Genomic DNA, 136,013 nt, shown 5'->3' on the forward strand with positions numbered 1-136,013 from the left:
ACCGCCGAGGCGGCTGCTGCTGCTTTTGATGATGATGATGATGTAGCTGCTGCTGTTTGTTTGCTTTGTATACAAACAGTGGCCATGCTTTGGTAGCATCCTCCAGGACAACCTCAAACAGAATCACATTCACATTCCACCATGTTGCATATGGGCCCAAACGCATGCGCCTCCAAGTAGGCAACACTTTTCTGTGTGTTGATTTCCTTACATTTCTTTTCGGTGTAAATGAAAATACCGCCGCGCGTTGTGTGAAGTCTGACAAGTTAGAAAGCTTCTTTCGTTGTTATCTTTATTGTCCTGCAATATATATATATATATGTGTGTATACTTATATATTTTTGCTTAAATTGGTGTTTTGGTTTGGGGCTGGAGTTATTGTGGGGTGGAGGAGGGAGGTGTGACATAAATTAGTCACATTTGACTTGCTCGTCCTTTAACCTAAGTCGGTTAAGGAGGCCAACTTAACTTTGGCAAGTTCACGTGCCTCCATTCATGATAATGGCCAGCGCTCTAATGAATTATAAGCAAAGTTTTTAATTAAGCTCTTTATGGCGTGGTAAAGTCATATGACCAGGCTAAATGACCCAGTTATTTTTTTTCCTTAGGCTAACACTAACGCAAGATAAGACTTAATAATTCTTTCTTTTTTTTTTATTTAGAATGTTAATAATAGGCCAAGGTAAGTCATTTTCAACTTATTATTTATATTTACAAACTGCTGTTAATAAATAAAGGATTAAAGTCCACCTAAAATTAACAACTAAACATTAATTTGGTTGAAGCAAGAATATCTTTGATTTATTTTACTTAACATTTTTAAATGTTTTTACTCTATACTTTTATTTTATTCAGAATATATGTAAATATAACTTAAATTTGATTAGCTTAGCCTGTTTTGTTAAAGCTTTTGACTTTGTCAACATTTTCAATTTGAATTTTTTTCCAATTAATGTTTGTTGAGTTTCGCAAAAGACCAAATATTAAAAACTCATCTGAATTTGACATTTTAGTTTTGGCCTTGCATTAAGCCTTGCAATTCCTGGAAATGCGTTGGGCAATTTCATCATGTTGACCATGGCAAATGAATTCATGTGAAAATTGAAAAACTAACTAAATAAACCTTGGCCAAATATGTAAGTGTACATATATGTATAAAAAGGATGGCTGCAACTGAGAGTTGCGATGATTTATATGAAGCCAACCCAGTTCACAGCCCAGAGTAGCCCAGGGCAAAACTTATGCCTCACACCAAGAATATGTCAACGGCAAGGATATGTCAACCAGCGAAGAGTTTTCCCATTGTGTCTGTTATCAATTGGTGTTTATCAAGGACAAGGCAGCTGTCTGGGCAAAAGGATGGTCGGAGATGGCTTTAAAGATGTTTACAGACATTAAAAGCAGACACAAATAGATAAAAATATGAAAAGACGGCAAACACAGTGAAACAAAATTGAAGGCATATTATATGGTTGATTCATTAAGCTGGCTGTATTATGTTGTTCAGTGTGATGACAAAATATACTATATACATAAGAAGAATATGGCATTTGACCTTGTGTCAGGACCAGAATGTCAATTGAGTCTGAAGTTTCGACCTGAACCTGGTTGCACATGTTGCCCAGATGACAGAATGAGCAATCGTTTCATCATCCATGGCAATGACTGGGCGCATATCCTTTTGCCTTTTCATGTCTTTTGACAAATTTTGGTATTTACATGTGAAAAGTCGCCCGCAAGAAGCTGGGAGTTTGAAATGTTGATGTATAGGGGAAAGTTTTTTATTCAATTGACCCAATTACTAAACTTTTCCTCAGTTACTCCTTTGTTGTCCTACAAAGAAGTGTCCTTTCTTTACATACTTCCTTTGTTCTTCTTTTTTTTTTTTGTTTTTTAATTAATAAACATAAATGGAATTGCGTGCGGCTTTAATTGAGGTTAAGCAATTGAACGAGCGCCACAAATGACATTAAATTGTTTATAGAACAAGGTTATGAGGACAGCTACGCAGACGGTGCCAAAACGAAATTGTTCAATTTTGAAATATTAGTTTTTATGCGAAAACTGAAGCTCTCTGTAGAAACGAAGGTAAGCTGTGACGTATTGAAAGTTAATGTGAATAGTCAGATTAAGGAATTGGATCAAGGTATGTGTCGACGGTTCAAATATTTTCTGAATTTGTGTTTTGAATTTAATGAAAGCTGAATCTATTTGCCACATACCATTATCTATAATTTACTGTTAAAGATCACAGATTCGTCAAAGTTAGTGAAAAACAGCCTATCTAGTCTTACCACTTGGGATAAACTTTTAAATTCCATATGAATTTTGAACTATTGTTATGAAAATAACTAACGATGATAGATATTAACATACCTAATTATTATATTAATTATTAATTATAATTGTTAATGTTTTTCTTCTTTCAGCATTAGCGGTTAAAATTTGTACGCAGCACTTTTTTGTTAGGGGAAATTTGCAGCTCGAATTCTCATTTTTTCAAGTGTGCGCCAAAATGTATTGGAGAGCTGGTTACCTTGATAGTGGGAGCAAGAAAAAAAGTGGTACCAAAAAGTGGGGGCGAGTTTTTTCCAAATACTGGGGCTCAAATACAGGGGCTTTTGGGGTAATAAAAGAGGGAATTTTAATATATAATATAAAAATTATGTTCGCTGGGCTATGACAGAAGAAAGTAAAAGGATATGGATGACAGGTAGATGGTCAGGGCAATTTATTATCTACTCTTGTAGATAATACAAAACAAAAAATGTTCGTTGGGTATCATTGTGGGTGCGCGTTTTAGTGTTGTTTTTATTTTTATGGTAAGCGGTCGTGCGGTCGGTTAATTTCTCGTTCGATTTCAATACAAATTTAAATATTAAAAACCAAAAATTTCTTAAGAAACTCTCGTTTTGCTTTGATTGGCCAAAACCGACGCTGACGGCTGCAAGGTGAATTTTTTGAATCCTTCAAAATAATTATTTTGAATATGAAAAGTCCTCTCCGCCCACCTACACCCAAAAATACAGTTCTCAGCTGTGCGCGTGCCAATAATTTTCTATACAAACAAATTTGTTATCAACATTTCCTCTTTCTCATTTTGCAATTGGCGCCAACTTGACGGCAATGCAAAAAAACAAAACATATTTTCATAATGCAGTAATTCAAAAAAGGGAAAATAATATAAAACCGGTGATAAATGTGAAACATAAACAAAACGGTGATAAGAAAGGTATATAGAGAGAGAAAGAGAGTGTGAGAGAAACGGCTACCTTCTAAGGCCCTCACTATCAATGCGCCGGCAACAGAAAAAAAAATAAAACCAACAAAAATTCTCTCACCTGGCAAAAGGAATGCAACAACAACAACTACAACAATGGCATTATCAAGTTAAACTTGTTGAGCAAGTTGAAAAAAAATAAAGAATATTATAAAAGGCTCAAAAAGAAACTACCAACAATTTCAGAATTCTTAGCACCCGGCCCCGGCCAGGCAGCGGCAGAGGCAGAGAGTCGCACCGCTGCTGCTGCTGCCACTGACCTTTATTTGACTTTTAGCTGCCGCCGCGCGCTCTGGCAATGAAAAAAAAGAAACAGACAGCATTTCTCTACTCTCTGTCTTGCCACACACGAACGAACGAAAACCTTGTCTCGCCCCAGTCTCTTTGCCCCCACTTCCCCCCCTTTGCGGTTGAAGTTGCAACTCGAAGTCGAATCAATTGACACCCGCGCGTGTGGCAATCCTCAAAACAGTTATTCCCTCCGTCCGTCCAGCTCCAGACGCACACACACACACACTCATCAATTGCCATTCAAATTAATTCAATAATAAAATAAAACCGAAAATTTAACAACGTAAGCAATACAATATTGAACAATTGCCAAAAAAAAAATAATTGAGAGAAAGAAAGAGAGATTCATGATATAAGAATAAGTTTATTTATTCTTGCATTCTGCACTTTTACTTTCGCATACATACATCGAGTATATAAATCCGAGTACCTGCCCCTTACAACAATGCGTTAATCACATTTTATCACTTCCCCAACCTTTGTCATTTGGTGTGGGGGAGAGTGAGAAGAATGAAGCACTTGAAAACTATTTACATTGTGTAACAGTGGGACTTATTGCGAATATTATATTTTATGATCGTGGAGCCGTCATAAATTTAGTGACAATTTATATAGTTTTGAATTCGATTTATCAGTTTTACCAATACGAATAAAAGACTCTTTATTGCAGAGTGGCGTCATCTAGGGACAGCAAATGCAATTAAAATTTACGGAAATACTTTGAAATTTGTTGGGATCAAGGAATTTTTACCGAAGCAACGTTTTTTGGAAAATTGTATATTATCTAGTATCTCTGGCAAAACAAATTGATTAAAATCAAAGACTTCATTCAAAAGTTGTAGATAACGTGGAAAAATGTTAAACACAATTCCGAGATCTTTGGACTATTATTTTATATAACTATTTTACAGTCAAATAGCTATGGCGACATATTTCCCTGTTTTTCTTTTTAATTCTTTAATCCGTTATTACGGAAACTTCGCTAATGTATACCTATGTTTAAAATTTAAAAAACCTGGATCCATTTCATACATCTCAATTAGAAAACCTTTCCATGCAAAAACAAATTCCTTTATATTTTTCAACATTTGTTTTCTCAATCATTCCTTATATGATGTAACAATATTTGCATGTGAATTTGTAAACTTTTGAACCATGTAAAACTATTTACAAAATGCAATTGAACTTTGAATTTTGATTTGTTATTTACTTGTGAGTTTCGCAAACATTTTCCGCCATCTCTTTTTGAAGAAGAAGAATTCGAAATCGTCATTATTTTTCTGGCAGCTGTCCATATGCTGACCATTTCCGAGAACTATAATTAGAATGGATGGATAGTCAGTCCAATGTATATACATATGTACATACTTGATTCTGAGTCTATATACGATGCAGACACAATGCGAGTGTCAGGGACATGGCAAACATTAAGCTAATGATGTTAATGCTAACATGCATTGGGTGTTATCAATAATGCAATCGATCGATCGATCGATTCTATGGGTGGCCGAGTGCGTGATGATGACGACAAGACGCCAGCAAACCTGAGCTTGTAATAATCTAGGTCAGCCGGCAGCTAAATTTAGCTGACACTATCAGTACGCTGCCAGATCTCCGGCTAAGCAGTTGTCCCAGCTTCAGAGCCCGCTTCAAGATGATGCGTCGTCAAATGTCCTATCGCTTTGAAGATCAAGATGCCTCGCCGTATGCCTTAAAAGTTGGGGCCAAATTGAAAATTTGTCATTTCATTTAGAGTGCAGTGTTAAAACATATTCCTTTCGCATTATCTTTTCAGATGAATCGTCGTTTTTCGCGTGTAGAATCCGGTGCGGATTTAAAGGATTATTTCGATCGCGGTGATATAGCATCACGTGAGAATCGCTGGAATTTCGAAGTAGCATGGGAGGTGGCCAACAAGGTCGGTGGCATTTATACAGTCATTCGGTCGAAGGCCTATGTCTCCACCGAAGAAATGGGCGAGCAGCTGTGCATGATGGGACCTTACAAGGAGAATTGTGCCCGCACTGAGATGGAGGAAATGGAATTTCCGCGTGGCAATCCTTTGCTTGATGCTGTGAATAGCCTGCGTTCTCGTGGCTATAAAATCCATACAGGACGTTGGCTAGTCGATGGCAATCCGCAATTGATACTCTTCGACATTGGCTCGGCCGCATGGAAATTAGATCAATTCAAATCGGAAATGTGGGAAAAATGCCACATTGGTATACCACATTTGGATATTGAGACAAATGATGCCATTATCTTGGGTTTCATGATTGCTGAATTCCTGGAAGAGTTCCGTAATTTCGCAGTATCATATTCTCAGAACAATGGCCTCAGTGCTCCGCGAATTGTGGCCCATTTCCATGAGTGGCAAGCCGGTGTCGGTTTGATAGTCCTAAGGACACGTCAAGTCGAGATTGCAACTGTTTTTACCACCCATGCTACCCTGTTGGGTCGTTATCTGTGTGCTGGCAACACGGATTTCTATAATAATCTCGACAAATTCGCTGTCGATGAGGAGGCGGGCAAACGACAGATCTATCATCGCTATTGCCTGGAGCGTGGTGCAACACATTTGGCCCATATATTCACGACCGTATCGGAAATCACGGGCTACGAGGCGGAGCATTTGCTCAAGAGGAAACCAGATATCATTACGCCAAACGGTTTGAATGTCAAGAAATTCTCAGCTATACACGAGTTCCAGAATTTGCATGCCGTGGCCAAGGAGAAGATCAACGAGTTTGTACGTGGACATTTCTATGGGTAAGTATTGCCATTGAGTACCTACCCAAATGCTCTTTTAAACATTTGGATTTTGATTTCAGCCACATGGATTTCGATTTGGATAAGACCTTGTACTTCTTCATTGCCGGCCGCTATGAGTTTGGCAACAAGGGTGCCGATATTTTCATTGAATCGCTTGCCAGATTGAATGCCATGTTAAAACATGAACGTCCCGATACCACAGTGGTGGCCTTCCTCATTTTTCCAACGAAAACCAATAATTTCAATGTGGATTCGTTGCGTGGCCATGCTGTGATTAAGCAGCTACGTGATACCATCAATAATGTTCAGCAGGCTGTGGGTAAACGTATGTTTGATACTTGCCTCAAGGGTCACATCCCCAATGCCGATGATCTGCTGGAGAAGGATGATCTGGTGAAGATCAAACGTTGTATGTTTGCCATGCAACGTGACTCCATGCCGCCGGTGACTACGCATAATGTGGCCGACGATTGGAATGATCCCGTCTTGTCATCGATTCGTCGCTGTCATCTGTTCAACTCAGTGCATGATCGCGTTAAAATGGTCTTCCATCCGGAGTTTTTGACCTCGACAAATCCATTGTTTGGCATCGACTACGAGGAATTTGTGCGTGGCTGTCATTTGGGTGTTTTCCCCTCTTACTACGAGCCCTGGGGATATACACCAGCCGAATGTACGGTGATGGGCATACCAAGTGTGACCACAAATCTGTCCGGATTCGGTTGTTTCATGCAGGAGCATATCAGTGATCCCAAATCCTATGGCATCTATATTGTCGATCGTCGTTACATTGGCCTCGAGAACAGTGTCCAACAATTGTCTAGCTTCATGATGGAATTCTCACGTCTAAATCGCCGTCAGCGTATCATTCAACGTAATCGCACAGAGCGTCTCAGCGATTTGCTCGACTGGCGTACTCTGGGCATTGTAAGTAACTCGAAATAATTGGACTAATTTGTATGTGATATACATTTTTTCTTTTTCTTACAGTACTACAGACAGGCAAGGGTTAAGGCATTGCAAGCCGTCTATCCGGACTATATAGATGAAACGACTTTGTACGGTTCACGGAATAATTTGATTTTCTCGCGTCCCCACAGTGAACCGCCTAGCCCTACCTCATCGCGTAAGTCTAACAGATTAGGCATCATTATAATCATAGTTTTCTCAACCTAAAGTGTCATATTCTACAAAATTTTCGCATAACTACGACCTTGAAAAATCATTGAGATTGCAAAAATTATAATCGATTGATACGATTAATAACAATATTTGTAATACTTCTCTGTCCCCGCCAGGTCACACCACACCAGCTCCATCGGTTCATGGTTCCGATGATGAGGACTCTGTGGATGAAGAAACCGAGCTCAAGGAATTAGGCATCAAATAAATCAAAGAACAAAATGATCAAATTACACCATAATTAAACACACATATGCGCAATATTATCGTAAGTTTTATTTAGTAATTTTGTTTCTACACATTGTTCAAAAGAGGTTGGAGAGGTTTGGAGAAAACCCCCGCTTCCTCCACCTCCAACACATGGAAAACTATCTACCTAAAATGCAACAAGTGCAACTAACCATTTTTAAGCGCCAATCGAGATGAGAACAAATAAAAAAAACTCTTATATTCAATGTTGTTTAGTTTATAAGCAGAGAAATTTACTATATTGTCCCCCTCTCCTCATCCCTCCGCACACGTCTCTACGAAACCTGCCTGCAAAACAAAACAAATTGTTATTTAAACCAATTAAATTATACATTATTATAAAACAAAAAACATACACACATGCATACAATCATACTTATGTGTGGAATATATAGAAAAATTTCAATTCTCATAAAACAAATATACCTATATATATAAATTGACACGTTATCAAGGTTTTCGCATTAATCTTAACGTACAACTACTACATGATGCATAATAAACCTAATCAGAAATATGTTTTTCCTCAATTCGTTCCGTTAAATGTCAAACAAAATGTTAAATTATGTAATAGAAGATTAGAAAATTGTTAACGTACAATAATAATAAAAACAAAAATAAACACCTATAACAAACTGCCTCAATTAAATATACTTATGTATGTATTTATGTACCTTCTATATCCATCTAAATGGGAATATGTTTATTGTATTATCATCAGGTTAGGTTAGCTTGCACAAGGTTATCTGTACCCAGTTTTCTATGGCCAGATTGATGAACTTGTTCCAACCAACCTGTTGCATGATGTAGGTTTGATGTAGAAAATTGATGAACGTTGAATTCTTATCTTATTTTCACCTACATACGTCAAAATTTCATCTGATCATTGTTAAATGATTTCATATTGTAAATATCTGATAAAGCTTCAAGTTTGTCATTGATGAATCATAATGAATATAACTTAAAGGTTTTTCTACAGTATATACTTATCTATCTAGTCAAACGGAAATTTTTTGTCTTGTGAATCTTTCAGATTTTCAATTTTTTTGGTTTGGTTTTTTGAAAAAAAGAAGCAGACTAATTATTTTATTCGCAAACAAATTCTTGAACAATGAGTGTGTGGTTAGGATAGTGTTGTGGGAAATCTCATGTTGTATACAAATCAAATTTGTTGTATATTATTATTAATATTATATTTATTAAGTACTAATACTCAAAAACTGTTAGAATTGCGTTTACTGTAGGAGGAACGCATGAATTCCCGACGACTTTGACGTCGTCGTCGTCGCTGTACCTCTACACCGTAATCATCGTCATCATCCTTTTTCTGGCTGCCATTCTCCAAGTGAGCTGGAGGATCCACATCACCATCGCCACTGCCTTCATCTGGTTTGGGGCAATCTACCATTTGATTGTTGTCATCGAAGCATTTTTGTGTCTCCAGTATCCAACCGCTATCGGGATTAGGTTCGCTGTCCACTTGCGGTTCTTCGTCCCCAGTCTGCTCGTAATCATAGCCGAAATTTGGATTCTGAATGGGAGCATATGGCATATAAAGCATGGGCATAACAGGACCCATAAACTGTCCTTGGAAACAGCCTGCACATTGGCTGGGTAGGCCATTCTGTAGAATGTATCCATAAGGCAGCTCCAAGCAACGTTGGCAACTGGCACGCTTAACACGGACATTCTCGCCCTGACACGAAACATACGGCCAGGCATTGCCCGTGTAACGACAGCGATTGCCTTCGGTTGTTCTCTTTGCATGCCGGCTATGAGACTTTCGTCGCCGTGGCACATACTCAACTGTCTCATGGCACTCGGTAGGCTGCTCCACATCGCATTGGACTACGCGGCGGGCCAACATTACTCGTGCCTGACAACGTTCGCCACAGACCCGCTGCCGACTACGCTCCTTGCAGTTGTCCTTGTGCTCACATTCCTTTGAGCGTCGCACTACATAGCAGCAAGGACCCTGCTCATTGTATCCCAAGCCGAAACGTCCACCAATATGAGAGACATTTTGCTGGACTTGCACATTGACCTCGTTTCGATTCTGTATATCGTGTTTGATAATGTTATTTATCTCGTTCGTTAGTCGTATGATATTTGTGGTATTCAGTGGCACTTGGGCAACAGGTTGTACCGCAAAATCCGTGTCATTGACACCCTGAACCACCAAAGGTTTCTCATGCAACTCCGGGCAGAGTGGACACTCGGATTGACAGGTTAAACTGTCGGCACACACATCTAGACAGGATTCACGATTATTCTGGCATTCCTCGTAGTCACGCAAAGTGGGTTTCTCATAGTTCTGCAATGGGGTTTGGACCACAATTTGATCCTTCACCGTCTCACTGGTGGCGTCCGTTGAGAATGTTGGTGCCACCAACAGCATAATACCAAATACTAAGATTGTCAACATTTCATTGGAGCTGCTGGTGTCAGAGATAAGATAAGAACAATATTCTTATGATGATTTAATTGGCATTCGGTAATTGAACCTAATCCCCAAGGCCGACAATTACACGTCATGGCTCGAGAATGTCAACTTACCTTCGCTTGACAGTCGTCTCTAAGTATGGCTAGATGATTAAGATTAATGTTGGTCGGGTGCTATGTTATGTTCCTTCTTAGCGGACACCTCGATGGACGTCCGACAATGGGGAAACTTTTTACTCTACTGCAATAGCCTTTAGAGCTTTTCGCTTTCTGCACCTCCACCACAAATACAAAAATACAGAAAATAACTTTGCCAAAATGGTAAAAAAAAGAAGGCAACATGTTATCGATTAGATAACATTATCGTAAATACAAAATTGATTATGTACCTCTATCACCTCAACCATAGATTCCTTATGGAAGAGAGCGAAAAGGTAAGTATGTGCCAAAGCTTTCACTCATCAAAAACTCCGAAAATATCTAGCAATTATTTCGATTTTTTTGTTGTGAATTTAATCACTTAACACTTTAGTTTTATTGAACATTTATTGAGTAGCTGCGTCTAATTGATTAGGGATTTATATATAGAATTTATAAAAAAAAGGTTCAGCAAAATTTACATACAAGCATAGCTCGAGAATTTTATCTATTCTTGATTATGATTGATAAAAAATAATGAAACCCGAAAACGACAATTTCCATGTGAAGTAAAAGAATTTTTTTGTTCTGAACAAATTTCACTTATTTAAACCAACCATCCTCGGTCCGACATCCCACTTTACCGGCATACTGTTGACAAAATTGCTCCTGATCATAGAAGGCACAATTATGGCTACTGCATCGATAGGCATAGCAATAGCTGGAACAGGTGGCCACCAAACCCGTGGCGCAACCGCTACAATCGCGACGTTCTACAGGAGATGAAATGAATGAAGATTATAATGTTTTCTTTTTCAGAGCTTTACTTCCTACCTGTGGTTGGATGGGGCGGTTGCTGCCAGTTTGGTGGCATTATCAGCATTTCATCGTCACCATCGTACCATGTGGTCACATTGGATGGTTTTAGGACAACTTTCGAGGCACTGCAAAAGTCTCCGCATTGTTGTTGAGTGCGACTGAAACATTTCCAATTGACATTCTCCACTTGACTCCGACAGATGCGGGGAGCAATTACATTACAACATTTTGTGGTGCCTGTTCCTGGAGCAGGGCTTGAGCTTTCGACTTCATCCTCATCATCTTCGTATTCCTCGGAATCGACGGCTGCTCCAGGTGTCAGAGCAATTGAGGCATTTACCACTAAATTGTTGACATTGTGAATAACTACATTAGCTCCCGCATCTGTTTTTGGATTAATGATTGTCTTCTCCAGATGGATAGGTCCTAGCTCAATGGGTTTGGGTCTCTCACATTTTTGGCCAGTCCAGATGGTGCCTGGTCGGCAACTGATCTGGACACAGCCTCCATTTGAATAAGTCCCGGAACTACAGTAAACCAGGCGACATTTGCCATTCAGTTGAATTGTGCCCTCGGGACAACGAATAAGTGGCGCCGGTGGAGGTGTAGTTGCTGGAGGTTCCTTAGATTCGGGAGATGTTACTTCTGGAACACTTTCAGCGGTTGTAGGACCGACGGGTGCTGAGGGAGTCGTTTGAACTGGCTCAATCGTGGGAGAAGTAGTTTGAACAGGTACAGTGGGAGGAATCTGAGTTACTGGATCATTTGGACAAGGATTGGGTGAAATGGGAGGTATCTGAGTTACGGGATCATTTGGACAAGGATTTGGTTGAATAGGTAAAATTGGAGGAATCTGAGTTACGGGACTATTTGGACAAGGATTTGGTTGAACAGGGAAATTGGGAGGAATCGAAGTTACGGGATTATTAGGATACGGATAGGGTAAGGTAGGAGGAATCTGTGTTACGGGACTATTTGGACATGGATTTGGTTGAGCAGGGTAAGTGGGAGGAAACTGAGTAACAGGACTATTTGGATAGGGATAGGGTGAAGTGGGAGGGATTTGAGTTACAGGACTGTTCGGACAAGGATTCGGTTGAACAGGGTAAGTGGGAGGAAACTGAGTAACAGGATTATTTGGATTAGGATAAGGTAAAGTGGGAGGAATCTGAGTTACGGGACTGTTTGGACAAGGATTCGGTTGAATAGGTGAAGTGGGAGGTACCTGAGTTACGGGATTATTTGGATAGGGATAGGGTAAGGTAGGAGGAATCTGTGTTACGGGACTATTTGGACAAGGATTCGGTTGAACAGGAGAAGTGGGACCATTTGGTGTTAAAGGATTGTTTGGAGTCGGTTGAACAGCATTAGGAGGATAAGGAAAGGGTCCAACAGGTTGATTAGGACAAGGATTTTGGCCCTGTCCAGAGGGTGGTACCCAACCAATGCCTGATTGTCCACCGCCAGAGCCGGGATAGACGTTGATAATTATGTTGGAGCAGCCTCCATTCACATAAACTTGACCTATAAGTTAATCAGCAAATCAAATTCTAAATTTCACTTTAATTTCACAATTCCACTTACCATTTCCGCACTGCGAGCCATTTGGATGGACACAAATTCCATTTTGCAGGATACTGGGGGGATTACAGGATGATGGCACACATTGAGAATTTATGTAGATTGTATTCACTGGACATTGAGCTCTGGCCAAGGCGAAGGCCACCAGCAGCAGCAGCAGCAGAACTTGATAGGCGGACATACCGATTAAAACTAAGCAAATGTTGCGGAAGCGCTCGGAGATTCTCTCATCTCAACGCTAATCTGAGAAGCAGCATCACCCCAATCTGTCTGAAAGGTTATCGCCGTACAGGGACAATTATGTTTTGCGTTTAGTTTGGCCGTCAAGTGGTGCTAGTTCTAGTGGTGCTACTTAGTCGCGATTCATTCTCAGACAGCAGAAGATCATAGTTGGAACTCGCAATGTTTGGCCAACATTTCAGTTGGTTATGCTTGATTTGCGCAATTTTGGGAAGCCTACGTTTGGCGGAAGGTTATCAGATAGAAACCACGGGTCCGGTAAGGCTGGACTGGGCTTTATTTAGTCATTTAAAAATATATTGTGCTTTGATTTTTATAGTTGGGAACATGTCCCGAGGGTCATGAATATGTGAATGGCTTGTGCTTCACAATAAACAGATGCCCCGATGGTAAGCATTATGATTACGATCTGTGAATGAATAATAATAGCCGTAATAATTATACTCGTGTTTCCGTTTATATTTAGAATATTATCTTAAGTCGGATGGATTGTGTTATCGAAAGGAACCACTGCCATGTCCGTTTGAAAGCACAACTGAAGAAGTTATTACAACAACAACAGAGGAGCCTGCAACAACCACAGAGGAACCCACTACAACAACAACCACTGAGGAACCCACAACTACAACAACCACTGAAGAGCCATCAACTACAACAACCACAGAGGAACCCACTACAACAACAACTACTGAAGAGCCAACAACTACAACAACCACAGAGGAACCCACTACAACAACAACCACAGAGGAACCCACTACAACAACAACTACTGAAGAAACGACGACGACAACCACCGAAGAACCCACAACTACAACAACCACTGAAGAGCCAACAACTACAACCACCACCGAAGAACCTATTCCGGAACCCCTTCCAGTAGTACCACCCATTGTCGACCCGCCACCCGATGAACAAGTCCGATGTCCTCCAGGCTCAATTTTCTTCAACGAACAATGCCGAAAAATAGTCTGTACCGAAGGAGAATACTACGCCGGTCGCTGTCTATCACCCGCCTGTCCCACTGGAACTGTTTGGCATGGAAAACGTTGCCAGCCTCCCGGTTATATAACAACAATATTGGAGATCGACAATGTTATTCACAATAGTCATGAATATACGGTTGTCACAGAGAATGTCAATAAGATAGAGCACAATATTCTGGCCCCAAGCCAGACAGAAACATTGCCCCCATCTCCGATTACAGAAACCACAACACGAGGGGGATCCTGGTACTTGCCTCCTATTTCAACTACTGAGCCGACGATCACCACTTCATCGACCACAGAAGCTTATCCCGATTCAGTGCCTCCATCTGGTTGTTGTTTGGTCAAGTCGCCGAGAATCTGTCGGAATTATGCCCCCAATTGGGTGTGTTCCAGTCGTGACTTGAAGTTGTGCGATCCAAAGGTCTGTACACGGCCCATTATCTATCTGAAGCCTCCGCATATAGTCGAAAGTGACGATCCACCATTTCTGATAATGCCTCCAAATCCTCCACAATTGGTTTGCTCCACACCCGAGTGCAAGGAGGGCGGTAAGTGATGAATATGTGTTTTTGGAAGTTCAGTTTTATCCAAGTATTTTGAAAACTTTTAGATATGTTGAATTGCTCTGGCTGTAAATACAATCGACGGGAGACTTGTTCAGCTGGTTGCTACAATTATTTCTGTCCCGCTGGCATTTGTGAATTCATGAACTCGGAAGAGTTTTGTGCTCTATATCCAGGTGGATTTGGCTGCAACAAACGCGATGGTTGCATCTGGAATTGGTGTACCGAAAAATGTCATTGAGATGAAACATTACATTACTTGTTATAAATTTTGCCTTTATTAAATATGTAAAATCTCAAGACAATTTCAAATCGAATATCCATTTTTAATAACGGTCAATAATTTTGAGTATCTCAAGCGAAATATATTGGTGTGTCACGAATTTAAATCCTGCCTACTGATCCAGATGTCGAACATTTTTAGCATAACCTACAATAATGCTAGCGTATTGAAATTTCGCAGAGAGGTTTGTAAGACTAACTTTGATTTTTTGTTTGCAATAGGATTATTAACTTCTCGTTATTCCTAGAAAAGTGTAAAATTTTACCAAATTGCATACTTTTAGGCGCTTTTTTAATTGTTCGATAAGTTATTTTAATTTTGCACTATTATTACGATGCATTAAAAAGATAAAAGGTAATGGATTAACTTTAACTGAAAGCTTTTAGTATAGTCTAAAATTTCGGCAGAAATTCGAAAAAAACCCAAAACTCTTGCATTTTAGCATAATTATACCATACACCCATAAGGTGAAATGGTATATTAAAGTCGCCAAAATGTGTGTAACAGGCAGAAGGATGCATCTCCGACCCCACCAAGTATATATATTCTTGATCAGGATCAACAACCGAGTCGATCTAGCCATGTCCGTCTGTCCGTCCGTCTGTCCGTATGAACAACTAGATCTCGGAGACTGTAAGAACTAGAGCCACCAAATTTGGTATGTAGACTCGTTTAGTATGTAGAGTGATCAAGTTTATTTCAAATTTTTGCCACGTCCCTTTCCGCCTCCGCAATTTAAAAAAAGCGTTTATCTCAAAAACTATTCCAGCTAGAGACACCATTTTTGAAAATGCCCCCGTAATTTGAAAAACTTGATTATCTCCCGTATTTTTTACCTTATGCAATCAAATTTGGCACACTTAAATTTAATACTAATATCTAGCAAAATACCAAATTTGATTAAAATCGGACAAAAAACAGTCGAGTTATGCATATAAATGTTTTTCCATAAGGCCGGAGTTGGCCGTTGGCTGGTGGGGGCTCTAGGGTGCTCGTATGATTGAGTGAGCGAGATACTAAGATATGCTTGTAAAATGCATTTGTTTAATAAAGTTGAAACATTTGCTTTACTGGCTTACTTACTTCATTTAAATCTATGTTCCCTAAATAAAGTGTATCACGAAATTGTGCAAAAGAGTGCATACAAATTAACACAGTCGCTTAATATATAATTTGACAAATAAGACTGCGCAATTTTTTACAACAATCCACCATACTTTTACTCCACGAAACACAACAAATTTGAAATTACAATTTCAAAAAATATGACCTCCAATTTCATTTTCCATGTTTATTAACTTCAAAATTCTGGGGATTTCATATACTGTAAGCAGAACCGCCAAATGTTAAACTTTTAGGCCGAATATTCACTCTTTGCGGCGAAAATACAAAGAGAACTAAAACGTGCCAACCACTGATGTCATTTCAGCTTTTTTCCAGACAGATCTGGCTGTTTTGGAAATGAGATTGCGGGAAAAATTTGAAAACAGCGGGCGGCGGGAATTCTAGCTTTTTTAGCAAATTGAAATATATATTTTTTTAATTTTACTTTTTCTTAATTTGGTGAGTTGTTTCTATCACATTTGGCGATGATTTTGAGAAAGAAATCAAAGCATTGAGCATTAAATCCTTAGAAGAAAAAAATCTAAGAGAATGCTGCATGGGTTTTGTATTGGAGCTGGTCAAACGGTTGAAGCAAAGGTAAATATTTAATTATTTGTATTTAATTGTTATAAATACAATTTTGTCAATTTTAGATTGCCGGACAACTTTAATATATTAAAACAGATTGATCTTTTTCTGTTGAAAACATCTTGAAAATCAAAAACAAAAGCATTACTCCAATCCTGGAGTATTTTAATACTCCCAATATTGACCAAATTGAACGTCAGTACTATGAATTTAGGCAATGAAGTACTAAAATACCGGGATTCTGGCGGAAACTGCAGATTTCATGAACTGGCTTTAGTTGCTCTTCAAATATTGTCACTGCCTTGGTCAGTTTTTATCCAAGTGAATTTGGTTAAATCCAAAATCCGAAATAGGATGAGCGTTGATACGTTAAACGCTATATTAAGCATAAGGTTTATATTTATATATATTTTTAAATTAGAAATTAGCTTATCTAAAATTTTAGATATGGACTGCACCGAGAAAACAAATGCTGTTTTCATTACCAGCTACCGCCCAGCTGTCTAAATAAAATAGAACAGAGAGAATATTATACGAGCGATAAGGAAGCTTTTTTCGACTTTTTTCCCCGGAGATTCAGCTTTTTTTAGCTGTTTTCTTGAGTCGATTCAGCTGTTTTGGCCTAACAAAAAATGACAACACTGGTGCCAACATGTTCGAGTTGGCATCATTGGTATGAGTGTTAAGGCGAATACTCATGTTTTACGGCGAGTATACAATTTTATACGGCGCGGGCGAATTCGGTCTTGTTGTTGTTGCACTTGCGGCGAATTTTTTTTTGATATTGTTGTTTTTGTTTTCGAAGTGAGCGGTTGTACGGTCGGACGGTTACTAAATTTCGATTTGAATTAAAAAATCCAAAAAAGTTTTGAAAAATATAAGAATAAATTCGATGCTTAAACTGATTTCGCATAAATAGTGCTAAATACGCTGTGGATAAACAGTTCAGATTTCAAGCTTAAAGTTTTTTATTTAACGCGTTTAAAAGTTTCGCTAAGGTAATTCATATTCAAATATTTAAACAAAATCAACAAAAAAAAGTGTCGTCAACGCGCAGTGCATTTTTGTGAAGCCGCCTACGCCCCACCCTCCACGCCCCCCTCCCCCCCCGTTGGCAATCAACACGCCCGTGTCGGCGTTTCGTTTAGTTTTTGTTGCAGTGCTTTATTATTATTATTATTATTTGTTGTTGTTGCTGTCGTCGCCGTCGCTGCTGCTAGAAGTGGAGACAAGCGGTGGCGTCCGTTGGAGCCGCAAGCAAGAGGTATGTGAGTGTGTTTGTTGTTGTGCTTTTTTTCTATTAGCATTTGCTTGTTGTCATCATCACATTTGAGTTTAGTGGCAACAACATTTTAGCAGTAATAAAATTTAATAAACAAAAACAAAGAAATAAAGCTCAATTGTTTGAAATGCAAAAATTTATGTGCAAAAGAAATAAACTATAGAAACTTCCTGCTTTTTGCCTTTCGCTCTTTGCAATTCTTTCTCTATTCTCTCCCTTTCTCTCTCTCTCTCTCTCTGTCTCTCTTTCGCTTTCGCCACCCCCCCACATGGTTACTCATAAATGTTGCCCTATTCTCTGTTTTGCCGCAGACAACATGAGCATTATTGCGGCAGTACCTACCAACCTCCTCCCCCCTCCCATTTAGCTATACACCCAAATCTCTTACCCTCATGATGTATTGTGGGATTCGACGGGGGAGGAAAGGGGATTGCACACACTCACGGAATGAAAGTTTTTTTGTATTTGTTTTTGTGATTTTTGCTGCTGCTGCTGCTGATGTTGATGTTGCTGATGTTTGATATTTGCCAGAGTGCGGGCGTTGAAGTTTTTAGTGCAACATTCTTCCAGCTCCAGAGGGAGCTTTCAAATGGTATGCGTCTATGTGTATGTGTGTGCCTGTGTGTGGCTATTATTAAAAATCCACACCTCCTACCCCAACCCCCCGTTACATATACACACAACCAATACATCCATACGCCCACACATACACATACATGAAAAGAAAAGGAAAAAAAAGAACTATGAGGCGTTGGCGTTCGTTCCGGGCACTACAAGAAGAAGAAGAAACAGCCATTGAGCAAAAAAAGGAAGATGAGATGAATGGAGGAAAGAAAGAGACAGAAAGGGAGAGAGAGAGCCAACCAGTCAAGATAAGAGAGATAAAAGAGCGCGATGGTGGGAGATAAAATTTATAAGTTAATAAATAAATCAAATAAAACAACAAGAAATTTCAAATCTCAAACATAATGAAGGCATTTTTTTGGCTCAGTAAGAATGTGCCTACACCGCACCTACTGAGCACTCTCCATTGTTGCCCAGTGAGAGTGGCGTTTTTTTCATGAGGGAAGATATGGGGACTGAAAACCCCCACAAAAAATAAAATTCCCAATAAATATATATAAGAGCTAAAGAGAATTTTATATATTTACTAGAAACCCTGTCACGCTTCGCTGTGCCCGCTTTTGAAAAATTAAAATTGCGACTATAATTTGAGATTTAAACTATCCTATCTCTCAAGTTAGATCGAGTTCGATCTGCAGTTGCACATGGTGAAATAAACCAAAAATCACTACACATAAACTACTCGAATGGCAGCTCTTTTAATAAAAAACAAATCAATTTGAATTTCAAAGGGATAAACACAAGAAAAAAGGAAAAGGAATTCTCTTCGAACTCCTTCGAGTATGCAACATATTTTAAATATTAAAATTTCCTTTATGCTCTTTAATTTTTATAATCTTACTAACCAATTAGTTTTCTGTATTTAGCTACATATATTTAAATAGTCAAATAGTTAATCAAATATTTTTAAATAATATTTTGAAAGTAAGTAAATGTTTGTCTGCCAAATGTTAGCTTTTGTCAATCAAGGAAAAAAACCCCCTTCCCAAAAACAAACATTCCCAAATGAGCTACCTCCGTTTAGCACTTGTTAGACATAAACGCTGCCGCACATTTGCCATATGTGCCCACCTCACCATCACCTCTGCCTCACCGCATCGACGTCAATGCCGCCCAAACAAACCACCCAAAATTCCAATTCATTCTCCTTTCTGGGTTTGTCATAAAGCGTTTTACGATCTCCATCCCTCTGTTTTTATGACAGTTAAGCTATTTTGCGTATGACATGTTTGACAGATGCCAGTGCCCGATGCTGCTGTCAACACCGTTGTTAAATGCATACAATTCCGTTCCCCTTCGCAAAAGGCTCTACTCCGCCCTCTTGTCTGTCTGTATTGCCAAACCAAAAGGCATATATACACTTATCGTAGCCTTTTCTTCACGCCTTTTGCGCCAAAAACAAAGTTTGTGTTTGTTGGTTTATTGTTGCCTAGCGTCGTTTTAATTTCAGCGCCTAAAGGCATGTTGGCTAGTGGGTTGAATGTGCGATGGGGGGTGGTGGGTGGCGTGTGGCGGTTGCAGAGTCATCTAGGCTAGAAAGGGCCCAAAAAGCTGGCAGTTTGGCAGCTACTTTTACGCATGTTTTCGCGCAGTAGCGCCCAAAAAGATGTTCTTTGCCGTCGTCGTCGACGTTGTCGTCGGCTTGACACAAATTTCTGTCTGCCAAATGTGGCAAAAACTACACCAACAACAGCCACAACAACGAATAACTGGGCCACGCCTTCAAAAAAGACGTTGGGATAAGTGGGGGAGTGAGTCTGGGGAGGCAAAAAAAAAAAAAGAACCATAGGCAACGGCAACAACAAACAGCAGAAATCAACATCAGCAACTGCCGCTTGGCTTCTCGCATGTAATTGCTTGCCACAAAGTAAATGACAATAGCGCACAAAAGGCACAGTGGAACCAAATTGCCTAAGAGAAGATTTCGAAATCCAAGATGTTGGTTAATTTAATATTAATGATCAGTTAAATATTTATAAATGATAGTAAGTCGGTTATTACAACGATTCTTTTTAGGCTGGAGAGGTGAAATTTAACTAAAGAGGTGGAAAATCTGACAAAGATTTGAGTGCTATTCAATAAGGCTTTTGAACGATGCTATAGATAGGTATATGTATATTCACCTATAAATTGTGTTAGAATTGCCTAATATCCCAGGTTTTTCGATATCAGAGCACTTTGCAAAATACTTAACTTCTGACAAAAGCTTTCGTAGCCAAACAATTGAAATCTTTGCAAGAACATATCGAGTTTAAAGCTTTAATTTCTTTATTTATTAGCCAAGTTGCTTTAACCTTAGAGTCAACCACGGTGCTTTAAAAAAAACGAGTTGTTTAGTGGGAAGGGGAGGGCTGAATGTAACTATGAACCGCAAAGCTTGTCATTGCCACGCTGCCCGTTTTTGATGTTGTTGCTCTCTCTCACGCCGTCACAACGCACTGCCACGCCCTTTCCCTTGTCCGCCGCCTTCTTCTACACTCGTCAATTGAATGGTTGTGTCAAAGCTGTTGCTTCCGCTCCCGTGGTTTGTGTGTGTGTGTGTAAGAGTATCTCTTTATTGTTGTTGTTGTTGGTTTTTACTGTACGTGGGCGGCTTTCAGCATAAAGAGCAAGAGAAAAAACAGAAAGAGGAAAACGAAAAAATAACAACAACAAATATGAAACCTTAGGCCAAGTTTCAAGTTTTCAAATGTTTTGCGGATGACGTCGTCATCGGCGTCAATCAAATTTCTAAGTAACTTTTTGTCGTTGCATGTGGCTGGTAACTTCAACTTGAGTTTAGTTTTTCTTTCCCCACCACACACCCACACAAACACACACACACATATAGTCACCCTCATTTCCCTACACACACACACACACTCACACACTCAATGCAAATTGATAAGGCAAACAAACATGCAAACATTTGCTGCTATTTGACTATATCGAATATCGTTTGGCGTACCATTCATTTATATTACTTTACTTTATTTTGTTCGCTTTTTTGCACTTTATACCCTGTATGTATGAAGTGAAGGGTTTTTGCATACCTCTAAATGATATTCTTGTACTTTTCTTTTCGCTATGATAGTCAATAAGTAAAGCATGAAAAATAGTTACTAACTATGTACTTCCAAATTTGGTATTAAAAGTAATACATATATTTGGCGGTTGCCTAGCAACATAGTTGACATGACTGGCTAGCAACATGGCAACATTAATAGTTAGCAACATTATTGAATTTTCAACCCACAACTGCTGGGTATTTAAAGGTCGAAGCCTTTAGGCCATGTTTCTAGTATTTGTTGTGGTTGTTGTCGTAGCTCTTTGGCCATTTAATATTCATTTATTCAGCCATGTTTATTTATTTATGGTTTTTTTTTTGTTGTTGTTGTTGTACGTATTTGTTGCTGCTGCTCTTGCTGTTTGTGTTGCTGTTGTCTCGCATTGGTTTTGATTTGACTGAAAACCCGAAAACGTGAAATCGCATGCGAGTATTAGCCATGGCCATGATTTTGATTTCGGAATTTGAATTTGAGTTTAAGCCAGGCAATTTAAGCAGCCAAAGAAAATAAAAAACAAACAAGTAGCAGCACTTGGCACCTTTTTTTAAGGTTTTTAAATGTATTTGTGATACCCTTGTAGGGAATTTGCTAATGCATTATTATTGTTAGACGGATCAAGGCATATGGGGAAAGAGAGAGACAGAGAGGTAGAGCGAGATAGGGTAATCTTATAATAGCTAGCCATCAGATTGAATTCGATTTGATTAATTAACAATCAATTTTTAAGAATGTTAATTGATGTCTAGGTAATCATTAGCATTGCTTTTAGAATAGTACAGTCTCAGAGAGAGACAGAGAGAGAGAGAGAGAGAGGGAGAGGGATAAAGAGACGTTTTAGAGAGTTATGATTTTTGATATATATTTACGGTTATTGCACAGACATTTACAGCTATCTAATAAGCTATTTATGATAGTTGTATGAAGCGTATATCAAATATGAATACAGGTTTGGACTTCCAAGAAAACTAAGACCTTTCAGGGTTTGTTTTTATTATGACTTATAGATCTTTGGAATTTTAGTTTGTCGTTGTCACTTAATTGAAATTAATTAGAAATACTTTAACCGACTATGTGCTTAATATTTGAACTTTTTAAGACATTAAATAAATATATATGCAAAATTTGTTGTCTTTGTTGCTTACAAGAGACTTACAAAAAGTGTCAGAAAATAAGAATCCCAAGAAATAACAGAGACTTTAGGAAAAAACATAAAAGTTTTCTTTGAAAAGTATTTATTTAGAATTCTGCTGTTGATCCTTTAAGACGTAATCCTTTACAACCTTGGCCTTATCAATTGCCATCTTAAATATTTAGGCTTTGTGTTATTTAAAAAATCCTCAAGGCTAAAACACTTTGCAAAGTTTCCTGTGACAATTCTAAATACCTAAAGGGTGATTACCTGTGAAAATGTTAATTAAAATCAATTTAATTAATTTCTTCAAGACTTTGCAAACAAATATATGTATCTACATACATATGTATTGCAGATACCTATATCTATACCGATTTTATCTTATTTACTTTTCGGTTTGGGCACAAAAACCCAAATTAATTGAGATATTGCCGACATTTCCATTGTTTGAGAATTGCGGCAACTGGTTTATGTCTATCTGTCTCTGCCTCTACGTTTGCCTGCCATTTAACAATATTTAAATATTCCAATTTAATGAACACTCAACATATCTCATTATGAACTTTTAAATATTTAGATTTAGATGTAGATATGTATATATGTATATATATGTATGGGGAGTACTAAAACGATGCCATTGGGACACATATACAAACAGAATAGAAACAAAACGAGAAACGAAAACTGAGCAGTCCCAACCTGCCCCCCAGCCTTCCCCCACTTCAAGGCAAAAAAGAAAAGTTTTTCGTAGCTCGTGAATTCTTCTTTGTGTTTCACTTTTTTTCTTGTTTTTCTTGTTGCTTTTGATTTAGCAGACACCAAAAGAAAACACACGAAATGGAAACACAAAAAACACAGTGAAAATTCAGTGGGAAAATTGTCGCTGTCTGCTGCAAGATTACAGCCGCCGCAGAGGCAGAGGCAGAGGCAGCAGCAGTCAGCAGGCTGCAACAGACTCAAAACTAATTAGTCGCGTTGCATTCAAACTGAAATTGTACTTTTTGTCCAACCAGAGTCATTGTCTCCCTATCTCTATCGCACTTTCCCTCCCGTTTTTATCTCTCTTTCTCTCGGCAGTAGCAACTGCAGTTTTCGATTGAGTAAGACTTTCATCGGATTGTGCAACAACATGAAAGAAAATGAAAATGCAGACAACAACAAATTCAGTTAACTTCAGTTACTGTTACACCGACTGACTGCCTCCGAGTGTCTGACTGAGTGACTGACTGACTTAATTCCCTACATTTTTTTTTATTGTCGACTGCTTCTCATCGTAGGTGATACGTATGCATGTGTGTGTATATTACGTATCACTACAACTCGTTGAGGCCTCTTTTGAGCCTCTTTTCAAGTAAATTGGTTTTCCATTTGTCTTTTCTTTGTTGTCATTGTCATTGTTGTCGTTGTTCTTGTTGTTGTTGTCATATTATTATTGTTGCATTGCAGATGACATTTTTTCCCGAGCTGCACTCTGAGGTGAAATGAGATAACAGGTGCAGGTAGACATAATGATGATACTATGTACCTATTATAGACAGTCTGATAAGCTGATTGAACTTCGATTCGCTTGTCTCATTGCTTATTAGGGCTAGGCTATTTTTAAATGAACCTAATATTTATTTATTTGTGATTGTAATATTCGTCTTGGAAAATCAGATGTTACACATTTGGCGCCGTCTCTTTAAAGATTAGTTGCACAACAAAAAATTATCACCTATATATGTAATTATAACTCGCAATTCGAATCCCAATTTTTCTTTAAATTGGAAGGCAAAATGTTTCATATAATTTCAATGATCAGCAACCTTTTATTATTGTTTTTTAACAAACATTAACAACTATGGCCAACGGCTGAGACGATAGCTACACCAATAAACCCGGAACCTTATCTACCGAGGATTGCTGATCAGGGATCATTATCATCCGATAGTTGATGAATTAGAAAAATCAATCAAAGCTAGAATTGGAATGGTTTCCCATCTTAATTTTAAAAAAGTGTTTGATAAATGGAAGATTATTTCCATTTTTTTTATTCTTTAAAGTTTTTAATATTAATCAAACATTTTTAACTTCAATTCCATTTTAAAAGACAGAAACTAAATGTATTTATAATAGAATCAAACAAACAGTGTTTAAACTATGTGTATATCAACGAAAACTTATATCAGTTGATTGTATTATTTTGAGAGTTTTTAAGATTTCTTCCTGGCTAAACTGTTTTTGTTTTACAAATAAATTGTTTGAAGAAAAATTATAATGGGATTTAACATGAACTACTACCTAAGCCTATGAATGGAAAAACTATAAATACAATTGGGTTCAAAACTGTCCTAAGTCACATTCATCTTTCAATAAATACAATAAAAATTCTTTTGCCTCGTATATCATTTCGGACCCCATCAATTTTTTGTTGTCTATTCTCTTGATAAGTCATAAAAATATAGAAACAAATCTTGAACATTCATTATGTATTTTTAAACCATCTGTTGATCTCCCATAAATACATTATAAATAGGATAAATCTTTCAGCAGCTTTCGCTCACAATTCAATTGTTGATTGGATCACTGTAATTTAGAAGCCAACAATAGACTCTGGCTTAGTTGTTGTATCCTATGGTAGATTACAATCTCAGCTTGCATTATATGAACTTATATACATATAATATTAGGTATAAAAGAGAATCATGTAATAAAAATAAAATTATTGCATTACAACTGGCGCTGGATCAAGTCGTCGGAGTCCGCCAGAGACTTAAAGCATTAATGAATGAATGAAACCGTCTTTGGGGGCTAAGCCGGCTTGTCCAACTAACCGAGAGTGGGAAGAATGGGTCAACTGGAGGCACAGGGCGATGCGGGGTGTTGTTGCGCTTGGTTGCGCGTCAAATTTGCGCGCGCCCCAAAGACACAATAAGAAAAAAAAATAAAAAAAAAATATATATATACACAATAAAAAAAAAGAAACACACACAATATGCACAGACATTTGGTGATACATTTCCATACAAAAAAAAAAACGACGAAAACGAAAAGCTCAAGAAGATGTGGGGAGGAAACACAAAAATGACAATGTTGAGAGGTTTTTCTTAGAGAGTGAGAGAATTCTTTGGGTGTATGGTATGCAAATCAAGTAATTTGTCTCCACACACAGCATTTGTGGGGTTTCCAACAGCAAAAAAGCAAAAAAAGAGAGACCAAATGAGACACTGAGAGATGAAGGGAGAGAAACGGAGAAAAGAAAAAGCAGATGAGGCAGCCACAACTTCCGGTGTCATTTTAGTTTTGTGTGGGGGGATTTTTTAAAAATAAATTACAAAAAATAGTTGGTAGGAAGAAAAAACAAAAACACAAGACATTGCAGATGACGATGATGCTTAGACTAAGACAAACATCCGACTACTAAATACCCAGTATTCTTCAAGTTGTTACACTAAACTGACTAGAATTTGCTGAATAATTTAAGGACTTTTGACTAAACCATTTCCTTTAGAATCTTTAAATGTTATGATCAATGTTTTTACTCTGTTTGATTTGGATTAAACGAGAGTAATTTAATATTTCCTCGACTTTTAAAAAATGATCAATTTGTTTTCAGTTTCATTGCAATATTTTGCAATTTATTTCCCAAGGATGTCTGATCCTTTAAAATGAATAATTTTTTAGTCTTTCCGTCTTAGGACTTAAGACGTCTTTGTCTATTAAGACGTCAGAAATGTTGGCAGTCTTGAATACATATGTACATATACCCTTATTATCGTAAAGGGAATGGGGTATAATAATTATGTGGATGCGGATGATGAGAAGACGCCTCGTCTTTTTCAATTCTTTTTTTTTTGGATTGTCTCTCTATATGCAGGTGGAAGCTCTTATTGTTGTTGTTGTTGTTGTTCTCGCTGTCGTTGTTGGCGTCTTGCGAAAGAGTTTTCCATCTTTCAAAGCCATTAACAAATGGCAAGAAGCAGCAACAACAACAAAATGATTGTGTTGGTTTATTTTTTGTCTTCATTTTTTTTCTCCATTTTTTTTTTCTAAATAAAAATAGCTAAAATATGCTTAATTTAGTTGTGCTCACTCTGGCCATGTATCCCACATACATAATTATTTCTTATTCGGTTTAAAAACTAAGTTTTTTGGCTGCTCGATGCGGCGACGTCAACGTCAACGTCGGCGTCGGTGGTGGTGGTAATGGCTGCTGCTGCTTCTGCTGTCTGGCAGCGTGGTCGTCAAGACAATTTTAAGACGCCCACCGTGACGCCAGCGCCAAAAGGCAATAAGTGGCTAGTAGCAAGAGGCCAACATAAAAACACCACGACGTCAGCCAAAAAAGAGGAACTACTTTTGACCAATTTACAAATGCGCCAAAGAATTATTGCTGAACTGAATTCTGTTTTTGATTTAATAAAATTAATTTATTACGCTACACACTTCTGCTTCTTCACTACACTGTGAGAAATTCCCAGGCTTTGCGGTCCATAAAACCGCCAAAATGCCACAGACACAATGAATAAGCGAGAGAGATGGAGAGGGAGAGTGAGTGAGAGTGAGATAGAGCTAGAGCGACAAACTAAATTAGTTCATTTATATTTATGTCCAAAAGTCGGGGAGGTTGGGGCAATCTTTAAGCCAAGCCAAACAATACATATAATGTTGACCTCTCCACACCACCAGAGAAAAGTTGGCCAACATTTATGGCATTGCGGCAATAACATTTTTGTTGTTGTCATTTTTTGGTATCTTTTTCGAGGCCAAGGGTGAGTGGACTCTTGAGTATTCGATTGGCAGGCGCTCTAAGGACCGTAAAGTATATGTATATCGATTACATCTTGTTGAGGCATAAACGAGCTTTTAGTTGAAGAGGCAACTGACATTGGAATTGATGATCATTTTCAAGTATGCTGGAAAATTTCACGGGTAAAATATTGTAGAAATATTGCTTATATGAACAGCAGCTGTCTCACGACTAGTTTTAAAACATTTTATCATAACTTTTATAATGGACAGAATTTCCTAGAGTTTATTCGATTCGCTAATTCACAACTTTTTAGTTCACTTGTGCAGAGATTATCTTACTAAAACAATTGTAATAATAAAATACAATTGAATTTCTTGGAAAAGCTTTTAAAATTTTTATGCAAACTAAATCGTTTCAGAATTTTTTATAGGGAATAATAATTGTGAACAGAAGATTGGAATTAATTCATAGAACTAAACAAATTCCTATTATACATATTAAAATCAATAATATGTTTCAAGTGTTTACTTAATCTGTATTATTAGTGTTGTGGTGACATTTTTGAGTAGGAACTCTTTCCTAATCGATTCTCCCTACCCACACACACACACACACATCAATTAGGCAAAGTATTATGTACACACATATTCGACTATATATAACATGTTGACTAGAAGATCTATCATGACAAAAGTCTTTAGCTCTAAACAAAAACAACAAGAAATCGCATTTCAGTCGGATGAATGGAAAAGGGAGGGAGTGACTGCCATAAGGAGGCGATGAGTTATATGTTAGAGGCGAAAGATCACTTGTCTCTAAACATTGCCCAAGCAATAACAGCCAAGACCCTTAGACCCACAATTTAAAGGCGAAGGCAAAGGCAAAAACAAGGGAACGAGGCAACGAGGCGACGAGGCGTTGGCATTTCTGGCGATGACGACCGACGAAGACCAAGTTGTTGTAGTTATGAGTGACTGAATGAGTGACAGGGGGCCTCAACTTACTATACAGCACATAAGTCTTCGTTTATTTAAGAGAGATCTCTCCTCTTGTGAAAAGAAATGAAATGAAAATGCCCCGAAAGCAAGATATCAAGATCAAGCCGATTTCAACGAAATTCCATTTCAGTGCGGGTTAAATAAATAAAAACAAAACAACAGCAACAATAACAAGAGAACGAGAAACAAGTTCACATTAAGGTGGAAATCCAATAGTAGAACCAGCAATGTTTGAGCTCGACTCGGGTTTGCTTTATTTTGTTTTTCCCTTCACCCCCCGCCTACCACTTTTGTCTCTGAATTTTTATTGTTTGTTATTTTGGTGCTGGGAATGGCTTTTACAATGATTTTGTTTTGGTTCTGCTTCTTATCAATATTTGTCCAGGCGCGTAATAAAAAATACAATCTATTGTGTGTGTGTGTGTGTGTGTGTGTGTGTGTTGGTCAGGTCATTTACGGGATGGCCGAGAATGCCCCAATGCCCCGGAATTATAATGGCAATTCGATTGTTGTGCACCCAGATGATAGACCGAATGAAGAGCATAATATATAATGGGCTGCAATTTGTGGCTGCCAGTAAATGGACGGAAGGGGGAAAAATACAACGAAATTAAAGCATAAAAATTTATTTTTTTATAACAGAATTGCTTAATTTAAATAATGTATTTAGTGAGACGTTGAAGTAGTTTTACGTGCAGGCTTTATTAGATTCTTATTTGAATTCTTATTTAGGAATAACTAATAATAATAAACAAATAAACAAAGCATTATAGTCAATATTTTCAAATTTTAGTAACATAATTCATTAAGAAAATAAACAAATGGCTAAACACTCTAGCAATTAAAGGTATGCATTTGATGTTAAGATTTTTTCTTTATCTTTTCTTAATTGCAAATAGAAAAACATTCCTTTTTCCTATTTTTTTTTTGCTGGAATCAAATATCTTCCATATTTATTTTTATTGAAATAACATAAATTTCATTGATCCTTATCTCAAGAGTATTGGTATATTTTGTCTTTGTCTTGGCTTTCTGTTTTGATGATATTTATTATTTCTGGTTAAGAATTCTGGCAATCCATTTCCTTGATTTCATCTGACTTTCTTTACGATAGCCATAAACATGTTTGAGCTCTACAATATTTATGCATTTTTACGATCTTTCAATTTGCTGCTTTCTTGTTGTTGTTGTTGTTATACAACAATAATAATATAATTTTTATATACCTACCAACATATATGAAATTGTTTTGGAGAACAAGCATAAAGAAGATTGGGAGAAAGAGCAAGAATAATGAAAGGGCTCCATACAAGGATTGGCACGTGATGTGCCCAGATGTTTAGATGCAAACACCCAACATGAAATTTATTGAAAAAGTTTAACATTTTGGTTGAAACACAGAAAAAAAAACATACAAAAACGAGTTGAAAATCACACACAAAATGTGTAATAAAATAGAAATAATATTTATAGCTGAGACGTCGATATGGCTAAAAATAAAAGACGAGGCAGCAACAGAAACACCAACAACGTCCATGGCAACGTCAACGTCAACGGGTATCCCTCTCAGTTCGTGTCCCCATATCCCCCATATCATTGCCACTGGTTCTCCTCCTCCTCCTACCCCTCCCCCTCCCCACCGCCATCTATTGCCATCTCTGTGCCTCAGATCAAACGTTCTGGCGTTGGGCATGTGCACGCTTTCCCATTCATGGAGGCAACGCGACCTGCCCCCCATCAGTTCGACCCCAAAAACAGAAAAAAAAAGAACTCAGACCAGAGATCCAACCAGCAGACCATTAAACATGTATAGACAAATCCACTTGCCAGAGGAGCACACAGACCAAAGACCCAATGAGTTCTGAAGATGGACGGACATTGATTTAAATCGATATTTTGCGGTTGAGCTCATTTGGCGTAAAATAAACTCTTGCGCCAAGTCAATAATCCCTTTGTTTTTCCTCCTACTCCTCTCTATCTCACCCTCTGACCATCCCCCCTTGTCATACTTTGGCATTTTGAAATATTTGAGCATTGTATACACATATGAGTATATGGATTTGCACTAATTTCCCAATTTTCCTACGTCAATTTTGGTTTTTTCTCAACATTTCATTTCACACTTGTTAACAAATTCACATTTTCTATCCCTTTATTTTCTGATGTAAACATAAAAAAACCGCCTCAGTTCTTAAATGTTTATTGATTGTACTCATTCCAGGTTACAAATGGGTGTTGGAAGTAGTGCATTGGGGGAAGATGAGAGGTTTTCCCACAGATTTCCACACTTTATTGCTATGTACATAGATTTAGATTTTTTGTTTTGTTTTTGCATTGTGAAAACGTGACATTTAAGTCAAACTCAAATGGTTCTGCTACGTTTCATTCATTCATTCATTCATTCATTCAATCATTTATTCATTCTGTCAGTCAATCAGTTTAATGGCATTTCTTTCTCTTTTTTTTTCTTCTTCTTCTTTTTTGTGTTATCTGACGCCTTGCCTCCCTCCGTTTGAATAAAAGAGTCGAACCGGAAGTCGTAATTAATGCGCGCCTTGGGGGCGTTTCCATGCTTCCGTGTCCTGTCACAGAAGCCAAGTCCTGAGTCCTTGTACGTGACTGTGTCGGTGTTTATGTTCGTATTGGTGTTGTCTGCCAACCAATGTCTATAGGAAGGCAGTCGGTAGTCACTAGATATGTATTTATAGACAAAAAGCCCTTTGTCAGTGCATACGAGTGGCAATCGAAGCAGAACTCAAGGCTACCTGTGTGTGCAATCCAAGTGAATTGACGCCACGGCGTTAGCCTGGCAAAGAAGCTTCTGATTACCTAAGCAGAATTTCAACTTTGACTCGACTTCAATTTGAAAGAATAAAAAAAAAAACAAAAAGAATCAATCGATTCACTTTAATTAATTTCAAATGGAATGCCATTTATTGCACAACTTTTCTTTTTTTTCCTTTTGTTTTCTAAATTCTGTTAGAAATTGTTGAGAATTCACATAATCAAATTCTGAGAATCGCATCATTATCGATTGAATAGAATTATTTTCTTTTCCTTTACGGAACAGATAAAAGCCTTCAACGTCCATTATGCTAGATAGTCGTCGTCTATTTGTATGTTTGATAAAAGTTTTTGTGTAAAAATATTTGCCAACTTGTCGGCAATGGAATTTTCTAAGACTTCAGAGCAGCAACAAGAAAAGCCCAAGCAGACCAGAAGAAGTTCCAAGTTATGCCAAACTCAACTCAACTCATGAAAACAAGTGTGGATGCCATTCAATGGGGAATATACATGGATGAATGGAGAATGTAGTAAAAGGACGAAGATTAGGGCAAGAAGGAGGTGGAGGTTAATGTGGTTGGAGGCTCAAGTTGAGTCTGACATCTTCTTTCTTAAGGTCTTTCTGATAAGGCTAAGGTCAAATGCTGTTTCATTGATAAACCTAAGCCGTCCACTTGCTGCTTCTTAGTGCCGCCTGGCTGAACTAAGATGGGCGTGGCCAGGCGCCCATATCCTCCACCTCCTGCCCAATAAAAAGAAGCATTCCCCCTTAACGTATGCAATAAATTGCTTGCCTTGGGCTTACACACGCACACCTTGAAAGCTGTTTTCTGTCGCTCTCTTTCGCTCTCCCCCTCTTTCCTTTGACTTCTCCTCTTTCTTTAGCGTAAGCGACTAATTCGCCAAACAAATTTGTGTAGTTTGAGGGAAGATTTTGGGAGAAGAGAGAGAGAGATAGGGGGGAGAGTAACCATCAATGGCCATTTGTAAGAATCGGTAACCAAATCGAATTGACATTTAGATTTCAAGTGAAAAGGCAAACGGCAATGAGTAAGTAAGTTGGCTAAGAGAATGATGGAATGGCTGAAAACAAAAAGGGTGTGAGGGTGCTAAGGGTTTGGAGGTTTGAGCAGTGGCTTTCAGGCTTAGGGGCAAAAACAAATGGCTAACAATTGGGTTGGCCAATAAAGCATAAAACCGTTAAATTCGAAAATCAATAAATCGCTTTTGGCCAAAGTTGAAACGCCAATTGTGTCCGTCATCCTATTGTGTGTCGCTATACGCCCTTCCACATCTCCGTGTGTTCTCCGAGCCCTGCCAGAATTGCGTTGGGTGCGCGCGACAAATGAAGGACGACAAATTGCCAAACGAGCCTCGCACATTAAACAATTTAGCAATTTGTTACCATTATTTTAAGCTGGCAATGGCAGAAGCGAGAAGGCAAAGAGGCAGACTGGCAGGCGTACGGTCGGACATGTCCCCAGGTGCTCAGCAACCTAAAAAAAGGCCATTCAAAGGGCCCCACCCAACCACTTTTACCTGCCTCTCTCCCGCTCTGTCGTTCTAATTGTGTCAAGGAGGTTCATTCGCAGTCATTAGCGACACATAGAGAGGCGTGTTGTAAAATTGTTCTTCATATTGTTGTTAGATGAAGGAACTTATCTCCTCCCTGTAGCCCCTAACCCCCGCCTCTTTTTCTCTTTGCCATCTCCAAGTTGGCCTCGTCATCCTGGCCTTGTCTTCTTCCGTCCACTGTCTCTTGTCATGTGTCATGTGAACAGCTGTTAATGATACAAGTGTGTCTTTTATTTCTAGATTTCCACTTTTCTGCCGGATTTTCAAATTTTTCAAGTGTTTAACTAGAAGCATCACAGCGCCACCCCGATGAAAATGTTTTTAGGGGAAGGGAATGCCATTTAGGCAAATGATTACACTGAAATTGGATGCATAATCTCCGCCTTAAGTTGTTTAGATTTAATTTGTTTTTGCGGCTTGACAAAATAAACACCAGGCAGATATCCCACAAAAGAGAAGAGAGGAATAGCATTGCAAATTTGATGAATATAAATAACATTCTTTTTTTTAGTCCTTTGTTCAGATCGGATATCTGTTTATGTCTGGTCGAGACTGATTATAAAGCATTCAATTTAACTTTGATTTGAGCGTATTTTGCAACGAAAACTTTTGTTTAAGTAAATAACTATACAACTATTTGATTTATCAATTGCCAAATGCTTTATAATTAATAGACAAATCTTTGAAGTAAAGTACATAGAGGGTAATGGATTTTGCAAAATTCTAAATTAAAAGGGTTACTTTTTTAACTGAATGTTAAATAACTAAAGACTTTAGATATATTTCTTAAACATATGACAAATATGTTTAATTTTCGACTGCTCATTCCGTTTGCTTTTTGTAAATCAAAGGAGATAAATAAACTAAGTGTTGATAAAATACAATAAGTAGTATGTTCTTAGGTTTATTGAAATTCATTGGAATGCTTCAAATAGAATTCCCTGATTATTTATTTAATTCAGTACTTTTAATTAAAGACTTGAAATATTAATTCAAGGTTGCATGCCGGTTATCTGTCCGGAATATATTCCAAATTTTTGTCAATCACAGTTGTAATAAATTTCTTGTTCAAATATTTACAGTACGAGAAGAAGAAGAATTCACTAGGTTATGACCATGACCAGCTGCTGCTATTTACAGACTCCTTAATCAAGACGTCATCCAGTCAGCTTTTAGGGCCACTTTAAGAATCCTCCTTCCCGAATCACAAACTTATAGCTCTTCTACTTATCATGCCGCAGCAACTGGCTGGTTCGTTGGCTGGTTGGCTGGCTGGTGTGTTAACCGATTGCCTTGGCCTGGCCGCAGAAGCCGCAAGTCTTATTAACACTCCCACAACTACCAACAACAACAGCTATACAAAAACGGAGCTCACTCTGCTATCGTCGTGACTGACGATATTAGAAATACGACGACTGGCACATTGATATGGACACGTGCAGCTGAGAAAGCTGGTAACGACAGTCGCATACCAAGAGATGTTTTTTGGGTCTTCCCCCTTCCTCCCTACCAACCAACTAACCAACGAACAGACTGATGAATACGTTGAAATCAATCAGGTTAACCAAAAGAGAACCATCTTTTGCACAACAAGCCCCCACCCACCCACAACAAGCCCACCATGATTGGGTCATGAAATGTGACTCGAGTACGTGAAAATTGCATTTCATTGAGGCAGAAATGTCAGTTGTCTCTCTCTCTCTCTCAGTCACGTCATGTCAGTCAGGTGCGTCGTCATCGCCTCTTTGTCGTCGTTGACTCTCTTTGACTGTTGCATGAGACTTTTTTTTTCTTTTTTGTTTTGTTATGTTTATTAAAAAGTTTTGTCAATACAAATAACACAAACATCGGTTGGTTCGCCTATTTGTCTGACTGTCATTCATTCAGTCAGTCAGGCTGTCATTGAGCTGAAAATAAATTGCTGCTGTCTTACTCATTCTCAGTCACTCCTTCACTTTTCGCTTGCCTGGTTTGTAAACTTGTTAAAAACTCATTATTAGGTTGGTATAATCCAAGTTTTTTTCTCTTCTTTTCGTCTGTTTTGTTACGTTTTGGTTTAGGTGTCGAGTGTGCTGTGTGTGTTGTGTGTGTACAGCCGGTTCTCGTATATCAATTAAAAGTTTCGCCCCAAAATAAAAAGCAAGTTGTAATCTATTGTTGTAGTATTGCCGGCTTTTGGGCGTGCCAAATGAGTCTGCTAATGAGAGGAAGATTGCGATGAATCAAAGAGAATGTGTTACAATGCTCAACATATTGCCATTGCACGTTAATGATATAGCAAATGTGATTAAAGTTTCACACACAAAAAAAACTGCTCTATGATTCATTAAAGTAAGTTAACTAACTAAGATAAAAGCACTAACCATAGAATACATAGATGGGACAAACTCATGATTTTTTGATTGCAAACGCTAGCCTAGTCATGGAACCCCAGAGAACTTCGGGAAAACCCGAACGCTCTCACTCTCAATGAGAGCGTAAAATGGGGAGAGGGCAAAGCAGCTACGAAAAAATTTCAGTCTAGCACAGACTACCGAACGACGAAGGCAGGCCTACGTCGCTTGTGATTTCGTTCTGTCTATGTATGTGTACACTCGTCGGTACATGCTCAGGCTTCGTAGTGTGTGTGTGACGTGAAGTTGTACAACATCGCATTTCAATAGCTCGCTCGACCAAAATTTTTCATTTTCGACAAAACAGCGACAATGCGAATAGGATATGCCCCTGTCGAACGAATATCAAGAAATATTGGCATCAGCTACGTATGTATCCCGTTGGCTGTGCCGATAGAGTGTTTGCTTGGCAATAGGAATGTCGCTGGTTCGAATCCCAACTCGATTATCGTTAACGAAGTTTTTTTTTGTCTATTTTTTTTATTTATATAAAAATAAAAAAATAAAAATAAACAAAAGGAAAAAAAAACAAAATGAAAATAAATAAAAAAAAAAATCAAAAAGGAACAAAATAAAAAATAATGTCGTTTTTTTTTTGTTTTATTTTTTATTTTGTTCCTTTTTGATTTTTTTTTTTATTTATTTTCATTTTGTTTTTTTTTCCTTTTGTTTATTTTTATTTTTTTATTTTTATATAAATAAAAAAATAGACAAAAAAAAACTTCGTTAACGATAATCGAGTTGGGATTCGAACCAGCGACATTCCTATTGCCAAGCAAACACTCTATCGGCACAGCCAACGGGATACATACGTAGCTGATGCCAATATTTCTTGATATTCGTTCGACAGGGGCATATCCTATTCGCATTGTCGCTGTTTTGTCGAAAATGAAAAATTTTGGTCGAGCGAGCTATTGAAATGCGATGTTGTACAACTTCACGTCACACACACACTACGAAGCCTGAGCATGTACCGACGAGTGTACACATACATAGACAGAACGAAATCACAAGCGACGTAGGCCTGCCTTCGTCGTTCGGTAGTCTGTGCTAGACTGAAATTTTTTCGTAGCTGCTTTGCCCTCTCCCCATTTTACGCTCTCATTGAGAGTGAGAGCGTTCGGGTTTTCCCGAAGTTCTCTGGGGTTCCATGACTAGGCTAGCGTTTGCAATCAAAAAATCATGAGTTTGTCCCATCTATGTGTTCTATGGTTAGTGATAAAAGCAAAGAATATCAAAATTGTTTCCCCATTTGGATTGCTGTGCATATTTAGATTCTTTATCGGAATCCATTTGTTTGATGTTTCGATGGTTTGATAAATTTATTTTCATTTATTTAGACATTTTGCAGCATTTGATAGATTGCTGAATTTTTACATTAAATTCCTCTGCATAAAAATCGATTCAGTTTCAAGTTCAAAGAATTATCTTCTTTAGATGGAAAAAGAAGATAAATCTTTTTGCAATACTGAAAAGCTAAAATAAAGGGTTGAAATTATTCAAAAAATAAACTAACAAAGAGCAAAAATATTATGTTTCGTTTCCTTTGTTTTAATAACTTGAACTTAAATGTTGTTAAAAGTGGAGATAAAGAATATTTGTAGTGTCTTTTTTAATTGCTGATTGCATGAATAAAATTTTAATTGAAAACTTTTAAATTATTCATTCAATCAGCATTAAAATCAATGTCAAGATGTAATAAATACTTTTCAAGTACTCCAATTTAATAAAAGAAATCTTTTTCTTGTTATCGAATGAATGCAAGTTTTATGAATGATTTGTTATCACCAGCAGCGGCAGAAACATTTCATTAAGTTTTCTCCCCAAGCACCCAACCACTTTAGCCCCATTCGCTTTCCCCCCTCCCTTTCAAAGAGCTTTACCCTCCTCCAAGCACCCGTATAAATTGTTGTGTGCGTGACATTTTAAAAATCACGTTCAACCGCAAGTCAAGCTAAAGCCAGCAATATATGTACGTAGATATATACATACATATTAAAGCGATATGGGTTTTGGGTATGAAGCGGTCAATATGGAACGGCAATAAGCTGGAATATTATTATAACTATATATATATATATATATATATATATTATAACGATCTGACTAAATGCCATTGCATGCGCATGGTTATGATGGAGCCATTGGGCGAACTGAATTTCTGTGGAACACTTTGAACATGTTTGACTTTCTTTTGAGTGAGTTTTCTGTGAGGTAGGATTGCAGAAAACACAGACAAAAGTAAAAACAAATAAATAAATATGCACAGAGCAGCAGAAACATTTTCCACTTTTACTTTGTGTAAAATATATAATTGAAATGAGCGACGACAACGAGAACGGCAACGGCAACAAAAATAAATAACGTCAAGCAATTTTATTTCATTTTCATTGTGCCAACGTAATTTCTTTTCAATTAACAATACGAAACGAAACGAAACAAAATTGGTAAAAGCAAAAGTAGCGAGAAATAAAAATGGGAGGGAAATGTCTTTAGCAGCAGCACCAACAACAACAGCAACAGCTCAGCAGCAACATAAGGTAGTAGCAGCAGCAACATCAACATTAACAGTGGCAGCAAATCTTTACAAATTGTTGAGTCTTTAATACAAATAACAAAAACAGAAACCGCAAATTGTGTTTAATTTCTTGTCTGGCAAAATGATATCTTCCCCACTTATTTGTTGCTGTTGCTGCTGCTGCTGCTGCTTCTGTTGTTGTACCTTTCATTTAAACGGATCTGGGACAATTTGTGCTTTTCATCTTAAGCCTGGCTTTATTTGATTTCATTTTACTTTACAGTTTGGTCAACAGTTTCATTCTCATTGCACGTCTTTTTATCGCCCCATCATCAGACAGAGACTGAAACTCAGACCTCTCTCTATCTATCTCTCTTTGATGGCTGTCTTTCATAGTTCTATTCATTGCTCACACAATTTCCGCACTGACATTTTACAATTGTCCATGGTTCTCCCCCAGCAAACTGTGTCTCTATGTGAATCTCTCTAAAGTTGATCTCTGTCAACGAGCCAAGTTCTTCAACATTTTTATTATTTGTTTTTTTTATTCTGCTTTTTTGTTGCAGCTGCCTTTTTCTGTTGACACAAATCATTCGCACTGGAAGTGTCGCTCCCGTTTCCATTAGTATTCCATTTTCTGCTAACCCCTCACCCATTCACTATCCACTTATGGTTCTAGCCTTTCATATCGGTTACACTTTTCAATATAATAATTCTTATTTTGAAAAATTACAATATATTTTTGTATTTAGTTTTTTAGTAACAATTTAATGAAATGTAAATAGTTGTAATCTATGTCAATAACTTTACTTTTGTAGAGGTTATAATAAGTGTTCTGTCCTTAAAGGAGCTCTCTCATTTTTTTCTGCTGACAATCTTTCACCAAGAAGATTTTGGAATATGTTTCATGAATTTTTTTATCGTTCCATTACATTATCAAAATACTTGAATTGAAATAACGAAAATAAAGAAAAGAAGATGTTAGAGAAATATTGCCAAGTATTGTGCACATTCTTTACTCTAGTCATTTTTGGTCCAGCACTTTCAGAGCAAACAAAAAAAAAGAAGAAAAATGTAATTCAAAACATTGTTCTCGTGTTCTAGTTTCTTAGTGTGTGAGTGTGCTTACATGTGTGTGAAGTTGTTTATAAAACTTTTTACACCGCAAGAAAGACAAAAAAAAAAATAGAAAGAAATGAAAAAGAAGTTGAAGTGGTTGTAGGAATTTGACCACATCGTTGCCAGTTTGGACGCTGCCTGCCAGTTGGCAATTGGCAGTTGTTTGCCAAGCCGTTAGTTACTTACGTGCCAGCTCATCCTCAATATCATCCTCATTCAGATCCACATCCTCTCTCTTCATAATCATCTTCTTCAACATCATCATCATCATCGTCACCATCATCTGGTTTAGCATTTTGCCTCGACTAATGGATGTCTCTTTGTTTGGCTATGCTCTGTCGTATCTCGTTTATTGATGGTGAATCTCTCTTGCCATTGCCACTTCACTCTCCCATTGAAGTGTGTCTTGTCTGTTCCATGGTCGGTGTCTACCTTTCGCATTGCATTGCCTTCCCCTTAAAATGAAATTGCGCAAGTAAACAAACAAGAACACCAACAAACGCACACACACAGACACACACAAACCAAGAAGATACTGATTTTTCGCTTTGGTTTGCTTGAATCCAAGGGACAGAAAACTGAATCTATTATCCCCAGTCAGGGCAAAACTAAGGAGTGTGTCGGAAAAGAAACTTCCTTCAACCAAAATGGCTTTCGGAAATTTACATTTATTCTAAAAGATTGTCTTTCTCCTGTATCTATGGTTTTATGTTATCTTTGTATAACATTCCAAATGAAATATTATATTCGAACATTCTTTATTATAAATTGAATTTTTTAAAAGAATTAGTTAAATTTTTAGACAAATAAAATAAAACTGCAGATACAAGCAAGAGAACTGCATGTTTTATATGTAAACAAAATTTTAAAAAATACATTGAAAGAATATTAATGATTTCATGCTTGACTTTTGGACAGTCTAAGCATAATTTAAGTTTCCTTTTTGCAACTTACTTCTTGTTAGTATTACAGTAGGTCAGTGTATTTTCCCACTATACAATTTGTCTTCGTCACAGTCCTTATCACACGAAATGTTTAGTTAACAGTACACAAAAACGTGAACAAATTATGCCAAGAAAAGAAAAAAAGTTTAGAGTGAAATTATAGGATCAATTTTATACACATGGTATGGAGAATTTAAGATTTTGCTTCGCTTAAGGTGAAACCAGTTTGCAATGCAACAAAGAAATTGTGTCATAACACTACAAACTTGAACCTGAACCTATCCCACAAAAGCTGCTTGATCATCATGTGGATCGTGATGACGATGATGGTAATTGTGTCTGGAGTTCGACAAGAAGACCAGTTTTCCGCCCGATCCATACTGCAATGCCCCATCCTCTGTGGTCGCCCAAAAAAAGGCAAACGGCAATGGCAATGCCAATGCAGCAACCTGACTTATGGGCTTGTCCCGTATCGCATATCCAGACGAGCCTGTTTTATGCTTTTTCAAACCTCTCTCCGCTTCTCTCTCGTTCCTTGTGCAAAAAAGTGGGTCGAGGCGGCCAACTGACTGGTGGAATGATGTTTTGTAGCTTTTATGTTATAGTAGTACAATGTGTGAAAATGGTTTGCCAACTGAATTGACTTAACATGAGCTTCTCTTTCACTCACTCACTCTCTCTCTCTCTCTCTATTTATCTTTTGTCTTTTGCAGCGAATGTGTTTCGACAATGTTACTGCCTTCGGGGCGATCGAATAGTGATGTATATCCGCTACAAAATGCCACCAACAATACAACAACAGGAACAGGAGCAGGAGGAGGAGCAGTGGGCGGAGGAGGCATAGTGTCCAAGCCTTTGCTACTGACAAGAACATCATCACCACAATTGACAACGCTGCCCAAATCTAATGGCTCCATTACCCATCATGCCCCACAATCCACGCCCACACAATCCTCCTTTGCGTCTGGCGCCGTTTCAGCCGTTGCTGTAAGCCAAGAAGTTACCGGATGTCAGTTGGACTCCGGAACAAAGGCGACAACAGCAACGGCAACGGTAACGACAACAGCAACAGCAACGCCAACATCAATAGCAGTAGCAACAACCACATCGGAGGCAACTGTCAACACGGGTATATATGGGCCACTTTTGGGTCACAGTCATCCTCAGCATGGCATGCCCGGAAATTGGGGCGAAATTGATCGACATTTGGCCATAATACAAGAGAAACTCAAGGCTGGCTGGACAGCGCATGCTGGCAAGGAGGGTCGACTATATTACTGCAAGTAAGTAAATTAAATGATTATTTAGTTGATTAAACAACCACCGAGCTCTATTGATAGTAGAGACAAAAGCACTGAAACTCTTACAACAAATCTATGTAATCGTTTATTATTATTTATTTCACTTAAACTTCTATTTCATAAAACTCTTTAGCTTGAAGGCAATTTCCAATTTGCTCTATATCAAATAAAAAAAGATATTCTCGAATACTTTTTAGTTCAGAGTAATTTCCGATTCTATTGAAAATTGAATAAAAGAAAAACTCGCTTCATGTAGTTTGAATTCCCAACTGCTTTTAGCGTTGAAGATATGGTATGACTATGACAACTGTGGATTCTTTAGCGAAGTCTGCTGGATGATAGAACTTGGTGGTTCTTGAAGTAGCTATACAGACAACCTCCTCACCTTTTGTACTGCCTATAATTTTATATATTATAAATTAGTAAGATTTATTGAACTGAAGCCGGAGAAACCAAAATGTGTAAATTGTTTACAACACTTAAAAATTCAATCCATATACAATGTATTTATCATGAACTCTAAGGACATTTAATATTGCACGTCATAGGCATGACGAACAAATTTTTGATTTCAATCAGACAAAATAAAGATAAAAGTGTGTCAGAAAATTACTATTTTTAGTGGTTTAAAAGCATAACGAACGAAATCTCCAACAATGGAGTTTCGGCTTCAGTTACCCAAATAAGTATGCTACAGTTTTTGATTTCGCAATTGAAGATTGGCATCACTTATGCATTAAAATTCGAATTTGAGTTGTAAAATGCTCTTCCTGCCAAATTATTCATAATATTTTCTCGTAATAATATTCCAACTAGCTGGGATTCGTATGTTGTCTGACTAGGTTTTGGCCATGCTGGATTTGTTGAATCTCGTTCGTCCTTCTCTTTTCTCTGCTGCTTTGGTGCTCTCCGCCTGCCGCCTGCTGGGTAGCTGACTGGCTGGTTGCTGCACATAAATTGATTATGCACGAAATTCTATTAAATAATTTTACACTTTGTTGCACATCAAACTCAAAAGCGCACAAAATGCCATAAGAGATGGCGAGTGAAATGGATGTGGATGGCTGTGTGGGTGTGGGTATGGCCATTGGCACTTCAGTGTGGGCGTGGCCCAGGGTAGACTGTGAACACTGTTGAATGAGCAGCTCTGGTTTGTCGCTGATTTCTAAAGCGAGCTCTGTGGCCTGGCCTGGCCTGGCCCGACTTGGTCTAGCATGGTCTCTGGTTGCGGGTTTTATGGCATTGGCCCGTATGCCACACGCTTGCCTTGGGTTTCTCTCTGTTTCTATGCTGCTAGCTGTGCTTCTCTCTTTCTCTATCACTGTCAGTGTGCAAAAGTGCAAAACTAATTATCACAATTGTGTGCAGCCAGGAAATGAGGAAAGACAGCAACGGAAGCCACCAAGGTGGGTTGTTTGCCAGTGGGTTAGCTGCTTGTTTTTGCTTTTGGGTTTGACTGCGAATTAGATTGTATTGGGTTTTGCATTGGGGGGTTTTGGGGTTTGAGGTCTGGGGTGTGGGTTTTGCTCTTGTGGCCCGATTACTGCTGCAGTTTATTGCATAGTCGAGCAAATAACCCAATTAGCGTTGATTAATGCCAATTGAAATGCATTTTGCTAGCCCAGAGTTGGGCAGAGTTGTGGGAGGGGCGGGGGACGGAAACAAAGGAGACTCAACACAGTGGTATTTACATTTTTGGGGAGATGGGGGCAAAGGAAAGGATGGGCGGTATTCAAGGAAATGGGGTTTCTGATATGGAAGCAAACAAGTTCAGGGTCACATGTCGGGTGTCATCTCATCTAATTATTATGTGCATGTGCCATGAAAATTCTCATCTCGACCACAAAAGGAAAGAGCCAATTGTCGATTCAACTTATACTTGACTAGAAATTCGATTTACTGGCGTGTTAGTGCTGTGAACTTAAGTTTTAAAACTCAATTGAAGATTAAATGTCTCATCACTTTCTGTTTCTTTACCCTATTTAGCCATATAGCTCAAACATCAGGATGGCTTCCTTCGTGTGAGGATTGGAGCAAGCATGAAGAGCTGTCCTATGGTTGGGAACGTGCCATAGACTCTAAGGGTCTATCCTACTACATCAAGTAAGTGTGACTTGGCCTAATTGACAAGGAGTACCCTTAATATAATAATAATGTGCCAATATTTCTGCAGCCATATAAACAAGACCACCACGTATGAGGCACCTGAATGTATACGCTGGGATGAGCATCCACCAGAGCCACGTCAGGTTCAATTGCAACGCAATGCAAGTCTGGGTTTTGGTTTCGTGGCCGGCAGTGAGAGACCCGTGATTGTTCGCTTTGTGACCGAAGGTGGTCCCAGCATTGGCAAGCTCCAGCCTGGGGATCAAATCTTGGCTGTCAATGGAGAGGATGTGAAGGATGCTCCGCGAGATCATGTAATACAGCTGGTGCGGGCTTGTGAAACGCAAGTCAATCTACTCGTTTGCCAGCCCATGGCCCATTGTGTTCTACCGGGTCGTAAGTCGACACTTCTGTCCGCGGGCAAGCGAGCCAAACTAAAAACAAGGCCAAGTCGTGTCCGATTCGCCGAGAGTGTGTGCGTCAATGGAGCTCCATTGTTTCCGCCATCGGCATTCTCCCTGGGCGATATTTGTGTGCCGCCTATGGCAAATGTGCTCAAGGTTTTTCTAGAGAATGGACAAACCAAATCATTTAAATATGATGCCACCACCACTGTGCAGGATGTGGTCAGTTCCCTGTTGGATAAACTTTGCCTCTGCTGTGGTGAACTCTTTAGTCTGGTCCTAGAACATGTCAAGAGTCTAAAGCGCAACAAGTTAACTCTCCTTGATCCCCAGGAGTCGCTAGCCAGGGTAGGTTCCTACATACATATCTCTCTCTCATATTTGTTGTCTATTAGTCGTCATTTTCTCTTTTCTTTAGATTGCCGCACGTCCTGGGGCCCATAAACTGCGCTGTCTGTTTCGGATTACTTTTGTGCCCATTTCGGCTGCCGAACTGGCTCAAAGGGATCTGCAGGCGTTGGATTATTTATATATGCAGTGCTGCAATGATGTGAGCCAGGAACGTTTTGCTCCTGAATTGCAACCGGAATTAGCTCTTCGTTTGGCCGCCCTGCACATGCATCAACATGCTCTGGCCAACAATTTCTCGCCCGCCAAGCTAACCGTCAAACTAGTCGAGTAAGTTTAACTTCCTTACGTTAAAGGACCTGACTTCAATGAGAATTCTCTATGCCTTTTCCCCAGACGCGAGTTCGGCCTAGAACGTTTTGTTCCCGTCACCCTGTGTGAGGGTATGAAACGAAAGGAACTACGACGTCTAATATCACATTTTCTTAAGTTGAATGCAGAGATGACAGGATCTTCCAGCAAGGTTCTTACCCAGCTACAGGTAAAATTGAATTTCGCTTAGATTTATCTGAAATTATTTAATGGTTAATGTTCGATTGCAGGCCAAACTCCATTATTTAGATATAATTGCTAGTTTACCCAGCTATGGAGCCAAATGCTTTAGCACAAACCAAAGAGAAGGCGTTGAGCGTGTCCTGCTTGTGAGTCCGCGCTTTGGCCTAAGTCAAATATCCAGTGCCCGTAATTCTGTGGTGAGTCCTTGAAACGGTTTCATTTTCCATATAATCTTTACAATCATTTCTCTTTATTAGCCCCAACCCATCTCAGCGATTGAGGACTTTACCCATGTTGTGGTACATCGTGAGGACGATGTCACTTGCAGTGTATCCATCTTTATGTTGGGAGATCGTGCTGTCAAATTTATCATGGAGGATCGGGATGCCTGTGAATTTAGTCTAGTGTTGAGTGGTTACTATCGTCTGCTAACGGGCAACATGTTAAATGTGCTGCGAGATCGGGAACATGATTTGGCTGGCGATGATACGGATAGTGCACCAGCTTTTCTCTCTCAGCACACAGTTCTACCAGCGGGTTGGAGTTATTTGCTTCCCTTCCACACACGTGCCCATAGCATTAATTTCTTAATGACGCCACCGTATCACCCGATGCCCCAGAAAGCAATTCTATCCCAACAACAACAGGCGACTGGCGCCTCTCTGCCCTATGGCATGGATCTGGACTTGCACAGTGTTATGGCTACCGAACTGCTTGAGGAGGCAGCTAAGGATTCCGGCTTGAGTGACAGCAGTGGCAGTAATTACTGTGAAGGACGCAGCACTCAACATCATCAGTTGGCAGTGGAGGCCAAGAATGAGCAGGTCCTGCGGCGAGTACAAGAATTGCAGCAACTAGTCCAAACCTCTGAACAATATCTCAGTGAACAGGAGCAGGGCCAGGGACAGGCCATAGCCATGCTGGAGTTTGACAGCGATTGCGATAGTCTGAACAGCAGTAAGGTCTCTTCCACCGAAGACTCGAATGTCAACAGCCTGGCCCTGGGTCCACCAAATCCTCTCAAGCATAGCGATTCATTGACTTTGCTAGCGGAAACTATTAATCATGACCTGAGTGGCATAGCTCAGGGTCTAAATGCGATACCAGAAACACAACCGATTTCCTCATCCGCTCCGGCCACCCCAGCTACGCCCAAGAGAAAGCCTAGTCTGTGCAGCACATCCAGCCCGAGACCGCAAAGGAAATTGAATGGTTTTAGTCAACTCTTGAGTGATTTGCAGGCCTTGGGCAATGATTTCTCTCAGAGCGAAAGTGACTCGGAGTCGGTGGCATCGCCTGCTCAATCACCTACAGCCAGGAGACCACAAATTATGCTACTTCAGAGTGGTGGTGGTGCGCCGGTGAAGCAACCACTATCCCAGCGTAGCAGTTTCGGTTTGCACAGTCCGGATGGCAATCATTTTGGTGCCGCCGGTGCCTTGGCGAACGAAACAAAGGATTACAATCTAAGGGAATATCTGCAGCAGCTGAAGGAAATCAGCAATGCCACTTCCGCTGATACTGATGTAGCTGCTCGCCAGCTGTCCGAAATCTATGGCTTTGAAGTGCGAGAGGATACATTCATTGAGACCGATACGGATCTCATAGATCTACGTGCCATTCCACCACCACAAACTCCCGATGAACTGGACTCGCTGTCACTGATGAATGCCGCTCCACCCAAAGGTTTTGAAGGCAAGGCCGAAGAGTTGGATCAATTCCTGCAGAAAATCATGGTGGCTCCACCTACACAGAAAGCAACTCCCGCCAAGGAACTAACGCCTGAAGAGATAATGTCATTTATAATTCCACCACCTCCAAATCTAGAGAATCAACAGGAACAGCAGCAGCAGCCTTTAGAAGAACCTGAATGTCTCTATAGCAATTCTGTGCAAGCCAAGCGTGAGTTCTTTCAAACTTTAAACACAAATGGCACTGGCAATGGCATTGCCAACTTTAGGACCAAAGAACCGGAGCCATCGCATGTCATAGAGTATGCCACAGTGGAGAGAAAGAGTAAATTCAGCTGTTGTCCCACCTCAAAGAAGGATGAAACTACCTTGGAATTGCAGCCACCGCCACGTACACCGACAAGTGGGGATATATCACCACCGCCGGCTCGTCCACCCAAAAGTGCCGAGCTTATGCAACGCTATTCGCCCAAAAAGCAAGTGAGGATCACCACACCCACGACGGCAACAGCAGCGGCAGGAGGAGGAGGAGGATTGGTTGTGGGATCAGGTGTTATTGTGGCCGGTGTACCACCACAATTACCACCACGCGATGCAGTTACAGTTCCAGTTCCAGTGACGGTGAGTGCTCCAAAGAAACCCCCGTTGCCGCCCATTGCCAGTCGCCCACGTCCAGTACCAGTCTCAGTTCCAGTCAATGGCACGCCCGCGGTCTATACACCACCGCCCATACCGGCCACTGCACGTCTGCCCGCCTCCCAGCAAACCAATCACCAACTCCACCACCATTACCTTCACCAACAACAACTACAACAACCAGTGATACCAAAGAAGCCCCCACAACTGCCGCTGCAGCAGCAGCAACAGCAGCCGCAGCCGCAGCCAATCTATGGCGAGAAGCTCTTTATCAAGAATGGGCATTTGATTGATGGCGATGCACTGCTGGCCAAGACCGACATAGCCATGGCTGGACTTTTGATTAAGCTTGACCAAGTAGCTGCTCAATGCTCAGCTGCCCAGTCAGCGGGTGGCGGTTCTAGCATCGATGAAGAGAAGTTCCAAAGAGCGCGCAATGAACTGACCGAACAGACATTGGCTTTGGTGACAGCCAGCAAATTCCTGGTGGCCTCTATGTCAGATATGACGCTGATTACCCTGCCCGATCACCTGACCTCCTGTCTTACGGCTATAAGACGGATAACCGAATTGGCCCAAGACATGACCAGGCATACATCGGCACCGCTGCAGACTCGGAACATTGTACTCAAGGTGCACGATGTGGCCAGCAGTTTTCGTGAACTTGTTGGAGTGCCGATTGGCCCGATCGGTGCCGGACAATTGGCCCTGCAGGCCGAGTGTCTGGCCAATGTTTTGGCCACCCTTTTACGAAGTTTAAGGGTCTTTTCGCCATAGCCCTCGAAACGAAACGATCCTAACATATCTATAACTAATCAACTCTCTATATATAAAACTTCATATACGACTAACATTTGAACAAAATCTAACTAACTATTTTACAGGTAAAGGTTAACACCAATGTTAGAGAGTCGTTGGTCTGAATTCCAAAATGGAAGCTCAAAAATAAGGGATCTAAAAGAGAATGACTAAGGAAAATGTAAAAAAAAAAAAAAAAATAAAACCAATTTCGATTTTCACATATCCATCTGGCATTTTCCAGCGCAAACATATTAACTAATATACATATTATATTATAATAACTTTCCTTAGTCCGATTAAATCGAATAAATTTTGTTCTTCTTTGACTTCTCAAATGTAAACCGCATGCAACTAACTCGAATTTCTATTTAATCTCTATCTCGAACTAATTTTAAACTCTCTAAACTAAATAATGTTTGATGTATACTCGTATTCCTCCTTCTTAGAACTCCTCGTATGTAACACCATGACTTGATTATAGACCAATTTATATATACATTAAACACATCTTTATCTAATAAATAAATATATATATACATTTACATATTTAATTATGGTATTTAGTATATTTCTCACTAATGTAAATATACGAGTATAACATTTAATATGTAAAAACAAAAACAAAAATTGACCAAACAATAATCAAAATTTTAACTTGTGATATAAACAAAAAGAAAGCAAAAACAAAAAAAGAAAATTTAATATAAATTATAGTTTCTTTTTCTTAGCATTTGTTTGTAACAAAAATATATATTTACATAACATTTTTGTTTTTGTATTTGTTAATAATATACTATAATTTTTGTTATTGTTTATGTGTCATTTTGTTGCTGTAAGAACGTGCACACTAAGTTGTAGCTTTAATTTACGTAAATAAATCTACTTATTAACCAAATAGAACAAGCAATTAAATATATATTAAAATAATAACATAAATAAGGGATATAATCAAATATTTAGTTTATTGTTTTTTTCTTATCTGTTTTCTTTTTTGTTAAAACACACGCATAATAAGAATAACCATATTACATACATATATCAATATGCATACATATACTATAAATACAACTACAAATACATATTAATAATATTAAGTAAGCATAAAATATTAAACAAAATGTACAATGTGAAACATGTAACTGTTTATGATATAAAAGCAAAACAAATTAAAATATATATGGAAAATTGTAATGAATAAATTCAATAAATAAACCAAAGGCGAAAAATGTGAATTTCAACAAGGATGGCAAAACACCTTTTCAAATTTGTGATTTAAATTTGGAGCCCAGAAAATATCTGGCAGCATAAATGAAGTAGTCTGGCAAGCTTGGTTTTGAGTTAGAAGCTCAAAATGCATTTTTTTGTATATGCAAACTGGTCACACTGTTCTGGCGCCGAGCGTTTAAAGTCGCGTGAGTAAAACGCTCGAACATGTGAGTAAACCGCTCAAACATGTTCGAGTTCGCGAGTAATGTTGTGTTTATGTTTTATGTTTTTAGCACGTGTTTTATAAACAAAAATATTAAATATAAAATTAAAAATTACAAAAATGGACAGTGTAAAGGAACTAATACAGTTTATGCAGCCTAAACAACGTCTGGACCTCAAGGCAGTGGCCTTAACACATGTTTTGGGTCAGTATCTATGTAAGCCGGCTATGTAAGCCTTACAGCTATGTAAGCCGGCACAAAAACATTAGGATGGACTATATTACTCACAAAATGTTCTATATCTCAGGACTTACTGGAAGCTCAGACGGCAAGGCGGCTATTCTCTCACTGGACGACATGCTGATGGCCATATTCGGTCTCACTTTTGACGAGAATCAGACGGTGGCCAAGGATGCTGTGCTCACCCTGATCAATTTAACAGCCGAGGAAGAAGGAGCTCTCAAAATCTTTGCATTGGCTAAACAGATACAACCTGTAAGACGTCAACGAGATCTGTGCGAATTGCAATAATCATTCCCTTTAATCGCAAATTTTTAGACCTTTGCCATTGTGGACATAGCTTCGAAACAAATATGCGATGAACAGGCCGGCCTCGCCGATGCTTGGAGTATGGTGCTCAGTAATTTGACTCGTTGTGAATCTTTGGTCCCTGAAATTCTTAATCAACTGGAGGCGACTCTACCTCAATTGGCCAAAGCCTTTGCCAAATTGGATTATAACAAAAAGAATTGTAAATTGCATTATCTGGCGCCAATATTCTGTAATCTCACGCAGGTCTCGCGAGGACGAGAACTGTGTTGCCATGCTCGATATCAGCTGCTAGAAAAACTCCTGCCATTTGCCTCCTTTGAGGAGAATGTAGTACGCCGTGGCGGCACTATTGGCATCTTAAAAAATGTCTGCTTCGATTCGGTATATCATGATATAATACTAAATGAAGGAGATAATATATTAGTGGCCATACTGCAACCACTGTGCGGACCCGAAGAGTTCAATGATGAGGATAATGACAAATTGCCTATTGAATTACAGGTAAGTAGAGCTTTACACATATCTGCATTAAAATTCATTTCCTTTATTAATTTGTGTTAATTTACAGTACCTGCCCGAGACTAAGACACGAGAAACGGATCCAGATTTGCGTAAAATGCTCTTGGAATGTTTGCTACAACTTTGCGCCACTCGCCGCACCAGAGAGATTTTGCGTGCCAAAGGTGTCTATGAAATATTAAGGGAATACCACAAATGGGAAGCTAAACTTGGACGCGATAGCGAGTGCCTATTGGCCTGTGAAAACGTGGTGGACATTCTGATCAAGTAAGTCAAATGAATTTCTTTGAGTTTATTTATCCTATCTCTGTATCTCATTCTGTTCATTCTGTGGGCTCATTCATCTGGGTTTAATTATATTTATGTACCTTTTTGTTGAGTTTCACAATGATGTGTCGACTTTGACTAGCATCAGTTATTTTCATTTTAATGAAGTACTTTTTTATTGAAAAGAAACTTCGGGGATCCCAATTCACTCTATTGTTACAACTAACCTAGCTGACATAGAAACAACAGGTCGTATTTATTGTATTGTTAAAACATTAAATAAAATTTCTATCCTACAAAACCTTTATTTTTGTTTTTGCTAAATTCATAACTACCTTTAGCACATAATCTTCTCACTCGTTCCATTTCATTGGCTTTCATTAACTTGCCATAACTTTCCATATAAAGAAATGATCTGAATGTTATTTTCGTTTTAGGAAAGAGGATGAGATTGGTCTGGATAATTATAAAACTATTGAAGTATCAGCTGAGCAATCGGAAAAGTTTGTCCAAGAAGATGCTGCCTATGTGAAAAGTCTGTTAGATTAATTCGTTGACTCTCTTTTTTGTACATAATCTTAGAATTAATAAACAACAAAAATAACAAAGCATTCTCGCGAAATTGAAATTTATGCAATTTTTATTCAGAAAATGCTTATAGTTTTTTATTTTTTGTTGGTTTTTGTGTGTATTTTGTGTGTGGATTGCTTTTGCCCTAGAAAAAGTTATACGCACGCATTTAAATGCAAAGAAGAGAAACAAATTCAATTCAATTGAGGCCTAAATTTAAATATTGTATTATATAAAGTTTCTTGTATGTATATGTATAAAGTTATTCTTATGTGCTAAATACATTTGCATTCGAAAATTCTTTTGTAGCAATTTGCCATTGAAACTTTTCATTTGATCTATTTGCTTGGTCGTTCGTTCTGTATTTGTATGAATGTGTTTTAGTGTGTAAAAGTGATTGAGAATTTTTGTAGTTAAGTTAACTAGCCAATAATTTGTGTAATTTGTGAATATTTAATGTTACTTGTTTTTTTTCTTCTTTTTCTTTTTTGATTAACTTTTTGCATTTTGCAGGCAAGCGATTTTATTTATGGCTTTAACTTTTATTGTGTGAAACTTTTTTGTTTTTGTTAGCAGAAACCATTGCAAAGCTCACTTTGTCTAAGCAAAAACTTGTAGAAATTTATGAAAAGTTTCATTGTTTTTTCGTTTTTTTTTTGTGGTTGTTGTTTTAGTTTTCAAGTTTTTAATAGGTTTTTGTCATTAAATGCTATTGCTATTTATTTTGTTCATTAGCTTTGCACATAGAGTTAATTCTCTTTGGTTTTTTATTTTTAGCTTGGTCCTATTGGTTTTTTATTCTTTTTTTTTTTTTGCTTTTTAATTACTATATCAAAAATTTAGTTAAACTTTTTTGCTAGATACATATAAATATAATTTATTTGCAAGTTGAGAACTTAGTTGTTAATAGCTTTCAAGTGTTCTTTCTTGTGAATTTGTTAACTTATAACTGCTTTCCAACAGAAGGGCCCAACGAAAACTGCAAACTGACGTAAACTATTTATATAGAGGTATTATTTGTAGAATCGACCGAAAAAAGTGTCACAATCAAACAAAAATAGAAACAATTTCGGCTACCACTATGAAGATAAGGGAAGTAATATAATTTTTATGACCAATCGATAAGAAACGGGTTTTATGGTTATAGAAAAAAAATATGTCAATTTATTTGTCACAACAATTTGAAGGTATATAAAGATTTGCAAACTTATCTAGCCTCCATGCGACGCGAGAGCACCTCATAGGCAAAGATCTTAACCTCATCGGAATCGTAGGGAATGTAGAGGCAACCGTGAGATGGGTGCACCTTGCCCACGGTCAAAGCACCAGCGTGATAGCCACGTCCGGCATACAGATCCTCACCATCGACATTGCGTCCCACACGCACAGCTCCGTGAGGAACTTCACCATTCTCAGCCGGTAGCCATACATAGTTGTGTCCACTTAGCACTTCGTAGCTTTCCAATTCAACCTCTTCGCGGGCGTAGGCGACATAAGCCTTACCCTTATTGGGGATCACCTTAGCGGGCAGCAGATCATTGTTATAGAATGCGCGTCCAACGTAAATAGTATCGCCATCTGAATCATGACCAGCCACAATGGCCCCCTGTGGCACAGCGCCGTGGCTGTAGTGCGACCAACTGTGTTCTGTAGAACAAAAAGGATCCAAATAGAAAGAATTGAGTTTCGGCTACGCTTCTTGCATGAGACTGCCAACGCTTCTTACCACTCATTGTGTGTTCGTTTTGGCTTTTAACTTTAAACTGATGTTAGCTGGTCGTAAGCAAGTAAAATTGTCGTGTGTAAACTTTGTAGCCAGGCCAGACGATAGACCTTATCACCTTATCCGGATGGGCTAGGAGCGATAAGTGAGCCAACAAATTGAAGTGAGTCAAACCTTAAATCAGCAGCTCTACCTAGAGTCTATAGATTGGTACTTTAAAAACCATATCAGGAACAAGTATGTACCTAACACCTAACGTGTCATTTTTATTTAGACATTTATGGCTTAATTTATGTTCTTGCGGATGGACGGGGGAACAAACAAAGTTAGTGTATTTGCATCTTGCAAAGCGAAAAAGTCATTAGTTAATAGATTGATGACGCCATCTATGTTATACCTAATCAAATGTCTAATACATTGAAAACAATTTCCAGATCAATTGAATAGCAATTTATGGATTAAAATTCTACTCCAGAAGAGAAATTTTTAGGCATTCTTGGCTAAGAGTTGATATATTTTGGTCACGAATTTTACTTTGCTTTCTAAGTACTTTAGTTGATAACGATTCTTAGAACAGAAATTATCATATCAAATACTTCCCATAATGAATGTATATATAAAAGATACTTCGAAGTTTGTTGATGTCTTCCAAAAGAAAATCTATTAACTAAGTAGCAAACAACCGATAAGGTGAAGAATGAAATAAAAGGCATGCCTTTAGAACTTTTTGGATTCCATTTGGTTCCCATTTTGCTAAAAGGGATTATATAAATGTAAGGGCTAATCAATTTTTTCAATTTATCTGTATATATATATAAACTGTGTATTTCGTTCACATTTTTGTTCAGTTTGCAGTTTTCTTTGATTAGCCACTTAAATCATATTTGTGGCCCTGTATGTAATTTATTTATACATTAAATTATTCATAAAATTTGCCTAAAATTCAGCAGCATTTTCTAACAAATAATTATTAATTAATCATAATTAAATATTTATTTACAATAGTTTATCATCATCAGTATATATATGTATATATATAGGATGTATATATATAAAATGTAAAACAGTTTGTTTGGTTTTCTTTTTGTTTGTTTCACCATATAGCAACTTAGTAGCCTAAAAAATAATTGCAATTGAATTTGAATTTAGTTTTTTGATTCTTTTTTTTTTTTTCATTCTGTTCCGAGATGTTGTTAATTTTGCTTAGCAAGGCTTAGTTTATATAATTTTAATTGTTTTGGTTTTGCTTGTTGTTTTTTCTTTTTCGTTTTATTCATCAATTATTGTTAAAGAGTTGTTAAATATTCATTTCATAAATCACATAATTGCTTGATGAATTTCCATAAAAATATTTTCTTTGCTTTTCCTTTGTTGGGTTTTAATTTATCGCTGCTACTTTTCGTTTTCATCTTTTTGTGTGTAATTTTTAGTGAAAATTTCGACACGGAGAGAACGTGATAAATAGTGTGACAAAGAGATGATTTTGAGAGAAAGATACATTTAGATAGGTTTCAAACAGACTGTAAAGTGAAAACAAGAGAGACGAAAACGGAAATTGCCGTGCAGCTAAATTATATTAAATGCTTATTTTCTTTCCGCACTTGTCACATTATCCAAGGCATATCCTCCTCATATTTTATATGCCATTTGCCTTTTTTGTTGCATCCTCTCACTGCTACCTCCATGTTGGGGCAAGCAGCAAAACCAAGGTGCTAAGCAGATGCCGCATAACCGACTCCGCCGTAACCATGGGGCGAACATGTTGCGTTGACGCTGCATTACAGGCATCCGCATCACTGCAGCTTTGGAGGCAACCATGTACATATCTGTGAGTGTGTGTGTGTGTGTGTGACGTTGAGTTGGTGTGTGTTTAGGCGCCAGTCAAGAAAAAAGAATAAGAACAAGAATAATGTCGGATAATGTTAAGTTATGACTACGAAAATGAGACTGAGAATGTGTAAGCATACATACATATATTTGTAGGTGTGTGTGTGTGTGTGTGTGTGGAAAGGGTGTAAACGTGGTCTTGGTTCTTGGGATTGGATTCCTCTCTCTATGCAATAAAATGTAGCATAGGGATTTAGTTACTCGAGAGCTGGCAACAAAAGCGAAAGAAAGCCCAGGCAGGCAATAAAAATATATGTAAAACTCTCTCGCTTTGTCTTTTCTCTAATTCATATTTTTTGAATTATCTTAAGAAAATTTCTCATACATCGTAAAAAGGCAAAAAGAGATGCAAAGAAGGTAATTTAATCTTCGTTCACATAGTTTGCTGCTAGTTTATGCATGATATATGAGTATTTTATACAAAAGAAGATTAATCAGTAAAGAGAAAATAAATTCCAAAAGTCTATATTTCATACAAAAAATGTAGGACTTAATTTAAGATAAGTAAACTAAAGCCAAAAAGAAAACAAAGATAAAATAAAGATAAAGTCTATGAAGATTGGAATGGACTTTAATGAAGTACATACTTTTTTCTGAAAGTAATGAGAGATCTCTTCATTTTTAATAAATATAAAAGGATAAAAAAGGCTGAAGAACCCTATGTTTGTATGTAAGTTACACATTTCAGTTATATTTTACTTTTTACCCACTTGTTGTCATAATAAAATTTGCCACAATGCGACATTCGTATAATCTCTGTGTCCGTGGTCAATGTGCCACTGTCCAGGGCACATCCACGCACTGTTATCGTCTCGCCCGTTTCATCTGTGGAATGATAAAGAAGACGCATTACATCAAGGAATCACACACATTCATCATCTTTCCATTTTGGCTCACCATAATAGCCGGCAATTTTAATGCAAGCGGTCGCTGGGAATAAGCCATCACGACCCTTGCGACCACCCATACAGGGCGATTCGAGTATGGCGGTTGAGAAATTATTATGAAATGGATCATCGCAGGCCTTATTGGCGCCATTATACGAGACGCACTTGAAACAGTCTATACAATAGCCTGAAAAGCAGAAAAAGGATAAAGGGATTAGCACACAGACACCTATACAAAGGACAGATGAATTCATCTTCACTTACCACTACTGAAAAGCATGGTAAGTAGCAGGAGGAGACAGCCGCAGATTTCCATTGCAGTCAGGGATGTGTAGGATGCCATTCTTGGTTCTGTCCCTCTCTCTCTCTTTCTCTCAAACGAAACTCACAGGATAATGCATAGCAAGTGGGCCATATGGATTTTGATTAGTTGTAACATTTTGCCTTTTGACCTGGAACATAGATTGATGGCAATATGTTGATAAGAGAACTCTCTTTCATTTCATTTTACATATATGTACATGTGTTTTTTTTTTTACTTTAATGTTGCTGAAAATTTTTGAGTAAAGCTCTGGCATAAAAATTTCAAGCCCGAAATTTCAAGCGATGTTGAAAACGGAGAACAACAACAAAAATCCAGTCAGGCAAGAAAAATTAAAGGTAATAAATTGCACAAGGCCATTTTTGACACAATTTTTCTTCACTTTTTGTTATTTTTTCCCTCTTCTTCTCGTTGCTTCTCTGTTTTTTTTTTTTTTTTTTTTTGGCTGGTGGTTGTGCCATATTTTTTTATTGCCGAAGTGTAAATAATTGCTTTTCAGTCGATTTTCATGTCGAATGCGTTGGGGCCACTTCTTACCCCAGCCCACACCATCGCGAGTCCTTCCCTTTCCTTTTCCCCAATTGTTATTGGCAATTTTAATGGGCACTTGGATGGCCCAAAGGTGCGTTGTTCTCGTAGTCATCTTTTATTTTTTCCTTTCGTTTTTTTTTTATTCTTTTTTCGACAAAATTATGACAAATGATTTCGACTTACAACGAGCCCAACAACCACGCCAACTCAAATTGTAGTTAAAGTTTGGCCAACAACAAGATTTATAGGGGATTGAAAATGATGATGGAAGACAAGATGGTGGGACAATAAATTTTGCTGTTACCTTCATCAAAATATGATTGTTACAGATTATTGAGTGGTTGGACATTGGTTATATTTGAATAATTTATAGACAGATGACTTAAAGATCTAAGTCTCTAGGGCAAAATGAACGATGTGTATTAAGTGTAGACTGCGAAATCGTGTTTTATTAAAGTGAAGTTTGGCTAAATTTTGGTAGTGCATACATGCTTCATTTGAAATTTTTCGGACACCTAAGCTTAAGCATACAACGAATTCGTTAATATTTTAGCTTTAAGCACTTAGAAGTTCAGAGGACTGAAGAAAATAGTTGTAATTGGTAAGTTGTACGCGGCAAATGTATCATAAATCTCTTCAAAAGGATTTCTATTGAAGAGTTAATTACTTTATCAAATTTTGTTAATTTTGGTAAATTTAGTTAGATCATTTAAAGAACTCCACTTTACTCTCCACATATTGTAGCAATTGAATAAGTAGCGGAATCGCTTCCCATGCCAAATTATTTCGTGTACTTGACAATGAAAGTTGAAGGTTATTAAAGGTGTCGAGGTATGAAGTAGGCAAAGCCATCAATTTCAATCGAGTGGATACGATCGATGTCAGTCAGGCAAAGAAGAATTACTACACAACCCTCTTTTGAATAGTGTAAAAATAAAAAGGCCAACAACAACAACAAGAATAACGAATATTTACAAATACAAAGTAAAGTAAAGCAATGGAAAGGCAAATGTCAGAAATCAAATATATAAATATGTGACGAGCACATATACACATACGCACACTCATATACACACACACAGCTTCCATTCAAGCAGACCACCCACATGGACACACCCATTTTCATCTGTGTCGTTTTCAATTTTCCAGTCTATAAAAACATTTCGTCTGACAGTTGCAATATTACTGAATCAATATTTATTTTATATTTATTGCAAATTATAGCACTGACATCTGAATCTGTGGCCATGGGGCGTATGTGTAATATGCTGGCACTCAATCGACGGCATTTTTGGCATTTGGATTGAAATTGAAATTGGAATTGGTCAGCCGCAAGTGTTTGCATTAATTATATGGTTTAGTATGGTAGGGAAAAGCTGGATGTGAGAACTCGCATATATAGCTTCTGGATATACAAACACATAGCTTTTAGGCAAATTGTATTTTGAGCGGGTGTTTGACATTAGAGTTCACGCTGAGCTCTCTGTTCATTGGCCCGAACGACCTTTTCGACACTTTTGAAAACTATATTTCATCCAATTGTCTGGTGGGTCTGTTTTTCTCTCTCTCTCTCTTGCTTTTCGCCGCTGTCGATAGCTTCTTTCTGGTCTTAATGAACTTTGCTCTAATGCTCAAGTTGTAATTAAATTGCAAAAGTTTCTGCCAATTTCTTGGTATAATTGTGTGGCCTATTTTCATCTATTTGCAAATTAACCACTAACCAGCATTGGCAACGAGCTGCCAATGCCAATCTTATTGTCCTGTCTGTCATTCTATTTGGCTGTGAACAGGAAACGGCATTCAATGCCAGTGTGGAAGGAAGCGGAAGTTGATTCAATTCACCTTGCCTCCGCTGCTCTGTCAGCCTGTTTGGGCACAAAATAAGTTTACCTTTTTGTGTTCATTATGTGGGCGTGGTGGTGGAGAGTAAGAATAGAGCAAAAGAGAGAGAGAGAGAGAGATAGAGGCGACTTATAAATATATAAAACTTTGACGTTGTCTCTCCTGATCTCCTGCTGCTATGGCTGTTGGCTGTTGTCCTTTCGTCTTTAACGACTGCCAATATGCTTCTGTGTATGAGGTTGGTGTTTGTGTATATGTGTGTGTGTGTGGCTTCAGTTTATGGCCAAGTTTCGTTGCCTTTCCTTTTTATGACAAAAGCCAAATAAAAGTAAATGTCCAAGCAAAATTGAGTTTGTTAGTTGCAATTAAAAGGCTTCTTCTTCATACAGCTTGTTGTTGCCGTTGTCGTCTATTGTCAAAAACATTGAATTTGTGTGCCAAAGTTACTTTAATAAATGAACGTAAAATTAGCATTAAAAATGAAAAACGGCTGGCGCTTGGCAACAAAACTTTTTGGCTTCACTCAATTGTAGGTCATTAATTTCTTAATCTTCTAACCCAGAGGGTATAGTTAAAAAACAAATGAGCAGGCTCATTAGGATGAAACTGGCCGATCGGTTAGGGGTCAGCTTTGATTGAGCGTCACCTGCAGGCAAATGTGTGTGTGTGTGTGTGTGTGTGTGTGTGTGTGTGGCAGCTGGCATAATGTTTCGGCTTAAAGTTGAACACCGACAATATATATTGCCTACTTATGGGGGCCCCCAGCTTTTTTGTCGCTCTCCCTCTCGCATTTGACTCGGAATGATTTATTATGATTTCTCGCTTTGACAATGATAATCTGGCCATAAGGCGGCCAAGTTCTAGTATTTTCAATGACTTGGAGACCGAGTGTGTGTGTGTGTGAAGGATGGGGCCCATGATTAAGCACAATACAATCGATGTTATCAGGACTCGGCCTTTTGCTGACAAGAGTTCAACAATGTCACCCAGTCTAAGCCAGGCAAAAGGACAACCAGCCCAGCAAGGATATGCCCGATTTTTTGTCCTGTTTTTTTCGCCTTAATGGTGCGGAAGTAAAATGCTGATCATAGGCAAGTTTCAATTTGCATTTTACTTTTCTTTGGTTTAAATTTTAATTGTATTGACATTGCCATTAAAGCCACACCTTTTGCTTTACTTTTGTTACTTGCCCCCGAGGGAAAAGTTAATTTCACGCTTGACACACACACACACACATGCAGGCATACACATATATCTTGTCCCTCTCTCTCTCTCAGTCACTTTTACCCTCACTCGGAGCTGGATTTTCCATTTGCATAACTGCAAACGTTAGGGCAATTTTTCGTTAGCGTTTGGAGAAAACTGCGAATTGCATTTGCAATTTACAACTGCAATTTACAGTTAGGTTTAGCTTTGTCACGTATGCAAATTTCGCATCACACCAGAATGCAAAGTTATACCATGTAGCAGTAGAAATTGCATTAAACATTAAAACTACTTAAAATGCAAATTTTATAATGATTAAGCCAAAGCAAAGATATATTTATTCAATGCTTAAGCGTTTCCATTGCCACCGGTCCCACCCCTTTTTGATTTTCAGTTTCAAGGCCAATTAACTTCTAACAACCAGACTGGGAGTGGAATTAGAGGGGGCTAGGAGTAGCAATACTTCCAACTATTTATGAGCCATGCGTTCATGTGGAACCTTTTAACGGAAATCATTTAATGGATGCCCACTCGAATAAGGGACCCAAACGAAAAACAGAAACTAAAATGTTTCAGGCACACGCAAGCCTCACATTGCGTTTCTTCCTTTTTTGGTTTTGGTCAACTCAATATGAAAGTAGATTTATGTCTGGCTCAGATCTAGGGGCTTAAAACATTTCATTGAAATGGGTTTCATGACCAAAGGTGGAGGTACAAAAGGCTTGGTGAGGGGGGAGGTGCAATATTTGTGGTTCGGCTTATTGCCATGCTTAACCGTTAGTTAAGCACTTAAGCCAATTTTTTTGTTGTTCTTTGCTTCCCCCACTTGCTTTCCTCTCTCTCAACTGTGTATTTTTCAATCAGAATAAAACTTGCCATGGCTAGCAATTTAAATATGTTTTTGTGTGTGATTTAAGGCCATTAAATCCGCATAAACCCACCACCGATCCACCATCACTCCACTCCACCCACACATACACACACACACACCCATTGAATAGTGTTGAAATATTTTGGCATGTGTGTGAAAACCACAAATAAGAACAATTAAAGGGTAAACTGGCTGTAGTCTGAAGTATCAGTGGTCACTGGCAATTTGAAAACGTTTCCAATTATAACCCGATCACGTAAGCCATTGTATGATATTATAATCAAGTTTTGCGCTAATTGCTGAAAAATACATTCAGCTGCATGTATTTGTTGTTGGTTGTTTTGGTTTATTGCAAATCTGGCACACAAAAAGTGTGGAAATTAGTTGTCAGACGAACTAATTTGAAAATTATAATTCAAATGGTTTGAATTACCATAATCAATGAATAATTGATTGAATGTGAATGAGCGGGTAATTACATGAAGAGAAAATTTCAATTTAATAATTTATAAACATTTATTTAAACCGTCAAAAGTCAACAGAGAGTTCCGCACAGGTCTTCAATCTATGATTTAGGATCAAGGGCACCAAATCGATATAATTCACAGAATTACAGAAATTTTTCTTTAAAGTTCGTTTTTATGTAATTGCAATATACATTTCATTTGCACTTATTATGTAACAACAATTCAATTTTATAGTCCAATTACTACTCTTCACTTTGTTGGCATTAATTCGTTCTTAAATGAGAATTCATTGAAGCATTTAAAAGGCTTAAAAAGATCTCAGGCGGACAGAGTTTATCTGGTCTGCAGTTGGTCGGTGCTTCTCAGAGAAGAAAAAAAAAAATAAGGAATTAGGTCAATGGCCATTGAGATACTTAAGAAAAATGCAGTTGCATCCGACAAGTTGGAAAAGCTGCTTAAGACATTTCGCTTCGGCTTATTGAACTGCATGTGCAAAGAGAGATCGAGAAGGACACGACAAAGTTGGGAAATGAAACTGATTCCCGCTCTTTTTACTCGGCTAATTAAGAATTTGATGATGTGACAAAACGACAACTGTTTGGCGGCATCATCATCATCATCATCATCATATGCCACAGTGCTTTAGGGCCTGTTGTCCTCAATTGGTTGATGTGTGTTTCTATATTTTCCTCTCTGTCTGTGTGTGCTCAATGACACTCGACCGCAATCGATGCTCTTGCATTGATTGTCTGTGTATGTATGTGTGTGTGTGTGTGTCTGTGTATTTGCCACTCAATGATGCCACTCAATGTACATTGTGGGCTTGCCGCCACAAGCGTACTGCTCACACGGTTCAATGGTCAAAAGAAAGAGGACACAACAGAAAAAGGTGAATCCTCGAGCTAAAACCTTGCCGTCCTTGCTTGGCCACCAAGAGGACATAGCATAGCCCAGCACAGCAACAACAACAAGAACCAAAAAGGAAGAAGAACATTTAATTGTTGTGTTATCCTGTCTTCTGATTGCACAGTTTGTTGGTCAGGAAACTTAATGAATTGACTTGACTTTACTTTACAGTTTTATCGCGTAATTCTTGGCTTACTTAATTGTCATGCCACCACCCCAACCAACCAAGCTAAATTTTAAGGAGCTTTGAGAAGAACAACTAGACTTTGCCTGGTTTTTGGCTTCTTTTGTGGCTTTTCAGCTAATTGACAATAGAAAGGACAATAGGCACACGGTTCGCCTTGGCGGTGGGGAAGTTGGCTTTTGTAATTAATTAAATTATGCTTGCAAAAGAATATTTCTTCTTCTACTTTGCCGTTTTTTAAGAGGCTTTGTTCTCTGAGTTTAAGTAAAGCCTCTTCTTGGCCTAAGCAGTGCAAATGAAATGATGTAAATTGTAAGAATCACGTTGAGAGGCTTAAATTCAAAAGGGCAATTCAAGGAAACCGAAGAATGTATTTAAACCACTCAAAGTTGGATCCTATGTAGACATTTGATTCTTTCCAAACTCCTGTGTCGATATTGTAGATGATATTGAATATAGCTTCGTATTTTCACTCCCATTTTGCTTTTACATAATGAAGTTTAGCTTAGTCTCAATCTTATTGAGCAACAAGTAACTAACTAGGTCACTGTACATACATTCATTTAGAACTTACAAAAGCAATCTAAATTTTTAAACAATTCCATGAATAACAAAATGGCAATCAACACACACATACACACGCATATATCTATATAGCCAAAGTCGAAGACCCCAAGACAAGAGCCAAGAGAATGTCTATGAAATTCTTCCTGTTCCAGTATCTCAGTGTGTGTGTGTGTGTGAGCGAGAGAAAACTTTGCTTCCAAGATAAAACTCAATTTAAAGTTGAGTTTTTGCGTATGACATATTGAATAACCGAAGTGACAAAGTGAAGTTTAAAGAGAAGGTGAGAATTAACACACAGAAAACACAACAAAAGGCACACTCAGCAGTCAAGCAGCCACACACACAAGGCAATTTATTTTATGTAGTCACATCATAAGGATTCACCGGAGGATATACCAAAACACCAACGTGTAAACTTAAGTTAATTAATGTGCCTATTCAAAAATTCTTCTCTCTCTTTTTCTCTACCTCTGAATGCGTGTGTGTGTGTGTATGTATGTGAGAAAATTAAAATTTCACACAAAATTTTAGGAAATTATGTCTAAGCACTTAAGTGGGTGTTTAAGCCAAAGGAAAGGTACGGTAGCAGAGAGCAGGGGGGTGACTGGGGGACAGGTTTGTGGTCTGCTGCGTGCGTGTCCTCATTTAGCCAAATGTTTTGTTGATCTCTCTTCCTTCCTTCGTTTATATAGTATATGTGTGGCTTGCAGAAGTTTTGCTTCAAATATTTGCACATTATGGAATAAAAATCTTCTATCCAACCTCCTCGCACTCCCTCTCCTCGACAGAACAAATTGGTTTGCCTTATCTTGTTAAGTAGTTGTCAGGGGATGAAGGTTGTTTTAAATGTGCCTGGGTAATTAAGCTTATCATAAGCACGTAAAAGGCTAAATGAGCCAAAATGCTGAAACTTGAAACTGGAAACTCTTTTCCACAACAATTTTTGCACCTGAATGAAACGAAATCGTTTCATGCATTTTCAATATAGATATAAAACAAAATTTATGCCAGCATCACATAAAGAAGAAGAAGAAAGCTAGCAAAGAATTTATGGGCGTGACCTTAGCATGGTCTTAGATCTAACAATTTATGCATCAGCCGTAAATTGTGTGCAACTATTTATTAGATTTAGCACACACACACTCACACACACTCATACAAATAGACACAATGTTGCCGATGAAGTGGAAAGCAGCTGCTGCAACTGGGACCGAGATTTTGTATGGTCCTTTTGGCTTGTGGCATTTGTTTCACTTGGCATTTTGCATTTTAAATAATTGTCCAAAACTAGCCAATGAAATGAAATTTATATACCTAATAAATTGTTAAATTGCCTGCAAGCAAAACTAATTGATTGAGTGAAATTCTCCATTTAATTTAAATTAAAATATATATATTTAACTTTTACACATTATCTAGAAAATAATTGGATGTTTTTAACAAATTCTAAATTAAATTTACTAGTTTATATGAAAATATATTTAATACTAGTCCAGCGCCAAGAGAGTAGAAAAATGCTTTAAAATATAAATAAACATGTTTCAACTGAATATATGCAAACGAAAAGTCTATGCACAAGACAATAAAGAAATTTCCTCGTACGTACTTAGTGTGTGCATGTAACACCTCGTATACTTAATATGCATGTGTTGCTCTTACACTTTCATTTACCTTTTACAAGCAAATACCTTTGCAATGCAAGAAAACTGTGCCAAAAGACACGAGAACAAGTACAGAAAAATGCTAGAAATGGAAGGTTGTCGTATTCAGCGGTGCTATTATCTGCACCCGCTTTTCACGGGATAAAGCAAAAATTCGTGATCAATTTGAAGATTTACTGCATAAAATGCCATCAAATTGCATGGGGGTGAAGGGTTTTGGAGTCATTGAACATAATTTGTCGACAAGGACACAAAACAATGAGACAACGCTTTATGAAAGATTTAAACATGCAACCTTATGTATAGTTTGCCTCTAGTAGAACTAAACCTGTTGAATTAAATAATATATTCCGTTCGCCAATGGATAAACTTCGCTTCCAACGTTTACAAATCGCATAAAAACTTTAAAAACTCATTTACATAATCCCATAGTCCGCCCTCACCGAAAAATAAGAAACAACCGAAACAACAATAACAAAAGTACAATTTTAAGTCATTTAAGCTTCGCCCTTCTGCCATAATGGAAATTTCAATTTGTCTTAGTGCAAGGAAAAACACAAGGAAAACCAGACAATGAGTTACTTGCAATATTCATACCCTTACAATTTCGAGTTCGTTTAAGCAAAGAAAAGCGAAATTTAAAGAATATGTTTTCCCTGAAATAATCTGATTGTTTCTATACCACAATTTTAAAACTTAAGACTAAAGAAGTAATACTCAAGCGACAATATTAAAATGCAATCAAATTAGTATACTTTTAGGCTCTGCGATGACCATACAATCCAGTTGAATATGTCTTGTTTGAAAAATTAAATATATCCTTTCTCGGTAGAGTATGAGAAAAAGAAATGCAAAATATAATTAAGGCATGCCCTGTGAACAAAATAATGAACTGAACGTTAAAGTTTCTTCTTTTGGCATGAAAGTATAAAAACGCTGTTAAAAAATGCACAAAGTTGTTGCCATTTAAGTGAAAGTTTTTCTTCTTATGTATTTTTGTTGTTGTTCATTTTTTTGTTGTTATTGTTACTCTACTGTGACGATGACGGGAGAAAGTTTTTCAATAAGCAGCAATGCCAAAAACAAGGCTCAAGTGAAGCCAGTCAAAGGGAAAACTAAGAGGCAACAACAACAAAAATACGTAAAAAGAAAGAGAAATCGCTTACGGAATGTACTGTATATATGTATGTATATATACTTGTATAGCAAGTGAGCGAGAAATATGGCTGTCAAGGCCAAAGAGCATTATAATTTATGATAAGCCAATAAAAATAATTGAAAAAAACGAAAAACAAGAGGGGAAAATGCCAAAAAAAAATACTAATGGCAAACGGGAGTAATGAACCCCATGAAGTCAATGTACCTACTCCTTAAGAAGGCGGCGAGGATATAACAGAAAGTGGTGGATATATTTATATATATATACTTACATATACATATGTATAAAAAAGGAAAGCAAAACGACGCCTTCATCGATTGCAGTGAAGAAGTATTGATGGCACGCAATAAATGACGAAGCTGGGGCACGGGCCGGGACATAAAAACCAAAACCAGAGACGAGACCCTTAAGGGGCATTCCGCCATGTCTTGTCTCGGTGACTGTTTGCCGTGTGAAAGGTTTTGAAATAAATAAATAAAACATTGCTCAATCCTCCCTCCACCCACAGCCACATCTGTTGACTTTTATTTTCTTTTCTTGTATGGGTGCTAAAAAAACATATACACATATATATGTATATATATAAATATTGCATATGCGATTCGGCCTCGAACTTCCTTACAAAAACTTTATACACATATGTATCCATGTCCCTACGTACACACACATGTACATACATACATATATCTGATTGTTTGTTTGATCAAAAAAGACAAACAAATAAACAAACAAAGAATTGTAAAGAAACGTAGGGGAAAACAAGAAAAACAACATTTACCCTCCTCAGATATCAGAAAACTCTTTGATTTGCTTGCGTCTTGACTTTTGCTTTTTATAGGGCTTACGTTGCGTATAAGTAATGGCTTTTAAGGTGTCATTAAATTTCTGAATTGTAACATGTAATTCACATTACTTTAGTCATCTGTTTTATGACCAGGCCGAAAAAAAACCTCTTACTTGCGGTTAAGCCAATAAGAAAATTTGTCTTTCGGTTTTTGACATTCAATATTAATAATCAAATTTAGGATCGCCATAAAATCGTCTGAAAAAAGGAAATAAAATCGTAAAAAAAAAAGTTGCCATAAAATCGTTAACATCTTTCTAAGCTTCTACCAAAAATGAAAATTTCATAACGGTACCATGAACAAAATGGAATTATTGTCTCGTTTTAGCGTTAAATTTTTTTTTTAGTTTTAACATAAGTATTATATAAATTTAAGCTTTAATGCTCTTTCAACTTGCTGCATTCGTTGACCACTCATAATTTATTTACACATTATTTTCAACCGCATCATCAAAAATTGCAGCAAATTAATAAATTGTATGAAATTTCAATTTTCATCGTTTTATGCGGTTGACAAAGAGTCAAAAAGAACAAAATAAATGAATAAAAAGGTTCGGCCGTGGAGTGGTAAAAAAAAAACGTGATGTTAACAAAAGCCTGATGAGGTTCTGACTCTCTTTTGCTTTTTTTTTTTATTTTTATTATTATTGTTATTATTATTATGTAAAGCAAATAACAATAACAGTAACAAACAAAAAACGGCGGCGACAGCCAACACATTTTAGTGAATAAAAGCAAAAAACGCAGGCAGACGAAATATTTTCATTTCATTATGTGTCGACGATGCGACAGGAAGTGAGGGATAAACTGAATGAACAACAACAGGACAACAACATCAAGCAACAAAAGCAGGCAGCCAACAAGGACAACAATAGCGATAATCATGACGATGATGAAACGCATTATCTGCAGCTCCTGAGGGTAGCTGGGTGGATTGAGACCCATCCCATTCTGCCTCTCACTTGCTTTTGACTGGCGTTTTTATTAACCAAACTGATGGCCAACTGTCCAACAACAAAACTGATGACTTTAATCTAATCCATGGAAATTGTGCTCCTGCCAAAACTCATTCAATGCAGCAAAACTGACCTGTAACAACCTGGCCACCTACCTACCTGCCTCTGTCCTACTTAAATACACCCAACCATTCAGCTGACTACTGCATTTTCCCTCCAGAAGGCGCACACTAACAGCCTAGAGAAGAAAAAAGAAAACTTTCGTGACCGCAACAAGCAGTGAAGCTTCCATTTTCCACAGAAAGTTTGATTAAAAGGCTGACGCTGCCAGAGGCTATGACATTTGAGGCAGGAACATGAGTCGCAGCACAAAATCGGCAGCAGGACTAGCAGGACCAATACCCAAACCCCTCAACTTGCAACGGAAGTTTGATGGCAGATTGGCAAATATGGTGGCAGTGGCAGGAAATTGGGAATTCAATGGAATTTCACAGGTAGCCGGATCTAAAAGAAAATTCGCAATTTGAGTGCAGCTGCTCAGCTACGTCTATTGCTTCAGTTGCAAAAGAAAACCAGTCAACGATTTAGGATGGAAATGGCTTGTGAATTTGTAATTCACATGGGGAAAATGGCGATGAAGCAACTTTAAAAAGGTGGAGAAATGTTTGGCATTCTATTAACAAATACATATTGAATAGCTTTTTCATTTGCTTATCCGAAAAATTTTCTATTTAACTGTTTACTGACTGTTTAGGCAGACTGGGGATAGTGCTAAAAAGGTTGCCACATGTCTCTTTTTCACGTGCCCTTATTTTAGATAAAAAACCTCAATTACCATCACCTTAAGTTCTATGGAATTCAGTCAGTAAAACAATTGGTAAAAAGCCTTTTTGCTAATGCGAGTCTTGTCAAGCTCACTACAAGTTCTACCTTCGCAACAAGGCAATAATCGACTTAATCTTTACCATAGTAGGGACAATTTACTTGGTCAGTCGATGATCCGAACTAAAACTGAATCATAACTGAAATGCGCCGGTCAGGACAAAGTTAATTGGCTCTTGCGCCAAGCAAATCAACAAGTGGTGTTAAATCACAGGACTTTCCCCTTTCTATAAACAGGAAACTTACTAGCCAGGGCCAAAGCTGTGAGTTCATTGGCATATTTCCTGCAGCCTGTTGGCCATGTTCATGTATGAATTGTAATTTTTCCGGATTTTCATTTAGTAAAGCAGCATCCAGCCAGCAGGCAGTCTTGTTTTCATATTTTCACTTACCCAACAGTTTGGTATTTTTTTTGCTTCTCGTTTAATTTTTTTAAAATTTTTGTGTTTTTGCTTCTTATCGTTTAGTGCATTATCCTCCAGGTGCCTGTAAAGAGAAAGCAAACAAATATTTAAATAAGCAAAACAGAAAAAAAAGAAAAGAAAAATACACAAACATTTTGTTAGACTCATCAACAAAACAAATATTCACCCACACACCAAAATACATTTTGTGAAAATTTGTAAATAAAAGCAACGCAGCTTTAGGATATTTAAAATAAGCAAGAAAAAAAAACAAATTTATTTAGTAATACATTTTTAATGAAAGAAAGTTGATCTACTTAGCAAAAACAAACTAGAGAGATTTTTTGTAATTGAGTAAATAGTAAACCTTTTTGTCTTTGGAAATCAATTTGTGTTTAATTGTTGTAAGGTAAGAATTGGATAAATAGCTTAACCATTTGAAAAAAAAAATGTGAATTTAAAAATGTAAACTTTAACAAAGGTTGAATTTGCCCTCTCTTTGATTTCGTCATATTGCTCCTTTGTTTCCATCCTAAACATACACGCCCTTTGATACGCCCCTTTTAGAACAAGGTCTTTTGAGCCTTTTTGATCCCTGTTGATGGTTTACTTTGGGCTTTTATTAGTTTTCAGTGACAGAGAAAAATCCCTTTCTATTTGCCCAGATTTTTCTTTATTAAGTACAGTTGACACAATTTACGTATTAGATTGGATTTCATATTTGGCTCATGCGGATACTTTTGATTCATTTCGCAAATTTGCCTATTAAAGTTTAGTTGAAAATTTGCCTGCCTCTTAAATTTTGTAATTGTTTATTATTGTTTATATATTGTTTTCGATTTAATTAACTAAACCACGCGCAGACCTTGCACCCCAGACAGTTCCCCTTTTCTCAGACTTTTCATCGTTCAAGGGAAAACATTTAATATGTAAACAAAATGGTAAATGTGCGAGAAAAACACTGCGAAAAGCGGGAAATCAACACTAAACAGAAGTGGCAATTGAAAAAACAAAGAAAAAGGAGCTAAGAGAGAGGGAGAGAGAGAGAGAGTAGCTAAACAAAATTTGAACAAAAGGCAGGCCAATAAAAAGCAAACAAATTTACATAATTATTCAAGCCAAAAATTCATTAGCACTCAAAAGGCAAAACGAACCATGTGATTCATGCATTGCGAATAAGCCAAGCCAGCACCAAAACAGAGAGAGAGAGAGGAAGAGTTCATAATTACGGGGTAGGAGGGAAGGCGACAGTTTGCCGGAATTAGGTGGTAGTAATAACAACGAGAGGAAAAATGGATAGGAAGAGAATTTCTCATAACTCTTGATGATTTAACACACTTCTTCACACAACGGAAGCTATTTTCTTTCTTGTTTTCAAGCTGGCTACAAGTGTAGTATAACCAGCTGACATGGACATAGCAAAGGGGTTAAGCTTTTGACCTTTGACCTTCTCAAAATCATAATACACTTTATAGTCTCCTTCTATCTGTGTGGAAATCAACAGACAAACGATATGATACATAAACTACAAAGTGTTGTTGGGAATATATACGATTACTTCACTGTTTGCTTAGTCCCTCTGATATCTGTGCGACCATGTCATTTATTCATTTGCCCTTTCGCAACGAGCCTGAAAGTAAATTGCCTATAAAATGTGCAAAAAAGAAAAGAAAGAAGGCAAATAACTACAGACTGGCCATAAGTTTGCCCAGACTTGAGAATTTACCCATCGTTTGTTAGCTTTATTTAGCTTTAAAGTCTCCATTTGTCGTCAATTTTTCATTTTTAATGAGCCACCCTTCCGTCCTGGCCATGTCGACTTGATGGCCACATGCAAATGAGTTTGCCATTGTGTGCTTACAGGTGGACCCTGAGACATGGACAGTATTTCTGCACTTTGGCTTCAACACGGCTTATTAATGAGTGTAATTTAAGCTTTTCATTATGGCCAAGAAACGGAAATGAAGTTGTCACCAAGTCAAATCACTTAACATCCGCCGTTCGCCAAAGAGATGACCAACCTGTTTTCCTTTTGACTCTGCTTCTTCCGATTCGAGTGAGTGTCCCTTCTCCCTTGGCTAACTGATTTTTCTTAGTTGTATTTTATTTCCGTGTCCTTACACGATTGTTGATTTTCTCTTTCACTTTTGCACCTTCCATTTTGCCATTTTTCTTGTTAGCCTTTGGCCTCGGGCAAGTTTCAATTATAAACACACTGAAATTGGCTTAGTGAGTTGAGCTTTATGGTCAGAACGTGCAAGAGCAACCAAGCAACCAGCAGCACGGAAATTCCTGCTCAAAGGGATGTCAATCATTTTGTATGCTGCAGATGAGTTGATTAGGTGTTCGAAATTGTTTATGTTTTAGTTCTGTTTTGCATTTTAGGGGAAATCCAAATGCAGCAACCAAGCGTAAAAATGGCCAATAGCTAACCCAAAAAAAAGGGAAGAGAATGAAAAAGGGGAAAAACACCCAGTAAAAGGAGTCAATCTCTGAACAGAAACCTCGCACCCTAAAACAACTGCCAAAAAGACCGTAAAGAAAAACTTTCTATGCGTTGAATTGGCAACGGAAAAACCAAAAGCCAACAAAACAAAAAATGGCAAAAATAAAAAAAAGGATAAAAGTAGCCGCTTAAAGAGAAACAGCAGCAAATTTCAAACTTTTGACTCCCTCGAGTTTGGATTTTATGGCAAGAATAGCAAACAACAAACGGCAAACAACAAACAAGCAACAACAACAACATCAACTACAATAACAACATGGGGCAACAGCTGACAAAAAAAATGTTGTACACAAGAATACAATCAAGTCCAAACAATAACACCAAACTGAAGCTGAAGCCTGAAAAGTGTCCTATTAAATTGCCCTCTATAAATATATGCTAAAGTTTTGCGAGTTATTGCATTTTTTTCCAACATAATGTGCATTTTTTTTTCAAACCTGTAACATTATTCATTATCATGGTCTAAACAAAATGTTATAGCTAAAGAGCTCATTTCATCTGAAATGAGCAATCATGACAAGCAATTTTCAATGGTTTTTCTTCCCATCAATGGCTTCGTCTGATAAATGAACGAAATGAAAGGAATTCAAATAACTTCAATTGGATTGGCACTGGGTGTTGTCATTGATTGCTAGCAAATCAATAAAAGACATTGTAATTGGGTCACAAACAAAAACGGGAAGTAAAATGTATAGAAACTAAATGTATTGATGAAGTGGTATAGAAAATTAAAAGCAATCACTCAATTGTCAGCATGTTGTAGTTGAAATTTTTCTGATGATGAACCAGAAAGATATTAACAACTTAATAACCCTAAAAGTTTTCTGCTTTCTACTCTACTTAAAAACCATTTGTATAGAGTATTATTAACTGAACATCTTATAAAAAAAGTTACGTTTTAATAATTCCATATTTAAATTTGACTAGAAATAAACCAAACGAGCTTAATTTATCTGCTTCGCGGATGATCTGAAATTGGCTTTATTTAGAAACGTTTTAGAATCTCATTCTCTGATTCTCGTTTGTCATTTGGCTACGCACAATTAAGCGGGCAAAAAGCGCATTAGGCAAACCAAACAAGTGAACCATACGGCAAATGGCCAGATAAAGTGAGCAAACGAGGAGAAGCAAAGGGAGGAAAAGAAGCAGCAGCAGTAGCATCAGCAGCTAACCTAACAGGGAGTGACACACAGCGATGCGTATACGTAATTTCCGTTTTCCTTTTTTTTCCCACTTTATAGAAAAGGGATTGTGGTAACCAAGTGTGGCAGAAGCAGCATCAAATCTACAGACACACACAGCTGAGAACATTGTGGCACGTGCCAGGAATATTGAAAGCAACAACTAAACAGCCAAGTATATGCAGAAGAGAAAAAAAAAAAGAACTGAAAAAAGGATACTTGAAATACTCGTCCATATCAGTCAAAATAAATACTTATTTTGGGTGAAGATAAATCCGTGAAAATACGATTTATTTGTGTCATGTCAAATATATACACATCATTTGCGCATCATTTATCCTGTATGCCAGACATATTCTTCTGATGGGCCACAAAGTTTTTCACTTTGTCCTTTTGTATTTTGCGGAAAAGTTAAGGATAATATTGCCACAGCAGGGCAGAGCCAACACAAAAAAAAAATATATCCCATGCCCGATTGTATAAATGTTTTGAGTGGTATGTCTGTATTTCCGCCTCTACAAATTGATTTCGTTGCCGCCTGTTTCTGCCAACTCTGACAAATTGAATATGTCGCCTGTTTGGGGCTCATGTTTGTGAAATTTTAAAACAAGTTTCATCTTTATACTCCCCAATGGCACAAATGTAATCCGTGATGGGAGCAAGAATTCACTTATTATTGCAATTTGATATAACAACAATTCGAGATGAATATGTGAATCCATTTTATTTCATTTTATATGAAGTGGCTGATTTATTTTGAGTAATTGGAATGATGATTGCTTAACTTTTCATGTACTTCTCACTATAAGCAGCCAATTTTTGTATAGTCAGATAGAAAATATATTCTCCAGAGACATTAAATACATCACCAATTCATATATGCTTGTCTTTAAAAACTAATTTATTTGTATTGTATAAAACTTCTCACTTATTGTAAGCTAGCAGCTATTTATTAAGCTTGTTTTAAAAAACAGAACAAAGGAATTTCAAAGACAGAGACTGGCAAAGACAAAGTGGTAAACTGAAGTGTAACTAGCTTGAATGAAAGGTCAAAGGTGAATGTTTTAGAAGGTATCTACTAAAAAACATCAAGTAGAGTAATATGTCATTTAGATTTAGCCATTTTTCATTTAACTTCATTTAGTAGATTTTCTTAAGGTACTCTGGGTATACATGTCTTGGCTCTGACTTTGAACCCTCTCATGTGGCAAGCATGTCAATTGCATCATTAATAATGGCAATTTGCCAGCATGGCCATCTGTCCAGCAGAGCCAACAGAAGAGCCACAGCAAGAGCCAAGTCCATCTGCCATTTTGGCGAGTAATAAGGCCCTGGCCTAGTCGTAGCTCTCATATATTATGCCACATGGTCGGTCGGATCCACCAAAGTACGAGCATATATATGTACATACATATGTATATATGTACGTATTCGGTGTTCAAGTCTTTGAGTTATGGCACCAGGCACATACAGCCCAGAGATTTACACACAATCAACTCAACTCCAACTCTTTCTTTACCCCCTCTGTAACCCGTTCTTATACTTTCTTTGTCCCACAAAAACGTGGGGGAAAAATGAACCTATGTTTTTCATTATGGCTGAAAGTGTTGAAGTGAAAACGTGTTTTGCATTGCAAAGTAGTTCCAAGAAATCAGAAAACATACCCAAGGACATCACACATTCCAACTATTACATTAATTTCATGTATGTAGATTTTTGAAAAACTAAAACAATTCGCATATCAAAATATGAGAAAACTTAACTAAGGAAACTACTCAGTTGAAATTTGATAAGGAACTTTGCTATTTAATTCTAAGGATGAATTTTTTTCAGATACTGCAAAAGTGTGGAATATTAACTTTTCGAATTGAGAAAGAATTCCTCTATTATTCACCTTTTGATGCCTACTAATAATTGTTTTCAGTCTATTAGACGATTTCAACAAAGCAAATCATTTTCTGTTTCATAGAATCATCATTAACACTTTAAACGGATTTGCTACTCATATTAAATGCCATAATCTGGCAATAAAACCAATGTTCACACTGGCACTGAGAATTGTGAAAACTTTTGTGTGTCTGTCTGATTGTTTGTCTGTCTGGCATACAAATGAAGCGTTAAAAATTATCCTCATTCTGTCCAACAATTGTCCTTTTAGCAGCCAATAACGCTGATTCCCCTAAGCAAATAGAAGAAGCAAGCAAAAAAGCGAAAGAAAAAAGAAAACCCATTTTGTGAGTACAGTCTGGCAGGGACTTTTATTACAACCTCGAAATTGTGGCAACAGCTGCTGAGTTGTCCACATAATTGTAGCGGGAAAATAGTTGGAATATAGAAATGGGTGTGGAAAATGGTTTGGCAGTTTCCGTATTACTTTCATTCATTTCATGTTGCTTTTTGTTTCTGTTTGGCTATGATCCAAAATGGTTCATCCATACCATACCAAGCTGGCATAGCATTTTAGGTTGAACCATTTTAATATTTAAAATAACATTTACCTGCAGCAGCAAAAAAAAAAAAACAAATTCAAGAAAAAACAGACTCTCTGAATAATTCAGTAGATGACAATAGTAAATAGTAAAGGAAGGATATGCCAAGCAGCCAACTCGAGCCAAGCCCCACAAAGTATGCAAGCATTTTCATCAAACACAGCCAAATTCGCGTTTCACTCACCAAGAACAAGTTGAATCGCCCCCGCTTGTGCCTTTGCCTTCCGTCGCCGCCCAAAAGCCATAAATTTTCCTGGCTGAGCACGTCGAAATTCTAATTTACTTCCTGCACATAGCAAAAGAACCAAAAACGCAAAAAAAAAAAAAAAACATGTTATACATTCATTTGCCAGCTGGCAAAGGATACAAAAACAAAACATTCCACCGCCTTGAATTCCTGTTGTTTCTGTTTCTGCTGATGAAATTCAAATTTCATTAGAACTTGCTGCATAAAAAAGGAAGAAAAATATGACAAACAAATGATATGCATGGCTTTTTTGTTATTTTTGTTTTGTTGGACCGCTGTTTGGTTTTATCGCAACATGATTACCGTTTTGGCCGCAGGCCATTTGGCAAAAAGTTTTCCCTCTAAAGATTCCCAAAATCATATAGGCGGACAAGTTTTTCAACCGGTCAAAGAAAAGCAAATCACAAAATTCGAGAAGCAAACGAAGTGTATAACATTTCTTCTTTCAGTGAAATTGGCCTCACTTCGAATGTGTTGAGACGATAGCAAGGTGATATTTTCTACAAGAAACTAAGTCAAGATGGATTAAAGTTGATTCCATTTAAATCGATGGTTTTGTCTATCTGTCGATTGAGAAATCGTTCAATTCTATTCTATAATTGATTGTGTAAATTCATTCCTGACGAACACCAAATTAGAAATGTCAAATGTTTAAGCTTCTTGGTCACGTTTAAGATGATTTGGTTTTGGTTAGGCACTCAAAATTCGTTCATATTCAATCTGACACTGAGCAATGATGTCAATCTCTCACCTCAAAACAAAAAAATCGAACAGAAATCCCTTTGGCAGACACCATGAAAAAATCTAATCCCAAAGAAAAAGGGCAACAAAAATTGCATTGGGTTTTCGATTGGGGTTTCACCTTTTCTTCTTGTTATCCGGTTTTCCTTTTATTTTGCTCGTTTCAATTTCACATCAACACAAATTGTTTTCTTCTGTTGAAATTGTTGCTCAATCCTCGAATTGCCAACTGTTAAAATGATAAATGATTAAATGTGCAAGTCATGAAGACTTTATACCTAAAGGTAAATTGTTTGTTTGTTGTAAAGGTAAAGTCAACTGAAACTTACAACTTTTGCGGTTGTGCGAATTTATTTTGTGTCTCTTTTTTAACAACAACAGGAAGAAGCTCGGCAAAGATAATTTCTAAAGAGTAATTTTTTCAATTTTATAGACCTGTGGCCTATTTTTACCATGTAAACAATGAAATTGAAAAAATATACATACATACCAGGCATTTATATACATATACTATGTATGTATATATATCTAGATCAGATTGAAGGCTAAACAATGCGCAGAAATTACAAATATAAACTATATGCAATTTCTGTATAAGCAAATGCAATGCAATGGGAGAATATAAAATGCATTTGCTGGCATTTGGCGAGACAGAACTCAGAACTAAATGCACAGATGAGCATAAAAAAAGTTACACCTGTTGAAAAATCACTTAAATGTAAATACATATCTATATGCCACTTTATTATTTAGCGTTTAGAGTTTTATTATTATAATGCACTGAGCTAGAAATCTGACTTTGAGTAAGACACCACTAAAATACGAACTACAGTAAAACCTTGAATATAGAAATCAGGAAATTCTTTTATTTGAACTTGGAATATTAAATCTAAGCAGATGAACGAAATGTTATACTGTAGTCAGCCAATGTTGTTGCATTCGCCTACAAACTTGTACAAAATTTCGAGCTTAAATCACATGACAAAGCAGAGTAAAGCTGAAACAAACATAAATTTTCCTGCTTGGCCCACATAAAATGGCCTTACGGACTGACAGCATGATAAACTGACACAATGACAAGCGTTCCATTGCTGCTTTTGCTGCATTCCTTGTCTTGTCGCTGACATCAGGCAATGTGGGTATATGTGTATGTATGTTGTCCTCTTTTGGGGTGCAAGGAAACTCCCTCACCATAGCCAGCACCATTTGTGCTATCAACTCCAACAAAGCGACATCATCATTATGGTGAGAACAGAACAAACTTAAGGCTCGAAGCCACTTGGCAGCTGCTTCTTCACTGTGAGTGAATCGATTGAACCGCAAGCTGTACGAATGAGATGAAGCAGCCAACTACGAGTATATTCACAATCACAGAGCGCTTGTCTTTTGTGGCCACACCTTTTTGTGCCAGGTGAATGATGCTGATGACAAGAAGCAGAAGTGTTTGTCGTGTTCTCAGTTCTCCTTCAGCTTGTCGTCGTCGTCATTGTCAACTACTTGACGTTTTCAGTTCGCTGATAAATGTCATTTTGATTTTAGTTGACTGATAGATAGCTATAGTGTATGCACATTTATATGTATGTATGTAGGTATGAGTAACAAATGCAAATTGAATCTAATACCAGACAGAATTGTGCTGGCTGTCATTGTAACAAATTTACCTTTTATTTGTGTAATTATTGCCGTCAAAGGCCATAGACACAGACCTTGGTCATTGCTTTGCCATACTCTTAGCCAAAAAAAAATAAAAACAGCCCATAGTTGGCAATGAAATTGCCCCCTAACAATTATTATGATGGTTGATAAGCCTTACTCACCCACCACGCACACACACACACACACACTCGCTCCGGCATGTAGTACAATAAGTGAAGTCACGCACACACACTAAAAATGAGGGAGGAATTCGCTGCTTTTTTTTTTTTGTTTTTTCCCTACGTGACTGTGGGTAATTTTGGTGCACATTGCGAATACGTAATGTGTGTTGGCTGGTTCTGTGTGACTGAGGCTCAAACTAAATGATGTTGGACTGGGGCAGCACAGAGAGAAAAAACACTAACACATGACATTTGCGAGTGCCTTGGCCTTTCTCTTCCACTCCCTCCCATCTTTCTCTCGCCCTTCTCTCTCCCTCTTTCTCTCTCACTCACTCCATCCTTCTGTAGGAGTACTTTTCTGTTATGTATGCTGCTTTCTCACTACCTCCCTCCTTCCATACTTACGCCCACCATTTTTATTGTCATTTCATTTCTCTCTCATATGTTAATGTGTGGCCTGCTTTTCAGGTCCTTTTGTTACTGTTTTTTGTTTTTTTTTGTTTCTTCTTTTTTGTTTATTACTCTTTTATTATTATTTCCCATGCGTTCTTTTATTTTCATTACAAATTACAATGAAATTGTAAACAAAAGTTATTAATGAACAACAACACAAAAAACGAAACAAAAACAAAACTTACATTTTCGCTGATAAATTCGCCAGATAATTCTAATTTAATTTAATTTGTTACAGAACATTTTTCGCTTTGCATTTTTGATTGAAATGTAAATTTTCTTAGTTAATAGATTTATAAAACTTTTCAAAGTTCTCAAAGTTAATTACCAGCTATTACGGGCACGTTTCTTATTAAGGAATTACAAGACCAAGAGACAGACAGAAGGGGAAAGAGAAAAACAAATGACATGACCAGATGTCTTTGACTCTGACTTCGTCTTGGTCAAATTTTACCAAGTTTTCCAATGATAGTAGACAAAAAAATTACAAAAAAAAAAGACGAAAAGAAAATATGCATCGAAAAACTTTAAGGACATCAGCTTAGAGGCAACAGATGGTGGGAAGCCATGTAGAAAAACTATCAAAAGGAAAAACTGTAAAATAAACTAAAAAAAAAAGGCCTCAAACTTTTTTCTGAGTAGACTAAACAAAAACACGTAAAAAACTCTCATCTGCTGATTTGTTGAAAGCAATTTAATATCAAATTCTTTCTATATTACACTGTTTAATATGAATGCAAAGCCATGAAAGCTAAGTCATAAGCAGAATTGCAAATAACAGAGTTCGATTTTTCGATTCTCAAGCTCTTTAAAAATTTTATATAAATCTATAACTACGGGAAATGGAAACGAGTTAACAATCTATAAAAATAGAATACTAAAAGTATAATTAAATACGAAAACGGGGCAATTGGGTTGTCATTCTATGCCAAGCTTAGAAGTGGTTTAAATGGTAGCATTGTCCGTTACCACATTGATGGCTTACAGACAAGGCAAAGTGGCAATACCCATGTTAACCATGGCAACATTTAAGTTAATTTCCGTTTTAAAACACACACGCACACTCAATTGGAAACACATACATATACATACACACACACACACACACACACACACACATACACATTCAACTTGATACTTATATTTAATGTTATGTTTAGATTAAATCACATCTAATTTTCTGTTGTGCCTATAAATAGACCAAACAGTAATGAAATGAAATTCTTAAGTACGCACACATAAACACACTGACTTATACAATATATATATATATTATATATATATATATATATTTGTGTTTATATGTTTAACAAAGATACATAAGTATGAACCATAAATAAGTCGACGTACTCACTTTTCTGTCTTTCGTTTATGGTGATTAAATCATATAATTGATGGGCATTGGGCCATTTGTGGAGCAATGGATCAGAGGGTTGGAGGGCAGGGTCTAGAGGCCATCAGGCTTTCATCTTTTGTGTTAAGAGGTCATGCAGCTGTTGCTATTGTGATGATTATGATGATGATATTTTGCACGTTTCTTCTATTTGCTTTCTTTTTCCGTTCCGTTTTTGTATTTTTAATTAAAGAAAATAATATGTATGTACACAGGTAGCTAGGTAGGTACCTAAGTATATACCTATATATATATATAAATTTAGGTTAAATTAAAACATGCGTGTAATTGCTGGCGACTCTTTGTAAATGTACAAAACACGCAAACACGCCAATGGTAAATAGTTAATAGCTTCCCACTAGTTGGCTAACAAAATGCTTTTATTTTCATAAGAAATTTTTTATCTAAAAGAGTATCTAAAAGTAAACTTAAACAAACTTTTAAGTTTTTCTTTTTTTATATTTAATGGTTTTTATTTTTCTTTTGGTTGCTTTCATGCACTTTTATTTGGTAATGTTTGTTTTAACTCAAACACACGTGTCGCGTAATAAATTTGATTCTTTAGAATGCTCTTGTCCGCCGCGTTTCATATGTTGCATTGCCTACCGAAAGCCGCATAAAAACTGAAGTTACTTCGGCTAAAACATTTAGCCGTTTCGTTGGCAGCAGCGGCAGCAGCTGCGTCAGCTGAGGCAGAACTGTCTGACATTTGTGGAGTCTGCGCAGAAGACGCCACCAAAACCATGTGCAAATGAAAACAAATTTAACCCCAATGTGGTGCTTAGGTATTTATCATGTACCAACTTTAAGAAGAAGTAAATTATAAATGTCTTAGTTTTCTTTGTGTCCTTGTAAACTGTCATAAATATGCTACTAAAACCATTTAAAATTTATGACTTATTTAAATCTAATGTAATATAAACTGCTTACTTATCTGAACTGATCACCAAACTTTTTTCTGAAATGTTTGCAACAACTAACATGTAAAAAAATCATGACAAGAGCATACATATTCCATGGTAATTCAACGTTAGTTTTTTGTTTCTGTTTTTTCTTTTATGTTTGTCAACATTTAATTTGCATTTGTTTCAATTTGCATTCTGTCAGCTTTGTGACAACATTCGTATTATAAATGTTGTTATTCTGTGAGCAAATAAAAATAAAAATGCGAAATTTATTGGACACATGCCACATTTGAATGATTTTAAAAGTAAATTGACATGCAAAAAGTCAACAACTAATACAATGCAAAAATAATATAAAACATAACATCACCTGCATCAAAAAAAAAAATGAAAATGAAAGAGGTCAAAAATGCAGAAAATGTGGCTTTGATGCCTGACTTGGTTGACAAATATGTGAGTATTGTGTGTATGTGTGTTTATGTTGGCCATTGTGTGTTGTCCCAACTTCAAACGTCACCGTTGCCATCACCCACACTTGAGGAGACACATGTCACTCCCGATATGGCCACAGGACAAAGCCAACGCTGAAAATGTCAAGTGGAAGATGACGACAACACAACAAACACTTTTCGCTGTCATCATCATTAACAACAGGAGGAACCTGAAGCAAACTGAGGCCACATGCTCTTGTGGTAGACAGAGAGATAGCTGTGTGACAAATAGCAATGCCTGATTTTCAGGATAGTTGCCACACTCCAAACTCAAGAATTCAACTTCGTTGAGGTTCAATCACTTCCTGAGAAATAAGAGCAGAAAACAGCTGCTGCCTGCTTGCCTGCCAAGTGGCAACGAAAGCGAAGTACCGAGTCTCCGGCCTGTTTCCATAATGATGATGTCGTTTCGTTGGAGCAGATAGCACAAATGACTGGAGGTGGTAAAGGAGTTTCCTAGCACCAAGGAAAAGGACAGCACAACGCCAAGTCATGTAGCACACCCCCTAGAAACATTGCTTGGTGTCAGCGACAAGCCAAGGAATGCAATAGCAACACCAACAGCAAAAAACAACAACTTTACCAACAGCAGAAGCTGCCACAACAAGTATGGAACACTTGACATTGTGTCAGTTTATCATTCTGTCAGTCCAAATGGCAATTTTATGTGGGCCATGCTTGGAAATTTATGTTTGATTCGCCCCATGGTTTGCTTTATCATGTAATTTCAAGCCTCGATGTTTGGACAAGTCTGTGAGCAAATGCATTTGCCATGACCAACTAACTCTATATATTGTTCAATTAGCTATGCTTGCCTTAGCTTAGCTGGTTAGCCAAATAAACTGCAATAAAAGCAACTACAATTACAACAACAATGAACAAATACCCTGCAGCAGCAACAACAACAACAATAGCATCATCATCATCATCATCTGATGGCAAACATTTACACAACTGACACTTGACTCCTTGCCCTGACAACCGGCCAAAACAAACAGAAAGCCAGAAAGCAAGAAGGATGAGATTGAGGAGTACTATGACAGATGCATATTGAGGCAACGGGGCGTATAATCAATTTGCTGATGTGTCGGCACACAAAACTCATTGCTTGATGAAAAGCAAATGAAAACCAGAGATATTCACATAAAAAAATTATTTCAAATGCTTTTCATTCAATGCATTTATACAAAAATACCAAAAACAGTAGCAAATGAACTTCGAAATAGACATACCCTTTAAGAAGTTAATTTCATACCAAAGTAATTTTGAAAATTTAAACTGCCTTTTAGACAGATAATCTTCTTGTTATTGATACGTTGTTTATTCACTCTGTCTTCTGGCACATACATCAATAATCTTTATATCCCCCACTTTCATCTATTTTTGTAGGGTGTGGAAATAACTCAAGTAACCGCAAAAACCTTTCAACCTGCTTCTGTATACAGTTCAAAGCAATTACCTTCAGGTATTTTAGATTTGAACTGAAAAAGTTTATCATTCTAACAGCCAGCAATTTGTGAATTGATAGCAACAATTTGAAGTTGCAAAACAATTTTCTTGGCCTTTTTCTGCTTCTGCCAGCACACCTTTATATTTTCCCTCTCCTTGCAATAGAACACCAAGAAAGATTTTTAAATTGATATCGGGTTTTGGGAAAAATCTGAAAAACGCATAGCTGAAAGGGGCAACTGACAGGTTTCTTTCTGTGCTGTCCTTGTAGAAGGATTTTTGTGCTGGCAATTGGATTTTCTTTCCCCATATACGAACCTAATGTTGGTTTTTTGTGGTTCAGGTGAGAAATTGACATCATTGATCAGTGTCAAATGTTCCAATGAATCCCTTTAATAGTCTTTTTGCGCCTTTAGGGGATTGGGGAGGGGGTCAACATGCATTTCTACCATTTCTTACAAATCCAAATATTATTCTATAATTAACTCTGGTTTATAGGCAGATTTCTTACGACTACAATATTTGTCATCTTCTAAATAGAAACAAGAATTTATAAAATTTGAAAAGGGAATTTTATATTGGTGGAGAGTGGGTGAAGAGAGATAGAGACGGGGAGGGGGTGTGTTTTTTGTCTCGTTGTCATCATCATTGTTTGTTTTTGTTGTTATCCCTGTGGGAGTTAATGCTGTGAAAATTTGTTGCCCCTAACGAGCAACGCTCCTTGCTCGCCCGCCGTTTGCTACTTTGGTTCTTGCTCCTTGCTTTCTCCGACTCCACTTTCTCCCCCAATTGCTTCAAGTTGAAAATCTTCTTTATGCTTTGCGGCATTCTTTAATTTTCTTGATATTGTTGTTGCTGTCTCCTCCCCTCTTTTTTTTTCTCTTGGGGGATGGTTAACAATGTGAGAATTAATTTTGCTTAGTTTAAAATTGTTGGTTTTTATGCGATTTTTTATGCTTCATCTTCTTAGGCCTATATAAAGCACATCTAGTGAATAATTTATTTAATTGAGGTTAAGGTTAGATAATACAAAAATTTTATATTCGGCAAATGACCAGTTGAAAGAAATTTCAAGACTTTCACCAAAGTTAAGCGTCTTAAAATAATTCGAAATAAAACGATTTTTTAATAAGATAGAAGACCTTTGTTGGACCTAAAAATATACTTAATATATACATATATAATACATGTTTTCGATTCATAAATTTATTTTCTTGTTTAAATTTTTCATATTTGTTTGTCTGTTCAATTTGCTTAGGAACAAATTATTTAAATATTAAAATGTTTTCATTTGGACTGAATGCTCAAGCTCTGAAAAGTATGCTACAGTTATTTCTAAAAGCCAGACAGGACAATTTGGACTGTAGCCAAAAGAGTAGAAACTGGCAAAACAATTTTGCATTTACTATTTGAAACATTTTCCACTACAATTACATTCCCATTGTTTGTGTGTGTGTGCGTGTGCATGGTTTGTTTTTGGCCCTTTAGCAATTTTGAAGACTCTACTTATTGGCTGCTAAGAGGCGGACAATAGCCCAGTCAGCCTGGAGTAATCATTTTTGATGCCTACTCATTTGTATGCCAGACAGCATAGAGGAAAGAAAGTTTACACAATTTTACAGCGGCTGTGGCAGCGGTCGACGGCATCATCAAGAACATTGTGAACAAGGCAAATCGTGCGGCTAACTGATTTACATCAATTGTTTAGGGCCAGGAGAAGATTTGGTCAATATTTTGTTGAGTGGCAAATCAGGTGGTGTCTCTCTGGCAACTGCTGAAATTCCATCAAGCGGATGACTGGCATAAAAATGCTGGCCAAATGCTAAGGCATTAAAATGTAATTAGGATGTAAAACACACACGAAGACACACACATACACAAACACATGTGAGTGTAGTTGGCCAACATCAAAACATATTTATGGTTGTTGCCTGTTCAGGCCAGACTCAATAGTACTCCAGGGACTTGCCTCTAATGTATTTTTTTGTTTTTATTTCTTCTGTTATTAACGACAGAATAAATCACGCTCGAGAGAGCAGACCACACACATACTAACACACACACTCACACCCGTCCCTCTCCTTCCATACACACACCCACACACAGACACACAGTTAAGTTAATGTTACCTGTTCATGTCGTTCACAGATTGTGGCGAAATGTTAATTGGCTAAATTACGCATTAAATTTGTATTCAATTAATTCAGGTTGAAAATTTAACACTTTTTTATTGCTCTTATCCATAGTCACTACTTTAATGTATGTGTACAACGTAACGTGTGTGTCCGTAGTTCAAGTTTTAGACGAGAATTCCACACGTTTTCAATATATATGATTGGGAAGTGGCAGATGAACTGCTGCCACTGCTGCTGCTGGCACTGCCAAGTGGCAAGTTGCCATTATTAATGATCCTATTGACATGCCCCATAGGCAAACATACATACATATGGCCACATGTGTATAAGGGAATGTAAACGAAAGTAGGCAGATATGGTCATTGAAATACTTTAAGATACTTAATGTTCGTATAAGAAGACAAAAGTTGTGTTTGTGATAGACAATTCCATTGAAACTATGGACTATTTGAACTATTTATTTTCAAGTGTTCTTCTAAGTTACTGAATATGATAAATAACTTTGATTTCCTATCAGCCATGATTTATTTGAATACACTTTGGTGTTCCTGTTTTTTCTATACAGTAAAACAAGCCTTGATGAGTATCCCGTTGTGATAAGGTAGTTTGATTACTATTCAATTCTTTATTATTTAAACCTCTAATATATCTAAATCTAGCTATATTTTTGGTATTTATATATATTTTTTACACATGTAACCTCTTGACTTTTGACTTTATTTTGCCAAACAGTTATCCAAGGTGCACCTTGTTCCATTCTTTGTATTTCATTTTCTTTATGGATTTCATTGTTTTCAGCTTTTTTACGTTGTCGCTCTACACATTTTCCACACATTCATTGTCCCTGGCTGTGTTTTTTTTTGCGCCCTTGGCCTAACAGTTTTGTTTTTCCTCTTTTTGTATCTTTTCCTTCCTTTCTTTCTGTTTGTTTGAGTCTGTTTGTTTTTGTTAATAGTTTCTGGGCATCGTTTTTCTTTTTCATTTTTCTTCTTCTTGTTGCTTTTTGTCTCTGTTGCTGCTCTCGTGCGTCCAATTCAATAAAAATTTAGTACGTGTTGCTTGGGGTTAATCGATGTTGTTGCTGTTGTTTTTTCTGTTGTTAGAGAATTTTGCTTTTTCCTTTGTATACTTTCAGTTGATTCTTATGTTGGCAGGATGCTCTGTATGTAGCTAGCTGACTGGACTTTTGACCCAGTAAAAGTTTTTCTTCTGCTTGGGGACTTACTTTGGGGAAATATGTATATATATATTCAGGAAGATAACTAATAGAATTTAATTAGCCCATTGAGGAAAACGGATAAATAGACTATGTGAGGAACATTATAATTAACTATAATATCCCACACAACAAGCCAGCAACAACACAATCAAGCGGTGCAAAGGATGCACCAGATACAAGATACAGCCAAACCAAACGTACGATATACGACCGAACCCGCTGCTGATGGATCGAACCGATTCAGTATAAGTAGCATACGATCAAACGTGGCCAGTCGAACCACACGCAACCGCCGGTGATTTCGTACAAGCGGGAAGATGCGTGGGAAGCATAATGCAAGAAACCGATATACACACACATGCGATGGGCAACCAAGTCCAACATGGCTCGATCCCATGATTTCGATCGAACCACATGCGACCGCTGGCAATTTCGTACAAGCGGGAAGATGCGTGGGGGGCATGCATGCATTATATGAAACGATAATAGTTTGTGGATTGCATAGGGGAATATACGAACCGAAGGGGGAGGGATGAACGATGGTGAAGCCCTCTATCTGATAGATACGATATACGTATGAAAGTGCATTGCAGGGGAAATTAAACGAGTGCACACAGCACGCGTGCATCGCGACCCATAGCATTTTTTAGCCTAGCCATTCTTTGAATATTGCCGGTAAGCAGAATTCGCCGGAAGAGGCGACCCACTTCTGACACGATCCCAACGCCGCACTTTTTAGCCTAGCCATTCTTTGAATATTGCCGGTAAGCAGAATTCGCCGGAAGAGGCGACCCACTTCTGACACGATCCCAACGCCGCTGCCAACAGCACGACGCCGCAGCCAGCGCCCTATGGGCATCTCGGGATATATTTAAGGGACCACGCTCGACAGAGCCGGCAGTCTTAGTTTAGAAGGCAGTCTTAGTTTAGACGTGGAACTAATTGACTCAAGTCTACAAGTCATGATCAATCAAGGGAGTTTTTAAGGCCTTACGAGTAACCTTAAAAGCTCAGACTAGTGAAACAAACAAGTGAAAGGATCAAGAAAAGTCAGAATAATTTGAGACGGCCTTACGAGTAACCTCTCAAATTATCCTGTAACCAGCAAGTCCTTGGAATAGGAGTGAGACACCGTGTTTATGCAAGAATCGAGTAAGGTCAAACTGCTCCAGGACGATTCCCAGCATATTGGAAGGTACAAGGATATATCCTGTTACCGAAATTCCAGGAAAGAGGTCGGGACTCCTCTAAAAGGAACTTGTCATATCCAACCAAGCCCATAAACAATCGTAAATAAACATACCACCAAAACAAATCAATAAACAAACCTGTTCTAATTTCACCGGGGCACAAAATAAATTTTGTTGTGCCGAACCTAGCCCAAGAGATAATTGTAAATATCCCGAAGGACGAAAAAGGATCGTTACAACTGGCGCCCAACGTGCTATACTGATGAAATTTTAAACAAGACAAAAGTTTGAAAATTGAAAAGAAAACATCAAAATGGGGAAAGGATGGATGTACCACATGAAGAAGGAGGATCTGGTACAAACAGGCCAAAGGATCGGAGTCAACATGAACGGCACGGTAGAGGAGATGAGAAAACAACTCGGCGAATGGATAGACAACCACGAGTCTGATCCAGAGTGGGGAGAGGAGATAAGAAGATTAGAACTCAAGTTCACAAAAATGTCCAAGCAAAAACCAGAAACAAGCGCAGCACAGTCAGGCGAGAATGGTGAGAACAAGGAGGCCGAGGAGTTCAAAAAAATAAATATCGCTACGCTAGCGATTCCTCCATTTGCACCACCAAGATGGGGAAGCGAAGGAGCATTAGACGGCACCGACACAAAGAGGGACTTAAGGAGACAAACGATAGACCCCAAGAACGCGGCACCGCACACAACAAACAGGACCACCGAATACGCCAAGGTGGCAAAACAAGTGAGGGAGTGGACTTTCAGATTCGATGGCAATTCCAGACCGCTAGAATTTATAGAACAAATCGAGTGGTCAGCAGACATGTATGGCATCGAGCTGGACATGATCCCAAGAGCAATGCCAGAACTACTGAAAGACAAAGCACTCAAATGGTACCTCGCATACAATAAGCAGTGGCGATCGTGGAAGGAGTTCGTTGAGGGCTTCAAGAAATACTTCCTGCCAAGAGGTTTCTTCAACAAATTGGCTGATCAAGGGGAAAATCGCAAACAAAACAGAAACGAGTAGAACGAGCGAAGTATGGGTATGACAAGCGGATTGAGGGGAGCGACGGGCGACGGCAGCGCCGCCAGAAAAGGGAAAGCAGCGAAAAGTAAACGGGATACGGGTGGCGGCCAATGGGAAGGCGACGCCAACATGAAAAAGTGATGCAAGCCAAGGTGTACAAGCAAGAAAGACAAGGACAAGGAATAAATGAGCGCGCAGCCACAGAGAAAGTGGACATATGCGCCAAGGATTTACGGGACTTTCACCACGGATAGCAACAAGTGGATGCGTGGGTGAAAGCAGAGGGCCGATGGAAACTGGCCAGCTGTATAGCGGTACTACACCAATATATCCCTGAGGCCGTGGGAGCTGCCTATATAAAGGCCAATTAGTCTCCAGTTATATGTAAATTACGGCACAAAGAAACAGGAAAAACCAGGCAAGCACATATCAGCCAGATGAAACAACAAATATGTGAACAAACAGATGGCAAGAAACTAGATGAACAATGAGTAAGGACGACTCTGATGACATGGCAGCGAGAAAGAAATACACATACAGAAAACAAACACAAGGTACAAGGAACAGGGGAGGGCAAATCACTCCCGAAGAAGGGGGGGAGTGTGAGGAACATTATAATTAACTATAATATCCCACACAACAAGCCAGCAACAACACAATCAAGCGGTGCAAAGGATGCACCAGATACAAGATACAGCCAAACCAAACGTACGATATACGACCGAACCCGCTGCTGATGGATCGAACCGATTCAGTATAAGTAGCATACGATCAAACGTGGCCAGTCGAACCACACGCAACCGCCGGTGATTTCGTACAAGCGGGAAGATGCGTGGGAAGCATAATGCAAGAAACCGATATACACACACATGCGATGGGCAACCAAGTCCAACATGGCTCGATCCCATGATTTCGATCGAACCACATGCGACCGCTGGCAATTTCGTACAAGCGGGAAGATGCGTGGGGGGCATGCATGCATTATATGAAACGATAATGGTTTGTGGATTGCATAGGGGAATATACGAACCGAAGGGGGAGGGATGAACGATGGTGAAGCCCTCTATCTGATAGATACGATATACGTATGAAAGTGCATTGCAGGGGAAATTAAACGAGTGCACACAGCACGCGTGCATCGCGACCCATAGCATTTTTTAGCCTAGCCATTCTTTGAATATTGCCGGTAAGCAGAATTCGCCGGAAGAGGCGACCCACTTCTGACACGATCCCAACGCCGCACTTTTTAGCCTAGCCATTCTTTGAATATTGCCGGTAAGCAGAATTCGCCGGAAGAGGCGACCCACTTCTGACACGATCCCAACGCCGCTGCCAACAGCACGACGCCGCAGCCAGCGCCCTATGGGCATCTCGGGATATATTTAAGGGACCACGCTCGACAGAGCCGGCAGTCTTAGTTTAGAAGGCAGTCTTAGTTTAGACGTGGAACTAATTGACTCAAGTCTACAAGTCATGATCAATCAAGGGAGTTTTTAAGGCCTTACGAGTAACCTTAAAAGCTCAGACTAGTGAAACAAACAAGTGAAAGGATCAAGAAAAGTCAGAATAATTTGAGACGGCCTTACGAGTAACCTCTCAAATTATCCTGTAACCAGCAAGTCCTTGGAATAGGAGTGAGACACCGTGTTTATGCAAGAATCGAGTAAGGTCAAACTGCTCCAGGACGATTCCCAGCATATTGGAAGGTACAAGGATATATCCTGTTACCGAAATTCCAGGAAAGAGGTCGGGACTCCTCTAAAAGGAACTTGTCATATCCAACCAAGCCCATAAACAATCGTAAATAAACATACCACCAAAACAAATCAATAAACAAACCTGTTCTAATTTCACCGGGGCACAAAATAAATTTTGTTGTGCCGAACCTAGCCCAAGAGATAATTGTAAATATCCCGAAGGACGAAAAAGGATCGTTACAACTAATGTAATTTTTGTGTTTGAATAAGCAGGAAAAGAAAAAAATTCAAATATGCAGTTAAAGGAAAGGATATAAGCCCTTATCACATGTAAATTCATTCCCATTATTAAAAAATTTGCCTAACCACTTTAAAACAATTGCTTAAATATTATATCTATATTTTTTGCTTTAATAAAGTTTTCCATTTTGCGCGTTTATCTTTTTGTAGAGTAACTCAACTCATTTGTCTCATATTCATGGTCTATTTGCTAGTCGTAGAAAGTTTGCTTTAGAGGCAAATTGTTCTTTCTCTTGGATACACAGTGGACCAGCTGAGAGGAAAGCTCATTAATTTTGTTGAAACCAAAAATGAATAATGATATGGCAGAGCTAAAAATCTTCATTTAAAACCAGCAACCAGATAAGCTTACGTCTAGTCAAATGTGTTGCCAGACTCTATAGTCAACTTTGTGGCCAACTTTAGCGATTAGTTTAGGGGATACTCCACAGATTACAGATTTTTTTATAACTGCAATATTCTAAGCAATTAAACATATGAGAGGCCTTTTTTCGCCTAGTTTTAGTAAGAAGAGAACAGGTAAGGGTATACACAAGGGCGGACAATTAAAGTTTTTCCACACTCCTCTTTTGTCTGACATTAAAACCGATTGTAAATCCCTTTTTTTTATTAAACTTTCTCTTTCTAACTTCATTTAAATTCTCTATTTTTTCAAAGTTTGAAGTGTGCCCGAAATTTATGGGAAATATGTCAAAAAATTTGGATAAATTATTTTGCCTTGCGAATTTGATTAGAAAAAAGTTTAAACTATTTTAATTAATTGTATATTGGAAAAATTTTTTGGGCTGTAGAAAAACTTTTGTTTTGGTTTTTCCTGAAACCATTTCCATGGTAAAATTCAAATTGACAACTTTATGCCGGATTCAAATTGCAGCTACATTAATAAAATTAAAGCCAAAAGCGTATTAAGATTGATTAAGTGTTAGATATTAATTTGCCTTGCTTTGCCACGTAGATGAAGCTCATTAGAATTGAAAAATGAGGTGGCTGAGAGTACGAGGGAAAATCCTCTTGATGATGGCAACGATTAGCCAGAAAACACAGGTGCGAAAATCCACTCTGACATGTGAATGAGAATGCTGTGGAAAAGTTCTTGTTTGATGATTTCAAGAATTTCACTGTTGGAGCAAACTTTTGCGTTGATTTACATTTTCGTTTTTAAGACTTGGGGTAGGCATGAATGTATATGAATCAAGGTTGAGTTAAAATAACGACCCTACCATAATTTGTCTGTCAAGGAAGTCAGCAACAAAATTTGCATTGTGTAAATTGCTTCCGTTTTTTTTTTTTTTTTTTTTTTTACATATAACAAGAAAAGCAAAACAGAGATAAAGACAGAAGAGATGTGTACATAGGAAAGGAAGCGGGCGGATGAGTGGAAAATGTGCTAAATCTTCTAAGATAAAAACACAAAACACACAAACCAGTTTTCCTGCACTTCCTTCCTCACTTACTTGGGCCTTGCTTAACCCCTTTTACAATGTTGGGGATTTGTCTGTGATTTATCCGAATGTTTCTTTTTAGTTCTTTTGCATGCTTTTTGTTTATTTTCGATTCTCTTTATTTCGCATGAATCATTTCTGCAGAATAGGCTAAACAATTTAATTTTGCCTTTTAATTGACTTTTCTCTGCTTTGTCTGCACTTTGGTTTTCTCTCGGACTTTTACTTTGCTCGTATTTGTGTTCTTGGCCGCACTTAACTTTTGTTTACATATTAAATGATAAACATTTTATTTATACTCGGTCTACATTTTGTTTTACTTAATTAAATTGGCATGGAAACTTCATGTTCTTTGATTCTTTTTTTTGTTTTCTGACCTTCTCATGAAAAACGAAAATCTATTTCTGAATAGGAATATGTGAATGTGTATGTGATGGTTTGGCAGGGGTGTGGGCCAAGAAAATGCTTTTACCCTCATTTAAGCTTATTATAGGCTAAGTCCTACTATTAATTCAGTTAATTTATGAGTGAAGTAAGTGAAAAGCAGCTGGCAAAACAGTGCACATTAATTCTCAATTAAATTGTAGCCACTTCGAATTATTTATGGTAAGCTCAAAAGAAGCAAAGCAAATGATAGCAGCAGGTGGGAATATATCAGCTGCCATTCGAATCACAATGTTCATATTAAATGTAGTTAATTTGAAATAAGTCAGAGTAGCTAACTTATCATTATATGTTGTAACTATTCCCAGTCAAAACGTGAAAGTAAAGAAGAACTCTCTATTCATATCGGTTATGTCATAATTTTTTATTATATTTATTTTCATTTGAACAAATTCTAACTAAGTCGGCAGAGGTTATGAATTTATTTTACTATCAATTTTCTACACTTTCTGCAAATTCACAAAATTAAATGAGTTTTTCTTAGCAATTTGTAAACGCAATTGAAATTCAATTTCAAAGTTATTTTCATTCTATAGGCAAATTGGTTATGAGCATGCTTAAAAGTTTTCTACTGACTAATTGCTTTCGAGTCGGTGGAAGAAATGCAGTTGCAGGACTTCTTGAAAATTTCAATGGTTTCAAATTGCCAATTTGTTAGAAAAAGTTTATTTTTTGGTGCTTTAACTTTACTCATCGCCATTGTGATGGAAAATTACTTTTCCTTATGTTAAAAAATGATTATTTACAATAAATATTCTCCCAATTTAATTAAACATGCTAAAAAATACATATATATTCTTCGTACTGTGACCTGCCACACCGGGACAGAGCAAATATGTTTGACCAACGGTCAACGATTTCCCTCGTGTAGAGCAAAGTGCATAGAGTTTGCATATTTGATAAATTCAAACAGGAAATTTCCATATAAATTGCATTAAGCTGACACCAACATCAACTAGCTGCATCAGCATTTTGCTGGCCATATGTCTGCTTTTACTGCTGCTTCTCAATTACGATGAACTGCTGAAGGGCTACTTAGCCAAGGCAGTAGGGGTAGATGAAATTTATAGGCAAATTATTTCTCGATTTCCGCAGATATATAAATAAATGATTCAAAATATTAACCGAGTTAATAAAATGACACCATTAAAAGGCACACAAAATATGCGTATATGTATGTAGTATCGCCTTTAAGTACTTAGGAATTCACTTCCATCCCACTTCTCTCCCTGCCACAGATGCCTTCTTGTGTGTCTGTGTCTGGAGATTTGCTGGCTCAGCTGGAAGAGTATCCAACAACAAAAACAACAACGACAGGGACAACAAGAGCAGTAAGAACAACAATAAAGAGAGTATCATAAAATTTATGCATTTTGATTTATGAGTTTAACTCAATGGCAGCGGCAAACGCCCTCCGCAGTATCAGCAGGCGGTGCGTATACGTGATATTTTAAAAGCCAATTTGTGTTTTTCTTTTGTGTGAAATAAGAAAGGGGGAGGGATTTAGGGGGAGATGGAAATCAGTAGACTTGGAAATGGTGTATATTTTCAAAAGGATTCAGCCTGAAATGCCATCAAATTAAATTAACTTGGTTAACTCTTCTTGTTTGGGGATTCTTGAACATTTTTAATCAGCTAATTCGTTGAGTGAGTGACAAATAAGACGAAATGAAAAGCTGCTTTTCACGCAAATATATTACCAATTTGATTGTCTTCAAGCTTGAAACCTTCAAGTTGTAGTTTAGAGTTCGTTTTTTCCACAAAACTGTTAAATACTTAATGATTATTAATCGAATGTACTGCAATATTCCTTAAATACTGTCATGCAAACATTTCTATCTCTCTAACCATGTGTTATTCTAATGTTAGGTAACTCATTGAACTTGCATGTGGCATGTTGCATGCAGCAAGTGCTTCTTCAATCCACAAATATCGCGTGCCAGCAGCAGTTTGCCACTTTAACCTTATTTTTCTCAACTGCACCTCACGCTTTTCTTAATTATTACCACCAAAGTTGTTTGCTTCACTCCAAAGTGCTGAGGCACTTTCCACTTTTCTTCATCCCTCTCGCGCGCTACACCTCTCTTTCTCTTTCTATTTTAATGAAAACTCCTTTTCTTCGCTACCAGTGGATAAAGTTTCATAGTTTCCGCTTGCTATTGCATAGTTTTGCGGCATACTTAAAGCACTTTGTAAATAAACCAGAAACAAAGAAATTTTTCGTTGCGAGACGCCCACCGATGATGCCCCGCAGCCGCTTGACTGGTTGAAAATTAAAAAGAAATATGAATATATGAAAAGAAAAAAAATTAAAATGAAATATATAAAGGCAGAATGCACTTTGTTTGATGAGCAATTCTTAACTGAGAACAGAGATGCAAAACTGGGCCATCTACAATGGCACACATTTAAGAATATAAGGCTTAAAATTGTAATTCAAAATGACAAAATGTTTGCAAATCAAAAGGGTCAATCAAAAAATAATTTATATTTAAATAAAATTTTAAAATTTTAAATTGAATAAATCTTATTTCAATAAATGAGATACCACCAACTTAAGTGATTCAGCGATAAATTAAACGCGCTGGATTAAAAAAAAATTGGGGACCTCATAAATAAATTACCTAAATTTAGACATTGACAATGTGGCTGATTGCCATCAGCTAACTGTCAGATTGTTATATTTCATGCTGTGGGTGACAATTGTTATCTGTTACTTAATTTGAAACAACTTTATCCCATAACAATTTGCAAAACACAAACATTTGTCCAGATGATAAGCTTAGTAGGTAAACCGAGACATAAGCAAGGAAATTGTGTGTATCTCCCATCATGCTTAAACATTTGCACAATGTAAAATAAAACTCACAACAACGAAGACTGAATGTATCTTATGCAAAAAGAGAGATTTAATCAGTTGACAAACTTTGAATTACTTTTCCTCTCACACATGTTCCACTTAAATGTGGAAAATAAAAAATAAAAATGGAATTTACAATGTTGGTCTGCGATTAGGTAAACTAAGTAGGAACGTTTTAAGAGTTTGCATACCTCCATACGTTTTCCTCCATCCATGTACACACATACATTTCACGGTAATTAGTGGAAAATTTGATTATTGCTATGGAAAAGGTGTGTGAGGCTCGAGAAGAGGAGAGAACATGTCGAACCAGACAGCGGAGGCTTTATTTCTGCACATAATTGGAATGCTTTGTGGTTGCCAGCGTGAAATTGTCTGCGACCAAAATGTCGCATTGTTGATTTATAGCCATGACAGGGAGGGAAAGAGAAAGAGAACATTGGGAACGCAGAAAGTGAGAGAGAAGAGGACAGCTCCGTGGGGAACCGCAACTGCAATGTAGGAGGATGTGCCACCAAAAGTCCATCAGGTTGTAATAACAACAACATTTTCTCTCATATATAGTTTGATAGGACTCAATAACGAGCCATTTAAACTATTATTGGCTGACAAAAACGCTTTAATTGCTAACGACTTAAATGATTGCCTGTAATAGTTATTCTCTTTTACAAAGTGCTATAAAATTATCTATATATTAAGAAGATTTCTTATCCATCAATATACGATTATCGATGTAAAAGTAAAGTAGTTTTTAGCGCAAATATATTTAAGAAGTTATAGTTAGCGAAAGTTTATTTTTTTCCCAGTCTAAAGAATAATTAAAACGAAAAACAAGCCTCTACACAAAGAATGTGTTATATTAGTTAATAAATGATAAGAGTGTACAAACTTCGTTGTAATAATAATTCAGTCCTGTGTTAAAATTTATATCAAATTAATTTTGCATAAATTGAAAGTCGTGCAGATCTTAGCAAGAAAAAGTAAAAACTGAATGACATTCACTTCCAGGCCATTAAAGAACAATGACACTTTCGTTTTTTCGGCCTTTTGTCTAAACTTTTTGTTGGCGCGACATGTAAGGCGGGTAAAAGGGAACGGAAAAAGGTCCACCCAATTGTAAGAAATATTGCTTAGGCTTAGCTTTTGTAAGGGGCCGAGACAAGCCAAGCCAATCTGATAACATGGCTGATTGTTTTGTGCTTAATCATTGTCTTAGCCTGGGAATCATAATAAATCATTCTGAATATTTGTATGAAAAAAAACTCCCACTTCTGCCTCTTTAAGTGCAGACAGAATTTAATACTTTGAAGTAGAAAAGAAAATAATAAACATTTTTAACGCTTTGTCATAAACGTGGCAAAGAGGAAGTTGTGATTTTTCTTTTATTTAGAAAAGAGAGAAAACCACAAAATTAAATAAGCCCCCAAGTAGAACAAGCTAGGGGGAGGGGACTTCTACTAGTATCACATTGACAGTCGTTAAAGAAGAGCAAAAAAAGAGGACAATGGCCATGGATTGACATCCGGACTAGTTACTGGCCAGCAGGATGCAGATTGTGGCAAGCAACAGTGCAGTAAAAAGGAAAATATGGTAAATAAGGTCAACTTCGTTTACCTAGATAAAGATGGTTAGCGAAACAAGAAAAACAAAACTAAAAGAATATAATAAAATGAATAATTTTTTTCTTGTTGAGCTTTAATATTAGAACCTGAAGGAATGCAAGAAGAAGATTTCATTTGAAAAAGATTTTTATTGATTAATGAAGGGCTTCAAACAGTACTTACTCATACGTCATTGAAACTTTGCCTAAAATGATTTCAGTCAATTATCCATCACAAATGGAAGACTATTTCATTTGATTCATACTGCCTTTTTCTTATTCTGTTCTGTTTTTCAAACTTAATTTGTGGCTTTCATAAGAAGACTTTTTCCATTTCTGAGCCAATTGAAAATTTAATCACATTAGAACTGGCAAAAAGCCAAGCAGCTAAATATACACACACACACCCGGCAAAATATCAACTCAAATATGAACTTGTGCAAATTTGATTGCATCTTTGCCCCCTAACTAGAAGCCGAATCTATTTGCCTGTAGTCAAATGAAACTCACATAATTAATGCAAGAATTATGGTCCAAACAGAACACCTACATCAACTAGTCCCAAGAGCCAGGAGAGAAGGTGAGTAGAATGGGATTTCAAATAACTGAGCACCAATTATAAATGAAATTGAGATTTCAATATAGACCTTTAAGTTAAATTCTTAAATTTGGTGGAAAAAGAGGAACCTACTTAAATTTTAGCTCTCAAGACATTCAAATGTATTTTCCATTTGTGCCTTCAAGACATTTGGGATATTAAAAAGAACCATAAAGCATATGGCCTTCAGTAAAGTTGCCCAATAAAGTGCTTGAAATACCCTAGAAAAAGGTAAAACCTTTTGAGCCCAATATGTTTTTTAAAATCACAGTCTAAGCAGTTTAACTTTAAGGGTTTAATAATAATCTCTTTGGCGATTTACCAATAATAGAATCAGCAAATTTTGCTACAATTTTTGCTTTTTAGATGAGGAATTGCTGAGAATTGTTGCTTCAGTTTGTAAAATCGGTCAAGAAATAAACGTTAAAGTTAGTTCTTTATTTAAGTTCAGTTTAGTCCTTTCTAAACTGTAATTTGAAATTAGATCAGTTTGCTTAAATTTTTGTTTTAACGCGGTTTTATTTTTATTGTGTTTATCTATTCGTTTAGTTATATCTAAATTTGAAAGGACTCAAACATTCTTAAATCATTTACTTGCTTTGGGTGCAGGGTATTCCAAAGTTTTGCTTGCATAATACTTTGACTAGCTCTCTTGATTTATTCAAACAAATGAATGCATAGTGCGAGCTGTAATTAAAACCAAACTAAAAATGCAAATGGAAACCAAATAGAAGTCAAATTCACTTTTTTCCCACTGTTGAGTTTTCATTTACTTTTGGGAAAAGAAGAGTTTATATTAAAATTCATACATATATGACCACCAAATGTGTGCATACGACTATAAAGGCGGGTGGGTGTATGTGTGTTTGTGACTTAAGGCAACATTCTGATGGTTGGGCAAATGAAAATGCGCTTAGTGGCAAAGAATAGCCTTAACAATTATTAAAATGGCTGATAAGTGTTTCCTTTTCTCGCTTTCAGTCCCAAGCTGAAACAAGGTGGGCGTTATTTGCTTTGTGCTACGTGACCGTTTGTAATTTTTGTTTCACTTTGCGTATACGTAATGCAAATGAGCGTAGCCGCTAAACTAGCCTAAAGAATTCGATGGGAATGTTTTCACAACTTCTGCTTTTCTCCATCTTTACCCAGTACTTTCTTTTTGCATATTGTTGCTTATATTAAAAATTTTCATTATTTCGTTGTTTACTTACATACCCTTACAAGGGGTATAGAACATGTATTCTTTTTTGTGATTAGACTCGATTGCGTTATGTGTTAGTGGTTTAAAAGGGTATAAAACCTTCATCGGTTATTTGTTCGCTTGGAAAATATTTCAATTCTCATTTGGATTCCCCCAGCAAAGTAAAGGTAAACAACGTTGCCAAAAACCGAACCTGATGAATTGGCAGCCGATAATTAAATATGCCAAAATGCCTTGTATAAAACGTCAGACTAACAGACAGCCACAACGACAGGCCAACAACTTGGCCAAACAATGTAAATGAAATTCGCTTAGATTGAATTTTGAGTGTGAGGAATTCATTTACTCAAACTTTTCAATAAACTTTAAATTGTTATAAATTGAAATTAAAAAATTCTCACCTTTATAAAAGACAATAATAATAAAATCCAAAGCAAACAAAGCCAGATCCTTTCAAAGGTTATATTTTTTTTTTATTTATTTCTCTTCTTCTATTTCTATTTCTTTATCTGCTAAGATATTTCTCACTTTGATTTATATAAATTTAGATATTGTGGAAGAGTTTTCAAATTTATCGTAAAATATATTTTTGCCAACTAATCATGTACAATTTTCCGTTCACTGACGCGATGCACTGCTTACAAAAGCCGCATAATAACTGAAATTCTGAATAAACGTTCGGCGACCACAACGAAGCCACCGCAATTTAACATCAACAACGACGAAACGACAAAACATTTCACATTTGCCGAGTTTGCGCAAAGAAAATTCAAAGAAATTATTCAAAATATGCCCAAAGTGAAAAATATTTTAGACTATGACAACTTATAAGTATAGGATTTAGACTTGTGCTCTAGCTAGAGAAACTAACCCTAACTCAAAGGACAAATGAAATGCAACAAGATTTAATTTTATTCTATTAATAAAGACTTTTCGTCCTACGCTTTACACATTTTGTTCTTTAATTCCATAACTATGCAATTTGGTAAGGTTTTCTGGTAATTTGCCTGACAATTTGTTAACATTTCCCAGCTCTATTTATGTTGAATTCGTTTTTTGTTATTGCCGACCGCTCGACATGCTGACAAACACGTGTCACCAAAAACTTGCTCCTCTGACCGAGGGAGAGTGGCCCACAAACACAAATGAGAATAAAAATAATGTTTTCACTTCACAATCAGCCGCAGGAATAGACTGACATATGTCACTTAGTCAGTCCCTCACTCACTCACTCACTCACTCAGTCAGTCAGTCAGTCAGTAAGTTAGTCATGCAAAATGTCAGGACAACGTACAGAAATACCTTTACTTGCTTTCATTGTGGTTATGTTATCGTTCGTCATCATTGTCATTAAAAGACTCTGCGTGATTTCTTTGTTTGAGAAAGACAAATTTCTGCTATTGTCATTGTCTCCTAGGTAGGCGACTTGATAGAGTCCTTTGTGCCAGGCAAAAATTCACTACAATTGAAAAAATAACAATTAAACAAGCAGCCCCCAGCATCGAATAAATGACACTTGCCGCTCGTTTGCTAATGGGATAAAACCATATCGAGTAAATATTTAGTTAACTTGCAAATGCCAATCAATTGAGTGCAGTGAAGTTCAATTTTGAAAATATCTTCCAAACATTACTCTGATTGAAAACAAATTTTGGGAATTAAGTGCTTTTCCGATTCATTGTCTCTCTCTGCACTTGCCATGATATTTGCCATTTTGCAAATAAATTAGAATTACCAGATTGATGCAAATGTGTGAGAAAGTGAAGAAAACGACTAAAAGGAAATCAAATCATTTTCACATTCCCATCCTTCTTAGTAAGACGACACGGCTGAGCAGTGGGGAAGACACGGATTGGCATTTTAAAAAGGTTTTTCATGCTAAAAACCAGACAAGTGCGACAAGTTTTCGGTTTCCTTTCACAGATATATATATATATATGCATATAAAGGACTATTTGTATATGAGTGGGTGTGTTTGTGTTCGTGTTATCCTTGAGGCAACAGCAATTGAATTTTCATGTTTATGTTTTCACCTGAGAGGTGAGAAATTCACATTGCTGTTGATTGAATATGAAAAGTTTTTGTATAGGGAACACACCTAAATATAATTTGCTTTCAATTCGAACCAAAAAAAAGGAAGTGAATCTGGCAACAGGTAAAAATTAAAGAGGTTTTCCCATTTTTACATTCTTTATGTAATTGTTAAATATAATCAAACTATAGAAAAAGTTTGCCACATATTAGCAAGAAGATACAGTTTACCGATTTAACTAATTATCTTAAAGGACGCAATTACATAATTTTTCCATTTTCCTCACAGATATAAACCTTCACTTAAATGTATGGCATAATTTCTTGCTTTAAGTTGTTCAAATTTTTGGCATTTGACCGCACATGCTCACACATCCTTACACATAGTTGAGATGGAATATACATAAATATATGCATACATATACAGACATATGTTGTCCTTGAGAACGCGAAATGTTTTCCACTTTAGTGAATTGAAGTTCTTGAGTTTCTTTTATTTTTTTGGCGGTTTCCTTTTTTTTTGCGCGGCTCTTTGATGAAAATGTTTGCATACTTTGTGCGACTAAGGAATTAGCTTCACTTCACTTCTTACCTTGCCTTAGCCTGGCTTAGCTTTACTTTAATTTGCATATTTAATTCCCTTTTGCCTGGCAGCAAGATCCTTTTCACCTCGCCGTGAACGGTTGGCGCCTTTGCAAAGGCTTTAAGTTTGGGTTTGACTTGATTTTACATATGCAAAGCAGTAAGGATTGCGGGCCCACATAAATATATCGGTGGGTTATCCTTTACTATTATTATTGTCACCTACTGAATAATTCAGCACGCCAAAATGCTGTGAAATGCCATCAGAGCCTTTTCCATTAATACTAGTTTAAATATTAAAATGGTTTCAACTGGAAGCGAGATGTTGGAAATAGAATCCAGCAACTTTTCTTATTTGCTTGAAATTTCGTTTCGGGTTTTTTTTTTTTCTTCATTCGACAAATGTAGCTTCAACACTTCAAATCATTCTATTTAGCATTAGAGCCTAACATAATACGATACCTAAATATCCGCCATGTAAGTGGCAAGAAAATGTGCTAAGTTGTCTGAGAAATTTCCCCCACAAAGGTCGCATCGTTACCGTTGAAAACGTAATAAAAAGAAAACCTGTCAAATGCCAAAGCATTAAAATGTAATTAGGATGTAAAACATATACACAACACACACACGCGCACACCACTTACACACACTCCGACACATTCCCATAACATATTAGCCTGTTCAAAGCATCGGCATATAAGATTTTTTTTTTAAGGAGATGCCAGAATAGGTGGCACCAGAAGCTCGGTTTTTCGTTTTTTTTTTCTTTCCTTTTTACGGCTGGTTATTATCGACATTATAAATAAAGCTCAGGGGTTGACTAAAAAGTAAATTTACTGGCTAACCTGTAGAGAACTGTGGGGAATAATCTAAATTATGTATTGAATCAATTAAGTTTTCGTGTGCTATACAATATCAAACAAAACAAATTGCCCATGCCCTATGAGATGACAGCAAAATGTTCATCAAACGAAAGATTTTATAGTTTTACTAAGATTTGTATAACAATAGTTCTTGTTAATATTAAGACTGACGCTTTAGATGTTTTTTTTCTTTGTTCTCAGAATGTGAATCGTTAAACCTGACACACCATTAGTCATAATCCTTTAAAATACTCTGAAATTATACCCTGTATTTCTATGAATTCTGCTATTTTATCGAAAAGATCTCTTGATAAAATGTTCTGTAGGATTTTTTTTTGTGGCAAAAAGTGTCAAAAGCTGTTTGTGGGACTGTTGAGTTTATATTGTTAGAAATTCCTTCTGATCCTAAGCGATTACCATTAGTTAAAGCTTTTTTTCCGAAAACCTGCAACTGAATAGTTTTTTTTAGTACAAAATATTATCAAGAATAACTGGATGTTAATGTTCTTTGTCGTATGTACTTCAAAGCAAAAAAAAAAACTTAGACACATAGCCTGTTTTATTCAACTCCTATAAATTTATATTACTAAAAAAAGAGTGGAAAATATTAAATGGCGTGCAAAATTGCATGTTAACTTGTCGTTTATATTATGTTTGCTTTCACTAAACGCCTTTGCAAAGGCTGGGGATATGGCAAGAGGCATGTAAATCTAATTTTCGACTGTCTATTGCATTAAAGAGCAACCGCTTTAGACATCTGTGTTAGATCGGTTAGAAATTGAATTACCATTCTCCGTCGATCCCAACAAATGGCTCTTAAAGCCAAACAAACTGCAAACAGGAAATTACGTATACGCACATTCCTTTCTATGGAAATTTTCGACTTCCGCCCTTGCAACCTCCTCGTTTCGGGTCTCTTGGCGTTTCATTTCTGTTTTGCCTTGCCCTGATGCGCTTTTTGCCCGCCCGCGTAATTGTGCGTGCAAACGACAGCGAGGTTCTGGGCAAAACTACAAACTGGGCTGGGCCAACTAACTACAAATGCAACAACTACAAATACCCAAGCACAACCCCCTTTACTGGGCCCTTTCTGCATCAGTGGAAAGTAAAGGTCCACGTCAAAAAAGTCTATTGCAATTGCTGGGCAATGTTTTGCAGCAAAATTGACATACAAATTGGGCAAAAGTCGACTAGATGCTCTAGCTGGCACTCAATTGCCATATCGAAGGCCTTGCAAAGGAACTAATTGATTCGAAATTGGATAGTTTACAATTGAATATTCAGCTAAGAAATGTACTTTTAATACTGATATGGGAAAACGAAATAAATGAGCGTTCCATAATTTGTGCAAAAAAGGATAGTTTATTGTAAATAAATGTTGAATTTTGAAGATTGAGCGGGTAAATTCATCGTTCCTTTTGATACCCCAATACTTAAATCAGAAGTTGACCAAGCCTAAGAAAAACTAATTTCTTATGTGGAGAATCCTTTCCTTTGCAAACATGGTCAGTGTTTAGGATGTTAAGTAGCTTGTTAGATTGGGATGATAATCATGTTGGTAGTAGCTGCTGCTGCTGTTAACAGCAGAGTAAACATCACTGGGTAAAAATTGTTGTTGCAACCGCTTCAAAGCCAACCACAACAGTGGCTAAATATTTTCTCCTGCTTGTTGTCCGACCACTATGAAGTGCCAGCAGTGGCTAGCCAGGAGCTCATTAATTTTCCCCCCAAAATCCCAACCGAAAAGAGGAAAAGCCAAAGAATATATATATAAAACACATGCCTGAGTGTGTGTGTGTGTGTGTGTGTGTGTGTGTGTGTGTGTGTGTGAGGGAAAGAGAACGAATGCTCGGTGTGCGATGAAACCAACCAGCAAATTTACATTTAAAACTAAAACAAACTATAAAAGTGCAGACTGGACATTTTCTAGTTACCAACATTTGGTACAATTTTTCATTTTGACTTGGACAAACACCCTGCATCTTGTTTTTTAGACAAGGGGGTGTGGGGCCCCGTACACACTGCCCTGACCTTTGTCCTTTGTATCATGCCATGCTTGCAGTTTGTTTAAACTTTAAATCAAAACGTTTGGGGAAAAACCCTTTGGGGGCCTTTCATCATCTACGTGATGTTGTTAATCAAGTCTTTGCAACAACATCAACTTGATTGCTTCCCACTTCAATGTACATCTTCTTTCAATCTTTAATCCTTTTGGCCTTAAAGCAGCAATAAAGGCACGTTCAGACCATAAACTGCAACTCTCTAAGCCAATTTCAGTGTGTTCTTTTAATTGAGAGGATGAAAAATAAATAAAGAATGTAAGAGCGAGACACTAGAGAGAGACAGAGAACGAAAACAGGATAAATTGGAAAACAAAGGTGAAATAAGAGTGAAAACAAAAGGACTTGTTTTAACTTCTGTTCCAGGTGCAAGTTTACTTTAATGCTCACTGCATTTTATTTTTAATAGAAGTTTATTAATATAGTTACCACAAAAATTGCTTAAATGACTTTGTTGCAAGAGAGTCTAGCCAACTCATCTAAATAGTAGTAGAAATGAATAGTAGACCAACAGGCGCAACTTAAAAGAAACATCGTACGTAAATAAGCAACGAAAACTGCAAACATACACAATTTAAATTTTGTTTGTTTCATTTAATCTCTTTTGTTGGCACGCACAGGGCCACACAGAGTCAACACGACGACAACAACCTGTACCATGCCCTTTGATGGAAGGCAGCAAGAAAATCTTTCCCTTTTTCGGACATTCTGCATCTGCAACTGAAAATTAATAAAGGACTTGGGGAGTACACACAGTCAGTCAACAAGGGACGAAATTCAGCCAAAAAAAAAAACGAAAGAACACAGGAAAAAAACCAAAAGGGTTCCAGCGAACCCATCGTAAGTATGCCAGGTGAGAAAAGGTGAGACGCGTGTGTCCATGTGTTTGTTTTTGTGTATCTTGATGTGGCTGTGGGTGGTTTGGGTTTCAATTTGTGTGTGTGTGCGTTTGGTAAGCTTAATCCTTAATTTAAAATACCACAAGTAAATATTTGCTTGAATCTTTATATCCTCAGTGAAAGCAGCTGCCAGTTACCAGCTGCTCCTGTTGATGTTGCACTCGTTAATCAAAGCTAAAAGCAAAGTGAAAGCTCACCCGGACAAATGATGGCGGAAAGGGATGAGCCAGTGACAGAGTTTTGAACCCGTTAAATTGTTAAAGAATTCAATTAAAATTTCAAATTGAATTTTAAAATATAATTCATAACGAAACCTTGGATTACATTTACAAAACAAAAATAAAAAAACCCTTTTCCTTCCTTCATCAAATAAAAATGTAATCCAAGTTAACAAGAATTCAAAATCAGGATAAAACCTTAAAAGACAAATTTGTATAGAACAAAATAAAAATACTGAGAAAATATTTACAAGAATAATCATTTTCTTTGTCTTCCACAAATTTTGAATGTTCCCGCAAGAATTTGAGAAATTTAAATTCTTTAATCGAAAAAAAATACTTTCATCTCTGCAAAATTGATCAAATAATATTAAAAATTTTTGGTTGGCAATAATTTAGAACTATGTATAAATAAATGAAGAACAATAAAATGAAATTGCATGAGTTGTTTCCCTAAGCTAACTTACCCAGTATAGGGTATCTCAAAAAGGTTTAGAAAAGCTATTCGCGTTCCAAATTTAATTATAAAAGTATTTCAAGCAAAACAAAGCAAAATACCCGCAGGAATAGACCTCCATACATATGTATGTACATATGTATGTCAAAAGCAAACAACCAAATTTCGAAATTTTTCCATATTCTACATTTTTAACAACGAAATGATTTTAGCTATGATATCGATTTACAATACTTGTTGGTTTTCCCCAATTGGCTTAACTTATTAGTGAGCATGGCAATAAGCTGATCAATGGCTTATTTAACTGGCCTAATCTGACCATTAGGGAAAAGAAAAGAAAGGTCAAGAAAAGAAATGTACACTTATTTCAATCCTGAAACTAAAAAAAATAGAATGTTTGCTTATTGGCTGAGTAAATTATACATATATACAAGTTAAATTATTGAACTGAATGATTTATTCGAATCGAAGTTTGTACCAAAAATTTGACAAGTTGGAAAATTGAAGGTCTGACCAAGCCCATTCGTTTGTAAGTGACAATAGAGAGCGGGAAAAAAGTGCTTTAGCGACCTGACTACCCCCCTGGGCCATGAGGAACCAATTGGAATCGTGTGTTGTATTGGCAAAAAGTTTCATGACCAAACTGACTGACCAACTGATTCCACCAGCCACCACACCAAAGGAATCTAGAGACGACGACGGCGACGTGGTCTTTGGTTTTTGATACCGACACTGGGATGCAAGTTTTGATTAAAAGGCCACCCAAACAACTGTGACAGTTGTTTGGTGTCTACAGGAGTGCTAGTAGAGGATTTGGGGCACGTATTTTGAGCACTGCAATTGCAGTGCAATGGGTAAACGAAAAGAACATATTGATTGAGTAGTTCTCAGTCCCAAAAGACCACCGAGTGCGGTGACAATGCTGTCATATTAATTCTCTTGAAGTTTCAACGTAGAAAACCGCATAGCAATCAACTGATTAAACACATCGCCGCCTCTTCACACAGACATATTCTTCAAAAATGAAAATAAGTATATTTCGCGTGCTTCTACTCATAACTCAATGTTTAAATACTTTCTCTCTCTCTCTTTTTTTCTTTTTTTTTTCAGCTGAGCCAGCAAATCCCTTCAGATAGACAGCTCCGTAGGGATGGTTAAAGGGAGCTGCATAAATCCCTAAGTACTTGGCAACGGCAATTTCATTAACTCCGACATTTACGTTAAATAATGTGATTGTGATTTCATTGTGAATTATTTATGTATGAATAAAAAAAGCGAGTTAAAAAAAAAACAACAAAAAAATTATACAAAATTATATGGAAAGGAGCAAATGAATGGGGAGTGATATATGTGCGATTATAATTAATTTTTACCCTTACTCCCATTATTATAGTCTCCATTCAGTCGTTGTGATGTATGAGTCAATTATAGAGCTCTCTCCATAAATGGATGAATATTATCTATAAATCAGCCTGGACCTGGTTATGCTAACCAACCTATCAACCAAACAATTTGTGGTTTCAGAGGGTTAGGGAAAATGTCCTTAAAAATAACTATTAAAAACATTCCTTCCATTATTTCTAAGTTATATCTGAATTGTGCAACATTTCCGACAATTTTAGGTAGAGAACGGCTTTCTCGAATGCAAGAGTGAATTATAGATTTAATAAGTTCCTTATAGAAAATCAAACTCATTCTTATGGCCACGTGTATGACACCCACAGTATTTCATCGTTTTGAACTTTTAAAACAATTTTCCGATAAGTTTTACCTAGATTCAACTATTTCGAAGTCTTCATCGTGCGCTGGGGCATTGTGCGGAAGTAAATGCCACCGAGATAAGCACTAGCTGCTTCACTTGCTGCTTCATCTTTTCGCCTCAAGCTCAATGGTAGCTTAAATAGAGCAACTTAATAAAAGTAAAAGAAATGGCTGTGGGGGGCGAGAGGTGAAAGGAGAATGAAAATAAGTAAAGGCGAAAGAACTGCACTTAAAAAACTTGTTACCAAATGCAAAGCAGCTTAGCAACTTGCCCCTTAACTTTCGCTCTCAATTCTCTTCCTATAAAATTTTGTTTGACGAGGCGCAAATACTTGCAATACTTATGTTTCGGTTAAGTTTTCACATTTAAGCCCATTCATTCATAATCCTGTGATGTCAGCTAAATAAAAAAAAGCTTTTGTTTTTACCCAAATATGTAACTCAGTTTAATTAGTAAATGTTAGCCAAGTTCTTCTCACCGTTTCATACTATACACACACAAACATCCCCACACACACAACGAAAAGTAAGTTTACTTGGCCATTCTGTTGGGAATTTTGTTTTTAATTAATTAAATTATACTTGTTCTATTCTTCCATTTCTGCCACATGCATTTTTCAAAAGGACTCTTTGCTTCAATTAAATGGAAGTGGTCGAGAATGTGAAACTACGGCAGGGACTAAAGAGATTAAATTGCCAAATTATAAACTGGGTTAAGGCATTTTTGGATCAACTTTAGTTAATAACAAAGTTTAGTTATACGCCTGGTCAGCCAACCTGTGTGTTCAATAGCAAACAAAAAAGAGCAAAAGTCTACTTGATACAATCAGTGGCGACATTTTGCTGCCCCAAGAGCGCAATGCGCCAATAATTTCTCATTATTATTTCAAGAAACGGATTTACAGCATGCGGCAAATGCGAAGAAAAAAGGACAAGAAAGTTGCGAAAGGAGAGAAAACGCAAACGGAATTGAAAAGGAAACCTGTCAGTAGGCATTATCCTTAAAGCTTAGCCCAGTTGTACGCCCACTTTACGGTTTCTTTCACATGCTCTTTCACATAAAGTCTTTAGATGATTGACTCATTTTTTTTTCGTTTATACTTACTTACCTCTAACTTTTATTGAGAAATGGACAATATTTTTTAGAACGGAGTGATATGATCCCGAAATGAAACATCATTTTACATATTGCAATCGAGTCAAAAAGAAGAGTATAGAAACATTGGTGGTCAACATTTGGATCTAATTTTTTTTTTTTGTTGTTGAACTCATCAAACAGAGTGCAACATTTTCTGCTGTTCATTTCTATTCTTTTAATTTCCACATTTTTCCATTTTCCCAGCTTGTTTTGTTGGTTTTTGTTGGCTAGTTTTCATTTACAAACTACTCGAATATGCCACTAAGTATGCGGGAGTCGGCAAGAAGCGTAAATAGTTGCTAAAAAGTGCAAAAACCGAATGAATAGATTTTTTTCACTGCGCTCACTTCCAATACTTTGCCATGCCGTCAAATAAGAAACTTTCTCTGGGGAACTTGAAAGAGAAAAGTTTTTCTCGCTACTACTTTTTTTCCTTTTTGTGAGTTTTGTGTGCAAATATTTAGCGTTGAAGTTGCATTTGCGGTTGCATTTACAACATCCTGCTGTGATAATTAAAAAAAAGTGCTGCAAGAAAGTTGCTAAAGCAATGCGGCATGAAGTGAACTGAATGAATGAATGGAAGGACGAAAAAAAGTAATTTATACAAATACACCTACTTATCTACGTATGTGTGAAAGATATATGAATAACTTTAAGCCACAGGCCGAAAAGACGGCAGAATAAGGAAATACCAACAATTGTCCTTAAACATACATATTTGCCTTCATTTTTTGTGGGTGTTCATTTTGTTGTTTGGCAAAGAAAAACACAAGGGCAAAGTCACTCCTTTATCGATCGAAACGAAATCGAAGTAAAATATTTAACTCAATGGTGCCCCTAAATTAAAATTAAAGCAAACTCACAAACAGGTCAAAGCTGCATGGTAAATGTTTGGTATAAATTAATCATAAAGCCGAAAAACAAAACGAATTCATGCATTAAAGTTAGAAACTAGAAGAAAACATGCAAAGTGAAATAAATAGAAATGTAATAGAAATCAAAAAATTAGTCGAAATTTTCTTTTGATAAGGAGTAAGCTTACGACAATGTTTAAGTGCATTACGAATATAAATAAAATCCTTTTTTTTCAATATATTAATAACTACGCCACATGGCGTATACGTAACGTGGATTGAAATGATTCGACCTGTGGATGATTTTTTTATATGAGACTGAAACATGTGTTATTTAAATATATCCTAAAAAATTCTCTATTTGTGCCCTAACAAATGGTATTATAAATTTGGTTACGTGTTTGGCATGCAAACGGGAAATTTTAAGGAAGAAACTTTAATTGTAGGTGTATCCAAATCATAAGCCTCAAATTATAAATAACTGAACTACCAAGTGATACTAAAGAACTTTTCGAGTGAATATCTCGAGTTGAATTCCACAATTTTGCAATACAAATTGTATGTTATTCAGTTCAAAAGCAAATGTGTCTGTCACCATTTGTTGTAGAGTAGATTTAAGACGGATATTTATACAGATAAATCTACTTAGTGCTTGCGTTGAAATCCTATAATTAATGGGAATCATTTTCTCTTTTTCTCTCTCTCTCTTACTTTCCCTCTGGGTTTTGTATTGTGCTTTGAATATTTAATTAAAATATTACTCATACGCCATGTGGCGCTCGTTACTGAGGGATGGAATGGAAGTAGGTTAATTTTCATATCGATGGGTTCAAGAACCTCATGCGTTTAGTTGTTGCTAGGCATTGCAGGGCCAAGGCAGGGCTAAGCTTAAGGAGTAAATAGCCAGCAATTACCGAAAGCAAAAACAACAACAACAAAAAAAGGTCATTAAAAGCAATCCACAACAACAATAACACGCAATGTCGTCTGGCTTTTGGATTTGATTCCATGTGCGTGTAAATGTGAGGCCATAAAATGGGTTTAGTTTCACTAGAAACGAAAGTGAAGCACTATAATATTGGAAATTTGCTTATTGAATATAGAAAGTTTTCTTTTCCATCGTAATGTAAAATAGCCATAACTTGTCTAGCAAAAGATATAAAAAAGCTTACCTTTATATCCCTAATGCTTGATTTGCGATTTAAATTTGCTTTACAGAGATCACAACTATGAAAAAAGAAACATTGAATAAGATTTGTTTATTAGGGTATGCACAACTTCGTAAACCTTAAAAGTTGCTCGATCCATAGACAATTGGTTGGATATGGAGCATATACATACATATATGATTCGTCCGATAGTCGCAGTTTAGGTACATTATTCTAAAGCGATATAAAAATGACATTGTTCTGTTTCTAACTTATTGAACTTTCCTTTAAAGTCTTAATAGTTTGAGACTATTATCAAAACGACATTAACCAAAACGTTCACCACAAATTTCTTCTCATCGTGGAGCTTCATGTGGACATTCAATTTGCTTTTATCCCTAACGCATTTGAAACCTTGTCCTTAAAAAAATCTTCCCTTAAAGGGCTTTTCCAGGTTTGGCATTTTTAGATATTGAGACGAGTTTGATGGACCATTAGTTAGATGGCTTTAGAGAAAGTGGGTTCATTTACTTAAACCCTCTGTTTTCATCATCATCATCTATGTATATTACCATTTTGGGAATTACACATATTAACTGTGTAACATACTTCAATATACGTTCAATATCGTATATAAAATTATAAGATATGGAGAACTAATACTAAGTCCTTTTTTTCATTTGCTTAATTTTTTGAAGGCTAAGTTCCAAATATTTTGCACAATTTTAATCGCTTCATCATCGCTTCAATGCATATTGAATTAAGTAAATGGGCTTGCTGACCACAGCTACGCCAAATAAGGATCATTTTAATACAACTTCGTCCAAATGTTGTTATCACAGAAGAATATTATTACTTTGTTTACAATTTCAACAACTAGGTGTCAACTATCCAATGTGAATGGCGATAACAATAATGGCGCCAGAATCGCAGTGATCGATTGTGATTATCGGTCACTTATTTAAATTTTCATTTTTAGTAATGACAATTACAATAACTTTATTTATCATATTACATCTATTACTTGTCTACATTTACTTCATAATGTAGCCTCTACATCTTCATCTATCATTTCATCAATGTAATCAAAGTCTTCATAAATTATTTCATCCAAATCCTGAAACTCTTCATCTTCTTTAGACTCCATCTCACCATTACTTGAGTTTAATACTTGAGGTATTGTTTTCTTTTTGGGATCTTCTAAATTTTTCAGATGAGATTTCGATTTGCAATGAATTTTCAATTGGGTGTTGCGTGGGAAACCAATATCGCATATTTCACAGCTAATAAAACGAAATAAACAAAGAACTTTATTGAGGGATTGTTATTAGATAGTTTTTACAATATCTTACCGATACGGACGCAAGCCTGTATGCAAAAATTCATGTTTGCTTAAACAAGACTTTGTAATGAAACTTTTGCCACAAACTTTGCAGGGAAACTTGGTATTGTAGTGTTCCTTGCTAAAATGAAAACAAAATTATCGGATGATCCCTCACCAGAAATTTACACTAACCGTTCATGACGACAGCGAGCATCTCCCGTCCGAAAACCTTGTGAACAAAAGCGGCATTTCCAGGGCTTCTGACCCTTGTGACGCACAGATATATGCATTTGCAGCAGAGGATTGGTAAAGAATTTCTGATCACACTCTGGACACTCGAAAGATTTTACGCCCGTATGTCTCACTAAATGCAGTTTAAGGTTGCTGGAATTATCAAACGATCGTCCACATTGATCACAAACCAAGGAAGCAGCCACTTTTGGACGCCTCGACATTGATTTCTTATCCGCAGCTGAAACTGATGGCGTGGGCGATTGATCACCTTCATCAGATAACATCGTTACCACTGACGATTGCGAGTGCGTTGGCGAGCCACAATCCCGAACAGGGCTGCTGCAGCGGCTACTCTCCGATGAAGAAGAATCTAGAAGAGCTGTTGCAACAGAATTAAGATTTGGTTGTGCTTTAGTCTCTGATTCAAGCCGTGCTTCTGAAGCTTCCATAGATGAGCGATTGACACAACTGCTGCTGGAAATGATAGAATTTGGTATACGAGCACGCACAATACTCGATACCTTTGGCCCGGTTGCAGTAGCAAGAACACTTCTCAAGCTAGGCGACGAGGCAGGCGGACGTGCCCTAACTAGTGATCGCACATTTTGGGGGGCCGGTCGCTTAACCGCAGACAGATTTGTGTCCGAATCACTAGATTCACTGATATATGCACCCTTTTCCTTAAGCAGCTGATGATTCGTTTTGATGCAGCACTCGCGGAAGGCGATCGAATGATTCAAGTCCAAGATGCACCGCGAGCAAATGCTTCGCGGCAGGTCTATACTTTGCACTAACTGAAATTCAAGGGAATGTTTTAGTACAAGAAATAAAAACAATATTTAAATGTACCCGGACTTACAAGGATGCCCGTCAGCACTTTCACATTAAGCACCAGTTCTGCGTTCTGCTGGTCGAATATGTCCTTGGCAGATTGTTCATCTATGTGATGAGCACACAGTCTGCATTGTACAAGCATTTTAGTTAATAACTTTTTTTATTTTACTGTCATTAATTAAACGTCTGCAAATAGACAGCAAAATTTATTTTTTAATGTTGATGTGGCGTTTCGTGGCGAATGGCATAGTGTTAGTTATGACACCTCAAGCGCCGTGACACGAAAAAACACGCCTATTTGAAATTCAGTACATATGTATGTATATTAAAATTGTTTTCCCGTATCACGGTCATTTTTTATTCAACATATTCTTCGATTAAAGTCTCTGTCATACAATTTTCGTCATCCTCTGGGTATATAAGTTTATAATTAATTTCATCGTCCACATCATAACTTTGATCGACCGATGCGGCGTTGGCTTTCTTTTGATGCGTTTTGGAACGAAAGTGAAGTTTCAAATTTGTACTCCTTGGGAAACCAATATTACATATTTCGCAACTGTAAAACAGAATTTATGTGAACTATTTATAATATTTTAGCAAAATCCTCTACAAATTACCGATGTGGTCGCTCTCCAGAATGAAGAAATTCATGTTTCTTGAGATCAGATTGAACAATAAATCCCTTATCACAGTATTTACATTTAAAACTGAGTGTTCGTATGTGTCGGATCCTAAAAAGAGACTATAATTAGAAAAATATCGACTTCTTGGCGGCTTTGTTTACCTTTCATGTCGACATCGGGCTGTGCTGGTTAAAAATTGAAGTCCGCAGAATTTGCATTTGTAGGGTCGCTCTCCTTGATGTCGCACACGATCATGAAGATTAAGTAAATGCTGACTAAAGAACTTCTCACCGCATAGGGCACATTCAAAATTCTTTACTCCCGTGTGCCGCACCAGATGAAGTTTAAGATTGCTGGGATCCTTGAAGCATTTACCGCACTTATCACAAACCAGTTCGGGAACTCCACTAGCGGGAACGCGTTTCCGTTTGCCAGATGACTGATTCGATGGCAACGACGTTGACTCTGGTAGAGTGATGAAATCAGGCTCGGCCAATACTGGAGATGGAGTCATTGTCTCACTAGTTGCTTGTTTTTTAGGGGGTAGTTCTGCGACAATTTTCACAATAGCACGCTTGGCTTGAACCGGGGAATCCGCGGCTTTCCTTGTCGAAGTGTTTAATGGGTCCGGATTCTTTTGTGGCGTATTTGACTTATCCATGGATTTTAACAATGTTTTTTGAGTTTTAATACAACGTTCTCGGAACACCATTAAGTGATTTAAATCTAAATGGCAGCTGGCGCAAATGTGTTGGGGAATTTGTGGCCGGTTCAGTAACTGCAAATCGCATAATTGCATATAATTTACATTTTTTAAATATTTTTAATCTATGTAGCTTACCCTAATTCCTGTGATTGCTGCAACATTCTTAAGGATGTCAATATGCTCCCCTTCAAAAATGTTTGGGGCATTACGATTATGTATTTCCTCATTACAGAGTCTGCAGTAAATCGGCATTATGGTTAATTTTATTTTAAAATAAACTCTGACTTTAATCCAAAACAATAAAAGCGTTTATCTCACGGATTGATATGCTGAAAACAATAATACAACTTGTGAATGGCAAACACATACTCTAGAGATGACCTCGTGAGTAGGGTTAGAAAGACAGAATCATCGGTATTTTATTAAAAAAATGTTCCCGCTAAGGTAAACAAAGGTTACTAAGCAAATACATATGCACTACAAATATATACTACAAAGGATAAAGTTTTAAATTGTGTTGCTAATCATCCATTTCATCAGCCATTAGTGATTCAGCCAAGTCGTATTCGTCAAAGTTCCCATCGCTGACCAAGCTTGCTTCATCCTTGTCAGATTCCACGTATTCCGCAATTCTTCTTCTGTGATATTTGGTTTCATAGTGTTTTTTTAAAGTCTGTTTATCCACAAATTGTTTGTTACAAGATGTACAGCTGAAAGAAAAGCGTATTTTTAATAATTTCTACAAACTCGTCTAAATTTAAAGAAACTTACATGTGCTTAACAGTCTTTTCGCCATCTTTATGAAATTGAATGTGTTTATCTAGACTAATTTTACTTATGAAAGTTTTAGGGCATATGGAACACCGAAATGGCAATTCATTTGGATGCATTGTTCTAATAAAAATGAAGGAATCGATTAAAACAAAATCAAAGTCAATTTTCATTTGCTCACCTTTCATGCCGACACCGAGCTGGACTATTCGGGAATCCTTGTCCGCAGTATTTGCAAATGAAGGGCAATTCATTTCTATGTCTGACCCGGATATGTAAATTAAGTAAGGGTTGCGTATAGAACTTACGCGCACATTCATCACACTGGAATGTGGGTTCCCCGTGTGTCCGTCGATGCGCTAGCATATTGCCACAATCACGAAAAGACCATCCACAATGCTCGCAAGTATATTTCTTATCGCCAGTATAGTAGGGCTTTCGTTTTCTCCGTCTTCTAATAGGGTCATCGAATTCTGGAGCTTCTATTTTCTTTACCGGTGACGGTAATCGTTTGATAAGGACGCGAGGATAATTGCTGGTCAAAGGCACTTTCGAGCGCCTCTTCCCTGGGCTTTTTACGGCGTCCAATTCATTGACCATTTTGTACTCCATCATTGGATCCAGCACATTGCTTTTGTCTTCTTCATCCTCTTCGTCTTCTTGATTCTCCTCGTTTTCGTCCAGTAACTCCAGCTTGGGATCTTCCAATAGAAGTTGCTGCGCTTTAATGCAACGTTCTCGAAACAAAGCTGCATGTTGCAAATCCAGATAGCAGCAAGTGCAAATATGTGTTGGCAAATCCTCACTGTAATTGAACTGTTTCAAAGAATTGGAAATTTATTAACCTGGCTACTGTCTGCTATCTGCGACCCTGCTTACCTCCAGTCCTGTTAGACTTCTTATATTTTTAAGCACTGCTTTATTTTCGTTGGTAAATATATCCTTGGGGTTGGCTGTTACTATCGTGTCTGCACAAGCTCTACATTTATGAGTAGTCATTTTTAAATTGTTTATTAAATTTTCAATAATATACAAAAAAGAACACCCAAGCGTTTTCTGAAATCAAGCCAAGCGCTTCTTCTTCCTAGGTAGTTGCCATTCACCCAGATACGCTGTCATTGTATCGGTGTGTGAACAGCTGGCAGTAGGCAAACAGCTGACAGAATATTTGAATTTACTTAAATTACCTTTTCCAAAAATTATGTACGAACTGCGCAAACTTTGCCGCACTTGTGGAAAGAATGCCGATGAAACTATGGGCGCCGAACTATTCGAACAATCGAATGAACAGCTGCTAAGTGTTTTGGAAGACTTAACAAATTTGTTTGTGAGTTGCAGAATGAAATTAAGAGAAAACCAATTTATAACCGATTCATTGCGCAGCTGGAATATGATAATACTTTGCCTGAATGTGTTTGCCATGAGTGCAAGACATTCTTGAACCAAATAGTCGAATTTCGTACGAAATGCTTGAAAACCCATAAGGAACTTTTGGAAAGAAAGTGCAAAGAAATACAGGAATCCGACAAACACGATGATAATGAAGTTGCTTACGGGGCAGCGGAAATAGATGAATTGCATACTGAAGTTGATCTCGATACTGAGGCAATCGAGGCTGAAATAGAGCTAGACGAAATAGAACAAGAAGTGATCAATCCCCCGTCCCCGGTGAAGAAGACAAAAAAATCTCCAAAAAAGTCAATAAAACGCAAGAAAAGTCAGAAAACCTGGATTTGTGAGCTCTGCGGTGGGGAATTTAAATGTTCCACTTATTTGAAACTCCATTTACTGCGTCATACTGGTAAGAAAGATGTTGAATGCGACATCTGTCAGGCCAAGTATTATACGGAAAACGAAATGAGGCGTCATAGGATACTCCACACAGATGCCAGACCATATGCCTGCCGATATTGCAACAAAACGTTCCGCGGTTGCAGCAGCAAGGTTGTACACGAAAGGTAAAGCTGAATATTTAATAACTTCAAAAGAAAAAATTATTAATAGGCGTTTTGATTACAGAACTCACACAAATGAGCGTCCATTTGCCTGCCAGTTTTGCGATAAAACCTTCCGATCCACATCGTCGAAACAAAACCACGAGAAGATCCATTTGAATAATCGAAATTTTCAGTAAGTATTCCACGTAATTTTTAAACAAAGTATCTAAATATGTTTTATACTTTTCATGTTCCAGTTGCGAGACCTGTGATCAGTGGTTTCTACGTTCATCACACCTACTTTTACATCGGCGCACCAAATTGCACATGAAACGAGTCAACAATGACAATACTAATTCTTAATTAGACTAATATAGTTTTTAGATAATAAAAGATTGTATTATAACTTTAATCTTGGTTCTTTAATGTTGAGCTGAGGTTATTGATTTCAAACGTAGGCAATGTATTTATTTCCAAAATGACCAAAGTTTATGGATATCGAAGGCCATGCTATGCCGCTTCCTTATTTCCTCCCAAATTCTTGGCAAGTTTAATATTTAATGCTCATCATTTCACTATTTATTATCTTACATATGTTTTATCTTCATAATTTTTAACGATTCAAATTGCTTTCTTGGCCTGGATCACCTTTTCGTTGTCGTAAATCTCCTTGGCATAACACAAATTGGGATAATCGAAAGCAGCTCCATAGCGGTTCTTACAACCAGAGGTTGCCTTCTCTCCGGGTGTATACACGGGCTGTCCAACAATGTTGGAGGTGGCAAAGTTACAAGTAAGCACAAAGTGATTGTAAAAGTCCTTGGAGAACCTTACAGCGGCACAGCCAATGTGGGTATTCTTTTCGGCAACGGCAATGGTGAACTTGGCAACGCTTTTGTTGGGCAGTTCCTCAGGGAAATTAGAGAGAATTTCGGGTGAGACATTGGCACGTTCAGAGAACCATTTCTCAATCTGTTCCTTAATAATCTCGGCATCCGTATACTCGGACTCGGCACCGCTGTAGCTGAAGATGGCATTGTTCTGTCCTGCATAGGCAAATCGTTCGGTGCTGCGGCACTTGTCGGCTATGGATTCACAGGTTTTTACATTGAAGAGGGCTAGATGAGCAAGCTCTTCGCACCAGGACATTTTGGCCATGCGAACAGCTTTGGGAAGTTTTTCAATCAAGCCACCAGCAACTTTATTGCGGAGATCATTGAAAATACTTAAGATTAGCTTTCGGTGGCTGTCCATTTTGATTTCACGAACATCGCTAGGACATTCTACACTGAAATTCTGAAAAGACAATTATAGATGTTAGTGAGTCGCCCTATCGGGAGGATTTACTTACTCCTTTGTTATTACAAGCGATGTGCTTATCCAGACAAGTGGGGAGTGCACAATAGTCGATGGCAAAGACTGAGGCAACCCAAAATAGGAAAAGCAGGCAAAGTTCCTTATGCTTGATGTCTACCATGTTTATTGATCGGCTGTGGGCTTACAATTGCCTTTCCCAGCTCTATCAAGGGGCTTTTATACCAAATCAAACGGATGGAATGTATTTTTTCCTTAAACCATAATACAGCTGTGAAAATATGTAATGTTCTTAGTTTCCCAGTCGTTGTCGCCGTCCTATAAATAGAGCAAGTCCAACTGTTTGGAGACCAGTTGTAAGCAATTTGGAACAGTAATCAACATGAACGCACTGGCTATTGCATTATTTGTTTCTTTGGCTGGACTAGCCACTGCGGTGGACTATTGTGCTTTGCCAACTTGCCTGGACAAGCACATCGCCTGCAACAATAAAGGAGTAAGTGCATCGCCTTACATAGTTGTTCTTAAACTATTCGATTCTTTTTCAGAATTTCAGTACCGAATGTCCTAGCAATGTACGAGAAATTAAAATCGAAAGCCATCACAAGTTAATCCTTAGTCTCTTCAATGATCTCCGCAATAAAGTTGCTGGTGGCTTGATTGAAAAACTTCCCAAAGCCGTTCGTATGGCCAAAATGTCCTGGTGCGAAGAGCTTGCTCATCTAGCCCTCTTCAATGTAAAAACCTGTGAATCCATAGCCGACAAGTGCCGCAGCACCGAACGATTTGCCTATGCAGGACAGAACAATGCCATCTTTAGCTACAGCGGTGCCGAATCCGAGTACACGGATGCCGAAATTATTAAGGAACAGATTGAGAAATGGTTCTCTGAACGTGCCAATGTCTCACCCGAAATTCTCTCTAATTTCCCTGAGGAACTGCCCAACAAAAGCGTTGCCAAGTTCACCATTGCCGTTGCCGAAAAGAATACCCACATTGGCTGTGCCGCTGTAAGGTTCTCCAAGGACTTTTACAATCACTTTGTGCTTACTTGTAACTTTGCCACCTCCAACATTGTTGGACAGCCCGTGTATACACCCGGAGAGAAGGCAACCTCTGGTTGTAAGAACCGCTATGGAGCTGCTTTCGATTATCCCAATTTGTGTTATGCCAAGGAGATTTACGACAACGAAAGGGTGATCCAGGGCATGAAAGGAGTCTAAGTCGTCATAAATGAAGTGAGAATTTATCATAATAAATAGTTAAATGATGAGCATTTTAATTTATAGTTGAAAAATATTTTGGTGGAAAACTTGGGGAAGGTCTCTCTTAATAGTCGGTTTTAAAAAAGTACATAAATTTCTTTCAAGAGTGCATGGGAAATGTTTACACACTGCAGGTGCGAATAAAATTGGTGAAAATTGATCGCTCTATCCGACCCTGATGTAACTGGTGATGCCTTCATTTCGCACTTTAAACAATTTTCTTAAAAACGGCGATGACATCAGCGAAGCGTGTTATTGATTGCTTACAGATTTTAATTCATTTTCATCTAGTTTACTTTATTTGTTTAAATATATCCATATCATTCAAGAGGTATTCATTATTCTTGTCCGCATCTTTGTCATTTCAATTTGAGTTTTTTGTTTGTTTTTGTTTTACATATTAAACACACAGTATCACAATCTTACACAGGTATACAAAACATTAGCTACTTATTTGCAACAGGTTTCCATTGATGATACAAAATGATTTCTTATGTGAGTGCAATAAATTACTATTTAAAACTTAATTAAGTGTAGGGTATCCCTCAATAAGATCACGATGTTGACGGATATTTTGGGAAGAGTTTGTTTTAGTTAGTCAAAGATTTTGTACTAAAATGAGATAAATTATAAAAAACAAATAAGAAATCAGGAAAAAATGGTATGAACAAAAATAAAAATAATTTCATCAGAAATTAAGTAACCGGAAGGTAATTGAATAAGTTATTCCGGTTTTAATTACACACAAATATCGTATGGGTTGCATAACCGATATAAAGAGTCGGAACTATTAAATGAGAAACATTATGATGAGGAGGATGTAGGGAAGGGTAAAGGATTCGTAGTGATCTAAAACTATATCGGTGGAACTTTAGGCATTACTTTTCCTTGGGCTGCTTGTCGAAGAGATATTCCTTGGCCATCGTATAGGCGAGTCCAATAGTCAGACAACTGACAACTGTTCCTTGGGCGGCCACACGCAATTGCATAAGGAATACACTGGTGCTCATTGTGCCACGATGCTTGTATTTGTAGGCGCCAATCAAGCCAGCTGCCACAAAGCCAGCGATACCTGGACGAGATGAGGAGTGGAAGAAAAAACGAAAGTTTAGTTGTAATAGTCGTTGTAGTTTTGTTGCTGTTGCTATCCGCTGCGTCAGCTGATAAATGCCAGACAGCATTGACACCAATACACATGAATTTAGCTATCAAAAAAAAAAATAAAACACACGCGCCAAGGTCCAGATGCTAAAACCCCCAGTCTACGTCACGGATGTGCTAATACCCCGCAATTACATTTCCTCTTTAGCGCTTATTCTTATTCTCCAACATTCTAACAGTTATATCACAAAATAAAAGATGATGAAATGAGAAGGGAAATTTTGAAATAATTGGGGTCAATGGCATCTACCGTTATGTCACTTGTAAATTGCCTCTCATTAGGTATTTTCTTAAGTTACATGGTCAAGGTCAGGGCCTAGTCACGTACACTTCACCCACGCAAAAAACAAAAAACTTCCACTGTGACGTCACAAATCACCTAGAATAAGCGTGTGCTTTTCACGTCCAAGACACTTACCAACCAGCATAAAGGGCGACTCCTTGGCCTTTCTCGCCAATTTGTTTGACTGCGCTACATCTTCTTCACTTTCGAAAAAGGATTTAGGAGCACTCATTTTTGATTTCGCAGGATATTAAAACGGTCGAAATTATAGTTAATTACAGAGAAGCAGAGGAACGATCTGATTCAACGGGAAAAAACTGACTGTTAGTGATGGTAAATCAATAGTTGGCGCCACCGATAGGTTGACAGTTAATTGATTTTATCGAGCAGACCCGTTTTTGATAGATTCATAGCTATCGATATTCGATAAATAAGTTCTCGATAGCTTACATTTTCAATTCAAATTAATTTTATTACTGTTAGAGCTTTTTCTGGCGAGCTTCCAAACAATTTGAATCATAAATCCCGTAAAGTATAACACACCAATTCCAATAAGATAATATGCATAGACAGTAAATTGCTCTGGTGTAGTGAGATTGAGATTGCCTGTCTCAGAAACTACCACCAAAGTGAGAAGCGATTGGATGATCAAAGCCAGAAAGGTGTTAATGCCAAAGATCAAGGCAAAACTATCCTCCAAAAGGCAGCTAGCCAGCTCAGCACTATACAAATACATACTCAAAGATAATTTCTCAACAAAAAAAGGACATACTTTTCTTACCTAGCTACAGTTATACTGAAACCATATAGTCCACCAAAAAGCACATAACCCAAATATGACATATAAACTGTGGATGTCCAAGTGCTAAGTAGGACGCAACCTCCTTCCAGAACAGATAAAAAGGCCAAAGAAAGTAGGCTGGTTCGAGATTTTAAGCGGCCCACATGCAAATAACCAGCCAAAAGCGAGGAAAGAGCGGCCAAGGCGGTAAACGCCGCATCCACAGCTCCGTTCCACACAATCTATGGGGAATGGAAGCAATAAAAACTAGACAGCCAAAGAATTAAACACTCACTTCCGGCTCATCATCAAAGGATTTCCACAAAACTTGCATATAGTTTGTAATCTGTAGATAACCGGCCAGACCCACAGCGTACCATAAGCTCCATTGCAGGGCAATAGGATTAGTATAGGCATTATGGAAGTGTGACCACAGGGTATGTACATTGTTTCCAGAAGATTGTGGAGTTTCTTGTCCCTGGGCAGTAGTGCCTTTTGTAGCCTCCACTTCAGCTGCATTAGTTTCTATCGGCTGACTGGCAGTAGTGCCTTTTGTAGCCTCCACTTCAACTGCATTAGTTTCTATCGGCTGATTATCACTCTCCACTCGAAGTTTGGGTTTCTGATGGAAATACAAACTACTCTCCACTTTGGGCAGTCCAAATGCCCAGAATAAGGCTAGCACTTGGCCTTCAAGGAGGATTTTCAATTAGATATGAAATACAATGTGAGTTTGACTACCTACAGCTGACTGTTATGTACAATAGCTCCTTGAAGTTCATCCATTCCATGCCGATCATTAACTGGGCCAATGATGAAGCCACAAGTTTCCCCACAAACATAGCAGCACGCGTGTGGGAAGTGACTCGAGGATAATATTGCTTATCGACCTTGGCATAGATGTACGTATAATAGGCGACCTCAGCAGCCTGATAGAATCCGTAGAATACTTCAGCAATTTGCATGCCCAATAGCGATTTGATCCAAATCAACAGACCCCAGCAAATAATGCCAGCTAATGCATTGGCTATAATCAAAGGTTTGTACCTGAAATTACCACAACAACTGAATTACACTCTATTGATAAGTATGCACTGATTTACCAAACCTTAAAAAGTCAGTGATAAGGAACACAATAAACAAAAGTGCCAAATAGGAGTAGGTACCAATGGGATAGACCTGACGAATGACCTGATCCGGGGTGACATTGTACCATTCACCCATAATAATTTCCGCATGATAGGACTCCGATGGTCGCAATTCACGTAAGAAACCAAATACACATAATAAACAAGATATTTTCAACCAAGACGCTGCCATTCTGGATGCTAATGTGCCGTTCCGTTCCGTTCCAGAAACCTATCTAATCGTGAGCTCTAATACTACTAATGCTCACTACCGAGCTGTGTCTAGGTTTCCACTATTTAATTATAATTGCCCACCGTTGGTAGGGTTGGAAGTCTGATAATATTATGAAGTGTATACATGGGTTTTCTGTTTTGATGGTTTCTTTAGTATAATCAGAGGCCGGCAATTAGAGATTAACGATCGAGTCAGCGTTCACACAACGTTCATGATCGGTGGAACTCAAATTGGAGAAGGTGCATATTTTTCGCCCATTATCTGGCGGCAAGCATTATAAATATCTTAATTCCCACTAATTATAAAATAGACTGTTAGCATGCCACTTAGTTAAATTATGACCAAAGATTCCAGACTAAACCTTCGTCGTCCCTGCCGAAGTGCTTATACCCTTGCCTTAAAACAAATGGATTTGGAAGCTTATGTATCGATTTGAAAACAGTTAGGAAACTAAGAGACTCTTTGATTATAGCTCAAACCAGTGTTATTCCCCGCAGTGAACGAACGACCTATGTAAGTATTAACCGGAAGAAGTATAATTGGAGATGGCTGTGACGTTAGAGTGTACATATATGTAAAAGTTGTCCGATCACTATATTGACTTTGTCATATAAACTTCAAGACATTGTAAAAACTTATGACGAGGCGTCTACAGTTTTCAATTTTATTTTTAACACTAGGAAATATCTCCTCGGCAAATACTTTTTTACATGGATATGATACAAGATAAAAAGGTACAATAGAAAAATGCTCCACAATCATGATCATTAAGTACTTGCATAGGAACATTCATAGTTACAAACTAAATAACTATACTACAGTTTAAGACACTTAACAATAAGTACATAATGCCGTCTATACAGCTGTCTATTTTATATGAGTTTATTACTTTCTCTGTGATCGTCTCGTAGCCAGATATATTCCACAAGCACTGATATCAGGTAGATAAGGCCGACGACAATAAAATAGAATGCATAGACCGTGTATTGGCCAACAGCATTAAGACTCAGACCGATGTCTGAGACGACTACAATGGTCAATAGCGATTGAAAGACCAGGGCGAGCAATGTATTAAAGCCAAAAACCAGGCCAAAACTGTCCTCTTCCAAATTGCGGGCAACTTCAGCGCTGGCAAGCGTGATGGTGAAGCCATATAGACCGCCAAATAATATGAATCCAACATACGACCAATATATATCCTTTGTCCAGCAACAGATCAGTACTGCGCCTCCCTCCAGAGCCGAGAGAATGGCCAAAATGAGTAGACTGAAACGAGGTTTCATGCGTCCAGTGTGCAAATAGCCTGCGGCAAGCGCCATCATCGCAGCTAAGGCAGTCAGAACCGCATCCACAGCACCATTCCAGGCAATCTGTGGCTCTGGTTCGATGACTTTCCAAAGCACTTGCATATAATAGGTAACCTGAAGATATCCCGCCAATCCAATGGCATACCAGAGACTCCATTGCAAAACTCGGGGATTTGTATACGCATTGTAAAAATGAGACCAAAGTAGTTTCATTGCACCGGGCTGCTTCGTAACGATGGTCTGTGACTGGGCCTCCGCCTCTTCAGCATTCTGTTCGATCTGACGATGAAAATACAAACTCTTGTCCACTTTGGGCAAACCAAATGCCCAAAACATGGCAATTATTTGGGCTGTAGACACAAAAGAACGTTTTATATAAATTTGGTCAATTGGTAGTTAATTGATAGCAACTCACTGGTTAGCGTTATATAGTTCAGCTCCTTGTAGTTCATCACATCCAAATTGATCATCAGCTGAGATGTTATCCCTGACACAAGTTTGCCCACAAACATGGCAGCACGTGTATGCGATGTGACTCGAGGATAATATTTCTTATCCACCTTGGCGTAAATGTATGTATAATAGGCAACCTCGGCTGCCATATAAGTTCCATAAAAGAACTCCAGAATTTGCAGTGATAACAGACTTGTTGTCCATATCAGCATGCTCCAGATAATCACACCCGCAGCTCCAATCGTTATAATGAGAGGCTTGTATCTGGAAAGGAAAGTTCAATTGGACGATGATTCAATGTTTAAATTTAGACAAACGTTAATAATTAATTGACAACCACAAAATCAAGTTGTCTTGAGTTGAAAATATTCTTGTTTTTGTGTCAATTTAGCATTTCAAGGTATTGCAAAATAATAAATCGAAAGGGCTTAAAATGCTGACAGTGAAATATAGAAAAGACACACTTTAAGCCCATAAAACGTGTTCAAAGAACTTAGCCATTTAATTAAAACAGTTGCAATTAACAGATTTTGAAACACTTGTGCCATAGTAATCTATTAAAAACATTTGATGGAAACTTACCTCAAGAAATCCGTAATGAGAAATACAAAAACCAATTGCACCAGATGCGAATATGTACCCACTGGATAGACATCTTGAGTAAGCTTTAAAGATGACAAATTAATTTAAATTATAGTAAAACACTGTGAATGTTTATTCAAGTCTTTGACTCACCTGAGTTTCGGTAATATTACGCCACGGACCCAACAGGTATTCCGTAACATATGGCTCTGAGGGACGTATTTCGCGAACAAAACCAAAAACGCACAATAGGCAGGAGATTTTCAGCCATTCCTTCATTTTGAACGGTCAGTTTCAATTATTGTGCAATAGTTAAAAAAAAGTAAAGAATATATATTGAAACACCGCCGGGTTCTAACTTTCTTTGTCAAAGATGTCATCGGACCGTAATGTTTAATCTAATCTCAATGTTTACTCCTTGGGCATTATCACAGTTTTGACTTTTTGTCTAGGTTTATACACTGATTTTCTCTCGGCTATTAGATAATTGAGAATTTATACACTGATAGGCCAATGCACAAAACGTTGCGTTCTCATTGACGTTGGCGGCCCGTTTGCCGGTTCGTCTCCACACTTCATTTACACTTATTTTTGAATGTCACTCACACACACACAGACACACACACGTGCTCGCTCCGACACAGATACAGCTACAGCCAGTTGTAGATACGGGAGCTCACAGGTGTTCGGTTTGGGGCTTGGATTGAGATTGCCGCCCTTCGGACAACCTTACCTCACTCAACCCACCACCGACAACATGCTCATCGATAACGCTGGCAATCGAGTGAATATTTTCATCACAACTACTACAACTAATTTAAAACAATTTGCTGCGGCAATAAATAAGTAAACAAATTCAATTCCGTTCTGTCTGCTCTGTTGCTCTTACGTCATGCGCGGTAAATTTTCTCGTACTACACTTGGCGAAACGGGTGGCGACATCTCTTCTAGATAAACAAAAAACTTAAGTTTTAAATAAGCAGCGATCCCAATTTCATCTCAAATTTCGAATTTCTTTCCAAAAATATTATGAATTAATTGCAAAATAATTATTATTCTGAGGTTTTATTATTTTGAATTTAATTTCTTAAAATCGTTTAAGATTTTAATTAAAAAGATATTATAGAATATTCGTTCATTTATTTGAACTGCAGTAAATTTAGACATCCTTGTTCGTTATCCTCCAATATTTTATCTATAATCCATTTTCAAAGTATCCAAATATATAAAACAAATCTGAAAAACTTCATATACATTTTTGTTCAAGGTGTATTTCACAGCTGATTTTAACGTAAACGAAAGTATAACACCACAATAAATGTTGTTTGTAAAAAATACATATTTATTTTAGCGCTCACATTTAAAAATTAGTAAATCTGATGGATGTTGTGTTTACCGAGTATTTTCTATTATTATAATTATTACATTTATTTCTTTTGATGTGAGTAGGGGGTGGGGGGGAGAGGTTGTTTTTAACAAATTTACAGAGTACAGAAATCTATTTACACACACAAGAGGATTTGGCTTACAAAATTTTATGGTTTTTTCGAAAACTTTACTTTAAAAATTTGTTTCTTTACAAGCTAAAAATTGGCCACAATTGCGGAAAGTTTCGAAAGAAGGATAACATGGTAAAGGAAAGACAAACAAAAAAAAACAATGGGAATCTTGAGGTTAGACTCTTTAAGCATTTGTCGTTGATTGTTCCATCGCCAGATGGGAGAGAGATTCCCATCTCCTCTGTATTATAACCTATTGCTGGGCTATGGGCGTAGCATGGGATGCCGTTGTGGTGGCGGTCGTTGCTGGATCCTCCGAGACGCTGACAAACTCTATGGACGCCGAATTGATGCAGTAACGCTTTCGTGTTGGCTTTGGTCCATCCTCGAAGACGTGTCCCATGTGGGCGTTGCAGCGGGCGCATCGTACCTCTGTGCGTATGCGTTCTGGATGTTTAATTAGTAGTAAAATATTGCCCCCTTTTTATTTTAGTTTTGTAAATTGGAGATTTTGTTTGTTGTTTTTGTTTTTTTTTTTTTTTTTTTTGCGGTTTTGCGTATTTTTGAGATTAATTTGCATACGATTCGAAATTGGGTTGAATTTAACAGCGCAATTTTTTTTTAAATTTTTGTTTTTGTGATCAACATTTTGTTTTGTTCATTAAGAAATTGTTGAAGGTTAAGTTAAAAAGTTAAGAATATAATAAAAAAAAAATAAATTGCGAAAAAATAAATGTAGAATGGGTGAGAGGGTAAAATATGGTAAAAAAAGTGGAGAAAGAGGACAGAGAGTAAAGCAAAAGCAAAAAAATAAGCAAGAAATGGACGGCGGCGACAGATGAAAAATAATTCAATGAAATTAAATTCAATTTATTGAATGATTTTGTTTATATTTTTTTCGAGGTTAATATTAAAAGCAATGTTCATGTTACAATTTTTCACAAATGAGTGTGCGGGTGTGTGTGTGTGTGTGTGAGTGGGCGTGGTTGTTGGTGTGCGTGTGTTAGCAAAACAAACCCCCGGAGTAGAACATTTAGTTTCATTTTGTTTGAAGCGATTTGTTAAAAATAAAAGAGAAATAGAAAAATATACGAAAAATACACATTATTCAGTATGTTTGACACTATATGGATATATACATGTATATATATATCCGGTTTAATTTTTATATGGTTTGGCTAGAATAGTTTTAGTTGTATGTATGGCTGGGTGTACATGTAATAAAGCGAAACCAAAACGAGAACCAAAATTAAAAAATAAACAAAATAAAACAAAAATAGAATGGATTTTATAAATCATAACCAAATATAGTAAAATCACCAACAACAAATAGCTATATATGCGAATAGAATCAATTAAACTTAATGGAATACATACATACATACTCACATACATACATATATGGTTTTTAAATGGGGAGAAATGACAACAATTATGACCGGAACTGTTGACAATTTTAATGTTAGATGACGGTTTTGGGATTTGAAGAACGAGTTTAATAAACTTTAAAAGTTTACGTTCTTATAAACATTAAAACTTGATTCATTGTGTTATATATTAATGTAATAAACAACTACATATATGAAGCAATTTTAATCCCTGATTATAATTCTCACTGTGAATCGATTGTAGATGGGATAAATAAATGAAAATGCCTATAATTTTTGATCATAAAACTAAACAAAAACCAAACAAATAAATAAAATCCGATTTGGTTGACAATGGATTTGAAGAAAAGAAGAAAGTAAATATAGTCTTGAAACCGAAATATGCAAGAGATAAAACCAAAAATGAAGTATCTTAATTATTGAAGCTGAAAACTCTTCGGCCCAACCGAATCCAACTGAATTGTTCAGTAGTTCTCATTAAATATATATATATAAATACATAACAATTGTATATCTCATTAAGTTTCTTTTTCGTTTTTTTAACATTTTGCGCATAAACTCCTATAAAATTTTCTATATAATTTCAAATATATTTAACACAAAATCTTTAATGGGTTTTTGAGATTTCGTTTTAGCAGCTGCTGCTGGTCGGAGTATATATATACATATGTATATATACATATATATATTATGTATATATACATATATATATTAATGAATATCTATATATACGTAGATATTATGCATTATTTTTTGGATGATGTTGTCGTGCCCGCTGCTGTTGCTGCTGATGCCGACGCTGCTCCACCTGCTGCTGCTGTTGCTGTTGTCGATGGAGCCTTTTTCACAAAATCAATCGATGCCGAGTTGATGCAGAACCTGCGATGCTTTGGCGGTGGTCCATCATCGAACACATGGCCCATGTGTGCCGAGCATCTAGAGCAACGCACCTCAGTGCGTACCATGCCTAACGTTTTTGAAATGACTACTATTGTTTTAATCATATATTAATTTTTTTTGGTTTTGTTGTGGGTCGGTGATAAGGGGAAAATTTGTTTTTGTTGGAATGTCAAATTGTTGATTCGATATGGTTTTTGTTTTGTATTTTCGATTTGGGATAAAAGACAATTAAATTGAATTAGGAATTAATTTGTAGTCATCTTCAGTTTGTCGCACATTCAATTAATCAATCTATAAGAACAAACAACATTGGTTTTGGCCATATCTTTGACAAGCGGTTAACAAACACAATCAGCAGCGAACACACACAACTACAGTAAACTCTTTATATACATACATATACAACATACATTACACACACACACACACACACGTAGTAACAGTTAAGAACCTTTAAATTACAAGCAAAACAACTTTACTATAAAATAAAGCAAATATGGTAAAGGAAAAAGACAATACAATACAAGTTTGCAATTTTCATTGAACTATCAAACAATTAGACCAGAACTTTTAATCATCTATGATCGCAATTGCTTTAGATAATATTCTTAAAAGATACTGAATGATTTTCTAAAGATTTTAGTTATGGAGTAAGTATAAACTAATATCACTTCGATTTGATAAATGGAAATTGTATATATAAAACGCTCTACACTTCTTGTACCACATTTTAGGTTAGTATTAGGAGGAGAATTTGTAATTATTTCAAATAAAATATTTAATTTTAATAACTACCATGACTAAATTGTATTTTCGAAAGTCTCGCATAAATATTATAGCCATCATATCTAGATTATTATTTGATAATTCATCTTGTTGAGTACAATTTTAAGAACTGTGCACTCTTTTTCATGTAATATTAATATCATTCTGGCTAGCTGATCCCTAATCGTAAGCAAAAAATCTCAAATCAACAAAATTTTGTGCAACATACAGGTAATAATAATAAAAATTTAAATCAAAATAAACGAAACTCAATTGAACTGAGAAACGCATTATAAACTTGTACAATTTAAAGTGCTGAACGTATCTAGACAATATATATAAATGTCTATATATTCATATATATCTGTACAGGACTCTAATCAGCTTACCTGGTATACTGGCATCGCGATGTAATGTCACTTTGCCCTTATCGAGAACATCATTGAATGCTGGCCAACCACAGCCTGAATCATATTTCGTGTCCGAGCTGAATAAATCCTGATGACAGACAATGCACTGATACACGCCCTTTTCATAGTGTTTATTATAGCAGCCTACAACAATGTCATGACAGAGGAGAAGGAGGGAATACGTTAAAAAGGGTTCGTCCATTCTTTTCCATATAATTATATCATCAATACACCACGGGAAGGTGGGGTAAAGTGTTGTGTATTGATGGCTTATAGGGGGTGTGGTCACCTGTAAAGGGCCGCTCGGTGCCCGCCTCCTGGGTAACCTGATACTGCATCGGTGTAAGACGTTTGCGCAGCTCCTCTTTGTTCACCGTAATCTTTTCAACTTTGTTCTCCATGTTGTTTTTGTTGTTGTTGCTGCTGCTGTCGGTTTTGTGGTTGTTATGACGTGAATCTGAAATTTAAGTAGATTGTGGTTAAATAAGTTTTGCATAGTTTCTCTTTCTATAGTTGGACAGAGATAACCAAAATAAACTCCCTGCAGAGTGTTAAAGGTTCATAATTACACAATTCAAATGATTCTAGATTGCTCTGGTGACATCGATCAATTTAATAACTTTCACTATCTTTTAGCCAAGATTATTTTAAAATTCTTGTACACACTTATTAAGCACTTGATACATAATTAGATTCTAAAAACAACTAGCAACCTTATCAGTAGACACTTTGAGTTATACTCATATTTTACTTTAAGTTCTACATACACAGAAAATATGATTGCCCTGCAGGTTTCTGTCAACAATGAATTGCAAAACGCGGCGAATAGAAAACCTCAAAATTTAAAACCATCATAACAATAATAAAACCATAAACCGAACGATTACCAAATGAATGAACAAGCACAAGTCTGTGCAACATCTGCATAGGTGTTAACAGATTTGTTAAGTGGCCAAGAAGAGGCGGTTCGACTGGCCGACTAGCCACTACAAATGGAGTGCGGCAACCAAAACGCATTAAGTTAAAAATACATACCAATTTTTTTATGTTGCTCTTGCACATAAAATAGATGGGCTTTAAATAAACAATGCAACGAAAACAAAAAAGAAAACATAACAAAAGAACGATAAATTGGGCTAGAAGAACTAGCGAAGTGTGTCGAAAAAAAAATTGGAAATAAATAGAATCAATTTGATAGAGAGAAAAAAAAACGACAATTTGAACTAGAAATTGCAACTAAAATTAGAAATAAATTGCCAATCGATTCGTATTCTATAGGTGATTAATCAAATGGCCCATTGTACGAGAAAGCATATTGTCTATTGTGTTGAATATCTATTTATAAAGCTGTCAGGAGCGTAGTTAGATTTTTTTCTCCAGTCCAAAAATGTACATAGTTGGAATACCCTTCAGTGTTTCTTCTACGCCCATGCCCCATAATTTGGTTTGAACATGGTTGTGTGGGTGGGGCTCCCTTCCATCTTGCTGCCACTCACCTGCTGCCAAGTAGCGTAAATTTAGAGGAACTGCAACTGCAATTGGCTTGCACTTGTTAGCACTGACACTAAGTGCGAAATTTCGTGTGTGCCTCAGTGCGTGGCGAGAAAGTGAAAACATCTTTTTATTTTAATGTGATTTATAATTTCTCGTAATTAGATTTTCAGTGACAACAAAACAAGGTGACGGCGACACGATGGCGGTGGCAATGCTTGCTCTTGGCTTTACTTTGGTTATTTAATCGAACACACAGAGGGAAATGTAAATCAAAATTGGAAAATGGGGGAAAAGTCAATGTGTGTTTTCCCACCCACACAAACACACACACACACCTACATACACAGAGCACAGCAAACCAATATTTATGCAATTTTTAAATGACTTCCGTCTTTTGGCGTTCTATATTTTGCCCACTTGCTCTCCCTCTCTTTCTCTCTTATTCATTGGGAGCTCTGTGCTTCTGTATGTACAAATGTTTGTGTGAGGAGAAAGCGCATTAGAGAGAAAGCCGTTATTGCTCAATTGCACACAAACGTTTAATGAAGAAAATTGTCTAACAAGTAGAATTGTTTAATACATATTCTCTCCCACTCTTTAGCGCACTCCTTAGCAATTTTCCTGTCAATGTCAGACACACAAATTGATGTACACATACATACATATATACATACATGTATATTAATGAATGTCCTTGAACGTTTTGAAATTTGCTCACCTGCCGCCCCCTTTTGGTTACACTTTGATTTGCCTTTTTAAAAAAATGCTTCTATTTTTGGCTTTTGTTTATAAATGTTGGTTTTTTGAGTTTTCAGTCGAATTTCGCGCGAGTGAAAATGTTGCGGCGCCAGCAAGGGAAAAAAACTAATGGGGAAAAATTTAAGCGTGCGAAAACAACAACAATCTCTGTGTATCAGCTGTTCGATAAGCATTAAGTATCGGACACTGCCGATAACTATCGCCACTAGCACTTGTCGTTTTCATCGGTGCAATGTATCGAAATTGGTTGCCCATCTCTACAGTATTGTTTAGTATCTCGCCCCCAATTTTTCATTAAAATTTATTATAAGAAAAGTTAATAGAAACATACCAGTTGAAATGATTGAGAAATAATATAGAAGCAGAAAGCAAATGCGATTTTGAAAGTGCATTTTTATGGCTAACAGTGATTGAAATTCTGTGACAAGAGGGGCGTTGACATCGACTTGAAATTAAGGGCGACAACAACAAAGAGACCAAAGCAACAAAAATAGGAACATACTCCAAAAAAACCAGCAGAGAAAAAAACAAACAGAAAAGTATTAAGAATGAGTAATCATCGATACAATCATGGTGGGGGCGGCAATTACATGCATCCCCGCATGTCCTATCCACATCATTTCACCTATGTTAGCTCATGTGTGAAATATATGATCTTTCTGCTGAACTTCATCATTTGGTTATTTGGTAAACTATTATCTAAAACAAAAATCATTTGAATTTCTAATCATTCTTTCATTCTTTAGGCTGTCTGCTCTTAGCCATTGGAGTGTATGCCTTTATGGACAAGCTAAAAGATGGCAACGGTTGGGTGCGATTGGAATCTGTTTACGATGTGATATTCAATATATCATTAGTCATGATTATTGCTGGCATTGTCATATCAGTAGTCAGTTTTGCAGGCTGTTTGGGTGCATTGAGGGAAAATACATGTCTCCTGAAATTCTATTCCATGTGTCTGCTTATGTTTTTCCTAATGGAAATGGCCATAGGTAAGGCGAAAGAAATATATATTGTTGATTCATTTATTAATTTATCTCTAATTGCAGCCATCATTTGCTTTGTCTTTCCGCAAAATATGAACTCATTTTTGGAATTTCAGTTCACCGATAAAATTATTCATCTGTATCGTGATGATTCAGATTTGCAGAATTTCATTGACTTTGCGCAGCAAGAATTCAAATGCTGCGGCTTAAGCACTGCTGGCTATCAGGATTGGAGTAAAAATGAATACTTTAATTGCTCCTCACCATCGGTGGAGAAATGCGGTGTGCCATACAGCTGTTGCATTAATGCCACCGATATCAGTTCGGGTCTTGTAAACATAATGTGCGGCTACGGCGTACAGGAGAGTTCTGTTGCAGCAGCCAGTAAACGCATTTGGACAAATGGTTGCATTGACATTGTACGGGTCTGGGCTGAGCGAAATTTGTATGTGATTGCCGGGGTCGCCTTGGGAATAGCTTTGCTGCAACTGTTTGTCATCTATCTGGCCAAAACTTTGGAAGGTCAGATCGAATTGCAAAAGTCACGCTGGTCGTGAGTGCCATATGATCCGTATATATACGGATATCCATGCGATGAATTATATTACACGAACACTCGAATGTGAGCTGCAGAGCTCGAATATGCTCAAAGGTCATCATTTTCTTTATATTTATAATCTGTTTAATTTTCTTTTGGCTTGCCCTATATGTGTTCAGATTCAGATTAGTCGATTTTAACCAAGGTTTTTCTTCATGATTTTTTCAACTTGTATTATCTACTTTTGTCTTGCCCTAAAAGTCTTCAGATTACTCAAATCTTTATATTATTAATGTAGTTTAAAACTATATATTTCATATGTATTTATTTTTAGCAATGCAAATAATCATGATGTAGTCAAAAATTCAAAACCCTTTTAGAGTAAGCAAATTACAAAAAATTTAATTGCAATAATTATATTAATTCAAAAAGACAACAAACTCTCAAATTTTTTCTCCAACCTTTCCCCTAAATGTCTTCAAATTACTCAGATCCATATAACCAACCTAGTTTTAAACTATATATTATATACATATGTATTTATGTTTAACAATCTGTGTAGTCAAAAATGATAACTCTCTTTAGACTAAGCAAATTTACAAATTTCATTTGTTTTTACATTTGCAATAATCGTATTAATTGAACAAAAAAAAAAAAGACAAAACACACATAAATCTATGTATATAAAGATAAGCATTAATTTAATTAAGGAATGAATATGCATTTAAAAATGACAAAACAAATACCAAATTGCAAGATGCACATTCGTTGAACAACAAAACGGAATGAATATATTTAGAATTATGAACAAATTTTCAAAAGTATATGTGTAAAAACTTGTTGTAGTACATATACATAAATACTTTAAATATATATAAATATACCAAGAATGATCAAAAATGAAAAATGAGTGTTGCACATAATTCTCAGATGAAATCGGACTTTCTCGAAGCAAAATTATTTCACAAATTCCAAGACTGAGAAAAGCAAAGTGAATAAATAATCATTATCGCATTTCCAAATCAATGAAATTTCTAGTAATTGTTTGATAGGCGGCTCACAGATGACTATTGTGAAATATCTACGATTTCAATATGTTTCTTTTCGTCCACATTTTGTGAACTGATAAGCAATTCTAATTACAGGCCTCCCCCAGAGCGATAAGATGCCCACAGAATTCATTCTATTCAATACGATTAATATGCGCAAGTGCTTTTTATTCCACACACATACTACGACTTTTATAAAAATGGAAAAAAAAAGTGTGGGTTAGGCTCGGCCCGTCCCTCCTTTTCAATATTTAATGATACTGCGAATACTCTCGCCTTTGTGCATCAGTTCGAACGCCTCATTGATCTTTTCTAAAGACATTTCATGCGTAATAAACTCATCAACAAGAAGATCCTTTTTCAGGTAATCCTCCACTAGTTTTGGTACATCGGATACAGAACGCCAGCCACCAAAAGCTGAGCCCTTCCACACGCGACCAACAACCAATTGGAACGGCCGTGTAGAAATCTCTTGACCAGCGCCAGCAACACCAATAATAACCGAAGTGCCCCATCCTTTGTGGGTGGCCTCCAAAGCCGAACGCATGGTATTGACATTGCCAATGCACTCGAAGGTATAATCAAAGCCTCCATCGGTCAGATCAATCAAATAATTCTGGATCGAACCCTTGTCGGCGGGCACATCTTTGGGATTGACAAAATCGGTAAAGCCAAATTTCTTGGCCAATTCGAATTTTTCAGGATTAATATCAATGCCATAGATTTTAGCAGCACCGGCCTTTTTGCAGCCCAATCCCACGGCCAGACCAACCGCACCTAGACCCCAGACAGCGCAAGTGCTTCCAGCGTCGACCTATCAGTAAAATATAGTATCAGAATTCAAATTAAGGCTATTAACCTTGTGCCACCCGTACCTTGGCAGTGTTCAGAGCAGCTCCATAGCCTGTTGATATTCCACAGCCCAGAAGGCAAACTTTCTCCAATGGCGCCTTTTCATTCACTTTGGTCAACGAAATATCTGCCACAACGGTGTATTCGGCAAACGTCGAGGTGCCCATGAAATGGAACAACTGTTGACCCTTGCAAGATAACCTTGAAGAGCCATTAGGCATGACGCCAGCTCCCTGGGTAACTCGAATCTTTTGACATAGATTCGTCTTTCCGCTCTTGCAGAATTTGCATTCATCGCATTGGGGAACATACAAAGCTATTACATGATCTCCAGCCTTAAACTTGGTCACTCCTTCGCCAACGCTTTCAACAATGCCGGCACCCTCATGGCCCAGAACTACCGGAAAAAGTCCCTCCGGATCAGCTCCACTCAAAGTGAAGGCATCTGTGTGACAAACACCTGTAGCTGTGATCTTGATACGAACCTACACCCACGCACACACACACACAAATGATAAATGTTTAATACATAATTTAATACAGTTAGACTTTGATTCCGTACTCACTTCGTGGGCCTGTGGTGGTGCAACTTCAATATCTTCAATGACCAGCGGTTTCTTGGCCTCCCATGCCACAGCAGCCTTGCAGGTAATAACCTGGAATTGAATACATGATCAATTAGAATTTATTAATTAACACATGTAAATATATAATTACTTTGCCTTCAGTAGCCGACATCTTGTCCGTGGAAAAGTTTGCGAAAGAATAGCCGGTAGCAGTGTTGCCATTTTGGCTTATTTTAAGCTAGATCTGGATTATTTCAAAATGAAATAGCTTGGAAAATGGTTAAAATGCTTATAGCTTGAAACCTAGATTATTT

At 37.2% G+C, this 136,013-nt stretch overlaps 20 protein-coding genes across 29 annotated transcripts; 7 read left to right on the forward strand and 13 right to left on the reverse strand.

The window, feature by feature from the left end:
* The first annotated feature begins 2,804 nt into the window (after positions 1–2,804).
* Positions 2,805–8,405, forward strand: LOC6650562 (glycogen [starch] synthase). Of its 2 annotated transcripts, none has more exons than XM_015176938.3 (5): positions 2,805–2,951; positions 5,367–6,340; positions 6,403–7,270; positions 7,334–7,469; positions 7,642–8,405. In XM_015176938.3, the coding sequence occupies exons 2-5, from the start codon at positions 5,367–5,369 to the stop codon at positions 7,731–7,733; spliced, it is 2,070 nt and encodes a 689-aa protein (XP_015032424.1). In that variant the 5' UTR covers positions 2,805–2,951; the 3' UTR covers positions 7,734–8,405. The 2 variants fall into 2 exon arrangements, with proteins under 2 accessions (XP_015032424.1, XP_002073161.2); XM_002073125.4 differs by lacking the exon at positions 2,805–2,951 and adding an exon at positions 5,208–5,288.
* Positions 8,406–8,841: 436 nt separating this feature from the next.
* Positions 8,842–10,449, reverse strand: LOC6650563. 3 transcript variants are annotated; one of them, XM_023180280.2, is made up of 2 exons: positions 10,331–10,449; positions 8,842–10,209 (listed from the first exon to the last, which is right to left on the reverse strand). In XM_023180280.2, exon 2 carries the CDS (start codon positions 10,197–10,199, stop codon positions 8,988–8,990), a length of 1,212 nt encoding a protein of 403 aa, XP_023036048.1. In that variant the 5' UTR covers positions 10,200–10,209; positions 10,331–10,449; the 3' UTR covers positions 8,842–8,987. The 3 variants fall into 3 exon arrangements, with proteins under 3 accessions (XP_023036048.1, XP_002073162.2, XP_023036049.1); XM_002073126.4 differs by having other exon boundaries at positions 8,842–10,212; XM_023180281.2 differs by having other exon boundaries at positions 8,842–10,243.
* A 307-nt stretch (positions 10,450–10,756) lies between these two features.
* Positions 10,757–12,950, reverse strand: LOC6650564 (wiskott-Aldrich syndrome protein homolog 1). The gene is made up of 3 exons (XM_002073127.3): positions 12,758–12,950; positions 11,189–12,697; positions 10,757–11,127 (listed from the first exon to the last, which is right to left on the reverse strand). The coding sequence occupies exons 1-3, from the start codon at positions 12,933–12,935 to the stop codon at positions 10,958–10,960; spliced, it is 1,857 nt and encodes a 618-aa protein (XP_002073163.1). The 5' UTR covers positions 12,936–12,950; the 3' UTR covers positions 10,757–10,957.
* LOC6650697 (integumentary mucin C.1) lies at positions 12,938–14,841 on the forward strand. The gene is made up of 5 exons (XM_002073128.4): positions 12,938–13,252; positions 13,314–13,383; positions 13,461–13,755; positions 13,873–14,528; positions 14,591–14,841. The coding sequence occupies exons 1-5, from the start codon at positions 13,157–13,159 to the stop codon at positions 14,782–14,784; spliced, it is 1,311 nt and encodes a 436-aa protein (XP_002073164.2). The 5' UTR covers positions 12,938–13,156; the 3' UTR covers positions 14,785–14,841.
* A 2,676-nt stretch (positions 14,842–17,517) lies between these two features.
* Positions 17,518–47,849, forward strand: LOC6650699. The gene is made up of 8 exons (XM_023179945.2): positions 17,518–17,782; positions 40,380–40,949; positions 42,954–43,070; positions 43,141–43,825; positions 43,896–44,155; positions 44,222–44,366; positions 44,428–44,577; positions 44,638–47,849. Exons 2-8 carry the CDS (start codon positions 40,396–40,398, stop codon positions 47,482–47,484), a joined length of 4,758 nt encoding a protein of 1,585 aa, XP_023035713.1. The 5' UTR covers positions 17,518–17,782; positions 40,380–40,395; the 3' UTR covers positions 47,485–47,849.
* A 1,153-nt stretch (positions 47,850–49,002) lies between these two features.
* On the forward strand, positions 49,003–50,904 carry LOC6650700 (protein HGH1 homolog). Its single transcript, XM_002073131.3, has 5 exons — positions 49,003–49,142; positions 49,246–49,433; positions 49,497–49,991; positions 50,059–50,276; positions 50,714–50,904. Exons 1-5 carry the CDS (start codon positions 49,058–49,060, stop codon positions 50,823–50,825), a joined length of 1,098 nt encoding a protein of 365 aa, XP_002073167.1. The 5' UTR covers positions 49,003–49,057; the 3' UTR covers positions 50,826–50,904.
* A 1,083-nt stretch (positions 50,905–51,987) lies between these two features.
* Positions 51,988–52,652, reverse strand: LOC6650701. Its single transcript, XM_002073132.4, has 2 exons — positions 52,573–52,652; positions 51,988–52,493 (listed from the first exon to the last, which is right to left on the reverse strand). Exons 1-2 carry the CDS (start codon positions 52,577–52,579, stop codon positions 52,054–52,056), a joined length of 447 nt encoding a protein of 148 aa, XP_002073168.1. The 5' UTR covers positions 52,580–52,652; the 3' UTR covers positions 51,988–52,053.
* A 989-nt stretch (positions 52,653–53,641) lies between these two features.
* On the reverse strand, positions 53,642–79,109 carry LOC6650702. Of its 2 annotated transcripts, XM_047009348.1 has the most exons (6): positions 78,934–79,109; positions 68,134–68,227; positions 55,608–55,795; positions 55,354–55,530; positions 55,167–55,281; positions 53,642–54,395 (listed from the first exon to the last, which is right to left on the reverse strand). In XM_047009348.1, the coding sequence occupies exons 3-6, from the start codon at positions 55,684–55,686 to the stop codon at positions 54,245–54,247; spliced, it is 522 nt and encodes a 173-aa protein (XP_046865304.1). In that variant the 5' UTR covers positions 55,687–55,795; positions 68,134–68,227; positions 78,934–79,109; the 3' UTR covers positions 53,642–54,244. The 2 variants fall into 2 exon arrangements, with proteins under 2 accessions (XP_046865304.1, XP_002073169.1); XM_002073133.4 differs by lacking the exons at positions 68,134–68,227; positions 78,934–79,109 and having other exon boundaries at positions 55,608–55,811.
* Positions 79,110–110,535: 31,426 nt separating this feature from the next.
* Positions 110,536–112,198, reverse strand: LOC6650704 (zinc finger protein 177-like). The gene is made up of 4 exons (XM_023180203.2): positions 111,971–112,198; positions 111,070–111,905; positions 110,906–111,016; positions 110,536–110,836 (listed from the first exon to the last, which is right to left on the reverse strand). Exons 1-4 carry the CDS (start codon positions 112,085–112,087, stop codon positions 110,593–110,595), a joined length of 1,308 nt encoding a protein of 435 aa, XP_023035971.1. The 5' UTR covers positions 112,088–112,198; the 3' UTR covers positions 110,536–110,592.
* Positions 112,199–112,266: 68 nt separating this feature from the next.
* Positions 112,267–113,613, reverse strand: LOC111519416 (transcription factor Ouib-like). Its single transcript, XM_023180204.2, has 4 exons — positions 113,413–113,613; positions 112,733–113,349; positions 112,566–112,679; positions 112,267–112,504 (listed from the first exon to the last, which is right to left on the reverse strand). Exons 1-4 carry the CDS (start codon positions 113,527–113,529, stop codon positions 112,303–112,305), a joined length of 1,050 nt encoding a protein of 349 aa, XP_023035972.1. The 5' UTR covers positions 113,530–113,613; the 3' UTR covers positions 112,267–112,302.
* Positions 113,614–113,666: 53 nt separating this feature from the next.
* LOC6650705 (oocyte zinc finger protein XlCOF8.4) lies at positions 113,667–115,119 on the reverse strand. Its single transcript, XM_023179943.2, has 4 exons — positions 114,928–115,119; positions 114,230–114,864; positions 114,049–114,171; positions 113,667–113,987 (listed from the first exon to the last, which is right to left on the reverse strand). Exons 1-4 carry the CDS (start codon positions 115,045–115,047, stop codon positions 113,798–113,800), a joined length of 1,068 nt encoding a protein of 355 aa, XP_023035711.1. The 5' UTR covers positions 115,048–115,119; the 3' UTR covers positions 113,667–113,797.
* On the forward strand, positions 115,078–116,397 carry LOC6650274 (transcription factor Ouib). The gene is made up of 4 exons (XM_002073137.3): positions 115,078–115,375; positions 115,432–116,006; positions 116,068–116,178; positions 116,243–116,397. Exons 1-4 carry the CDS (start codon positions 115,250–115,252, stop codon positions 116,346–116,348), a joined length of 918 nt encoding a protein of 305 aa, XP_002073173.1. The 5' UTR covers positions 115,078–115,249; the 3' UTR covers positions 116,349–116,397.
* A 144-nt stretch (positions 116,398–116,541) lies between these two features.
* LOC6650275 (antigen 5 like allergen Cul n 1) lies at positions 116,542–117,494 on the reverse strand. Its single transcript, XM_002073138.4, has 2 exons — positions 117,337–117,494; positions 116,542–117,281 (listed from the first exon to the last, which is right to left on the reverse strand). The coding sequence occupies exons 1-2, from the start codon at positions 117,460–117,462 to the stop codon at positions 116,607–116,609; spliced, it is 801 nt and encodes a 266-aa protein (XP_002073174.1). The 5' UTR covers positions 117,463–117,494; the 3' UTR covers positions 116,542–116,606.
* A 158-nt stretch (positions 117,495–117,652) lies between these two features.
* On the forward strand, positions 117,653–118,581 carry LOC6650276 (antigen 5 like allergen Cul n 1). Its single transcript, XM_002073139.4, has 2 exons — positions 117,653–117,795; positions 117,848–118,581. Exons 1-2 carry the CDS (start codon positions 117,682–117,684, stop codon positions 118,520–118,522), a joined length of 789 nt encoding a protein of 262 aa, XP_002073175.1. The 5' UTR covers positions 117,653–117,681; the 3' UTR covers positions 118,523–118,581.
* A 263-nt stretch (positions 118,582–118,844) lies between these two features.
* On the reverse strand, positions 118,845–120,340 carry LOC6650277 (HIG1 domain family member 1A, mitochondrial). Its single transcript, XM_002073140.4, has 3 exons — positions 120,144–120,340; positions 119,447–119,636; positions 118,845–119,176 (listed from the first exon to the last, which is right to left on the reverse strand). Exons 1-3 carry the CDS (start codon positions 120,238–120,240, stop codon positions 119,155–119,157), a joined length of 309 nt encoding a protein of 102 aa, XP_002073176.1. The 5' UTR covers positions 120,241–120,340; the 3' UTR covers positions 118,845–119,154.
* Positions 120,341–120,454: 114 nt separating this feature from the next.
* On the reverse strand, positions 120,455–122,151 carry LOC6650278 (thiamine transporter 1). Its single transcript, XM_023180358.2, has 5 exons — positions 121,898–122,151; positions 121,535–121,836; positions 121,085–121,479; positions 120,790–121,031; positions 120,455–120,730 (listed from the first exon to the last, which is right to left on the reverse strand). The coding sequence occupies exons 1-5, from the start codon at positions 122,107–122,109 to the stop codon at positions 120,463–120,465; spliced, it is 1,419 nt and encodes a 472-aa protein (XP_023036126.1). The 5' UTR covers positions 122,110–122,151; the 3' UTR covers positions 120,455–120,462.
* Positions 122,152–122,767: 616 nt separating this feature from the next.
* LOC6650279 (thiamine transporter 1) lies at positions 122,768–125,317 on the reverse strand. Its single transcript, XM_002073142.4, has 4 exons — positions 124,647–125,317; positions 124,494–124,576; positions 123,874–124,175; positions 122,768–123,808 (listed from the first exon to the last, which is right to left on the reverse strand). Exons 1-4 carry the CDS (start codon positions 124,770–124,772, stop codon positions 123,024–123,026), a joined length of 1,296 nt encoding a protein of 431 aa, XP_002073178.1. The 5' UTR covers positions 124,773–125,317; the 3' UTR covers positions 122,768–123,023.
* Positions 125,318–125,812: 495 nt separating this feature from the next.
* Positions 125,813–131,867, reverse strand: LOC6650280 (methionine-R-sulfoxide reductase B1). Of its 6 annotated transcripts, none has more exons than XM_023180339.2 (4): positions 130,952–131,149; positions 129,745–129,912; positions 129,435–129,599; positions 125,813–126,472 (listed from the first exon to the last, which is right to left on the reverse strand). In XM_023180339.2, exons 1-4 carry the CDS (start codon positions 131,070–131,072, stop codon positions 126,246–126,248), a joined length of 681 nt encoding a protein of 226 aa, XP_023036107.1. In that variant the 5' UTR covers positions 131,073–131,149; the 3' UTR covers positions 125,813–126,245. The 6 variants fall into 6 exon arrangements, with proteins under 6 accessions (XP_023036107.1, XP_023036109.1, XP_023036110.1 ...); XM_023180341.2 differs by having other exon boundaries at positions 125,813–126,439; positions 130,952–131,145; XM_023180342.2 differs by lacking the exons at positions 125,813–126,472; positions 130,952–131,149 and adding exons at positions 128,112–128,368; positions 131,668–131,867.
* Positions 131,868–131,940: 73 nt separating this feature from the next.
* On the forward strand, positions 131,941–134,102 carry LOC6650281 (tetraspanin-33). Its single transcript, XM_002073144.4, has 3 exons — positions 131,941–132,395; positions 132,455–132,700; positions 132,758–134,102. Exons 1-3 carry the CDS (start codon positions 132,257–132,259, stop codon positions 133,249–133,251), a joined length of 879 nt encoding a protein of 292 aa, XP_002073180.3. The 5' UTR covers positions 131,941–132,256; the 3' UTR covers positions 133,252–134,102.
* A 321-nt stretch (positions 134,103–134,423) lies between these two features.
* Positions 134,424–135,908, reverse strand: LOC6650282 (alcohol dehydrogenase class-3). Its single transcript, XM_002073145.3, has 4 exons — positions 135,851–135,908; positions 135,700–135,789; positions 135,157–135,618; positions 134,424–135,095 (listed from the first exon to the last, which is right to left on the reverse strand). The coding sequence occupies exons 1-4, from the start codon at positions 135,869–135,871 to the stop codon at positions 134,526–134,528; spliced, it is 1,143 nt and encodes a 380-aa protein (XP_002073181.1). The 5' UTR covers positions 135,872–135,908; the 3' UTR covers positions 134,424–134,525.
* Between the last annotated feature and the right edge of the window lie 105 nt (positions 135,909–136,013).

Source organism: Drosophila willistoni, chromosome 3R, assembly GCF_018902025.1.
Source record: "Drosophila willistoni isolate 14030-0811.24 chromosome 3R, UCI_dwil_1.1, whole genome shotgun sequence".
Taxonomy (NCBI): Eukaryota; Metazoa; Arthropoda; class Insecta; order Diptera; family Drosophilidae; genus Drosophila; species Drosophila willistoni.

What these genes read in the sequence shown, in the direction of transcription:
- LOC6650278 (XM_023180358.2), bottom strand. Translation starts at nt 122,109, where the DNA reads ATGGCAGCGTCTTGGTTGAAAATATCTTGTTTATTATGTGTATTTGGT. An exon ending in ATTGTACATAACAGTCAGCT is followed by an intron (nt 121,480 to 121,534) that starts GTAGGTAGTCAA and finishes TCCTCCTTGAAG; the next exon opens with GCCAAGTGCTAGCCTTATTC. An exon ending in TTCAGTATAACTGTAGCTAG is followed by an intron (nt 120,731 to 120,789) that starts GTAAGAAAAGTA and finishes GTATTTGTATAG; the next exon opens with TGCTGAGCTGGCTAGCTGCC.
- LOC6650277 (XM_002073140.4), bottom strand. Translation starts at nt 120,240, where the DNA reads ATGAGTGCTCCTAAATCCTTTTTCGAAAGTGAAGAAGATGTAGCGCAG. An exon ending in GTCGCCCTTTATGCTGGTTG is followed by an intron (nt 119,637 to 120,143) that starts GTAAGTGTCTTG and finishes CATCTCGTCCAG; the next exon opens with GTATCGCTGGCTTTGTGGCA. An exon ending in GACAAGCAGCCCAAGGAAAA is followed by an intron (nt 119,177 to 119,446) that starts GTAATGCCTAAA and finishes ATCTCATTTTAG; the next exon opens with TACAAAATCTTTGACTAACT.
- LOC6650702 (XM_047009348.1), bottom strand. Translation starts at nt 55,686, where the DNA reads ATGGCATCCTACACATCCCTGACTGCAATGGAAATCTGCGGCTGTCTC. An exon ending in TAAAATTGCCGGCTATTATG is followed by an intron (nt 55,282 to 55,353) that starts GTGAGCCAAAAT and finishes ATCATTCCACAG; the next exon opens with ATGAAACGGGCGAGACGATA. An exon ending in AAATTTTATTATGACAACAA is followed by an intron (nt 54,396 to 55,166) that starts GTGGGTAAAAAG and finishes ACACACTCACAG; the next exon opens with ATATGTACATGGTTGCCTCC.
- LOC6650697 (XM_002073128.4), top strand. Translation starts at nt 13,157, where the DNA reads ATGTTTGGCCAACATTTCAGTTGGTTATGCTTGATTTGCGCAATTTTG. An exon ending in AATAAACAGATGCCCCGATG is followed by an intron (nt 13,384 to 13,460) that starts GTAAGCATTATG and finishes GTTTATATTTAG; the next exon opens with AATATTATCTTAAGTCGGAT. An exon ending in ACAGAGGAACCCACTACAAC is followed by an intron (nt 13,756 to 13,872) that starts AACAACTACTGA and finishes ACCCCTTCCAGT; the next exon opens with AGTACCACCCATTGTCGACC.
- LOC6650564 (XM_002073127.3), bottom strand. Translation starts at nt 12,935, where the DNA reads ATGTCCGCCTATCAAGTTCTGCTGCTGCTGCTGCTGGTGGCCTTCGCC. An exon ending in TGGCTCGCAGTGCGGAAATG is followed by an intron (nt 12,698 to 12,757) that starts GTAAGTGGAATT and finishes ATTAACTTATAG; the next exon opens with GTCAAGTTTATGTGAATGGA. An exon ending in ACCGCCCCATCCAACCACAG is followed by an intron (nt 11,128 to 11,188) that starts GTAGGAAGTAAA and finishes CATCTCCTGTAG; the next exon opens with AACGTCGCGATTGTAGCGGT.
- LOC6650563 (XM_023180280.2), bottom strand. Translation starts at nt 10,199, where the DNA reads ATGTTGACAATCTTAGTATTTGGTATTATGCTGTTGGTGGCACCAACA.
- LOC6650562 (XM_002073125.4), top strand. Translation starts at nt 5,226, where the DNA reads ATGATGCGTCGTCAAATGTCCTATCGCTTTGAAGATCAAGATGCCTCG. An exon ending in GTACGTGGACATTTCTATGG is followed by an intron (nt 6,341 to 6,402) that starts GTAAGTATTGCC and finishes TTTTGATTTCAG; the next exon opens with CCACATGGATTTCGATTTGG. An exon ending in ACTGGCGTACTCTGGGCATT is followed by an intron (nt 7,271 to 7,333) that starts GTAAGTAACTCG and finishes TTTTTCTTACAG; the next exon opens with TACTACAGACAGGCAAGGGT.
- LOC6650281 (XM_002073144.4), top strand. Translation starts at nt 132,257, where the DNA reads ATGAGTAATCATCGATACAATCATGGTGGGGGCGGCAATTACATGCAT. An exon ending in CTTCATCATTTGGTTATTTG is followed by an intron (nt 132,396 to 132,454) that starts GTAAACTATTAT and finishes TTCATTCTTTAG; the next exon opens with GCTGTCTGCTCTTAGCCATT. An exon ending in CCTAATGGAAATGGCCATAG is followed by an intron (nt 132,701 to 132,757) that starts GTAAGGCGAAAG and finishes CTCTAATTGCAG; the next exon opens with CCATCATTTGCTTTGTCTTT.
- LOC6650705 (XM_023179943.2), bottom strand. Translation starts at nt 115,047, where the DNA reads ATGACTACTCATAAATGTAGAGCTTGTGCAGACACGATAGTAACAGCC. An exon ending in GAAGTCTAACAGGACTGGAG is followed by an intron (nt 114,865 to 114,927) that starts GTAAGCAGGGTC and finishes TCTTTGAAACAG; the next exon opens with TTCAATTACAGTGAGGATTT. An exon ending in GAAAAGACTGTTAAGCACAT is followed by an intron (nt 113,988 to 114,048) that starts GTAAGTTTCTTT and finishes CTTTTCTTTCAG; the next exon opens with CTGTACATCTTGTAACAAAC.
- LOC6650280 (XM_023180338.2), bottom strand. Translation starts at nt 131,072, where the DNA reads ATGTTTTCACTTTCTCGCCACGCACTGAGGCACACACGAAATTTCGCA. An exon ending in TTTACGCTACTTGGCAGCAG is followed by an intron (nt 129,913 to 130,951) that starts GTGAGTGGCAGC and finishes CTTAAATTTCAG; the next exon opens with ATTCACGTCATAACAACCAC. An exon ending in TCGCGATGCCAGTATACCAG is followed by an intron (nt 128,369 to 129,434) that starts GTAAGCTGATTA and finishes TTAAAACAATAG; the next exon opens with TAGTCATTTCAAAAACGTTA.
- LOC6650274 (XM_002073137.3), top strand. Translation starts at nt 115,250, where the DNA reads ATGTACGAACTGCGCAAACTTTGCCGCACTTGTGGAAAGAATGCCGAT. An exon ending in AAGACTTAACAAATTTGTTT is followed by an intron (nt 115,376 to 115,431) that starts GTGAGTTGCAGA and finishes TTCATTGCGCAG; the next exon opens with CTGGAATATGATAATACTTT. An exon ending in AGCAAGGTTGTACACGAAAG is followed by an intron (nt 116,007 to 116,067) that starts GTAAAGCTGAAT and finishes TTTTGATTACAG; the next exon opens with AACTCACACAAATGAGCGTC.
- LOC6650699 (XM_023179945.2), top strand. Translation starts at nt 40,396, where the DNA reads ATGTTACTGCCTTCGGGGCGATCGAATAGTGATGTATATCCGCTACAA. An exon ending in CCCAGGAGTCGCTAGCCAGG is followed by an intron (nt 43,826 to 43,895) that starts GTAGGTTCCTAC and finishes TCTTTTCTTTAG; the next exon opens with ATTGCCGCACGTCCTGGGGC. An exon ending in CCAGTGCCCGTAATTCTGTG is followed by an intron (nt 44,578 to 44,637) that starts GTGAGTCCTTGA and finishes TCTCTTTATTAG; the next exon opens with CCCCAACCCATCTCAGCGAT.
- LOC6650276 (XM_002073139.4), top strand. Translation starts at nt 117,682, where the DNA reads ATGAACGCACTGGCTATTGCATTATTTGTTTCTTTGGCTGGACTAGCC. An exon ending in TCGCCTGCAACAATAAAGGA is followed by an intron (nt 117,796 to 117,847) that starts GTAAGTGCATCG and finishes ATTCTTTTTCAG; the next exon opens with AATTTCAGTACCGAATGTCC.
- LOC6650275 (XM_002073138.4), bottom strand. Translation starts at nt 117,462, where the DNA reads ATGGTAGACATCAAGCATAAGGAACTTTGCCTGCTTTTCCTATTTTGG. An exon ending in TCGCTTGTAATAACAAAGGA is followed by an intron (nt 117,282 to 117,336) that starts GTAAGTAAATCC and finishes TTGTCTTTTCAG; the next exon opens with AATTTCAGTGTAGAATGTCC.
- LOC6650704 (XM_023180203.2), bottom strand. Translation starts at nt 112,087, where the DNA reads ATGCTTGTACAATGCAGACTGTGTGCTCATCACATAGATGAACAATCT. An exon ending in GCTCGCTGTCGTCATGAACG is followed by an intron (nt 111,017 to 111,069) that starts GTTAGTGTAAAT and finishes TTTTCATTTTAG; the next exon opens with CAAGGAACACTACAATACCA. An exon ending in ACAGGCTTGCGTCCGTATCG is followed by an intron (nt 110,837 to 110,905) that starts GTAAGATATTGT and finishes TCGTTTTATTAG; the next exon opens with CTGTGAAATATGCGATATTG.
- LOC6650279 (XM_002073142.4), bottom strand. Translation starts at nt 124,772, where the DNA reads ATGAAGGAATGGCTGAAAATCTCCTGCCTATTGTGCGTTTTTGGTTTT. An exon ending in CTCATTACGGATTTCTTGAG is followed by an intron (nt 124,176 to 124,493) that starts GTAAGTTTCCAT and finishes TTTCCTTTCCAG; the next exon opens with ATACAAGCCTCTCATTATAA. An exon ending in GAACTATATAACGCTAACCA is followed by an intron (nt 123,809 to 123,873) that starts GTGAGTTGCTAT and finishes TTGTGTCTACAG; the next exon opens with CCCAAATAATTGCCATGTTT.
- LOC6650282 (XM_002073145.3), bottom strand. Translation starts at nt 135,871, where the DNA reads ATGTCGGCTACTGAAGGCAAA. An exon ending in CACCACCACAGGCCCACGAA is followed by an intron (nt 135,619 to 135,699) that starts GTGAGTACGGAA and finishes GCGTGGGTGTAG; the next exon opens with GTTCGTATCAAGATCACAGC. An exon ending in CTGCTCTGAACACTGCCAAG is followed by an intron (nt 135,096 to 135,156) that starts GTACGGGTGGCA and finishes TTTTACTGATAG; the next exon opens with GTCGACGCTGGAAGCACTTG.
- LOC111519416 (XM_023180204.2), bottom strand. Translation starts at nt 113,529, where the DNA reads ATGCCGATTTACTGCAGACTCTGTAATGAGGAAATACATAATCGTAAT. An exon ending in GCCCGATGTCGACATGAAAG is followed by an intron (nt 112,680 to 112,732) that starts GTAAACAAAGCC and finishes GTCTCTTTTTAG; the next exon opens with GATCCGACACATACGAACAC. An exon ending in TCTGGAGAGCGACCACATCG is followed by an intron (nt 112,505 to 112,565) that starts GTAATTTGTAGA and finishes TCTGTTTTACAG; the next exon opens with TTGCGAAATATGTAATATTG.
- LOC6650700 (XM_002073131.3), top strand. Translation starts at nt 49,058, where the DNA reads ATGGACAGTGTAAAGGAACTAATACAGTTTATGCAGCCTAAACAACGT. An exon ending in TGGCTAAACAGATACAACCT is followed by an intron (nt 49,434 to 49,496) that starts GTAAGACGTCAA and finishes GCAAATTTTTAG; the next exon opens with ACCTTTGCCATTGTGGACAT. An exon ending in AATTGCCTATTGAATTACAG is followed by an intron (nt 49,992 to 50,058) that starts GTAAGTAGAGCT and finishes GTTAATTTACAG; the next exon opens with TACCTGCCCGAGACTAAGAC.